General features: G+C 42.3%; 10 protein-coding genes across 12 annotated transcripts; 7 read left to right on the forward strand and 3 right to left on the reverse strand.

Annotated features, from left to right (window-relative positions):
- Positions 1-872: 872 nt before the first annotated feature.
- On the forward strand, positions 873-7,617 carry gpr174 (G protein-coupled receptor 174). Its single transcript, XM_034121157.1, has 4 exons — positions 873-1,109; positions 1,345-1,505; positions 4,742-5,169; positions 5,932-7,617. The coding sequence occupies exons 3-4, from the start codon at positions 4,966-4,968 to the stop codon at positions 6,736-6,738; spliced, it is 1,011 nt and encodes a 336-aa protein (XP_033977048.1). The 5' UTR covers positions 873-1,109; positions 1,345-1,505; positions 4,742-4,965; the 3' UTR covers positions 6,739-7,617.
- A 209-nt stretch (positions 7,618-7,826) lies between these two features.
- Positions 7,827-16,062, reverse strand: LOC117475071 (integral membrane protein 2A-like). Its single transcript, XM_034121158.1, has 6 exons — positions 15,798-16,062; positions 15,265-15,402; positions 12,082-12,261; positions 11,096-11,206; positions 9,828-9,972; positions 7,827-9,202 (listed from the first exon to the last, which is right to left on the reverse strand). Exons 1-6 carry the CDS (start codon positions 15,867-15,869, stop codon positions 9,108-9,110), a joined length of 741 nt encoding a protein of 246 aa, XP_033977049.1. The 5' UTR covers positions 15,870-16,062; the 3' UTR covers positions 7,827-9,107.
- Positions 16,063-30,062: 14,000 nt separating this feature from the next.
- tbx22 (T-box transcription factor 22) lies at positions 30,063-37,335 on the forward strand. Its single transcript, XM_034121423.1, has 8 exons — positions 30,063-30,435; positions 30,833-31,091; positions 32,286-32,387; positions 32,458-32,632; positions 34,283-34,447; positions 35,151-35,215; positions 35,438-35,523; positions 36,500-37,335. Exons 1-8 carry the CDS (start codon positions 30,216-30,218, stop codon positions 37,000-37,002), a joined length of 1,575 nt encoding a protein of 524 aa, XP_033977314.1. The 5' UTR covers positions 30,063-30,215; the 3' UTR covers positions 37,003-37,335.
- A 9,016-nt stretch (positions 37,336-46,351) lies between these two features.
- On the reverse strand, positions 46,352-52,523 carry LOC117475012 (charged multivesicular body protein 1b-like). The gene is made up of 8 exons (XM_034121059.1): positions 52,290-52,523; positions 51,868-51,965; positions 51,623-51,769; positions 49,903-49,971; positions 49,717-49,824; positions 49,229-49,272; positions 48,538-48,610; positions 46,352-47,163 (listed from the first exon to the last, which is right to left on the reverse strand). The coding sequence occupies exons 1-8, from the start codon at positions 52,303-52,305 to the stop codon at positions 47,116-47,118; spliced, it is 603 nt and encodes a 200-aa protein (XP_033976950.1). The 5' UTR covers positions 52,306-52,523; the 3' UTR covers positions 46,352-47,115.
- Positions 52,524-54,001: 1,478 nt separating this feature from the next.
- Positions 54,002-62,223, forward strand: LOC117475016 (mucin-5AC). The gene is made up of 3 exons (XM_034121065.1): positions 54,002-54,233; positions 56,499-56,813; positions 57,146-62,223. Exons 1-3 carry the CDS (start codon positions 54,216-54,218, stop codon positions 60,716-60,718), a joined length of 3,906 nt encoding a protein of 1,301 aa, XP_033976956.1. The 5' UTR covers positions 54,002-54,215; the 3' UTR covers positions 60,719-62,223.
- Positions 62,224-70,985: 8,762 nt separating this feature from the next.
- Positions 70,986-74,307, reverse strand: LOC117475077 (non-histone chromosomal protein HMG-14A-like). Its single transcript, XM_034121170.1, has 6 exons — positions 74,140-74,307; positions 73,151-73,183; positions 72,936-72,965; positions 72,241-72,288; positions 71,997-72,116; positions 70,986-71,901 (listed from the first exon to the last, which is right to left on the reverse strand). The coding sequence occupies exons 1-6, from the start codon at positions 74,152-74,154 to the stop codon at positions 71,854-71,856; spliced, it is 294 nt and encodes a 97-aa protein (XP_033977061.1). The 5' UTR covers positions 74,155-74,307; the 3' UTR covers positions 70,986-71,853.
- An 840-nt stretch (positions 74,308-75,147) lies between these two features.
- On the forward strand, positions 75,148-85,109 carry sh3bgrl (SH3 domain binding glutamate-rich protein like). Its single transcript, XM_034121167.1, has 4 exons — positions 75,148-75,432; positions 82,386-82,571; positions 83,792-83,872; positions 84,259-85,109. The coding sequence occupies exons 1-4, from the start codon at positions 75,388-75,390 to the stop codon at positions 84,292-84,294; spliced, it is 348 nt and encodes a 115-aa protein (XP_033977058.1). The 5' UTR covers positions 75,148-75,387; the 3' UTR covers positions 84,295-85,109.
- Positions 85,110-86,928: 1,819 nt separating this feature from the next.
- Positions 86,929-89,089, forward strand: si:dkey-237j10.2. Its single transcript, XM_034121424.1, has 2 exons — positions 86,929-87,172; positions 87,832-89,089. The coding sequence occupies exons 1-2, from the start codon at positions 87,013-87,015 to the stop codon at positions 88,509-88,511; spliced, it is 840 nt and encodes a 279-aa protein (XP_033977315.1). The 5' UTR covers positions 86,929-87,012; the 3' UTR covers positions 88,512-89,089.
- A 2,326-nt stretch (positions 89,090-91,415) lies between these two features.
- Positions 91,416-101,026, forward strand: LOC117475251 (sodium/hydrogen exchanger 2-like). Of its 3 annotated transcripts, XM_034121427.1 has the most exons (14): positions 91,848-91,874; positions 92,471-92,529; positions 92,636-92,693; positions 93,760-94,000; positions 94,078-94,328; positions 94,937-95,154; positions 95,255-95,451; positions 96,245-96,334; positions 96,939-97,009; positions 97,208-97,345; positions 97,868-97,964; positions 98,065-98,178; positions 98,579-98,642; positions 100,683-101,026. In XM_034121427.1, the coding sequence occupies exons 4-14, from the start codon at positions 93,932-93,934 to the stop codon at positions 100,877-100,879; spliced, it is 1,506 nt and encodes a 501-aa protein (XP_033977318.1). In that variant the 5' UTR covers positions 91,848-91,874; positions 92,471-92,529; positions 92,636-92,693; positions 93,760-93,931; the 3' UTR covers positions 100,880-101,026. The 3 variants fall into 3 exon arrangements, with proteins under 3 accessions (XP_033977316.1, XP_033977317.1, XP_033977318.1); XM_034121425.1 differs by having other exon boundaries at positions 91,416-91,874; positions 92,471-92,693; XM_034121426.1 differs by having other exon boundaries at positions 91,416-91,874; positions 92,471-92,693; positions 98,068-98,178.
- A 494-nt stretch (positions 101,027-101,520) lies between these two features.
- Positions 101,521-106,828, forward strand: LOC117475226 (transmembrane protein 182-like). The gene is made up of 5 exons (XM_034121391.1): positions 101,521-101,699; positions 103,273-103,396; positions 103,660-103,758; positions 104,162-104,299; positions 105,239-106,828. The coding sequence occupies exons 1-5, from the start codon at positions 101,532-101,534 to the stop codon at positions 105,457-105,459; spliced, it is 750 nt and encodes a 249-aa protein (XP_033977282.1). The 5' UTR covers positions 101,521-101,531; the 3' UTR covers positions 105,460-106,828.
- The last annotated feature ends 36,264 nt before the right edge of the window (positions 106,829-143,092 follow it).

Consider the following 143,092-nt stretch of genomic DNA (forward strand, 5'->3'; position numbering starts at 1 on the left):
ACACAAACTGACCAGAAAAGCTTTGACCTCGGTGTGAAGAACCTCCCGGAGGACATGGTTATGAGGACAAACAAACCATGAAGATGAGTGTGCTTCATAATGACCCTTCACACAATATCTGATGAAATAGGATCAACGTTGCCCCAGTGTATATAAGCTACAGCGTGTTGCCTGTCTTCTGTCAAAATGCAATAACTTCAAATAAGCTATTCCCTCAATGTCAAGGCTGTGTGTAAAATGCATATGCTTGTTTTGTAAATAAAAAGCGCCTATCTTTTCTTATCTCATTGTATGGTGTTTCCGTATGGGCTTGCATAACCAGGTGCCAACTCATTTTGCCTGAACTTCCTCTCACGATGCAAAGTGGGTGAAGGCAGTTGCAGCGGTTTCGAAAACGAGTAACTGCCAGGCTCTGAGGTCGGCTTCTAACCTGAAAAGTCACCCCCTCCCCACCCCCGCAGCTCCTATTGCATCTGCTAGACTCTGGCAGATGAATGCAACCCATCTCGAAAGAAATGCCAGTTGTCTGATTCACACGACCAAAATATGTTACGCCAGGAACTGTTTATATTGTATAAAATAATGAAGATAATGTATTGGGATATATCTAAGAGAAAGACACCAAAAACAGCTTAAAAAGGCCCCCTAAAAAAGTCTGTGTCTATTTTAAGTGTGGATACTCAGTCATGGTATATAACAATCTTTTCATCTGTCATTAAAAGGAAATGCATGGCTTGTCAATGTTTCTCACAAAGGGAAAAGTTGCCATAATAGCAGAAGTAATGGTGTCAAAATTCTTGTAAACCACACCCCCGCACTCACAGGAAGCCCTGTGTGTGATGAAACCCCCAATACAGCAGAGACACAGACAGAGAGAGAGGTACAGACAGAACATGAGTACAAAGCAGGAAATAACTTGTGAATACAGAAGAAAAAACTGAGTGGAAATTGGATAGGAGGAGCAGAAAACGTGATTAGCGTGAGAGAAAAGAAAAGGCGGGACAGAAAGAATATAGTGTTAGAAGGGGGGAGGAGGGAGGGGGATGTAACGACTGATGCTTCACCCTCCTGCAGTTTGATGCGACGCAGCCTCGAGCCTGAAGACAGAGGTGAGATATTCATTGTCTATTCCTTTAAAACTAAAAAACAGCGTTTGTGTGAGAGGCTGTAACAGCTGGATGCCTTCAGAGTGGAGTCATGCCTCATGGGGGACCCTCGCATGTTTCCCCAACGTGAGGAATGTGTGTTATGTTGAGGGTGTGAATGTGTGTTTGCAGGCCAGTGTCAGGCAGTGTCAGGCTGTTCCTTTATAGGGATCATGACATGTTTTGTGTGTTGATTCAGCAACACATGGAGGGACCTGGGTGCTGATCAACGAGGCAAGATGTCATATCAGAGCGGAAAAGCTACAAGGCACCAAAAGCCCACAAAGGGGTGAATCACGGAGGATGGGACCATGCCTTTCCATTGGCAAGATCTGATGAATAAAACTTCTGAATCCTAAGGTAGGAGTGCAACTCTTTTACGCAAAACAATAATATAGCTCGACAAGGTCCAGAGATTACCATAACACCATGACAACACCACAATAAGCCCAAAGAAGGAAATAGCCTGATTCATGTTAACACACTACCAATGAGAGAAGCACTTTGTACGTGCAGGGTGAGGGTAATGACAGGGGATTCACACCAAAACAGTCACACATAGGTCAAAGGTCAGTGAGGCTTGAAGGCAAATGGCTTGCCATAACTGAGGGTCCACTGGGACATGTTCCTCAGTGCTGTGAAGTAGTATACAAGCCATCAGGGAGAAGAGGCTAGTTTATATATTTACAAATTCTAAATTCTTCATCTTGGTAACCTCGACCCTGGGAAGTACTTAAGTACAATTATGAGGACATTTCACTTTGCTCAGTTTTTGGAAGTTATTCAACTTTGTATCAGCATATCATGCGATCATTGGCCCCTGTGTACAGACAGGGGCCACCACCTCTCGTTCAAGGGAAGAAAACACAGTCTTTTTGTTGTTATGTGTCTTTTTGTAGTTGTTTTTGTAGTTGGTTGGTGTTTCTGTTTTTTTTGTATCTCTTTGTAGTTTGTTTGGAGTCCTTTTGTAGTTGTTTTGTGTCCTTTTGTAGTTGTTTTGTGTCCTTTTGTAGTTGTTTGTGTCCTTTTTTGAGTGTTTTGTGGTTGATTTGAGTCTATTTTTAATAGTTGTAAGTCTCTTTGTGATTGTTTGTATCTATTTGTAGTCATTTCGAGTCTCTTTGTGATTGTTATATGTCTTTTTGTAGTTTTTCAGTTTCTCTTTGTAGTTGTTTTGTGTCTCTTTAAAGTTGTGTTGTGTTTGAAGGTTGTTTTGTGTGTCTTTGGGATGGTTTTCTGTCTCTGTGGTTGTTTTGTATCTCTTTGTAGTTTGTTTGGAGACCTTTTGTAGTTTCTTTGTGTGTCTTTGTAGTTGTTTTGTGTGTCTTTGTAGTTGGTTTGTGTCCGTAAGTCGTTGTCTTTTTTGATTGTTTTGTGGTTGATTTGTGTCTGTTTTTAATAGTTTTGAGTCTCTTTGTGATTGGCTTGTGTCTTTTAATAGTTTGTTTTGTGTCTCCTTGAGTAACATTTTGTAGGTGAAGAAGACATGGTATAAGCTTATGAAACACAACATTGTTAAAGGTTAAACCCAGTGGTTTGCAAGTTTTTTGGCTTGTGACCTCTTACAACAATGCAAAGTGTTTGGGCTTCAAATGTTATTTTAAAGGTATGAGGCAGATTGTTTTTCCTTCCCTCTCCCATAAATGATACACCCTTAGATCTATCTTGTGACCCTTAAGAGGGGCCTGATCCCTACAATGGGAACCACCTAACTTGACTACGTAACAGAAAAAGGTGACTTCCAAATTGTTGCATCAGTATTAGTTTCTTATTTCTGGTGATCTACTGAATAATGCTACATCAGTCAGCAGAACGACTACTTTCATTTATTTTATTTGTAAAGCAGGCCATTTAATTATTTACATTGATGTAAAGGATCTGAAAACTAAGCTTGTAGTGTGACCTCGGCGGCACACTTTCATTCAAATCTCCCATCAGTAATATCACTCGGTCTGCCTATTTCCATCTACGCAACATCAACCGCCTCCGCCCGTCCCTTAACCCTAAGACCACCGCCATTCTTGTTCACACCCTGGTCACTTCCCGCATCGACTACTGCAACTCCCTTCTCTTTGGTCTCCCTCTCAAATCCATCCACAGACTTCAACTGGTTCAGAACTCTGCCGCCCGCATCATCACCAGAACCCCCTCCATTAACCACATCACTCCTGTTCTTCAGCAACTTCGCTGGCTCCCCGTCAAATCCTGTATCACCTTTAAGGCCATCCATAACCTCACTCCTCTGTACCTCTCCGACCTCCTGCACATCAACACACCCATCCGCACACTCAGGTCTTCTGCTTCCCTCAACCTCACTGCACCCCCCTTCCGTTTAACCACCATGGGGTCTAGAGCCTTCAGCCGCTCTGCACCCCGCCTCTGGAACTCCCTCCCACCTGACATCCGCAACATGACTCTCTCCCCATTTTCAAATCACGCCTCAAAACACATCTCTTCACACTCGCATATCCACCCTGATCATTATCCATCACACATCCTCTGTTTTTATTTATTTGGTTATTTGATTGATTGATTTATATACTGCATTGTCTTGTTTATGTTTCTTATGCTGGTGTTATCTATTGTGTATCTTGTTTTTTATGTATTTGTACGGCGACCTTGAGAGCCTTGAAAGGCGCCTATATAAAATAAATGAATTATTATTATTATTATTACTTCCCTTACAAATACTAAAACAGTAACATACTGACTGTGTATTTGCCGATGTTTAAGTACATCCTCAAAAGTTTAGGGCAGATATTCAAATGCGCGTCATCAGTACCATTTATGTCACATAGTTTCCTTGCTGCTCGACAAGCTTCTCTAAACTCCCTGTGATTAAAAATGCTCTGTAAAAAGCTTTGGAAGTGAAAGACCAGAACAATAAAAACAAAAACATTTATTTCTTATTTTGGAATGACAGTTTTTAAGTTGTGTAGTTTGAACTAAATCAGGTCAGAAATGACTAATGATGAGTCCAAGATTTTTGGGAAAACCCCAGCTGAACCAGTGTAGACCTACTCGTGCTTACAGCAGTGGGTGGATGACACCTACAAAGCTTGTCAAATATTTCCATTTGAGGAAATCAATGTTGCAGGGTGTGAGGCTACCTTCAAATGTATAGCACTTGAATTACCATCATTTAAATGTTCATGTCAAAGAGGATCATGGAGGTGTCACTTATTCAAACTGTGAATGCAACACAAAAAGTGTTGTTTGTGTTGGTGTGACTGCCTAACCACACCAGTTTCACTGACGCCTCCCTCCAGGCGTTTCACACTAGCTCATTGTACTCTGTTGTGCAGGTGTAGATACAGTGAACACTATGTGGGACATTATAGCATCAACTTCTCTGTGGGTTTGCATATTTACTGTAAACGCCACTGCAAAAGTTGCAATCAAACACAAAAGGCTTTTTATGTTGTGCACCGTTTCAACAGGTGACCTGTCGAGCTAAAGCGTGGTTGGGACCCAATGCTGTAAAATGAGAAGTGTTTATGAGAGGCAAAATGTTTTTACATGATGCCTCACGCAATATGTAAAACATGATGCTGGTATAGGATGATTTAGTAACCCTTTATTTTGTTCTCTTTTAGAGTGCCGTGTACCTGGGATCGATTGCAGTTTGAAACATCAAGAGTCTATCAGCGTTGGACCATTAATATATTTCACCCAAGAGCAAACCCCTACGCGCCATAATGGAGAGCATTGGCGATCACCTCCGTTCCCATGCTTTAAGCATCGTTTCTGATTCAAGCATCCTGTGAATGCACCAGGCAGCTTGTCCTTACAGTAAACAGTGAACAGCCCTTGGCTTAAGATGAACTTTGCCAACAACAACAACAACTGTACTGAAGATCTCCAGGCGTACCAGCACCAACTGTATGCGGTGGTGTACAGTGTGATCTTAGCGCCAGGCCTGCTGGGAAATGTGCTGGCACTCTGGGTGTTCAAGGTTTACATCAGAGAAACCAAGAAGGGGGTGGTGTTCATGATTAACCTGGCTGTGGCCGACCTGCTGCAGGTAAAGATTCTATGTTTTTTATTGGATTGTGCCAGTCAGAGTATTTATATATGTATCCGCAATTTGTCTCATCTTTAATCTTATCTGACAAAAATGACTTTTTACCGTTGACATTTCCTGTGTTCTGCAGCTAATGATTATATAACACTGAAGATGTTTTACAACACACTATAATGTAGGTGTAAGCAGATATAAGGGCATGTTTTAGTGTTGAATGTATTCATCAACAATCATAAACATTTTTAGTCAAGGTTTTCTGATTCCCGACTGGTGGAATTTGAGTTAGTTGCAGCCACTAAGTAAAGGTCCATCTATACAGCAAACAAGTTTTAAAACGATTGGGAGTGAGGCATGGCAGGTTGCGCAAGCTAGCTAATTCTTGTCTCGTGAAATCTGATAAGCAGTCACTTCAGCCAAATCAGTAGCCCATATCGTATTTTCAAAGATACTGTAACTGTCATAGGGTCTGTTTGTATTCTGTTTATAAAAAGAAAGGTTAAACTAAATGTAATGGTCTTTAAAAAAGACAAAACATTTATTTTACAAGTTTGCAAAGTTGTGGACAACCTCAAGTTGATGGTTTATTTACCAAATAACTCCAAGGGAAATGTATCTTCCAGGTATAAAGAAATAATTACTAACCTTTGAGAAGCTTTTCAAAAATGCATTCCAAGGTTCAGTGGGAGTCAAATCAAATGTGTCGTCTACATGTTGTTTTAGTTCTTCTTCTGCGACCATCTTGACACCCTCTGCTCTCCTCAGGTGCTCTCGCTGCCTCTGCGGATCTACTACTACCTCACCAACACCTGGCCCTTTGGTCACCCTATCTGCATGATATGCTTCTATCTCAAGTACGTCAACATGTACGCCTCCATCTTCTTCCTGGTGTGTGTCAGCGTGCGTCGCTGTCAGCTCATCATGCGTCCGCTGAGGTTCAACTCGTCCAAGCAAAGAGGAGATTTGGTAATATGTGCCGTTGGCTGGCTGTTAGTCTGCCTGTGCTGCCTGCCCTTTCCTCTCCTGAGGAACCCCAGCAATGAAACAGACGTTAATTCAAGTCTCCACAACTCGGGCTCGGACTTGTGTTTCTCAGAGCTGCCAATGAGGACGGTCAGTGTTCAAGCCGCCTGGGTGCTCCTCATCCTCGCAGAGCTAATGGGCTTCATCGTTCCTCTTATCCTAGTGTTAGGCTGCACCTTTCTGACTGCTGGCAGTCTTCGGGACTCCACGGCGTGGGCAATTCCTGACCGGGGGGAGAAGAGGAGGGCTTTACGGATGGTGCTTAGCTGTGCTCTGGTCTTCCTAGTGTGCTTTGCTCCTTACCATGTCACCATGCCCCTGGACTTCTTGGTTAAAGCTGACGCCCTGAGCAGCTGCGCCTTAAGGGACTTGATTCTGCGATGTCACCCCATCACCCTCTGCCTAGCCAGCCTGAACTGTAGCCTGGACCCACTCATGTACTATTTCACAACTGATGAATTCTGGAGGCGACTGAGCAAGCCGGAGATACCAGAGACTTTAAACAGGCGCCTGTCCTGTATGACTGGGGGAGAGAATACAGAGAACTAGTAACTCTTAGAACTCTCTTATTGATGAAGGACCTGAGATAAATATACACTCCTAAATCTAAGGATAGCTTGTATAGTTAACGTGAAAACTGGTAAGTGCAGGGTCCTACTGCATAACTTGAGACTGGGCCCAGCTCCCTCAACAGACTCTTACGGGGCCCTAGCATAAAGAAGGAAGACATTTATGCAAGAGGACAATTATCAGGTTACGATTGCCTGAGTTAGTTAGTTGGAATTAGCACATGACCTGCGAAAAAAACACAAATAACATAACCTACTATACAACCAACTGTAAGACTAACTGTAAGTTAAGCAGCAAATTATTATGAACTAACCCTATAACTTTGCTAACTTTAGCTAGCCATGTTTATGTTGTTAGCAATGTCAACATTAGCTTAAATGGATACATTAAAGGTTTGGTATATTTTACTGGTGTGCTTTGTTTGCTAACGACATTAACGTAGCTTGCTAACCTTCGCAAACATAAGGTTGGTAGCTTACACGTTATTTGCTGCTTGACAATACATGACCTAACTCTCTTGGTTACAGTTTTAACAGATTGTACATGTTTTCCGTAGTTTTATTGGTGGAGCTTGTTATTAACGTGATGGACTTAAAACTGTAGAACATAATTATGCTCAGCTAGAATCTTTCATTTATTATCGATAAGCGACACAAACACACTCTGCAACATTATATAGTGGCATGTAAATGTTATTTATTCACAAGTGTGTGATTACGTGGATTTGCGTTCCATTTCGAGGTGGGCCCGGGCCAGGAGTTCTGCAGAGGGACGCTATTGAAAAATAAGGGATTCAGTTTCAAAAAGCCAACTATTTTTCTATTTCTATTTTAATAAAAGATGTCTGTTCTTTCAAAATGTGTACCACCTTGGTGAAGACTGAGCCGTTCCTGTTTATGAATGATGAACATGTCATCAGTGCCAACATCTCTAAAAGGCAACAGGAAATACAGAATACAGGCAAACCCTTAAACCAGCTAAATGTTCCAGTTGTTTGTATCGTAGGATAAGCTTACAGCTCGCAGTGGTGGTGCTGGAAATTGAGTAATAAGTGAAGAGACAGAATATTCAGTAGGTAAAGAAATGCAACTTTATTCAGCAACAAAGTTAATTAATTTCAGTAGCTGCACACAACATTATTTTTGTATCTATTTTTCTAGCACTGTTAGACAGAAAACACATTTTTACACACACATTTCCTGTCTGATTGTCTTTCTGTGCAGGCATTGAGTGCGAACAATTGAAAATCTTTTGAAGTAATTTGGCAAAAGGCCATTTTTTTTTTTGAATACCTTCAAGCTTAAGGGCTTTCAAAATCAATGACAATTTTTACAAACATATTGTTCCTGTGACAGTTTTAAACATATGGAGTTTTCCGAAACTTGTAGCAACCTGTAAAGCTACATAGGATTCATAAATAAGAATTTAAAAAACGGACATAAAGAATACTTCTTCAATTTGGTCAAATTTCCATATAGCTCATTCACTTCTTTAGCTCGTCAACAATCCTTCAAGTTTTTTTTTGTCACAAATGAAGTCTCTACACAAACACAAAGTCACTGACTGCCCTGTCAGGTATGAAACCGTTAATTACATAAAATCTTCACACAGCAGGACAGCAGTGGCCCCATGGAGCAGCAGGGCACTCTGGGAAATATCTACAAAGGTGCCTGAGAGCTCGGGGCTCAAGCGTCTCTGGGACCAGACAGACGACCATGTTACATGCGTACTGCAGCTGTACTGTACCTTACATTTCCTGGGTGACTTGTGCTATATCACACTATAACATATAGTAGATCTTGTCTGCTCTAATAACCCCATTAAAAGCGGGAACAGTAGGCTGACACACAGACAGGACTGTTATGAATGACTTCTCAGTATCACGAGGATATTCAGTAGTAAGACTAACAACTCTCATCCGGAGGTGAGTGGATGTTGCAACACATTAACGACGACTAGATAATTAAAAAGGAAGCTACAGCAACAGAAACCAACATAACAAATTAAACTTAGTATATCTTTAAAGAGCAGGGTAACGCTGGTTATTAGTACAAGACCAACTAGTGAGTACTTTAGCAAGAGGGGAAAACAGCAGAGGAGGGGGGTCAGGCTGTATAACGCTGTAAATTAAATTCACTTATCACAAGGGTTAAAGCAAGGGGAGGAAAAACTGAGTATTTTACAAAAGTAACTTTCTGCTGAAAGCTGTTCCCTCCTTCCTCCCACTCTGTCTGTCTGTCTGTCTGTCTCTCTCTCTCTCTCCCTATCTCTCTCCCTATCACACTCTCTCTCTCTCTCTCTCTTTCTTTCTCTATATCTCTTTTGCTCGCCTGCTTCGTGTTTTCCCATCAAGCCTTGCAGATCCTGGTCTCCGTCACAAATTTGTTCTCAAAGTGGTGGATGGTGAAGCATTCGTCTGTGGAACGCTTCTGGATGCCTCCACCTGACAAGACAAAAACATTACGACTAATTATTAAAATGGCAAAACTGACACTAAATAAAATCAATAGCTGAAAATCTTAACACTTATTTACAGCCCTTCTAAAGTGGTCCTCAGTATGGACAGGTACTAAAAATAGTTGAGTTAAATTCAAAATTAGCTTAATGTGGTTTAATGTGGAGGAAACGCTACTTAGCAAAGTGGAAGTGAAAACAAAATGTCTGTTAGCTCAACTTGAATAAGATGAAGTGTGGTTGCGTTATTTGGTTTGATATAGATGTCAGCTATTAAATGCAAGTTGACAACTGCTAAGACAAAAGCCTTCTATGATGTTCAGAGACAAATATGTTTAAAACTGCCTCTAAAATGTCCCTTCTGGGCACAAGCAGCAGTGTCAGAATTGTAGCCCAAACAAAGCAAGTAGAATTCTTATTTCAGCTTAATTTTAACATCATTTTGTTAAATAAAATGTATTTTCCACAATTTCACAAGTATATCAACTAGTTTAGGATGATGTCAACTTAAAGGAAACACCTTATGGTACTTTTAATATTATTGAAGCTTATCAGTTTAAAATAAAAAATAAAAAATTCAAAATATCAGTTTTAGCTGTACAGTCCATCCAGACCTGGCAGGCTGGAGCGGCGCTGCATTCTGTACGTGTCCTTCCCCTCACACAGCCGGCGGATGTAGAAGCCCAGAGGCTTAATGTCATCGATGCGCTCCGTCACCACCAAGTCCTCGTGCACCAAGTAGCTGCGGTAAGAGCCGGACTGGGACAAAAAGAAGGGTTTAGGACACATCTTCAAAAGCACTTTTATTAGTTTTCATCAAAGAAAAGCAGCTCAGTGAACAAGCCAAGTGTGAGGGACAGACTTTGTCTAATTAATGATTCATCACCAAACTTCTGTATTTGTTGAAACACTTCTACATTTGATAATGATATTCGCTGATTGCACCACCACCCACGCTGTACAACATGTCCTGGTGGAGAACTCCGTGACTATGACTTTTTTTGACTAGCTACACTTTTTGTGGCTACATACAGCTCTCAAACCTCTGATATTGCTCAACTCTCGCACAAACTAAAATGCTGTTGCATCAACTGATGATGTTCATGTTCATATATTGTTGAGACTTGTCATATAAAAACTCAGGTCGTTTTATTTTTAATGAAATAATGATACCAAAACCTAACTATCTATAGTCAAAATGTCAACCTCATGGCTCTAGGGATGGCAAGCTTACATCAGGTCCATTGTGTAACTTGCAAAACACTTTGGTTTATGAGTAACATGTTGCAAAATTAGCATTATTCCAATTAGCCTCAGACTTCCTTCCTGTTTAGTGCATAAGTCATATGGTCAAATGTAAGTTTTATCTATCTAGCATTCTAACATTAGCATTTAGTTCAAGTGATCTGTGCCTCAGTAGCCTAACAATCATGGCTGTAGACTGTATAGTCTTGTTACTTTAAAAATTCAGCGACATTTAAAGTGTTCCACTGTAGATTTTAATTTAGTCTTCTACTTGGTCACCTATCACATATTTAAAGAGAGTGAAAGAGTTTCATTATGCAAGTAATACATTCTGATGGAGATTACTCATGCAGTGCTGCTAACACTGAATGTCGGGGGATAGTGGAAGATGATGTAGGCTGGATTTTTTTTACTCAACAAATTACACACATGACAGATTTGCAGAGGATTAAAGCACAGACAATATATGGAATGACTATAAACCCCCTGGATTTCACCAGGTAATATGAAGTGCTTAATATTAGGGCTTATGCCTGAGTGAGAGCGCTGTGCCGGTGTGGTTTCTCCTCCATCATGAAGCTACGCCTCTCTACAGCCGGCTGCATCCTGAGATGGTGCCGTGCTGATCATGACTCACCATCAGCTGGGAGAACAGGTCGATGAGGTCCTGAGGGGGGAGCACCACCGAGGTGTTCAGAGGGATCACAAAGCACGTCCTCAGAGTCAGGTCCAGATATGCCGTCAGCTTCTGCTCACACACACATATGAAGAAATCAGGAAAGAGTTTAAAGTACATTAACAGTATGTACAATACTGTGTGTGTGTGTGTGTAGGCCGGTCACAATTACGACTTTGTTGGACGATATGTGACCCGCTCTAACAAAATCAGTCAGATGTCGCAACGGCTCATTCATGGGTTTATGTTTAAAACTTGTGTCATGGTCGTTTTGGGGTTTTGGTTGATTTTAAACAAACAAAGTCTTGGCTTTTAGAATATAATACTCTTACCACCATATTCAGATGATAATCACATTCTTAAAGCTGATAAAGGCAAGATAACAAGATCACCGATCATTCTTCTCATACAAACTTTAACTTATATTCTTTAGAAAAATTGACTTCAAACTTTGAAGGCCTTTTTTCTCAGAATTGGAAACTTCTATTTCAATGTATGCAGCTCAAATGTGTTTCAGAGACAATGTTTTGATTTTGATGGAGAAAGCCACGTAGATTCTCCCAGAAATAATTGTATTGTCCTTTTAAGACCATCCAATACCACTAATAAAATGTTTGTTTAATGGCATTAAAATTCAATTACGCCCTTTTAAAAAGAGAACTTTTAATTCTTAAGAAGACTATAGGCACTGGAATTGGAATGTATTAAAATACCCTAAATCACTAAATCATAAATAAAGCGTAACCACACAACCAAAACAATAAATAAAATAGTCTCTTGGAGTCTGTTTTTAAAAAATGTGCCATGTCTGAACGATGCCAAATCTTGTAATGGAAAGGAAAACCTTCTGCTATTTTGTTCAGGCATTATATTGGCTATAAACTCCTATGTAAACACAACAGGCAATATTTCGTTCAGCAAAAAAAATGGTGGAGATGTTCAGATACCCTGTTGAAGTCATGAAGGATGTAGGCGGGGTCCCCGGCTCTGAAGCGGGGAGGGGGCACGCTGATGACGGCCATGCTGTCAGAGATCTCCACCTCCTCCTCCACCTGGGGCAGGTAGTAGGGCTGGCTCTCCCCCCCGGAGGACACGTCACTGAACTGCATGGCACCGTGGTACATCCTCTGGAGAACACAAACACACAATATCAGATGACTTCCTTGTTAACACATGTACTGTGATTTTGTGGTGGTCTCAGAATACTTGACATTATCAAGATTGGGTTTTGACAGTTACTCTCCTTGAAAAATTAAATAAAAAAATTAAAGAATAAAAATCTTTATATTAACATAAGAAGTTAAAGCAAGAATGAGCAGTAAAAAGATAAAAATTAAAATGTATAAAGATTTATAAAAACAAGAACTTCAAAAGTTTAAATAAAATGGAATGGAATATAGTATGTGCACATTCATCTACAACATATGACCTTTATATTACAATATATACAAAAGGTGTATTAGTATTAATAATATATTAATGCTGAATTGGCTTAATTTTGTATCTCTGCTTTCTTCAGCTGCATTGCGAGTATTTCAGTGAGGGGTCACGTTCAGAACATTATAAGACATTGTTAAACAGGAACCACAACTCGTGCCACTGAAGTACGCTGTTGTGTTTAACGCATGGTGAGGTGGGTCTCTGCAACCACAACTCGTGCCACTGAAGTACGCTGTTGTGTTTAACGCATGGTGAGGTGGGTCTCTGCAACCACAAGTGCGTCAACTGGTCTAACACTGAAGCAGCCGATATGACCTCACTACCTGTCGGCTCTGCGAACAAACAGCACTAGTCTTAATAAACAAATAACATACTGCAGCAGTATGGTTTGCAGTGGCACCATTTCATTGTTTCTGCATAGAAGCTTCAGGATTTGGTGAAAGGTTCTCACTAAGCTAAAAGCTGCATTAAAAGACCACTAGAGGGCAGCCAGTACTCTCACTTTCAATATTGTACATTTGGAGAAATTGTAACTATCTTTTTTGCAGGTTTTTTTCATGACCAATGTTGCTCAATGTTGTAGACTGATGTTTTATTCTCAGTACAATTTGTAGAATCATACGTGTGATATGTATTCATCACTACAGTATTTATTCTACTGTACAGTATATAATCTTGCATTTTTTTGTATCCAAGTCTATATTCATGCATTTGACTTGCACCATTATATTACTTGCACTATTTTCTTTAATCACAACATTTTACTTCCTTATTTCTTTAATGTCTTAAGTACATTTTATGTTGCACTGTCAGAGAAGCATGAGGCTTATGGTGTTCATTGCCAACAACTACAGTGTAGCTGTTAAGACAGTTTGACAAGCAAATTCATGTACTAATGTGATTAGATACAAACAAATAAAAATAATTAGGGCAAGAATAAGGTTAACTAATTTAATGTATGAGTGGAATAAAGCTCCTAAACAAAGTTGAATTTCATATGAAGTGTTAATGCATTGTATTAATAGTTAAACAAGCCATTTTAGGCTTTGCTTTATTCGCATAAGAAAACCTTAGGGGCACAGATATTGAATGCAAGAACTCGTAACGAACAACGCAGCAAGACTTAAAAAGATTAAGTCTGCACTTTCTCTGAAGACGGAAGCGAGCAACAGTCAGCATTTTAGTTTCCCGCCAAGGCAAGAGTGTTGATCAGCAGTGAAACCGCCTCAATAACTCTTACCCAACTGAAATAAAAGCAAATCAAATACTATTGAGAATGAGGCCAACAATTTCAGTGGAACCAAAGTGCAGTGTTTCAATATAACCTGAGGGACAGAGCAGGTAGAGCTTGCCGATGTGGAAGTGAATCTTTTGGCATCTTGTGATTCTAAGTCTACTCCTGGGTTCATGATTCACTTAAAAAAAGAATACGCAGTTCAAAATTGAATCTGGATTCAGAGCATAAGGTTATTTGAGATCTACTCCAGTCCGCTGTGGGCTAATAGAAGTGGTTTGACAAAAGATGGCATGACGGCAGAATGTAGGGCTGTGCAATTAATCGTATTTTAAATCGCAATTACGATTTTGGCCTGCCACAATTACGAAAACAACATAATCGAAAAAAACGATTATTTTTGCTTTGCTAGGTTGTGACAACATATTTGATCTAATTTATTTGTATTTATCATATGTATATACGTTTAGTAGCTTGTTGAAGTGTGCTCCTAAATATTTGTTGATTGGTATTTATTATTTTGATATTATTTATTTAAATGTAAATATAAATGTATCATTTCTTTTATTTATTGTTTTTTCAGTTGAATTATACGTTCAGGGTAATCAAATTATTATTTGTATTTTTTTTAAAGTTCAATAAATTGATGTTTTCAAAGTCAATGAATAATCGTATTTAATAATCGTGATGTCAATTATTGACCAAAAATAATCGTGATTATGATTTTTGCCATAATCGCACAGCCCTAGCAGAATGTGTATAATATATTTTATTAACATATTTTTTAAAGTTTTATAAACTGATTACAATTGCACAAAGGCAGACCTAAAATACCTTTAATTTAACATGTATTCATGTTAAGTTTTAACATTTAAACAATCTTTTTACTAAAATTGGTCTAGCATTTCTCAATTTGCGATTGAGAAATCTGCGACTTTAATACAAATATTTTACAAAAATAAAATTGCTGCCTGTAACAGGAATAAATGGGTAGGATGAGGATAGCTGCCTTTTAGTTTCTCTTGTCAATTGCAAAAATAAATGTACACAAAATAACTCCCTTGTCTTTGCAATGCCCCCTAATGTGCCCTTCTAACTGACACAGCATGATGAAGTGTGAAATAGGCTGCCCCACATAGTAATAAACTGTTGCCTTCTGGATTTTAATGTAAAAATGTGTACAAACATTGATAGCGAATTGAAATGCAGATTAAACATTTCGACAAATGCTGTAGTGTCAAAGGAGCTCATTTGAACACTGTGTGCGACTTCACATTCTCTGTGTCTCTTACATAAACTGTAATATATGGATCACATGACAGACCCTGTGGCATCTCTAGGCCTACCCATGTCAGGTGGACTGCCCCAGTGTGAGTTTCAGAACAACAATACTTAGAAAACTCCAATACTAACCCTCCTTGGTAATATCAATATGAACAAACACACACATGTTTACCTTTGGGGTGAAATATCGATAGAGACATGCTCCCCCCACGATGAGCCCGCTGAGGATGAAGGCGATGCCCAGCAGGGTGAGCAGGCAGCGACCTGTGGAGCCCTCGATGCCCACCGGAGCAGAGGCCAGCTCAGGATCCTAACACACACACACACACACACGCAATGCCGTCAGCAAATCCACTGTAAACCCATAACATTACATGCATTTAATATCAACATTCAACACATACAGCTTTGAATCAGCCATCTCTAATCCCGTGAATGTTTGGCCTGTGCAGAACAGCTGTGTTGATGTTCAGAAGATGGGCGGTCCCATTTTGTGCTGCTGTATCAGGTGCAGTATAGCACGCCAATCATTAAGCCGAACACACTGCAAACCTTAATATAATGTTAACAAAATGCTACAGAATATGCATTAAAGGCACATAGGAGTCCACGTTTACAGTAGAGTGCCGGCGGTCTGTGCAGGCCTGCTACTACCAGGCTAATGACGGACACCGGGCTGCATCGCTCTGAATCCCGTTAGCTCACCTTCTCAGCGGCGGGTACCTCTTTGCCCAGCGCCTTCTGCGCCAGAGCTGAGTTAAAAGCTATCTTCACCATACTGCTGGTGGAGAGGAACCGTCAGCTCGGGTTTCTTGTATAAATAGGAGAAAGGAGAGTGTCGGTGCGACCAGACAGCAGACAGACTCGTTTACTCTCGGCAGCTCCGCACTGTGACGCACTTTGCAAGCACGGCTTTATTTACAGCTTCCGGTGGCTGGAGGGGATTAGGACATCCAGAGCGGAAGCTAGAAACACTGCATAAAATGTAAGATAAATGACATATATAAACAGCTTGCACCAGAGGTAATTTAGACGACCTTTATTGCTGGTTTGACAGTGACCACTGAAACAATTTATGGCTTCATTTATTGCCTCCAGCATCCTCTCTTGAGAGTTCCTTTGTGTAGCTTTGCCGCCATCTTGTGGCCGCCAATGGAAGCAACCCATATTTTTGTGTCATTCTAATGCTCCCTATCAGGAAAAATCTGTTTCCTATTCAGATTTGACCAAACCTAATACCACAAGACGTGAACTATTTACACTTTTGGTTAAGGCTGTCTCTCTTTACTTTATTATGTACAGCACATGACACAAAAATGACTCAATTCTAATGCACATAATGTAATGAAAATTATATTTTGAGTGTATATAGTAGACCATTCATCTCTGTGAATATTCCACTCTGTAAACTGACTCTGTAAATATATTCCCTCCTACAGGCCGGGCACTACCTGCCAGTGCGATTGCCCACTCAATGACACACAGTACGCCGCCTTCACTGCGCTGTGTGGAAACACAGGCCTGTTCCAAGGCTGTACTGTATGTCTGACACATATCCTCAATCCTCTGGTCTGTGGTGGTCCCCTGCTTCCTCTGCTTACACTCTCCTGACTTGGTTTAAGTTGTATGTACGAGTAAATAAACACTTACTGCTGCACCAGCGCTCTAATTCCACGCAACTCGGTGGCATCTCTCCAGCCCTCTCTGCGCTGCAACTGTACCCCATGCATCTCACAAACACACACATAAGCACACACGCACACTGCGAGGCTATGATATTTCCTCTGTTTAACAGACAGATTGGACCGGTAATCACCACTGAAAGGTACATAAACAGAGCAGCTGATTTCTGTACCTAACTCCCCCTCCGTGCACAGAAACTGACTCTCCCTGAAAACCCTAAGTGGTCCTGAAGGCTTGTTTATGGGCTCATCTTACGCTGTGTTTGATCTGAGAGCTTGCCCACACATGCATGCGTGGACACACACACACACACACACACACACACACACACACACACACACACACACACACACACAGCAAGAGAGAGGGAGAGCCAGCATTAACAGTAATAGCTGAGATGATAAACAAAGGACTTAGATTTAATCCTGAGGGCTTCTCAGCATCACACACAAAAAGAGGAAGAGGATAGAGCCAGGAGGCAACCGCACTTATGATTAGGGGTAAAGCGTGGAGGCAGGTGGGGGGTGTCATGGAGATATTCTGGGGGAAAGTAGAGTGATGACTGGGAAAAGCACAAAGTTACAGGGAGAGGCAGAGCAATCTGCAGTGTCTGATGCTTGAGTGAGTTTTCCGGGGAGCTGATTAACGGCAGATTAAACTAGCTGTCCGTCCAGTTTACGTCTCAAACTCTATAACAGGCCTGCTAGCTAGAATTTCTGTGCCTCTCAGACTGAAAAGAGCAAAACATACACAAATGGACACCCGTCTTTTTGTGCACATGCACACAGAGGCAGCGGGCGTCATAATGCTGGATGGCAGGCGTGCATGATGGAGTTTGAATGTTTCCCTGTGGTCTGCAGAGAACGTCCAAAGAAAGCAATACAAATACACACATGCACATGCAGACGCAAACACACACTCCTTCTTGCCTGCATTGTCAGCAAATTGGGGAAGCCTGCTGGCTTCATGAAGTGTGAGAAAAATAAGTTCTTATGCATGACATCACCCGCACTCAAGCCAACAAATATGAACACACACACAGAGATACACCTCATAGATTTGTCATCAATTTGAAAACCAGACATGTATAGCCGTATAAGTGACAAATGACTCTGTCCCTTTCACTGCTCCCAACTATATGGTACAGGCACACACACACACACACACGCACGCACGCACGCACACACACACACACACACACACACACACACACACACACACACACACACACACACACACACACACACACACACACACACAGAGCTCCAGAAACTGCTATGGTAACAGCTGGCCACAGAGTTGCGTTGAACCAAAAAGTTAGACACTGCTCAGTACTTCATAACGTCACTGACAGGTCTTCATGTGGACCCACCATAATCACCATGTGTCTTGAGTGGGAGAACATTTAGTGGTCAGAGAGGGGAGAGATAGAGAAAGAAAGAGAGAGAGAAATTTGGAGAAAGTGTAGGAGGGAGCCAGAGGAGCACATCTCATGGGTATACTGTACATGTGGCGGAGAGCAGTGATGCTGCTTCAAAGCACCTTTCAGATTCCACCCTCCAAAAAATCAGCGTGCATCACACTCCCATGATCCTTGCCCTGCTACACACACACTTTTGGCAATCACATATGGCTTAGAGACAAGGGTGACAAATGAGTATTTCCTGTGAGTATCAGTTTCTAAAGCTACCTTCGCTCTCCCATAGCACTGAGAGCCTGTCTGCCTGTCTTCATCTCCTCTGCTCGGCTCACCTCAGGGAAATGTAATAATTTCATGCTGAAGGAGCTCTGGTCGGGCAATGTCACAATAAAGATCAGGATTGGGTTGTAATGGCTATTCATGAGTCTGTGTGTAAAGCACTAATGCTGCTTTCTAATGGAGTTGGATACATTCACGAGAACAACCCATATGAGACTTTTCTGGTATTTACAATATCAGAAGTTGACATTTTCTGAAAAGTTTGTTCTCAAAATCTTACCACTCGAGCAACAAGCATATTGCTTTCACAAGTTTACATCTAAATCACAAGCTCACAAGTTCCATTCATAGGCAGTTTCTCCTCACTACTAGCAAGTGTGCATTGCATCACTAACACCAATGAAATGTATTCTTAGCTATACCTAACTTCATTAGGCATTAGTAGGCCAATATAATGATATGCTATGATACATTTGAACTGTCCACAAAAAATGACACTTAAGAAATATATTCAACACCTAAAGAAATTGGTTTATGCTTATTTAGCTAGTGTTATGGGCCTACTGGCAAACTTTAAGCAATTTTGAGTATGTTGTAAAATATTTCCATCTTACGTTATTATTTCACTTAATGGGGCGAAGCCTGCGAGCTAGTTCAGGCAGTCAACTCGAGCACTTACGCTGCATTCATACATAACGCCCCTTGCCACTCTACAACCAACCAAACAGAGTCTCCTTAATATGCCGCTCTATTTAACCTGCCAGATCTCTCCATGCATTGCTTGCTGCTGCTGCTGCTGCGTTCGTGCCCTGCTATTGCGTTCACATTGCTACTGCTGTGTTTCATGCTGCTGCTGCTGCTGCTTGCCTGCCCCACCACCACCCCAGCTTCCATCCCAGCATCCACCTGTAGGCTCGGGGTTAGTTATTTAATCATCACTCATCGTGCTATGTATATCTGTGGAGTGATGATGCCCGAGCCTATAGTCGCCAAACTCAACTATATGCTGCTTCTAATAAACATGTTAAAGAAATACGTGAGTTGTCTGACTGAAATATGATCAAGAGTTGGTTAAGATATATTAACAATATTTAATCTTAGCTTGTCTCTTTTTACTCCTTACTCTATAAGGGTCAATGATCAGCAAGCTAACATTAGCTTTTTCAGTGGGTTACAGTTAGCTGTTACAGTACATACCGCTGTTAATCAGTGCAACCTTTTTTAATATAGAGTTATGTGAATCTCCACTTATACAAAAACTATTGTTATATCGCCAGGATAATTTAGAACTTATTAAAGGCAGGTTAACAACAATATAGCCTACCTAAACTCTATTTCACTTCTTTTTACAAACACAATAGATTTGAACAGTATTTGCTATTGTTGTTGAGCCAGTCATTGATGATGAAAAAATAAATGATCTACATGGAGAGTTATTACGTTTTCTATGACTTTATTCAAGAGGAATGGCTGTTTTTATCCTAACTTGTGACCTAATGTTACCCTGTCTGTCTGTCTGTTTGAAGTTTAAAGAGGGAATGTGAAATGCCAAAAGAAAAATAAGACATTGGTATGAAAGGATTTTTAAAGCATAGGAGTGAAGGAGAGGACAAAAGGTATGACTCAAAGAAAGAAAAATGGTGGGTCACAGATGTATGTAATGAAGGACAAATCAAGGTAAGCAACTGGCACAGGTAGAAAGGGGAAAGTGGAAGAATTGCAAAAGATGAAAAGGGATGAAAGAGAAGAATGGAAGGATGGAAATGGACGCATGTCTGTTATGTTACTGAAGGTTAAACTCTGGGGAAATTACCTCATCATCATGAGACTGCTCCAGAGAGTTACATGTACACTTCGGCCATGTTGACTTTGTGTCGATAGAGAGCACACACACACACTCTCTCTCTCTCACACACACACCCTTTTCTGAATCGTGGCCAATAGCATCATAGACTGGTTGAATCGCTTCCAGATTCAGTCATCTCTGTCAGGTTCACAGGAGGAGCAGAAAACACACACACACACACACACACAGAAGGATGATACACTGATCAGTTTTTTTCCCCACCAATTATGACACAGAGGTCGTTTCAAGGCTTTTTATTCCAGCTTCTTTATTGGGCTCAGCAGGAAACTGTCCTCGGGCACTGAAAACAATCTTAAGGCTAATCTCCATGATGCTGCAGTCCCAGCTGGACTCTAAAATACATTTTCTGTAACCTTGCAGAATTTAAGGAAAAGGTTGACGTACTGTAAGGCTGTTATTTTACATCTCAGGCTGGGACAATACAGGAATTACACGATATAAACACTCCCCTTTACTTCAACTGAGGTGCCATAGACCCATACACTTTCATTACAACGGTTCAAAGCGACCCCAAAACTATGAGTCAACACTCTTTGTATTGTATTAAAAATAAAGATGGAAGACAGTGAATGAACATCAGTTAATGCAAAACACATCTTCTTTCTTCTCACTTTAACTCTATTCTAAATAAAACATTTATTCAATTGGCCAATTACCATTCTTTCTACCTACATTTGACAAGAACTCATCTTGGTTAGTAAGTCATAAATTAAGGCTACACATATTAAAGCCATTGGAAAACAGTTGAGTATTTAAATTACTCTAATAGTTATATATCCTTCACCCGCCAAGGGGAAGTCTTCGCAAACCAAAATGTTATATTTATAATGTATACTTATATATAACCACACATAAAACCACAAAAGCCTTATAAATTATCCACACCATAATCCAGATGATGCAATAAACAAACTTGAGGTGGGTCGAAATAAAAAGTCGTAAGAAAGTAACATGCAACTCCTTTTCATTTATGTTGATGGTTGGATTATTAAATATGATACCTAAAAGCATCATAGTTTGTTCATAAATGCTGAGTGTGTCAGGATGTGTGTGCTGCCTGACGGAGGGGGAGGTTATAGACTAGAGGATATAAGAGTAAGCTGCTAAAATTGATGACATCCCCAACACCACCCCGGTTTCTCGCTATGTCAAAGTTCACCATGCTAGAAAGAAGACAAATGTGAAGTGATATAATGTGGATGAAAGTGATAGCCTGTGTGTGTGTGTGTGTGTGTGTGTGTGTGTGTGTGTGTGTGTGTGTGTGTGTGTGTGTGTGTGTGTGTGTGTGTGTGTGTGTGTGTGTGTGCACGTGCGTGTGTGTGTGTGTGTGTCTGGAAGGACTTTCCTGCGCCTCAGAAGTTTAAGCCCTGCTCAGGATGTAGTTATGGAGCGCTAATTTGAGAGCTGTCTGATTGCGGGCTTTCTGTGGGCCCCTACCAAACACACACACACACATGGACACACACTCTTTATCAGTCATTAATCTATCAGGTGTCATTAACAGGGGAGGATGGGCTGATTGGATCCAGAGGGAGACAGAATGATGTCACACAAACACACTTCACTGCCAGACTGCTCATATGTCTCAACGTCTCCCTTTCATCCTCATCACACACACACACACACACACACACACACACACACACACACACACACACACACACACACACACACACACACACACACACACACACACACAACCAAATGACTGACACATAGACAGATAAAAGTGCAAAAGTAGGCCTACAAGGGAAATACTTATTCATGCTGCTTCTCCAACATCTGAGCCAGCCAATGCGGATTTGATATTGCCAACACCAGCTCCTTTAAAAAAGGATCAGTGGAGAGAGCCTAAAGAGAAGGAACGACTGTAAAAGTACCACAATAATGGGAACGTAAGAAGTGAAGATCAATGTGTATCTGTAATGAATGAGTCTGTGTTAAGACAGATGGATTGTCTTCTGAAGCCTGTCACTATTTTAACCCCCACATCCCACCACATACATGAATACACTTTTACACACTGCTTAATAGGCACGCTACAGGGCTATCTTTGGAGGACGAGCTATTGTTTAGCAGAGACAGTAATCCCTTAAAAAGGTACTGTGTTTCCAGGCTGAGAATGGATCTCTTTATTAACACTGACGGAGGCTCATTATCTATAAATACAGGCGGGAGCCACTAATAAATCATTTCTCATGGCCCTGATAGAGCACTAACCACAAGGCATTAAGGCATCGTGAATGCAAACCACACGTTGGCAGGCGAGTTCTGTGTGTGTGTGTTTGTGTGTGTTTGTGTGTGTGTGAGTTACACCACGCTTTGGCAGGCAGGATGATGGGGCTAGAACGAGGCTTTTGATTGAAATAGCATGTTGTCTTTTGAGTTCCCATTTCGGCAGCGTTTAAATTATAGTGTCGCTACAGGGCTGCAGAAAGTCTCTTGGGGTGGGAATAAAGTCAGAAATGTGAAAAGGCTTTTCTATACATGTGAGGACAATCTGGATATGACTAAAGAGTTGTTGAATGTCTCTGATTTGTCTTGTGAAGATTGACTTCAGCTCTGCAGGAGCAGGATTAATTAGTTTCTACAGATATCAATGTCAAAAGCCCTTTTTGTGGATTTTTATGTGTACAGGTGTTGTGTCACAAAGCATCACTGGTGATGGCTCCAAGAGGAAAGAAAGAGATGTGAGTTCCACCAGCTACATGAGAAACCATGACGTTTATGTTTAAAATCCTTCCTGTTACTAGCTAGTTTCTAATTAGTGACTCAATATATGGACATATATGTTTGTTTATGTCATTGTGAAGTACCTTGGGGCAAAAGCTGTTTATTTTGAATTTGCTAAATAAATGAAACAAACTTGAATTCAATTAAATGTCAAACTTAAACTGTGTTGCACTATTTATACTTAAGGAATATGTTGGCTAAAGACTTGTAATGTGTGAATCTGAAACATCTGTAGCATATCTAATTCATACACAATACAGGGGGCAAACGATGCATCAAACTTAAATGTCAATCATTTGTTAATATCGAGGCATATTGTGTTTTAGGCTTGGCATTGTTCAATCAGTTTAAAATATGTGGAAAATATCTGACGATTATAAGTTAAAAGCCACTACAATTTAATTTTCAGTGAAATGTTATATAAAGTATTCCTAGTTAGGCTACCTATAGTTTTATGAGTTTGTTCAATTATGCTAACATGATCCTAGCAAGAAGTTATTGGCAAGTTTTCGTAATTCTAAATACATGTTGTCTTATTTTTATAAATTAAAAATCCTCCCAGTTTACCTGATGATGAAGCAGTATTTTATCAAGTGAGGGGTCAGATGTATAGACCATATTCCAAACGACCTAACTTATCCCTTTCATCGAACAGGTCACATCATGTAAAAATAAGCTAACATTTTAACAGCAAAGGTGCGTCTTAATGTAAAGAATGGCAAAATTAAGTGTAGTGGGTACCAGGATGGTGCATTCCAAACTTTCAAAAGGTTGAGTGTGGAGCGCTGAACAATTCTCTATCCAGCGATCAGCATTTTGTCAACGTTACGCATCCAGCTGCAATTGCCCCCTGGAACTAAACAAATAAAAGTTAAACATATGTATTTTTTTTTTATTATTTAATAAATGTACCACTATTCTTGTGTCGAAGAGAAGCCATCTGTACATTTTATTTGGTAAATGAAGCGTTCTGTAGCCTACTGACTTGCTACCGCTAAGGAGTGTTGCTAACTAGCTAGCCAGCTAACAACACCGATTGTTAGCCAGCTTCCGGTGGGTACACATCAGCAGTGTGTGATTTCAGACGATGCTACGAGGACGAAATTCACAAACTGAGCAAGTGTTCAAAGTGTACCACATGCAGTGTACTAAGGGAAGTCTTTGTCTTATAACTCTCAGTCCCAGGACAACATTAGGACCAACTTTTCTACAGCTACATTCTCGTCTTTGTGACTGTTGGCTTTAAAACATGGAATTCTTGATAGATTAACAGTATTTCCTCTTTTCTTATTCTTTCCTCAGTCCAGCCTGTCTACCCCAGCTAGAGTCTAGCTCGGGCCAAACTCTGACAGTTTAACCTTCCTCAGAGGTCGCTCCTATTCTTACAGCAGCCAGTCCAGCACAGCCTCCAGCTTCAGCTCAGGCCAGCCCTGTATAACCAATCATACGCGTACACAGGCCCATTCTGCAGAGATGAGGGAATGAAAGGTCCGATTAGGGCCTGCTGGAAGTATTCAGCGCGCAGCCCCCGCCCCACCGGGTCCATCACCCCAGTCAGTGGCCCCTTCTAACCAGCCCCCCTACCCTCGGCCCTGCGCTGCTCTGAGCTGTGATTGACATGTGAATTACAGTGTGTGGTGATGATAATAAGAGTGCTACCCGGGGCCAGGCCTGCTCCTTTCAGCCAGCAGCCAATCCCAGCTGGCACGGCCTGAAAGACGACCGCTGCCACCATCTGAAGAGGCAAATAAAAATGACAAGCTAACTGTTAAAGAACTGCACATTTTTCACATGTTGTTTTAAAAGCTTTTGTGGCTCTGCCAGATTTTTTTTCTCCTACATTTTCTCTCGACCACATCCAGATATATGAAACCCCTCATTTATCAGGGCAATCTAAAAATAATTCCTCTCCTCTGTGGCAAGGCTTTGATAAAAAATATTTGTGTTCAGTATGATTGCACAGTGGGACAAAAACAGATAAAGACGTGTGCGATTGCGGGGTTCCTCACAACCTCAAACTTGATGGTTTCCCCCGATATAATTACTACTTCCTCTCACCATGCATGTTAACAACACCGAAAGAAGACATCAACACATTTGAAACCCTCCTTTAAATCAGCTAACAAGCTGAAGGCATGTTATGCTTGAGTGCTGACAATGTTTTGCATAATTTCATCCAAACAGTCCAAAATAATGTGCTAGTTACACATTATTCTATTAGGAAATTACACTCTAACACCCTGTGGATCAGTTTTCCACCCTTGACATCCTTCTGGGAAGGGTCCTGCTTGGCAGAGCTGCCCGTCTGGCCGTCCGAGAGAAGGAGCTCAACTGAGATCCTCACATGCAGAGTCTGATTCTCATTATCAATTACGGCTGTTTTTGTTTCTTTTTACCACAACCATTAACCACACAGTTACCGGCAGCAAGGGAGAGAGAGAGGGAGCAAAAAAGAAACAGAAAGAGAGAGAAAAGGCAATTTTCATCAAAAAGAATTAGCTATCCAAACAAGTGAGATGAATGTGCCATAGAGCTGGATTCACAGCGGGCCTCATGAAAGTGCTGCGGACAGATGAAGATCTATATGTGTTTAATAGGAAGAGGGTGAGTAGCAAGGGATAACTCAAGGCTTAGGAGGAGAAAGGGAGAAAGAAAAAAAGGAAGGGGGGGGAAGATAATTCACAACACACTTGTGGTGAGAGGAGACTTGGCAGAGATGTTACTCTCCTCTCCTGTTTTCCTCCTGCCCTCCTCCCCCGGTACTCAGCCGGGCCGGGCGGAGGCAGCCGGAGCCAGTGAAGGCTGGATGCCGTGGCACATGAGCCATTAAATCTTCCTACACTGTGGGCAGGCTCCTCAGACACTGCCAGCCCAGGGAGGAGAGGTGATCACAGAGGAAAGGGAGGACAGATTACAAAGTTATACCTCTTTTGCACATGTTACACAACATTTTGGAGGGTCTTAGAGAAGCTAATTATTGATAAGTTTAAAGGACAAGCCTGGCAATATTCAATCTTTTTCTTACAGGATAACACATCCTGTGAATCCCAGCTGGACACATACGTTTCTAAGAAAAGCTGCAAGTTTGATGCTCAAGTATCTACAGTATGGCAGCAGTCAATGTACGGTGCCCATGTAAAGTACGTTACCCATGTCAACAGTGTGAGTTAAGTATGTTTTTTTTACAGTTTTTGGACAATAATGGAGCTTAGATGGTGAAGATGTATCATAAACAGAACATTGTTATCAGTAGGAAGAAATTAATGTTGCTTTGGGTATTTTCCCAGGCACCAAACAGTGTGTTGGGATTGTTTGTCTTGCTTTTCAGTAACGTAAAATCAACCGGCCCTAATAACACAACACTTTTTGAAAGAGTGTAGCATGGGCTACATTTTGCAGCAGATCTGAATTTCACGGACTGGGTACGTGTTTCTTTTACATTAAAAACTGCGAGACATAGCTATGGCATTACTTGTTGACAGCATTCTCCGAGAGCCCTTCTAGTCTTTCTTTACTTTTTAATTGTCTTTAATGATTTAATCTTTGCTTTAAAAATGTTGCATTATCATATTTTAATCGTATCTAGTTTCTGCACATTCATCTTAATTTGTTTACTATTTCAGTCAACTGTGAAACACTTTCAACCACAATGATCTGCATGAATGATGCTATTCAAGTAGTTTCACTGTTTACTTGATAATGAAGGGTGGTGACAAAGCAGACAAGAGGTAAGAAAATGTTCCTCTAACCTGAATGTGTCATTGTGTTTGTTGTGTGGTTCATAAGGTGATATTTCTGTTTGTCTTTAGTCCTCAGCAGCCATAATCTGGATGCTTTTCAACAGCAAATCAAGGGACAAGATGCAACTGTGTGGGCGGACACAGTCGTTGACCTCCCATAGGCGGAGAAGGATGTGATGATCAGTGTTAGAGCTGCTGCAGAAGCCATGAGGAGACTTTTGTTTCTGCACAGCGAGGATCCCTGCGGGGACTTCGACAGTGGGAGAGACCTCAGACAGCTGTACCCCCCGAGAGAGGGACACAAAGGAGGTTATGAGGAGCAGATGTGACACCACACACCATGGAGCTGATGACATGTCAGGGTCGCTGGAATTTGTCACTCTGTAATCACTCATGTTGTAAAAATCATGTTGTTGTCCTTTCTTACAGCTCACAGTGAAAGCAGAAATAAAAGCAGTCAACAGGAGTAAAAACAAAACAGCCAGTAAGCTCAAATCCAAGAGTGCATTTATGTAACCGGTGTTGGAAACAATTAGCACGTCATTCTCCCAGTATGTAAGAGTGTGTTCTCCAGGTGAGCCTCTGTTCATGTCCAATACGGATAACTCACATCCCATTAGTGCCACAACACACTAAGTGTTTACAGCGTTCTGTACTCAAACACTCAAACGTGTCACGGCGGACGGGTGGTGCAAGTTTGACGTTTGGCAGTGCGTGGGCATCCGCTTCTGCAGACCATGCCCAGAATAACTGTTGCACACGCACACACACACACACACACACACACACACACACACACACACACACACACACACACACACACACACACACACACACACACACACACACACACACACACACACACACACACACACACACACACACACAGCTCGGCATCAGGATTCAACTTAAAACAAACCATCAGGGGGCCCCGTCACATCCACTCAGCAACAGACAGACAGGCCTGTTTATACACACACACACACACACACACACACACACACACACACACACACACACACACACTAACTTGTGAGCATGTGCACACATACAGTACAGACAGACGCCTACCATGAATGAGTGTTCGGCTGGACCTGATTATTCTTTGGGAACCAGCCACACACCCTCAAAAGTGTCAGTCATCAAGTCATAAACGAAGAATTTGTATTGAAAATGCGATATACATTTTAGTCGATAAAAGCCATATTTTTAAACAGCAACATTCCCCTTTATCCAACCAAAGTGTTAGGTTCCTTAACGATGAATGTGTTGCACTCTGTGGTTTCACATGAAGGCCCCAACGTTTCATTGCAACCCAATTACCCACAAATGATTAATAATTAGTCCATGGACACGCAAATCAACAGCATGCTAGCGGCCCTGAAGGCGCAAAATGATCGGAAAGGCTAATTGCAGACTGATCATCAAACTTCCGCATTAATGGGAACCTGAGGCTTGTGCTAAATTGGATTTGAATCTCTCGTTTCCGCTTTTGTGCCTAATGAGAGGAAACACGTGTGCCAAACATCCCCGGAACGGGACACTTGCAGATTTGCGCTGGATTAAGCATCATAAAAACAATCCAGCAGCAGTTTCCTGTTGTGTGCAGCAGCGCCAGACGTCACTTGCCTGCACGCCAGCCATCACTGGGCTGACATCCCATAATCCCGTGACGAAGATTTATGAACTGACTGTTGAAGACAACATGGAAAAATAATCTCTCAGATTTGTGGAAACACACGTCACCAGCTATTTCTATCGACGTCTTTTTATTCGGGCCTGTGCGCACGGACAGTTATTTCTGTTGCACTCTTTCCTGTTAGGCCGCGTGTTTAGCAGTTTTTTGTTCCGGTTTTGGGAGAAAAACGACAAGTTAGGAAAATAATAAACATAAATCCAGGCCACAGTTCTGAAACAGGTTATGATGACAGAGAGCATGCGATTCCGGTTGGTCATAGTTCTCCATTTCCCGGCTGTTGTCAGAGATTTCCATCAGCAAGCAAACCAACCGTGTCGTAAACACAGCCCTCATTTGTTTTCTCCTCACAGCAATTATATCATGTGATTAAAAAACATTTTAAATAGAGCCTTCGCTGACTTTTATTTGTGTAAAGCGGATCTATTTCATGTCGAGCAGTAATGTAATAATCCCGAGCTGTCATTACGGCCTAGTTTTCCCCCCAGTGCGCCGAACTCCATCTGATCTCCGCCCTTATGAGAACCAGACCAAACTCTCACCGGGAACCGCAAAAAGAAAAGAAGAAAACACTTTTATACCGGAGGAATGGGAGACAAGAGACCACTTAAAAAAGCCTTCAAATTAATATAAGAAATGTTAGCTTCAACAGAAATGCAGCCAGTGTCAGGGAGATATTTCACCTTCCAGATGGTTTGAATTAAAATAGCCTACTTAAATATTTGTGCCTCGGGTCCGGGTCCCCCTCCGGCACTGCTCAATGCTCAATCTATTTATCCATCGGATGTTTAAGGGAAGCAATATGGACAACACGGAAGTCAATCAGAAAAAAATGAAATTTTGATCACATTGGAAGCTTAGATCCTCTGTTTATGCTGTTTCCTCAATAATATATATGACTATTTTTTCGGCCATCTATTGTCACATTTCAAATTTGGAATCCACTAAATCTGCATTATATTTGGCTACATAATTCAATAAGTCTAAGGAAAAAAGCCCGATTTTTTACCATTCAGCCATAACTGTTTTACCAGTGGCACCGTGCGTAAAGATGCTGCTGCTTGTATTGGAAGCTCAAATGCCACTGACACCAATGAACATTGGAAAAAAAGTCAAGTATTTACTGAGTGTCGTTTTTTTCTTAAACTATAGTGGGGAAATAATAATTGATTGGACAATTTAACTTTAACGTTGCACATTCACTTTATTTGCCACCTGTTGATACTGATAAAGTGATCAACAGGTGTTTCAAGGTAGTGACATTTCCAAAAAGTGATTTATTTTAAGAGGACATTTGTTTATTTTTTCACTTTTTCACTAACATTTAACTCTAATGTTGAGACAACAGTATTATTTTAGGCCGGGATAAGCATTAGGATGTATGTTTTTTGTAGCGCAGGCCCATGAGGAGTGCACGCTGCGCTCTTCCCTCCCTCTCTGTGACGCGCAGAGGGGAACCATGGAACAAGCCCTCTGTGAGGCAGAGAGGAAAGGGGAGACACAGAAACGGATTAAGGGGGGAGAAGGGGAAATATTGTAGTGAGGAGGAGAGGCGTTCCAATAATCAAGGATTTTGGATGAAGGCGCGCGTCTCGGAGAACACATGGTAAGGCACCGGATCAATTACGCAGCGTCACGGAGCCGCCGTGAGAGAAGAGGGGCTCCCTAAGGTGCTGCTGCTGCTGCCTGTTCTACCCCGTCCTGAATGCGCTGGGACTCTGAAACTTGTGCGGAACACAATCACAGATCTGACGGATATACGAGTCGCAGAAAGACGGGATCTTTCGCCAAGATGCAGGGTCTGAGTTCCCGGGCTCACGCGTTCTCTGTGGAGGCGCTGGTCGGGAAACCCTGCAAGAGGATGAAAGTGTCGGATGAGTCAAGTTCAGCTGCAGACACCGGCAGCGAGACGAGCACCTTCACCGGTGAGCCAAGGACTGCCGGATTTTTCGAACACCTTTACGCATTTTACGCACAGCATGGAACAATAACACCGATAATACAATCTTTGTTACTTTGCTTCAGACACATCCGTTGATTACACTTTGACAATTGAACTTTATATATACATGTATTCTTTAATTTTATCAGCTACAAATTCATTGTTTATCGATAGGGGCCATTTTTTGCTAATACTCTTCTTTCTTCTTCTTGTCAAATGAAGCCACGGTCTGTCACTTTAAAGGACTATTAGTTGCAGCTTTTTCTAATAAATAGGAAACTGTTAACATTTAAGTTGACTTCTAAATGATTTTGGAAAACACAGCCTCAATAGGCTTTTTTTCTCTCCTCACTCACCCTAGTCTTTGCCCCTTTTTATAGGCCTGAACGAATATCCTGTCAGTCAGATGAAGAAAGCCGGTTCATCAACTCCGAGGAGGGCAGAGGACACTTCCTGTGACCCGGAGAGACAGCCTGTCAGGTCCGGGGCCGAGGAGGCTGACCCCGGTGTAGAGGAGAGCAAGCCCAAGGAGAGCGACCTCCTCCCGGACAGAGAGGTCCGGGTGGAGCTGCAGGGCTCCGAGCTGTGGAAGAGGTTCTATGAGATCGGAACCGAGATGATCATCACCAAAGCTGGCAGGTACAACATCTGGATGAGAAAGACCACTTTAAAGAGCTCCAGTAGTATGGTGTTTTGCTGTAAACAGTGGCCTTCAGGTGCCTTTATTCTATCCTGCAACACTTTCAAACGTATTTGGCCTATATACCCGGGGTCGTGGGATCAGGCATTTTCTATCTATTTATTTATATTTTTAAATGTAAAAACTTCACAAAAGTAATATATAATTTAATGAGATTTAGTATTGGGTCTTTTACTATTAAAATGTTCGATAGTTTCGTTCAATATGATACGAAAACGAATCCAAATTAACTTTAATAACATACAATAAGATCTGGCTTCCAGGCCCTTACTTTTTAAACGGAGATGACCTTATTTAAATAAAAGTATTTTAATATCAAACGTATTATCTTATTTCATTTTAGTTTCCGTGTTCAAGTCAGTTACATGCAATACAAGCTTGATAGGTCATTATCAGTGATAAGATGCATATTATAACATTTACATGAATTTATCTGCGGTCACAGGTGGAGAACGGCTGTGAACAGCCAATCAGAAGTCAGCATCTTAATAAAAAAAGAAATAAAGGCTTATCACCAGTTCTGGTGTTATAGCTATTTTATCCTGCAACCGTTTTCATTTGTATAAATACAAGCAATTTATAATCTCATGGTCTATAAAAAGCTAATATTTTAGAATTAAAAAAAAAAAAATAGTGCACATTATATACCATGTGAGGTAGATTTATAGTTTTTTTTTAATTATTCAATTGTATTGGATTAAATTAAACGCACATTTCTCGTCGTCATGGACACATTTATTTATTTTTAAATAAGGATCCATAACTATCAATTATATTATGCAACCGTGACAGATGTTGTATATATGTCATGTTTCAGTTTAAAGAAATATATTTGATAGGTTTTTTTTATTTTTTATACCTCTTCCAGGTATGAATTATAGGGACATAACTACCTGCTGAAATCTAAGTTCCGTTTATTCTATTACGGGGAACACGCGCTATAAATCTCCGCAGTGAATGTGCCCTCATGGCCCCTCGAGGACCCTGAGCTCTCCTCTGAACTTGGCCGTGAGGTCCTTTTCCTAAAGTATCTGATCTGTTTGTGTGAGAATGTAAATTACAGGACGGCTAAATATCCTCTTGAGTAGAAAATATTCAATAAATAAAAAAATGATTTCGTCTTCTCGCGTTAGGAGAATGTTCCCCTCTGTGCGCGTCAAAGTGCGCAACCTGGACCCGGGCCAGCAGTACTACATCGCGATGGACGTCATGCCCGTGGATTCCAAACGCTACAGGTGTGTATTTTATTACCTGAACTCCCTCAGTGTCTCTGGTTTACGTACTAACACGCATGTATCCGGGCAGGTATGTGTACCACAGCTCGCAGTGGATGGTGGCGGGGAACACGGACCATTCCTGCATCTCCCCGCGGCTCTACGTGCACCCGGACTCCCCGTGCGCGGGAGAGACGTGGATGCGTCAGGTGATCAGCTTCGACCGGGTCAAACTCACCAACAACGAGATGGACGATAAGGGGCATGTAGGTAACCCATCTGAGCATGCGCAGTATCACCTGATAACAGATATAAATCATGTAGATCAGACCATTTACATTTCTTCTACTCTTTTCTTTCTTTTAATTGCACATTTTTACTTAATATTTGTTTAATTCAATTTTTTATCCTTTATTTATAAATGTATTTTTTCATTCTGTATTGTGGAAACTGTCACAAGACCTAATTTCACCCAGGCTAAATAAAGTATTCTGATTGATAAATGTCCTGGGATCGATATTTCACTTTTTCAAAACCCAGATATAACTTTATATTTCTTCATTAATCTAAGAGAGATCTTGTTATATGTAAATGGGTTTTATTTATTTTAATTTTCTTTGGTTGCTGTCACATATGTAACCATAGTGCCATACTGGCTGGTTCCTCATTGAGAGCCAGTGTGTTTTTAGGGATAAAGGAAGTGGAAATCCTTCTCCGCTGCAGAACTTCCTGTAAAGATTCACTTATGTGCAGATGTGACAGATGTGGTGACTGGAGAGGCTGTAGGTGGATTTTTACTTGATCCCCGTGTTTATAAAACCACGCTGGAATTGGTCTGTTTAGGCGATTCTTTTTTCTGGAGGAGTAGAAAGTGTAGAAACAGCCTCAGAATCTCGTGTGAAGCTGTGGTCAGTTCACCGCACCGCCTCTCTGGAACCATCACTACTTTTAAACACTAATATTGTGTTGATTGTAGTACATATTTAGAGCTGTTTGGCATTACATTTTGAAGTGTACCTGCTTTGTGTATTTTGGAAAAAAATACTTTCTCCCTTGAAACCCTACATTAGTGTTTACATCTCAGGTAAACCCCAGGAAAAACCTTAGATTATTTTACTTACCAACTTAAAAGTGGTCAAACTGTTAATTTATTTATTCAACTTTGGCTGTTTATTATAATAAAACAAATCTAAAATATGCAAAATGAGAATGGTAAATAATTCTAAATTCTAAATATGTAAATCCTGAATGTTGAGAACTTAATCTTACTCTTTTAGAGGAGATTTATTTAAAATCCTTTTACTTCTATGAAAAAGTAATTTGTTAAATATTTGTATAATGCACTAATGTGCACATTATTTTATTTTTGTATTATAAGAAAAGCATATTAAAAAGATTCTCCACTAGTTTTACGAGTGTAACAGCCATCTACTGCTTTTTTGCAAGTTAACATTGTGTGGTTTTAGTTTACATAGCATGTTGTGAAAATAAATTATAATTCTATTGCAATATTAACTTTAAATATAATTTGGATTACTTTTTTATAGAGCTTAATAGTGACATCAAGCCAAAATGCTCTCGGATGCTAGACTCTCAACAATGATTATACGTTTATTTTCTCTGTCTAATGTGTGAAATAAATTGGAAATCTTTTGGACACATTTTTGGACCAAAAGAGCAATTTAATGACATATTATTTTTGCAGTTTTTTTTTTACAATTCTTTGATATATTTCACTATTGTCTGAAACATTTTATAAAAAAAGTTTAATTAGTTAATAAAAAATAATATTGAAATAAATAAGAATGAAGTGAACCTTGCAGCCCTATATATCTATTTTAATGTTGCCTCTCTTAAAGATAGTGATATAATAGAGGTTCATCCTGTATAAAGTGTCATTTTATCTCTCAATCCAGATCATTCTCCAGTCGATGCACAAATACAAGCCACGTGTGCACGTCATCCGGCACGACCCTCGCATGGACCTGTCGCAGATCCAATCGCTGCCTGCTGAGGGAGTGCACAGCTTCTCCTTCCCTGAAACGGAGTTCACCACAGTCACAGCCTACCAGAACCAACAGGTAGCAACCACTGAAACTTATCCTATAGAACAGCCAAACATGTAGCACACACTATGGATTTGAAACGGCAGCTGAAACAGAGAAGAATGGGATATATCGGAAATGTTTGGTTTTAAACAGCAGAATTTGTTTCTGTTTCTGTAGAACCATGCTACAAAATCCCATCCTACACCTTTTACGCGCCAGAAAGCAACACATTTCAATGGCCATGCCAAAAGTGTCTGTAGTGTCCTTCAATGAGCCAAATCTACAGCTCAAAAACACTGTGCTCTCAGCTAAATCTTGAGTTGCAATGTCTTGATTTTCAGTTCCTCGTAGCGGGCGTGTGTTCCCGTGCAGGGGATCTGACCCCACTGTTGGCCGCGGCTCCTCCAGTAACCAAGGCGTCCACGGGGACTGCCAGCTCTTTTCATCAGGGCTCATTTTACGATCAGCGAACGTATTATTACAGAAACTCAATAACAAGCTGTGACCGGGCCCACTGCTGGAGTCCGCAGCCCATTAAAGCACCAAATAAAACCGTACGACCTCCAAGAACCCTGTTTGACATGGCTGATCGCCCTGGGTGCTGCTGGGAGATGCAGTCCCAGAGGGGGGAGCCCTGCCACTCTCCATGCTGTTGTAAAAGCTGAGCTCATTGTTGGCTTAACACGTCAGCGGCTGACACGTCCACTCTAACCCATGTTCTTCTTTCCCGGGCAAGATCACAAAACTGAAGATCGACAGGAACCCGTTCGCCAAGGGCTTCAGAGATCCAGGAAGGAATAGGTACGGTAAAACCTCACCACACATCCACACTTTTTGTTTTAATTCAGAAAGTGGACCCGAGAGGGATTGGAGGTTCAACCGCCGACATTCGAAACCATGTAAAACCTTCCAATGAAGCTGAAATGTGTAGTGCTGAATTTCACACCTCTCAAAAGCAATATTTAAATACCTGGAATAACACGTTGCAGTGCTTTTACAGGACATGTGTGTTTGTGTGTGCAGGGGAGTGTTGGATGGCCTTTTGGAGTCCTATCCCTGGAGAGGCCCTCTCAGCTTGGACTTCAAGCCGTTCACCATACAGCTCCAAGGTACTGTGCTGCAGCTCTTATTACCTTCGCCAGGTGTTATATGGGGGTGGGGGGGGGGCTCATCTGTGTTTGGGTGTATCTAAATGTCTATGTCTACATCCAATCTCCGTACAATTGAACCAGCCTAATATTTAAGTGCTGAATGACCTCTCTTAGGTGCGCTGTTTTGTACAATAATGTACACAATTCTCCTAACTGGACGGTAGTGTAGTACACTGCTTCAGTAGCAAATGTCTAGCCGATTGTCAATTCTGTCAATCGGCTAGGCTAAAAACAAGCCTTACCTAATATGTTCAGGCCACATTTTGGCCTTTGGAGTTACTCAGTAACTGACATCCATAAAAAAGATTTGTCTCATTTTTAATTGGAGTTATGATCCACTGTTAAACACAAAACGAGATAAATAAACCTCTGTTTTTGTGACCTCTGCCGCCTACTTTACTTTAAAAGGGCGTCGAAAGGCATTATACCTTCGGGCATTACATTTTATTTTTTTTGTGAAAAGAAAATCAAATGTATATGAAATACTTCATTGTTGTGAACTACACATTTTGTCTTATTTGTAACCAGAGCATCGTCAGATTGATTTCATTCCCAATAAATTGTGATTTTCTAGTTAGGCACGATACGAGATGAATTAGTCACTTTAACTGATTATTCATTACAAAAAGTCCAATCAACCATAAAGATATGCACTCAGAAAGAAGAAACCTGCAAGTACATTTGCTTCAAATAAGCCAATCCTTTTTAAGTACTTTTTGGGGGATATAGGGTTTAAATGGCCTTGATGCAGTCGAAGCAGGTGGGTTTCAGTCTACGACGGAGGATGTGTAGGATTTCAGCAGTCCTGATATCTAAGGGAAATGCCCATTTATCACAGTCCTATACTCAGTTCACTTTCCCAGTGACACTCTGCTACCGTTTTCCTCTTTGTGATTCAAGTTTCTGACATGTTTTTATTTTTTTATCTCGACAGGGAGTTCGGGGTCGCCGAGCAGCAGTATAAAGACTCTTCTCCCCCTCTCCTCTTCTTCTCCCCTACACCCGTTCTGCGTCTCGGCGCTCTCCTGCCATGATGCCGCTCTCCACACCCTCACTCTGCCTCTCTACGGAAAGACCTCCACGGCCTCTCCGCTGCCCAGTAGGGCCTTCTCCTCCCTGGGAGTAGACAGACTGAGAGGCCTGCCCCCGCTACCAGACCTTCCTTTCCTCTCAGCGCTTCAGCCAAAGAAACCTCTCCAATGTAGGGACCCATGTCCGGGGAGCCTCTTCCCCCTCCACGGCCCCTTCGGTCCTCACGGGCCTTCTCTGTTCCCTCATCTCTCTGACACTGCAGGCCCTTACTGTTTCTACCGCTACAGCTTCCCCCTGAACCCCCAACTCACAGCTCTTTCCCGGCACGCCAAACTAGCCGAAGACACCACAGACTGTCTGCTGCGCCCGTCTCCGTGGCACCCGACCACCAACCACTGCCTCTGACAGCTGGACCGCACTTTCAGGCTCCGGCCCATTGAGTGTTACGAGCCAGAGCTTATTGCAACAACACAGAGAGGCCTTATGCTCCATTCGAGAAGGACTCAGAGGAGCAATAAACTGTTTTGTATGCCGTGTTGGACTTACACAAGAACTGATCCTGAAGCAGATCATGTTGCTTCCTCTCCACTGTTCACACCAGCCAAAAAGCCCAGGAGTGAACACAAATGTAGACAGGATGTAGATTTTTATTCGGGACAGTTTGTTTATACCGCAGGGCAGATCCCTTTTTTTTCCGCCTTAACTAATTCACATGCTGTAACTAAAGGGCGTCAGAAGTAGGACCTGAGGTATGTAATATAAATATGAATGAATGACTATTAAGCTGACCATATGTGCCTATTAAAGTATTTTACATTTTATTTTATTTGTTTTGATCACACACACCAGCCTTTTCAAAAATCTTCTTTTTCCGCACAAACAAAGGGGAAACACTTTTCGATCATTTTTTCCGGTTGTACTCACATGCATATTCAGCGTTTTTCAAAGACAAACAGAAACACATTGCTTTTTTAACAAGAACTTATGCAACATTATTATTGTCCACTGTTCCTGTGCTAGGACATACATTATGAAAACAAGTTGTGTTTTGTGAGCTATAAACTGAATCTCAGTGTCAGGCTTGGCCACCCTTGACTAATAATATGAGCTCATCAGGATCTGTGATTTTTAGGGGGAAGAACAACAGCTGCCAGGTTTCAGGCAGCCAGTTTCCATTCCTGTACTTATTACCAATAACAGGACTAATCAGGGACGCATGGAGGTGAAAGGGTTATTCTATATACTGTAGAGGCCTTTATTAGGCGCAGGCTGGAAGAAGGCTCCTTGCAGCCGTGTCATCATTATTGTAATCATGGTTGTAACATTGTTCCAGGATCAACAGTAAATCGATACTGCTGTGTGAAGACATGTGGAAGGCTTTCAGAGATCCCAGTGAGGAGCAGAGAATGAAAACCTACTGTGGGCCAACATAACGCTGTGTGTTTTTTTATCCATACCAAAGGGGGCACGCCCGTTCAGCCGCTGATGTGATAATTCCTGCCTTCAGCTCAGACTCAAAACCCTGCACCATCCCTCCCTCCCTCCTCTTTACGCAGAGCGAGGAACAGCGGTTTAGGCAAAGCGGGGGGAAATGGCCTGTTTCCCGACAAACGGTCATAACCAAACAGCAATTTACTTGTCATGGCGGAGCATGGCAGTGAGCTAATGCGCGCTGGACATGGAAATAGCAGGAAGGAGTTAATTGAGGAACTCAGGAGGCAGGGGATGGCCCCTTGTTTCAGCAGGCGGTCAGGTGTGCTGCTATCAAACAGCCTGCCCTTTGTCTGCACACACACATAATCTGTGCGGGTTATTTGATACTGTCTGTCATTTCCATGTTCGGCTACATTGGACAATCATTTTAAACTCCTGACTAATTCCTGATATTTCAATTAGACTGTTTGCTTTCATACCAGGAGAGCTGAACTCCGCACCTGCTGCTCTCCATAGAGTAACACAGAAACACACATAACATGGCGTAAAGACCCCAGCACCTGTCATTGGTAGTGTCTGTGTGTAAATACAGCTATGCTATAGGTTGCAGTACAACATAAAGTTTGGAAGATTAGCCTTTGATTAGCACATGCTAACATTTTGTAACAAATGTAGCTCGCTTAACGCAACTTTCAACAGTCTTTTTTAGTAAAAAAAAATTGTTTGACACTTTCTTGCGTAAAGTTAGATAAGAAGAATGATACAACTCTAATATTTGTAGCTAGTCTAAATATGAAGCTACAGCTAGCAGCCCGTTAGCTTAACATAGCATAAAGACTGAAGACGGGGAAACTAGCATGGCTGTGCTAGGTGGTCTGTGACAGATTTAGGCTAGCTCTTTAACCCAGTTTATATCTTTTAGGCTAGGCTAAGCTAACTAGCATCCCGGATATAATCCTCATGATTAACAACCATGAATAAGTATCAATCTTCAAACACAACTCTCGGCAGGAAATTATATTTAACAAACTATTTATTTATTTAATAACTTGTAGGCTATGTTGTCATAAGTTTTAAAATTAAGTTTGTAAATGTTACATTATAAGGTTATTTATATTTCATACTGGCCTTTCTTTTCTTATCACACGTCACATTTGTTTGACTTGTTGAACAGCACTGTTGAGTTAACCTTTTACCAGCCTGTCGATGATTAACCACGCTGTTCATCCCATCACATCATCAATTTGCTTGATAATGTGTCGACATAATCCTCATGAAAGTGGCTGCAGGAATAACATGGAAACTGTGCTGATTCGACTTTTTAAGAATAACACAAGCTGGGACGTTCTGGGCCGTTTGACGATGATTGACAGGCAGTAAAGGGAGAGAAATCTGACCCTGAAGTCATTTGTTTCCAATCATGTGAAATGGCATCCTGAAACAGGAGAGAAGCCCGGCAGAGAGACAGGACGTGTAAATATACTCTGCCTTCATTCGATTAACTTACTAGACGCACACACTTATATACGTCAGTTATCTCCTATTAATAGTTGCCATACACACACACACACACAGATGTTTGCACGTCCAGCATTGTGCCCTCCAGCCTCGCTCGCGTTTGGCTCTGCGAGGGTTTATACTGGACGCTGTTTTCTCAGCAAACTCAATAAAAAGCTGGTTATTTATCAGCTCAGATTATGGGACGTGACTGAGCTCAGCTGTAAAGTTGAAAGTGAAACCAGCTGTGGCTGAAATTGAATTACACAGAGTGAGTAATGTGAAAAGCAAGGGCAGTTTAACAGTGATTAAGCGCTCTTGTAGTACGCTATCAAGCAGGCATATTATGATCCGTCAAACTTTTCTCTTGAACAGTGAAATTCCTCTCGTCCCATCACTGTTTCCCTTTTTTTTTTATAATTCTCCACAATGTTTGGGAATCTACTGCTAGAAACATCAACACGTTTTAAATATGGGCTAATATCCTCTGTTGTGATCTTGCAGGATTAGCTCAAAATGCATTTTTGCAATAAGCATGTGTGTGTGTGTATAGCTTGCAGCATCGCCACGAGTGTCTGCAGGACATGGGGTCACCCGGGTGTTGCATAGGCATGTGCTCCCTGACAGGCCCCTGTCTTCCAGGAGCAGAGGTCAAATGAGTGGAGGACAAACGGCTTTAACATGTGTCCGGGCACCTGGTCTGCTTGTTTTCTGTGTTTGTGTGTGTGTTTTGGGGTTTCCTCTGAGCGCTCCATCTGTGGGCCTCACACTCGTGCAATTCATCAGAGAAAGTGTTAATGACCCAAACAGCTCTCGCACTTCCTTCATGCCTCACCTCTCCATTTACACCTTTCCTCCCTCGTTCAAGTGATTTGAACGCTCAGCAGTGCTGCAAGTTCATTCATTAAGGGCACGTCTCTGATTAGTTTAACAAACAAAGCACTGATGCACTACGGGGTGTAAAGTAATACCTTTACTCAATTGATGTACATAAGAACGGTTTGGAGGTTTTTCAATGCTATGATACTTTCTACTTTGCCACATTACAGAGAAGTAAATATTGTACTTTCACTACCTCTAATTACCCACAAAAGTGACTAGATTTTACGTACGAAAACATATGGTTGGGATATAACATAAAATGCAGTGATTTAAGATTAAACCAACAAAAAGGTCTAAAAACGCATCTTTTTAGAATAGCCTTTAACTAGATTTTTAAAACCCCCACATTATGCCATGCCGGCATAAATGTCACTGCTTTTATTCTGTTGTTTTTATTGTTTTTATTGTTTTTGTTGTTTTGTTTCACCCTTTTTAATTTTGTAGCACTTTTGTAGAGTTTTGTTTGTGCTTATAAATAAAATGTAGAGAGAGAGAAATAGTATGAAGCAGTTAAAGTTGGATCTACTGTACTCGAACTTACTATACTTTTAAAGCATTCTGCTTAATGTGTACTTTCTGTGAACATAAATTAAGATAATCAAATAGTTTATAAGTAGTGTTTCTATTATGTTTTTTATCTTAAGATTAAAATGTTCTAAATCTATTCAATTTCCCTGTAAAAATCCAAAGGTTTTCCACAGAACATTCTAAACCCTCATTTTAAAGGACATGCTTTTCTTCTGACAGCAACATTTTGATCATTTAGATTTGACTTTGAAAAGGAAATGGATATTTTGATACAAATACATAGTGAACATATGAAAACCTGCATAACACTGCGTACAATGTTGAAAATGAACCCCACTTTAACTACAACACTATTTATTGACAACAATGACTCACTCAGTATTTTACATTTACTTGATTAAAGGACCTAATTTCTTATTCCTTTACTCCTATAATAACCTAAGCATTAAGTATATATATTGAATCCACCATGAATTTGTCTTTATAACAGCCACAGTGACACGAATGCTCTTGTCTTTCCACGGCCTCTTGATGTAATTACGTTACTTTAACCTTTTATTTTTAAGCCGATTGTTTTTCATCAATGGATCTGTGTGTTTGAGGGTGGCTGGAAGAGGGCTGTCAGCACTCAGCTTAGGACCAACAAACACAACGCACACTCTGACCCCGGCTGTCCATCACACACGACCTTCCCTCCCCCCTAAAGAGTGTGTAGGTATGCTAATTCACTCCCGTCTAATGGAGCTGAGGGGGATCCTACATGCAGGTGCTTGTGTGTGTAAGTGAGAGAATAAGAAAGCCAAAGAGAGGAATTGGTTTTTATTAAATGTAGACCCATAAATCAACCCTTTTTGGAACAAGAGATGTGAGATATTCTTTTTCTCTTTGCCCCTATCTCTGACAGTGGGATAGATGGTTCTTACCTCTTTTTGCTTCCTGTGTATGACAGGTTATCACTCCTGGGACAGAGTGGAGAATAAGGAGAGTGATGGAGGGAGAATGATGCTCCGTGGCTGATGTATCGGATGGCAGATGAGGGGCTGGGGGGGAGAGAAAAAGAGTGATTTAGCGCCGGCCTGTTCTCCCCTCTCCTCTTATCCCTGGCCCGCTTCTTTCATGTCTCAACCCGAGGGTCGACCCGCCTGCTGCCCCAGATGGTGCTGTCTGTCTGGGCTGCCCTCTACAGGATGTGCCCCCCATCACCCCCACCACTACAGACCTATACTCGCTTAATTGATTTCAGGGGGGAAGGCCCTGTTTCTCTTCTGTTTCACACACACACACACACGACTTGCCAACAGCTAGTGCCCCCATTACACACACACATACACGCGGCTGGTGCTGTGCGCTGTCAACGCTAATTCAATTTGAGACGCGGGAGTGTGACTAACAGCAGACCTGCAGAGTGTTTTACCATATGCACAACACACACACACACACACTCCTAACAGATCACTCCACACACACACATTGCTCTCTCACGTCCACTGGTATAATAATAATGAAGGTCCAGAGGTATAAATACAGTTAATAGATTTCCTCTCTTCCTGTTTCTCTCATTATCATCCTGTCATCAAGTACTGAGTAAAGCTTTATTAATCCCTTCAACTTCAACTGCCTAATCCAGAATGAATTTACAAAACCAGCACAAGTGTGACACACTGTTATGGCATGTTAATGTGAAAAGACTAGGGGAAAGTTTGTAGGTTATAACAAGAGAGTTAATACAACCTCCACTGATTTCACTGTGATCATTTCAATTATGGCCTGTAGGGAGATCGTGCTGTTGGTCGGTGTGTGTTTCCAACCCAGTCTCACGGCATTTCGTGTTATAGTCACGACATTGAATCTATTGATTCGTGTTCACCAACACGATTTTCCCATTTTTTTCGTGTCACACGGAACGATTTTAAAAGCAATGTATTTCTATTGGTAGTAGGTTTCGTGCCTGCACCACGTCTTTTTGTCCGGTCGGGTCTTGGAAGCTGTGTGGTTCATAAAAACATGTTCTTACTCAATATCAAGCCACGATTATTGTTTTTATTTTTAATTGTATAATGTCTGACTTTTTTTGTCGTCCGCGAGGAAAAGAAATGGGGCTCAGAGCCTCAGAATACTGAAATCTGTATTTTTAAAATCTTTTTTTTCTTCTAATTTGTTATTATTTACATTGCTTTTAAAATCGTTCTGTATGTGACACGAAAAAAATGGGGAAATCGTGTTGGTGAACACCTCGTGACTATAACACGAAATGCCGTGAGACTGGGTTGGTGTTTCAGCAATGTCTCCTTATGCTAATGGACCTCAACAAATATATATCATTTACAAGTTTTATACCATCAATGACAGTTTACTTTTTTTTTTAATTGGCTGGTAGGGCTGCAACTGCCTCAACAAATGTAGCAAACGGCCTTTTTGGCACTTTGCTAGGCTAAAAACAAGCATTTGTCGTGGCATGCTAACATTTGCTAATTTGAACCAAACATCAAATACAGCTGAGGTTTATGGGAAGTCAATAATTCTGCAAGTTAACTTTAATAAAGGCACAAGATGGAACATTAAGGAATTACCAACATTGTTACCTGAAATTCATCAAAACAATTTTGATGGACAACTGCTTTAACCGAGCTAGCGATGCAGCTGAAGAGTCCTAGCATAGCAACTTAAGAAAATGCATGTTCTTTAGAGTTTTGAAGCACAGGGGATAAATGATAACTTTAATTTGTTTGATTCAGCCTGAGACAACAGTTGCCTATGTAAGGATATGAATGATAATGTGATAAGGAAGCATGTGTGTGTGTGTGTGTGTTTCCGTGTATGTAGACACAATGACTGGCAGACAGCCTCAATAAAGAGAAATAGACAAGGCTACATGTCCATGTTCACGGCTTGTTTGAATGTAAGAGATATCAGGCTGGGTGAGGCGAGGGTCATGTGGAGGGTTGGCAGGATCAGGTGTGTGTTTGTGTGCGACAGATGTTGTGACGGTGCGAGCAGGACATTGGTTAGATCTTAATGAAGCGTGCTCTGGAGAGCAGGGATGGATAGGGCCAGCTGTGTGGGCGTGTGTGTGTATGTGTGTGCATGAGACAGTAAAACTGATTAAAAGCGGCGTTAACACTGACAGGAAGCAATGGTCAAGAGGTGAGTGGAAACTGGGGAAAGCCTTGGGGTGGAACGATTAGACACACACTCAGCGGCAGCAGATGCAGCCTGAGGAAAGCCCTGGGCAGCAGCGATTGGTCACACATGCCCATCGATATCCGAGTAGAACCAATCAGCTCGGCTTCCTGTGTTTGACCTGACCCTTCAGGCATTGTAATTGAATATTTCTAGTGAGGAGGCGATAGAAGACAAGGAGAGGAAAAGAGCCACTGTGTGAAACCTTTCCATCTCAAAGACTATAAATAGATGATGATTGTTACTGTCTACACTCAACACTGATGATACACTATTCATGTGACCATAACATTATTTTGTTGAAGGATACCGCAAATAAACTGTATATATATTTTTAAATACACATATTCCAGTGAAATCTACTACAGTATTTGATATAGAATTATTCCAAGTTTCTCTTATTTAGAAGACACATCAGTTTAACCTATCAAGAGTTTTGTGATTTTTTATGTTTTATTTAGGAGGTCACTAATCGTTAATTATAAGGAACAGTTTATAGAAACAATTGCTGCTTTAAACACACGTAGTGCTACTACTGATTATTTTCATTATAAATTAATCTGCAGATTAGTCTGTGAACATCACAATGAGATACGGCAGCATAAGAAGTTACACTTTCACATGTTAGGAAACATACAATAAAGGCACATGCGATAGCAGCAATATCCATAATACATTTCACCCGAGTAAAAAAGTCAACAGTTATGTAAAACATAACATTTCAGGGCATTTGGTAAAAAGACCTTTAAAGGTTAATTTGCCACAACATCTTCAGATATCCTAAACTCAGAAGATATTGAGTTTTAAATTACATATTGAAGACAGATAGGCGTTACAAACCTTTTAATGTGAGATGCTGGAAATAATGTTTTTTCTTGGATGCTTAAATTTAGCTTGAACATTTTGTGATGAATTAACTATTGAAACATTCATGACTTTCCTGACTAATTGATTCACACAAGTGATCAGGCAACCTTTGTGAAAAAAATGTGGGAAACTTAATACTGTGTGTTTAATTCTTTGCTAGATAAGACAGAAAGTTCTAAATGTATTTAAAAAAACAAAGGCAAGTGTTTCTGGTGAACAATATCTATATTCACTTTAGTATGACATTACATTATTGTTTCTAGAAAACATCTTGGAAATTGGAAGACAGACCTGTAAAACAGACCCATTTTATTCTCAAGTTGATCATTCTGGGCTTTAGGAACATTCATATTTTCCTGCCGAATCCTGCTGGACATACCGTATCGTTTCCTGTGTGTGATCATGCTTGTTATAATTAGAGCTTCCTCTCCTAGTCAGCGTGTTTGGCTCTTCCCCTCCCCTCCCTCCCCCCCTGTGCAGCAGCAGACAGGTCGGCCGTGGGGACAGGACCACCGGATCCCCTCCTGTCAGCAAGTTCCACTCCTCTAGGAACCCAGACAAGGAGGTGTTGACGGCCCTGGAGGAAAGCCACTTGGTATCAACACCTGACACACACACATACACACATAGCCAAACACAGGCTTCCCTCGCGCAGGGGCCGTCTGCACACACACATCTGGAGGGAAGCATCCCCACACACAGCGCGGAGGAAAAAACAAGCCGCATCAGGATTTAATCATACTTAAAGATTTGGCCACTGAAGGTTAGAAATTGAAAACAAAACTTACCAAATAGATTGCGTGGCTCTGACAGCAGAGGGGACGTGGAATTTAAATTCCAGGTGATCTAACTCCGAGCAGAAATGACTGACAGCTGCTGGATCACTGAGGAAGTATGTGTGTAATAGGCAGAATAGAGACTTGTGTCAGTCTGGGGGGCACTGATGATGATTGTGAATGTAGTTAAGTGCATGCTGATGATGATTAGGAAGGACACAAAAAGGGTCAGAGGTGGCGGAGTGTCACTCTGGAGGACTCCCTTCAGAACGGGGCTGTTCATGTAGAGATGTGTGTGTGTGTGTGTGTGTGTGTGTGTGTGTGTGTGTGTGTGTGTGTGTGTGCGCTCAGACAGCACCTGTAATGGCTCCCAGCTGAGTCCTGCCTCCCCCTGGGATATGCTGAACTGTGTGTGCATGTGTGTGTGTGTGTGTGTGTGTGTGTAATTAGGCAGTGGCATGCGAGCGGCAGAGGGCCGCTTCCTCTACAGGTGACACCTTTGACCTCTCATCTGTTCCCTGTTGGGGAGAGAAAGAGGAGGGGGGGATGGAAAGAGGGGGGACAGGGATGCACAAAACAAGGCTATAAACTGACAGGTAAAACACGTTTTAATGTTTTTAATTGACATTCAATCTTTGCATAAAACCGCACAGTGAGCCTTGAGTGCTACATGCAGACAATCAGCTTCATTGCAGCTTTTTATAAAGCAGGTTCCAGGCAAACATAGACGATGAGCCCTATCATACAATACAACAAAATAAATAATAAATAAATAAATACATTCGTTTTAGTTTTAGCACTACAGCCAAAACAGGATTCGACTCACATCCTCAGTCATGCAGGTAGGACATTACAGTTACAATACAAACATGCTCTCTTAGCAATCAGTCAGTTCATATATAAATAGGTACATAAATAATGTAATCTTGCATTATATATACATGGTGTTCAACCACCTTAGAATGAGGTAATAGCTATTAAGTAGTACACAATTGTTTAATTCTCAAAAATGTGCGCAAAAAATACCATTTACAAATACTTCCAAGGAGTAAAAGATAAAAGCCAGCACAGTCGTGTTATTGCGGAGCTAATAAATAATCACAATACATGTTAAATAGGAGTGTGCAAATGAGCATTATTATAGAAACGCTGCAGGTGATGCAGTAGGTTACAGGACAGCAGAGCTTCCTCCTCTCGCTCCCTCTCTGCTGGTAGTCAGCTCCTTTCATTCTCACAACAGAACAAACCTTTACCACAGAGCTATCAGGCACACGGCACCACTTTCTGTTTGTTCTCCGCTTCTTCACCCCCTGTCTCTTCTCCTTCCTCCCGGTCTTGTGATGTTTGGACATCATTATGACACCTGGTCTCGCAGTCGGGACAGCCTCTGGGACAGCTCGTCCTGATAACAACACAGAACAGGAAAACAGTCAGAAAAAAACATTCGGCAGCTCTATAAAATAATGCTTTACCTCCGTGACTCTCTTCAAATGAGTTGCTCTTAGATTTCTTATTTCTACAACAAAAACTGCCATTTTATTTGTCACTTAAACTGAATACAATCTTTAGTTCTTATTTTCAGAATGTTAATCCTAATATGCCAGTTATTATAAAAAAAACAACATTTCTTTATTATTTTCTGTATACTAAATGGTAAGGGTATTTTTTGGTATATGGTAATTCTTGGCGGGAATATTAACTATTTGGCTCATAGAGCAAACATGAGAAGATGGTTAAATATGGTGGAAACTAGCAAAAACTATACATTTGAAGCCAGATTTCTAGATTAAAAGTCTGATATAATAGAATACAAGATCATATGTTGTAATGAGATGTAGATAAGAGGGGCCTTTATTTATCCCGGTAGGAAAATTCAGGTGTTAAAGCAGCTGTGGAATAAGAGAGTGTGTATACAAATATGTAATGATGGTTTAATATATATACGTTTCTATGTACCGGTACGAGTAGGGATGAGACTCATATGTAGATTGTGCTATGCTTTGTAATGGCCACTGGATTCAATCTGAATGTGTTTCAATGGGGACATATTTGCCATTACGGTCTCTGTTCTGATTTTGTCTATAAAGTTAATTAAATACTTAGACAATTCAATAAAAAAAACACAATGCGATATGCACAGCCAGAGGATCGAAAGAAAATTCTCTAGTGAGGCTCATGGTGAAATCTACAGTTCTTAGAATATCCCGCAACTGCTGTAGGCTTTAAAAGGTGAAGGCGTGACGTGTAGCTGTCCTTCACAAAAAACAGATGTGAACAGACTGAAGTATGTTGGTTACAATGGAGTCCAATTGTGGCTTGTCAAACTGGAAAATGTATCAAAACATCTTAAGGGAGAACTCAAACACTTCCTGCCACATATTCCACTTTGCCGCCTTATGACCACAATGTTCCACACAGTCATTGTTTGGATGAAGAAGGCTGAATAAACACTGCTTCTGTGTCACAGTATCCGTGAAGACCCACAGCTCCACCACAGGCCGTGGGTTATTTTCAGTTCCTTTTTGAAGAAGATGAGCATACACAATGACAGGGAAACGTGTTCTGAACTGCAGGAGTGTGTTAAAGAAGGGTCAGTGTATTCTATTGTCTACGGTCATTGTGACATTTAAAAATAACACCTACTGTACATAATTATAGCTGATTATAGAGACTGTCCTTACAGATAAATGTTAGAGAGACACCTTTCATAGACAATAAAGAAAATGTGTATATAAACACACCAAAAATAGCTACAGCAGAAGAACGGGTGTGTTACCTGCTCTGTAGGCACCACAGATGAAGCCATTGAGGAAGTGTGGCCTGCAGGAAGCTCCAGGTTAAGATCCAACCTAAAAAAAGAAAAAAGAAAAGGGAATATAGACAGGAACACTTTCACCATGAGTTTTGCTTGGCTGCTTAGCTCTTAAAGTCATTTAAATAAAGCTTAGTACAGCTTCTCATTTGTTAAAGGTCCCCTATTATACTCTATTTCAACAATATATTATAGGTCTCAGATATTTACAAAACATGTCTCTGAAGGGTTTTGCTCGAAATACCGAACAGACTGGCCACGCCCCTCTGCGAGATATTTGGTTAATAAAAAACACAATGGTGCTCTAGGAGGAGATTCAGGTGTTCAGGGCGAGTGTTACCTTTGTTGGTTATTGGCTAATTGTTCCACAACCCAAAAAAACATTGTGACAACACAAAGTGGCCAAAATCATTTTTTTTATATAGATGGATCAGGATAAAAAGAGAGATCATATTTTTTCCGAATCTCTTAACATAGAGACACATATTGCTGTCAAACAAAAAATACAAAAGTGGATTTTGCATAATAGTTTTATTAGTCTACTTAAAAAAGTTAGTAAATTATTTTTTAAGTCCCTGCTTTTATGTTTTTCTCCTATCAATGCATTTGTTGTTGCTATCACTGTTAATTGTTTGGCGGTATGGACCATACTCACCCTGCTTCATCAGCCATCTCATGCAGCAGTGTATCCACTTCATTCTACAGACCAACCAAGAAAACACTCATTTAAAAAAAGAAAACATGTTTCGAGGATTTATTGTGGGAATAATGATGGGATTAAAGGTATGTTAGGGTTGTTATCTTATCCATAGTCAGTGTATGGTCGATTTTGATAGTGGGATTCTTTTTTAAGGTGGCTAATTATACATTATACACTAACTATAAAGTACCTCATACAACACTGTCAAGATTGTTTATTTACAAGAGTCACTACCTTAAAATAAGGAGGGTAATAAGTACACAGAGTGTCTGAAGTCATGACCTGTCTAAGTTAAAGCTTTTTTCAGAGGCTTAACATTTGCTAGTTATTCTTCAATAAACAAAAACAGACTTTAATTCTAACCCCACTCCAAATAATGCCAACTATCCCTTTACGTGTGGCTGCAGGAACGAGGTTTCCCTGCGTGTAGGAGGGCTTCTCACCTGAGGAGTTGTCAGAGTGGTGGTGTTTCCCATGGTGTCCTCCATCTGAGCCGTCTGCACGTCCAGAGTTTCAAACTGGTTTTCAAACTTGTCCATTAAAGCAGAGATCTATCGAGAAACATAGATTCTGAACAACAGTCCAAAGTTTGTCATATTTGTTTCCCTTTGTCATGTGAAATGTTTTACCTTCTCCAAGTTCATGCTTTTGAGTGTAGCATCCATACACTTGACCACTCCAGACATGGATTTAGACACCTGGGCAAAAACACATCACATTAAGTATTAAAGCCTCTGTGGTCTTCTTACTTTTTATTGGTCTAATTTGTCTCATTAAAAACAGGACCAGTATTTGAGGTCGCTCAGGGAGAAGGATTTAATGGGGCAAAGCTTGATGTGCTGTTACCCTGTATTTCCACTAGGTGTCACTTTAAGCTCTTTAAACAGATCATTTGTTATGACTAACTCTCATCCTTGATATTTCAAAGATGATGCTGATTAATCTTGTCAAAACCAATTAACCAATAGTTGATGATATTATGGTGGAGGGGTTTTTCATCAGTGCTATTGTGTTCATGTTTTATGAGACGTACATTACAACAACATAAAGAGGTGTTTTTCAGCTATACCATCTCGCAGGCTGCCTCCAATTCTATAGACGCTATTAGGTTCTATTCTGTGAAATGATGCCTGCCCTGTAGTGAACCTGAATGAAAACCATTTAAAGAGGCAGGTCAGTCTCATACGGGCAAAGAAGGTAATAGCCTCAGTCTGCAGCAGAGCTAATGACATTATGTAATTGGTGGCTTTTTGTTTGCATGTCTGCCAGACCCTTTTTCTCCTTCTTCCTCTCCCTGTTTCTTTCGTGTAGAATAATAAAATGAGTAAATGCCTACTTTCTGACTTTTTACCCTGTAATGGTTACATTATGAAGCTCTTAAAGATCTTAATTATGATGTATAATTCAACATATCAACTTTGAAAACGACATATCTTGAAGGTTGAAGAGAGAGACACTTTGGGATTGTTGCCTTTGCAGACCATTTACATGCATAAAAACCTATATGACACTACAGGAAAGGGAAAATCCCCAAAAAGCATAATAGGGCCACTCTAAGTAAAGGTATTCGCATCTAAATATATTTAAAAAGTTAAACTAATCATGTGTAAAATGACATGTTTCACAATCATATAAATGATGTTATTGTATTATAGATAATACTAGCAACATAAAAGGGATAGACAAATCATTGCTTATTTAAAATAAGCAATGATTTGTCTATCCCTTTTATGTTGCAGCTAGTAAAAGTGAAGCTCATTCTAAGAACTTCATTAATCGCTGGGTAGTTTAACCTATAGTAATACAATCACTTTTAATTAATCATATTTTGTATTAATAACCTAAATCTGTCAAAAGTAACTAAAGGTACCAAATAGATCTAGTGCAAGAACAAGTGCAATATTTGCCTGTATATATATAAGTGCTCCAAAACCATAATGCAGCATTAAGTGAAAATACTTACATAAAGTAAAAGTACCTCATTGTGTATGTAAGTACAGTACTTGAGTTAATGCACTTAGTTACTTTTTACCATATGAACAACCATATTTACTAAATCTGTACCAGGTTAGGGGTTACAAATAAGGGTTTAATTCTGGTAGCAAACACCACACAAATAATGATAACAACAATTGAAAACAATGTTAACCAAGCAAGTCATATTGTCAAGTCACATTATGCAATCATTTTCTAAATCAAATTATCTCTGTACAAGAGCTTATCTTTAAAAATGATTACATGACTGCAGTAAATAGGTTGGGCATGTTTTCTTTATGGTTGTCATTGATCTGCTTTACCAAATAGAAATGAAGGCAGATCTTTGACAAAGCATTGACTTGAACTTCTGACCTGGTTCATGGTGACAGCAGTCTGGACCCTGGAAGCCACAGCATCCACACGTGCACTCATCCTCAGGAAGTTAAGAGACTGGTGCTTCTGACGGATGGCGTTCTCTGCATGGATCTTAGCTGCCTCCATGTTACCCTTCTGGATAGCCTGAGAGACAAACAGAAGAGGAGTACATAAACATACATAATACAAAATGTAGCTGCACTGTAGCCAATGGTCTTTCATAAGTACATAGAAATAAGCACCTGCTTCACTTTAGCTTTTTCTGCCTTTTCCTCTTTGTCACATTTCTTGGAGTTGCGTTGTAGCTCCTTTGTGGCAATCTTGAGGTTGAACAGTTGTTCTGCATGGTTAGTCAAGGAATTGTTTATGTAAGTAGGCTAATGGTTATACATTGAATGAGAAATGCATTTTTAGGCTGGCTGAATATAAACTGTAAAAACATTGAGCTAACCCAAATCACTGCAGGCAAGTTACATTGTTTTTCCTATACAAGTGAAAATGTAAGCTACTAGCAAACCCATCACTGTTTTCGTTCGTAGTTGAATGACTGGGCAGAAGTTACTAGCTGTTAGCTAGCAAACCAAGCTTACATTTGGCTAGCTAACACTCTCACTAGGTAACTGTTTCTACCGATATGCATGTCAGACTTCCCAGGAAAGGATACTCTCCATATTCGACATGATGAAGGTCTTTTTCAGTGACAAAAACTCTGGCCTGCTTATGAACAGATACAAAGTAGCATCCAGTCAGTGACTTGTTTCCCAGAGATGTTTGTTTTGGTTTTTTCAAACTGGTGTATCTTCGCCACTTGAGCTGAGAGGATTCCCCTAAACGTACTTCCGCTTTTGCTTAAAAGCACCTAGACAGAGCGGCAGTAACGTTATCGCATTGGTCTTGATGCCAAAGCGAGTGTGTCTTATTTTATAATAAGAACATATTCTTACTTTGGTTGAGCTTTGCCAACATATATAGGTAAGAAACAACGTTGTATACCGCCTCTAAGCTTATGTCACGCATGCGCAACTAAGTGACGACCGACTAGGCGACTACTCAAGGTTTTTCCTTCATATTTGAACTGTTTTGCATTATAATAGCATGTCAGTTACCTTTAAATAAATTACACGAATTCAACACATGTGTACGATGATGTGTGTGCTTAATATAGTCCTTAATGGATAGAATCGCCAGAAATGTGTCTGGATTTAGTCGCTAGACAACGGTATGTGAACCATCTTGATCAAACTTTTATCTTTGAATACAACTCTACCCCTCACCGTCGTCACCATGGATGGTCGTCACACGGTCACGATTTTGCATGGCGTGCCCGCGCCTTCTACGTCACGACCGTTTGAGAGGTGGACGGGCGCGCGTGTCCAAAGCAGACAAGTTCCATCCAAGCTAAAAATAGTTTGTACCCGGTTTGTACCCGGTATCGGTAGGTTGTGGTACACGTCTAGTGACGTCATTTGTTCTTTTTTGTGAGGGAGTAAATTGACCTTTTCTACAGCGCCTTGCTTTTTAATGACGTTTCTTTCACAATGTTTATGATGCGTTTACGAGAATGTGACATCTGTAACCTTGTTTTTTGGGTTGTACATGGAAAAACAATAATTTGGACTGGCCTGATGGAAAAAATGAAAGAGGGCTTTATAGGCTAATTGTTGTTGAAAGAGACAGCAATAAAATGCATCATGCGGAAAATAGGGATCATCGGTTGTCCAGAGAGAAAGGTTCCGGTGTGCCAGTCGAAGGGGACTGGGGGATTAACGGCTGGGCCGGGGGGGGGGGGGGGGGGGGGGGGGGAGCAGCATGGATGACTCATACTGTATGTGCTGATGATAGTCGGACACAGCACTGGATACAATGTGAGCGTTAGGGACAGTGAATGAAAAGTGTTGTAGAAATAAATACAAAAGACATCATTAGAGGTTTCAGTTATCTGCATAATAACATCGAAGTCCTTTATACTGTCCATTTTGACTCCCATTTATACAACAAACAAGGAGCAAGCAAATACAAATAGGCCTAATACTTTTTTGTCTATCCTATAGGCTAGGCCTACTTTAGCTAAAAGTTCCCTATCTCTGTCTTGAATTTAGCCCGCTTTTTCAACTTTTATTTACAATAAGGATACATAAGGGGCTGTTAAAAATGTTTTCGAATTATATTCCTATCTGTTAACGCCCAAAACACACTACACCATCATTGTTGTAGCCTACTTCTGCACACACACACACACACACACACACACGCACACACGCACGCACGCACGCACGCACGCTCCCCAGTCATAACTGAATGACGGCAGGTCGCTATGGAAACTGCGTTACGCTCCGGGCGGCCGGAGGAGAAAACAAGAGCGCGAGGACTCATTTCAGTCTTCACTTCAGCACCAAGCGAGCTCCTGGACAGCGCCCGGATGAACTCGCGCACACATAGTAGTCTCGTATGCCTTATAAGGGACACAGCAGCACCGAGCCTCACCGGAGAGTGTATAGGGACTTGAGAAGAGAAACAAAGCCAGTCACTGTCGGGACCTGAAGCTCGGAGGAGATTCTACTATCAAACCGGGAGACAGTCGCTCCCTCAAATGCCACAGCAACAACAGGTAAGGACATTCAGTTCTGTAAAGTTTGGATATTTTACTTTTTTTGTGTCTGTCTGAAGCTTACATGCTGTGTTTATAATGTGCTTTAAATCCTGGATCTCAGAAGTGTGCCCTTTATTCTGCCAGGCACTTAATTGCGGTTAATTGCCCTCACCTGGTGTCTCAGGAGTGAGTAAATGCGTGATTAGGTGTTTAGAGAGAAGACCAGCGGGGCAGAGTGCATTCAGCAGTGCTCGTTATCACTCCACTAAATTTAAGGCATTAGTGGACTGTGAAGCAGAAGGTACAAAACTAAAGCCTGGTTATTTTATGGGGTAACAACTCTTATTAGGCCTATTTATCTTTTTAGAAGTATTGCCCATGTATAAGTTTAGCAGTAGGCTACTATTTAAAATATTCTAAACTCCAAATATGTAAGACTAAATGTGTGGTGCGCAGGCATTGTAAATGCATTTGGTGGGTGGACACAACAAAGACTGAGTTGTTTCCTTCTTTAACAGCATTACCCCGAGTTCATCATAACTGTTTAAGTAAATGGAAGAGACAAACATATAATATCACTGTATTATATTAATAATAATAAAAAGTCAGGGACACATTGTCATTTTTCTATAGTTTTCTATAAACAGGACATCATTGTTTGTTTCCTGTATTTATTCTGCTGTAAAAAGTGTATACCAGAGACGGCAGCCTGAGTCTACAGAGCGTCTTTGTTTGTGTTGTTAGCCCAGTGAATACGAGACCCTCCGTATGTGCTGGGTTTTCAATGGCCATAGATTATGTGCGAGCTGAGCCGATACGCCTGGATGAGTCACTCAGGCTGCAAGTTTGCAGAAGAGTGCGAAAGGGGAGGGGGAGATACAGGGGCTAGCTTGAAAACAGTCCCGCAGTGCCTCTCTGCCTCTCTGCCTCCTCCAACCATTGTTTAATGACCAGTGTCAACACCTGGGACTATATTTATTGCCTCTGGATGTATGATTACGTTTTTTTTTGCAACTTGAAGTCCACCTTGTTAAAGTGTGGCACAGAGAGGAGAGAGCTTTGTGTTCTCAGACTCAACCTTTCTGTCTTCTGGAAAGCTATTAAGTGGTTTTACAGTGAGTTTGGAGGCTAAATTAAGTGCTGTTTTCCAGCTGAAATGTACGCAACACAGTTTAGAAGATTCATAAACACTTCCTAGTAGATTGTTTGTGGTTATCACAGAGTATCGCTCTCTGATGCCTGACAAACTGTGACCTGAAAGCATCCCATTACTGCCCATTAGTATCCCAATGTTTACCCTGCTGGTATTGACAAATCATAGTAATCAGCAGCATTCAGCCACAGCACTGACTGACATCTATTGATTAAAACAAAAGATCATAATGGGCTGCCATGAACCACAGTTGCACACTCAGACGCAAGCACTCAATACTTTTGCATGTGCCTCTACTGACTGACTTGAAGAATAGATCTAGTTTGTAGAGATTGATAGATGGAGTCTGGATGCAGAGGCTGTGTGCGTAACTGCCAGGAGGAGGATTAGGAAGCCTAACAAACATAATTGGCTGATATTAAATCCCACTTTGTTCCAATTTGTGTTACGATTTACAAAGGTGTTATATAAAACAACCTTGTCTGCACTGCACTCAGAGGAGTGTGCGCAAGAGCCATTGTTTGTTATGTACACAAATAATGTGCTTCACACACGGACACAGAAACAGATGTGTGTCTTTAATTAGTGACGTTGGTGTGATTAATGCAGTCTGCTGGAGATGACTCATTCAGCGTAAGCCTTGCGCCTCTGGTGGAAACAATCAATAAGCAAAGATTTACTCTTCCCTTACATGTCATTTTAATTATATACTTCATACGATCTTATCAAATAATATATTATCTGGTATTTTTTCTTTCTTTAAAATTGAACTGATTCGGGTATTGTATGTGACTGTGATTGGGTAAAAATAAAGGAACTAATTGGTGTGATTCCAGTCAAACTCTTCCTCTTCCTTTGTTGCGATCTGGTTGAGCTGTGGATAAATATTCATGCAAATCACATCTACGTGGATCCCTCCATGTGTCAACATGTCAACACAGCAGTTACATTAGCATTTTTGAAAAGCTGTCAGCCAAGCTGTGACTTGCAGACAGCAGACTGGCAGGGAGTGTGTTTATGCGTATGAGCACTGTGTGTGTGTGTGAGAGACAGAGAGAGTGACAGAGTTAACTCAGAATTGGTTGGTGACTTGTAATCAAATCTTGTCATCCTCCTTCCTCTCCCTTCAGGGCAGCAGCATGTCTGAAACTAAATCCAGTCAGCGGTTCCAATGCCTGAACGCTGAGCAGGTAGAGGTCCTCCATCAGGTTCTGTCAGAGGTGGTTCCAATCCACGGCCGCGGGAACTTCCCCACGTTGGAGCTGCGTCCTCGAGACATCATCATGGCTGTGCGGGCCAGGCTGCAGAAGCAGGGAATCACAGTGAGAGATATTCGTCTGAACGGATCCACGGCTAGCCACGTCCTCGTCCGAGACAACGGAACGAGCTACAAAGACCTGGACGTCATCTTCGGAGTGGAGTTGCCCAGTCAGGAGGAGTTCCAGGTATGATTACTGCTTGTTAGGAAATGAAAGCAGATCAATGGAATATGAGTGGAGCCTTAACCAGCATTCATTTTGCTGAGCTATCCTTGAGCACGTAGTGAATCTCAGGGTATCTCAGGGTGTTGCAATATAGATTTTTTATAGTGCTACATTGATAATGATTTTTCTGTTATCCTTACCTTCATTTAACTGTAGAACATCTTATTTTGTATGGTGAATCAATGGCATTGGCCTTAATATCACATTCTTCAAATGTTAATTTCAATGATACAAGCATCCCCAAATTCTAGTCATAACTTGTTCTGTCATGTTTTGACCTTTTCTTCTCTAAGGTGATCAAAGAGTCAGTACTGAGCTGTTTGCTGGACTGCCTACCTGCTGGGGTCAATCGAGAGCGGATAAGCAGCGCAACAATGAAGGAAGCCTACGTCCAGAAAATGGTCAAGGTCTTCAATGAGCACGACCGCTGGAGCCTCATCTCGCTCTCTAACAACAGCGGCAAAAACCTGGAGCTCAAATTTGTAAGCACGCTGAGGCGACAGTTTGAGTTTAGCGTTGACTCCTTTCAGATCATTCTGGATCGTCTTCTCGAGTCCTACATGCAGCAGGAGTTGCAGCAGAAAATGAAAACTGGTGAACTTAGGGAGCAGCCTGCAGAGAATCAGAAAAAAGACTCTTCGTCTCTGCTCAGAGAACCTACTGCCCCGAAAACAGAAAATGCCTCTGGTAAAGACTTATCCATCAAAGCAGAGGCTCAGATCAGCCAGACACAACAGAGAGATGAGGTAAATGAAAAGCAATCCAAGACTGTACCCAATACACAACAAATTGAACAGTCCAACCAGACGAAAGATTCCGAAGTGGAGAAAGACAACAAAGGCATAAAACCTGTTGAGCTGAAAGAAGCGTCAGAACACAAAGAAACATTCAGCTTTTCTGACCAGACTTTACCAAAACATTTGTCAGAAGAAAAACAAACCTCTGAGAATTCTGACCAGACTTTACCAACACTTTTGTCAGAAGAGAAACAAACCTCTGAGAATTCTGACCAGACTTTACCAACACTTTTGTCAGAAGAAAAACAAACCTCTGAGAATTCTGACCAGACTTTACCAACACTTTTGTCAGAAGAGAAACAAACCTCTGAGAATTCTGACCAGACTTCACCAACACTTTTGTCAGAAGAGAAACAAACCTCTGAGAATTCTGAACCACCAAATCAGATTGAACTCAGACACGAGCCAGAGCTCCCAGACATCACCAAATATCCAACAACGGTAGAAATGTCAGAGCCAACCCAGCCCTGTGATGACCAACAACCAGCACATTCAAATCACCAGGAACTCTCTGTCCAGAAAGAACAATCCAACCACACAAAACCCCCTGATGAAGGAGAGGAACTCACAGAACAGATGGCACACTCCGAGTCGCCAAAAAGCTCAAACAAAACCCAGGCAGAGTCTCTAAACCTGGCAGAAGAATGTCACAGTGCAGACTTCTCCAAGTGTTTCAGTGAGGATCAGAGTAGCGATGAGAAAGATAAAACACAACATTTGACTGCTCCTGACTCCAGCACATCTTCACCTGCACAGATAGAGACACAGGTAGAAGAAGAGAGACAAGAAGAAACAGAGACAGTTGAGCAAGAAGAGAGAAAAATTGAGATGGGAATAAGAGAAATGACAGAAGAGATCATAGCCTCAGAAGCTACAAACATAGACAACACACAGGGTATTGATTGTTCCTGCTCCACCTCTTCTATATCCCTTTCTCTTGACAACACAGAGCCTGCCGGTACACAAGATACAGCAGAGATTCACAGCACACTTGACACAGATAACTCAGATAAAACACCTAACACACTTGAAGCTGAAAGCCCTCCAGATACTCAGGATGGTTTACCTGCACCGCCCAGCCTTGTTTCTGACAAAAAGACCTCCTCTTCTCCCTCATGTAAGGCCTCAGAGAGACTTGCTCACATGGTGGTGCTTAAACACCACTCTCCCATACCCCCTCGGAGGATGTGTAGGAAGGTATCCCCCAATAGTGACCCACATCAAGTCTCTGATAGCGAATCTGTCGTAGATCCAAACCCTTGCCCTAGCCCTGAACCTGAGATAGTATCCGACCCAAAGCCCAGTTCAGACCCTACAACTACCCCAACAACCAGTAACTCTACGAAAACAAACCCTGAGCATGAATCCACCCCTCCCAGTAACCTTACTTGTGACATAGGCCTTACTCCTGATCCAGCCCCTGATATAATCTCCACCTCTGCTGTGGATCCCATTTCTGATTCAGCTCAAGATCCCTCCTCCAGTCAGCTAATCACAGAGAGTCCATGTGAGACAAGTATTCAGAGCATAAAAGAGACCCCATCCACACATTGTGATGAGCAAAGCAACCCTTCAACGAGTGAAACTGTCCCTGCACCCAGACAATCAAAGCCGCTTGGTTCAGTGGACAAATTAGTTTCACTCACCAATACATCCACCTCCAACACCCAGGAACCTGTACATACCTCAGAAGTTGAGCTCAGCGATGAAGATGAAATCAGAGTAGTACAAACCAAAAAGATGGACTTTAGTCAGCTGATTGACAGCCCACAAGACACCACACTTGTCACGCCTCCTGTTCCCTGTCCAACCTCTCCCCTCCTCAGTCTTTCCCCTCCCTGCTTCACACCCTCGCCCCCCAGCCTCAGCCCTCCCCGATGTCTGACCCCTCCCTCTAACTTCCTCTCATCTGCGCTGCTGAACACTGTCAGCCTCGAGACCAGCTTTAGCTCTCCACCCCTGAGTTTCAGCCCTACCTCATCCTGTCTCAGCTCCCCTCCGTACCTCACCCCAACTATGCTTAGCCTCAGCCCTACTCCAGTCTGTCTTAGCCCGCCTTCCCCCTGCCTCAGCCCTCCCATCCTCTGCCTCACTCCACCGGTGGAGTCAGAGGACCTTGTACCTCAGGTATCTTCGCATATGGAGCCTTTGATACTGAAAACCGACAGCGAGGATGAGAATCAAGAGTCCTCCCCTCAGCCTGGAAATCCTATCCTACAGTTGGAGGATAAAAAGGAACACGATTATATCTCATCGTTGCCTGGGGTTTCAGAGCCAGTCTCTTTTCCAATCACAATTCCTAGCACCACCTCACATGTGCTTCCTCACTCTCAGTCTGAAGACCCTGGGGAATTGGCCCCTCCAGAAGCCGATGAGGCATCCAGCCCTGTGCCTGAGAACAAAGAGGCCCCTAAGGTAAATGCAGTCATGCCTGAACAGTGCATCGCTCCTCAGGCAACTGACTCAGTCCCTGCTGTCGAGGTCCTAGCAGAGAGCATGTACGGTGACTTTGAGGCAGCCATGGATCACCTGCGCTACCGCCTAATCGCTACTAGAAACCCTGAGGAGATCCGGGGTGGTGGCTTGCTCAAGTACAGCAACCTGTTGGTCAGGGACTACCGACCGGCCAGCGAGACTGAGATAAAAACACTGGAGCGCTACATGTGCTCACGCTTTTTCATCGATTTTCCTGACGTGCAGGAGCAGCAGAGGAAGATCCTGTCCTACTTGAAGAACCACTTTATCGGGGAGGAGAGGAGCAAGTACCAGTACCTGATGACGCTGCGGCGCGTGGTCGACGACAGCACAGTGTGCCTGATGGGACATGAGAGGCGTCAGACTCTGAACATGATCACAGTGCTGGCGCTGAAGGTTCTGGGAGAGCAGAACATTATCCCCAACACAGACCATGTGACATGCTTCTACCAGCCTGCCCCATACCTTGCTGATCACAATACCCCCTATTTAGCAGAACCCAGCTACTGCAGCTACTACATACCCCAAGCGGGATCAACTCTGCTTTACCAACCCTACCCCTTACACTTGCACGCACAGACTGGACTAGTCTAAAACACACACACACATACAAATTATAATTACACAACTCACACAATCTTGCAAGGAGAAGGTGCTTTTCATGAGGAAAGAGCTGGAGAATGGAAAAATAATCCAGGGATAAACTGTTTGGTCTATAATAGACCTATGTGGGTGGGATTGAGTGGGTTTTTACAGTAAACTCCCTGAGTACTCTGTAAGGTTCTAATATGATTAAATGTAATTATCTGGGCTTTGTGGGAAAATAATAATTCTTCCAATATTGCCGAAATTCCAGAAAATGCTTTATGCACTGCATGAGTCATAGCCCTTTGGTCTCCCCGGGAAACCAACTGTGCTGTTGACATTCAAAAACATTCACGGGCACACACACATGCATACACAAAACTCACACTTCCAGGTTCTTGAATTCTTGTCACTCTTTTCATGTTCTTACTGTGTTGTTCTTAATGGGTTTGTTCAGATTGTGGACCTTTCCTGTGGTTGATATTGTGCATGGATAAATTAGGACTGTTCTCTCACTGCCAAATACTGTGTTACTACTATGCTTCTTAAACAGTTTCATGTAACTTTGTTAATCCTTTACTGAAGGGGTGTACTCTGAAAAAAATACTTAAAGGGACAGGTCTACCAGTGTGTACAGTACTTTAATCAGAACACACAAACATGCATGCACTACACATACACACATATGTGCACACCAACTGGCAGGCTGTTTACTGTATTAACACAGTTAGACGATGCATGAGTAGCTTAATATATACAGTAGAGTAGACCACATCCTGAAGTCAAAGCGAAGGCTTTTAATTTAATAAAAATGTATCTATTTTTGCAAAACTTTCCAAGATAATACTCAGTGGTAAACAGACTGGTTAATTCCTACAGAAAAATGCCAACAACAATGCCTTTGCAATAGACTGTACAGTGTATTGATTACAGTATATCGTGTGCAGATACACTGCATTGTTTTCAGGTAAAATGTGTTAAGATGTAGTGCTTGATTCCTTTGACTTGTGAAGTCCTTTCTGTAATCATGTGAAGTACTGTACCATCTAGTGTTGATTTATTTAATGCTAATGTTTACCCTATGGAGGTGGTCAGGTTATAACCATCTTTAGGTCACCTCTAAACATGGCCAATTGAGATCTGTCTAAACTGAAGGAGTGCATTTTAAACCTCTGTGACTCCTATCAGCATAAATCAGCATCCTCTAATCCACAGTCAGATTCAACATGAAACAAGTTTAAATCCACCTCAAACCTTTTGAATCCAAGTTCAAAGCCAAACAGCAACTATGACCAAAGATGGTTTGGTAGGGAAATTAAGTGCCTAAATGTGAGACATCATTGGCATGTCTTTATCTCACTGCACTGGGGGTGTTAATGGGGTGGGCCTGGGGCTGGGTTGGGTATGTGTTCAGTTGTTGACCCCTGTTATTGCTGCCCATTTTGATGTCTTCTTTAATGTAGTCCTTTGTTGTAATTTCTTCATGTACATTTTGATAAAATAAAGGCGTAACTCAACAAACCTTCGGATATGTAATTATTGCTACAAATTATTTTAAAGGTAACATGTCGAAATGTCATGAAATCCTAATAAATAATAACTGCAGTGGCCACAAGGTTTCGGCAGTCATTACCCTGTTCCTCGCACATGTCTCTACACTCCATATTCCAAGCAGCCTTCCTAGGCATTGGCCAAAGCATGACAACACATTAAAATGTTATATCATTTTCAACATGATGTTACTAATGTTCCTATATTATATTTTGATCATTGGCTTCATGATAAAAAAAAACTAGCTAACCATTTGCCAATTACCTTTCTCAGCTATTGTTTAGAAGCAAACAACATCAGTCTCTAAATAACCAACAGCTAGCTGGCTAATCTTAGCTTGGATTAGGTTATAGTAGCAATCATTATCAAAAGTGATATGCCTACGTCATACATCATAAGCCTAGACCCCTGCTTATCAATTATTGTTAGCTAAAATCCATTCAATGGGCAAAAACACATAAATTGTGACTATTTTGCTAGCGATAACGTTAGCCAGCAACCAAGCTAAGGTTAGCAAACTAGCTCTCACTTAGCTACACTGCATACATCTGGCATTGGTTGTGTCAAAGGTTAAAAAGTAATTTACTCAAGGTAAACGGGCAAATGTACCTGCCAGATTAACCTATAAATGGGAGTGTGGATTAATTAGCGGAAGTTATCCGCTCAAAAGTATTTCGCCACGCTAGCTACTCACTGTGAGTTTAAGAGAGGCAGGGCAGTCAGACGTGTACATAAATGTCACATCCTTTGGAGTCCTGTTTAAGATAATTGAAGTTTATAAACTGCGTTAAAACACACATTGCCAAAACCAAGTAATTGATACACGTACATTTTAACGAAGAGTTCCTCTGAATTGATTGTTTCACATCTTTGTGCTCCGTTCTCATACACCAAGCTACTTTAATTTCCCCCCAAACGACATGTTGTACAGCTGACGTATCCTCCTTATGATTGCGCTCTGCAATGATCCACTTTAGCGTGACCGTCGAATCACAATGGTGCCCAGGAGAGCGACCCAAAGCTGTGAAATTCTGTCTGTAGGAGGCCTCTTATCACAAATCACCTGTCCTTCAGATGCGTTTGGATCGGAATGACGCACGTTCTACGCAACACAGCAGCCTCCACATCATGTATATGTTCGATAAATACGGTCTGTGAGGTGTGAGACTAAAGGGGAAAAGGGGGATGAGAGAGCTAAACGTGTGTGTGTGTGTGTGTGTGTGTGTGTGTGTGTGTGTGTGTGTGTGTGTGTGTGTGTGTGTGTGTGTGTGTGTGTGTGTGTGTGTGTGTGTGTGTGTGTGTGTGTGTGTGTGCTACAGAAGGGAATATGTGCAGAGGCGGCATCAGGTGGTCCCCTTCTCCACTGAGTAATTGAAGAGACCTACAGGATAATGACACAATAGGACTCCCTCCTTACTCCCAAATTGCCTGCTCCCAATTCACAACAATGATAATTCATTGGCACAAGAGAAGATGTGGGTGTCTTTTTTCATCTGGGGGGGGGAGGACTTGTGTGATAGCAGGTAGTGGCCCCGTCATCCTCCATCATCTATTTACACACACTATAGGCTTGCATGCGCCAGGTTGGAAGCATGTGGCTCACTGGGAGAGAAGGAGAGTGTGAACTAATAGGTTCTGTATCAGCGTCTCACAGACCTCAGAGCCACTCTTGTCCACTCGGGGTTTCCATAGAGACAGAGACGGGCAGCACAGTGGGCGCAAAGAGCATGACGGAAGACAGGGAAGACCCACACACCAAATGAGGGGGTGAGAGATGGAAAAACAAACAAAGAAAAAAGAGGTGGGCGAAGTAAAAAGAAAGATGTTGGAGGGAGAGCGATGGATGGATAAGAAAATGTAGAGAGGAGAAGAAAAAGGAGTGAGAGGAGGGCGAGGTTATAGATAAAGCAAGCCGAGAGGGGCAGGGGAGTTTATGGGGAGAGCGTGGGAGGATGTCAGGCCTTCAGTCACAGGGGAGTCACTGTGAGGTGGCTGCAGTGACGCCAGCAGTGATGTTAGAGCAGCAGCACATGCACACATGAGCGTGTGCACATACACACAGCGGCATGCACATCAATTTTCCTAATGGCCTGCCCACCCGTCCACCGTCAACAAACAGTTTTCAGTCTCACTAAGACTAAAAGAGAACATCACCCACACATCTGTCCTTATCTCTTTCTGTCCCTCACATGCTCTGGACAATACATTTAATTCCTCTGAATCATTTTCAAAAGAAGTATTTCTTCAGATTTCCAAATAGATGTATACCTCCTAGTTAAAAAAGGAAAGGTTTGTAGCAGCCTCTGAAGTATAAATGAAAATCATTAGCAGAGGCTTAAGGCATGAAACATGTTGCTCTGTCTAAAGTGTGAATGTAGGTAATTATGGCTGCTGGACAATCTCTATTCATCTTGTTGTCAAAATGAATTCCTCTGTAACTTTCTGTCGATTAGCAGCCCCCTGAAACTCTCACCTGGGAGTAATGTTTATTGAATGCCCAGACACTGATCCTGCTATTATAAAGCACTTAGTAGCACACAAAGAATATAAAGCATAATCATTTGTGAGGGCTTTATGCTTCCTAGCAGACAGCATTTCTCTTGATGTGACTGATGAACACCGGGTAACGAAGTTAATCCATAGTATTCACCATTCATCTTTTCATTTACTACAGCCTCCTCCTCACCATCCTTAACCCGCACCACCCACGCCCTCTACTTTTCTCAACCCCCTGCCCGCTGTGTGCCTCCCACCCATCTTCCCCCTTGACTGCTATGACTCAGTCCTCTTCCAGCAGAGGGTACAACAGGATAAAAACCTTGATGAAAAACAGCCAAGAAAACCACTTAACTTAAAGAACTAGAACAATTGGCAAGGCAAAGTAGCTGCTGCGTCTTTAGTTCCAGTGCCACCCACCACATACACACACACCCTCCATCAGAAATACACACACTGCCTCCACATTGTAATTGATGCACTCTTATTTTATTCGCTAACAGCAAAACTTCGAAGGCAGCGAGGAGTGTTTCAAAAATAGTTTTTCATTTCTCTAGATAGAAGTCTGTGTCGTCATGACTCAGTGACATGGATGGATGGTTTCTTACATGCCGTACATGGAGCCTGATTCAGTAAACCTTGAGGGATTGAACCTGTCGATCAAATCACTCTGTTATTCCACTCAACACATCTGTGCTATTTTCAGACTCAAATTGTACCACCATTACTTTAACTCTTCTTGCATCAAAAGAAATTGTGCAGTGATGCAGATTATAGGGGTAGACGAGTGTGTGCTTCCTGTCTGTCTCTTTGGTATTAAGTCCATTCAAGAACATTTGGGTCACAGAGACCTTACTTTAATAACTATGCAAACTAGATGCAGCGAAATAATGGATCATAATGTGAGCCATGTGACAAAGAGACAAGCTTACATAACAAACGATCAATCAGGCGGACAGGAAGGCACGTTTACAAAAAAGTGAGGGGCACTGTAGATGCTAGTTTAGAAGAATACCAATTGTTTTACCTCACACAGCAGCATAGGCCACTTTCTGCATAGTTAAAACTTAATACGCTCTGAATAAAGTGAAGGTTATTGTTTTATATTGGCATTCCATCTGGTTGGCATAGAAAATGACATTATTTCCCATGAACTATTGAACTATCAAAGTTTTCTTGGCTTGAGACATCACATTTTCTGACATTAAGGCCGCTTTTTAAACTTTAGCTTTCCCATTGCTGGAGACGTTGATGTTTACCATGTATGTTCTAGTAATCAAAGAGGATATTCAGATGCATCATGGTAAACGTAGGATCCAGTGTCACAGTGCCTGACCCATAACTTAAGATCAGCACATCTCTACATCTGTTGCTTTGATTTTGACCATTCATTTTAAAATCTGTTCTTCTCAAGCCCAAACTCATTGTGGAGTTGCTAAAATAAATTGCTGCAAAAAACCAAAAGTGGTTAACAGAAGGAGAAAAGTAGATTTACTTAAGTAGTACTGTACTGAAGTACAACTTTGAGGTACTTTTGTTTAAGTATATGTCATGTGAAATTGTACTGCATTACATTTATCTGATTGTTGGCATAAGTTGCTTTAAAGACAAACAAAAAGAAAAATTGACATGAAAAACCTAGCATAAGCCTGTAAACACAATGATTAGTGAAGATTAAACTAGTAGTTCCAAACCTTTGGGCCTGCAACCTATGCCTCAGTTTAGCTCTCTGTTTAACATATATATGAGTTGTGAGCAGTTCAACCAAAATTCAATATTTCCTCTTTAAACTTCTCGGATTGCCTCTTGGATCCTTAGCCAATGTTTCATAAAAAAGCCAAATACTCAAAATAATTTAATATTTATACACATTTGAGTAGAAGAACTGACTTCTTTTCTACCCTATTCATTATCTCACAACACCCAGAAGTATCTTGTGAGGAACGACTGGATTATAAAGTAGTTGCAATCTCAACTACAATAAAAGTCAATTTTCTTAATCTAATACGATACTGATAATAACCAACACAAATTGGCATACCTCCCTAGCCATATTTGTAGAGTATATTTTGCTTTACTAATGTATGATTTAAATGAAGGACTTTCAAGTGTAGGATTTTGTACTTCTCCTTGTGGCAATTTTACTTGTAGGCTATCTGTAAAGTCAATATTTGAGTACATCTTCCACCTCTGAGGTATACACATGGACAATATTAACACCATTTCCTGTCTAATATGCCTTGAGCCTTAAGAATTATGATGCTACATGTTTACCCCAAAAATAAGCTTCTATTACAATTCTCTAATCACTCATTCTAGCACATATTACATTTGTTCTTATGAATGAAAGAAACTAGAGTCTGACATCATCAGCCAGGTCAGAGTTTGTCTGCGTGACTCTGTATGCCTATGTGTGTGTATGTGGTGGTGGGGGGGGGGGGGGGGGGGGGGGGTTTGTGTGCTGGTGTTTATGTGTGTGATCTGTGTGTGGCACTGCTGCTGTTTGCACTGAAGCATGTATTAGCATGGGACCGGTGGAGGAGGGGAGTGTGTGTGTGTGTGTGTGTGTGTGTGTGTGTGTGTGTGTGTGTGTGTGTGTGTGTGTGTGTGTGTGTGTGTGTGTGTGTGTTTCTATCTACACTGATTGACGTCACAGACGCCCACTCATTTCCATCTTGTATGCGTGTGCTGTAGAGAATAGATCCCCATCTGCATCCAGCTCTTCTCCCCCCCCCCCTCTCTCCTCACCTCCCGGTACTTTCTCTTTTTCTCCTTCTCACCCTGCCTCTTCCCATTCACTCGCTCTTGTACATCCCACCCCCGTAGGGTGCAGCCAGCCTCGCAGATAAACAAGACTGTCGAACAACACAAACAATTTAAGGCAGCCAGACAGCAACATCCTCCCTCAGAGTGCAGAACCTTGCCACGCAACATCTGGTCACTTCAAGCATCACTGAGGATGGGAGGACATTTCACTTAGGCTTTTAATGTGACACACAACAAAGTGTACACTGAAAAAACTGAAACATTGACTTTAATTAAACGTGTTATGTCAACAAATGTCACTTCACTTTATTAGTTTAGTTGAAGCAATAACATTTGGTTGAACCTAATATTTAAACTTAATATAATTGCTTTCAACTAACCTTATACAGTTATGTGCAATCTGTTGACATGATACATTTAATTAAAGTCAACGTTTCAGTGTTTTCAGTGGATCAGTTGGCAACTTGTGTAAGCATGTGCAAAAGTGTGACATCCTTCTTTTTGAAAACAAATGCTCAGTCGCACACTGGTATCCTTGGTGACGACAGGACATCATTTAAATCACTTCCTCGTGAAAGGTCATCTTTTTACGCAGAGAATCCCCCACCACCATCCCTCTCTCCATGCCACACACCACCACCGACACTAACGCACAGCAGCTCACACACCACCGCTGCGTGCCGGAGTAATGTGGACACTGGTTTGGGAATGGATGACTGCGGGGAGGAGACAGGGGGGATGGAAGTGCGTGGGATGACAGAATAGGATATGCACATGTTTAAAAAGAGAAAATGTGCTATTTTAGTCATATATCATGACATAACCCATCTGAGAGTCAGAGAGGACAGAATGAGAGTGCACTCATCCCTTTGTGATTACCAGACAGTGAAAAGTGACTGGCAGATGGTCAGACAGACAGACAGACAAAATATATACTAATATTGAAATAATTAGCTCTATGATGTTCACATAAGACTGGAGGGGATGGGGGGGCTGTGTGTCTGCCTCTCAGTATCAAAGCCGTTAACGAGTCACAGGGCTGATCACAGGAGACAGCATGAATGGTCGGATCAATGAGTAGGAGAGGAGGAATATCAGAGATGAGGGAAGGTGGCGCGGAGAAGAAAGAGTCTTAGATCCAAAAACTATCCCTCTGATCAATAACATATTTCCATTGATCAACAGATAAGGATGCTGAAATCACAGCTTGAGATTTTTCTTTGTAGTTGAATACAGGTAGAATAAACAGATAGTACTGACAGAGGATTAAAGTAGCCTAGGTAAATGTGGATAAAAAAGGATATTGATTTTGTTGTTGTTGAAAGCCTGAAGGTATCATTTTGAAGTTTGTTTTCATAATAAAACCTATGATCTGTCTCCTATCATTTATTGATTCTGAATACACACAGCCTGTTCACTTTGCTGCCCCCTGGCAAAAGAAAAACAGTACGCACTGCTTTTTAGCAAACTTCATTTAAATAGTTTGAAGAATATTACAATACTACATACACAACATAACACATAATACACAAATCAGAAACATAATACATAAATCACATACATAAATACAAAGGAACAGGGCTGTTAAAGTGCAGAGGGCCAAAGTCCAGTATCAATTAAGGTATGAATTAGTCAAATTACAGACTAAGCACGTGCCATGGCAGTGTCTGGTTTTTATCGAGGCTTCTCCTTCTACTGAGGTACACAAGAACATTTCTTATTATCACTGTTTATTATGGTCTTGTTAATGACTTTAGTACATATAATCTTCCCATACCACACAATACAAAGCTGCTTCACCCCCCCAAAAATTGTTTTCTGCCTGTTTATTCGTTTACTTTTTAGCATGACTGTATTTGGTACAGTTATACCGTGCCAAATTACCACTGTATCATTATTAAGCTGTAATATGCTGCGGGAAAAGTAGTAACACTTTTAATTTATCAGTTAATAAAATGTAATCTAATATGCAATAGCTCCTCTGTGTTTAGAGTAGATTGTAAGGCAAGGCTGCCATCTAGCGTCGGGGCGGTGCTATAACGCTCCGCATAAACAACCAAAATATATCGACAAAATGGAGCCCGTCGCTCGGCCATGACAATGCAGGTCAGAAGGGCTGATACTGCTGCACAGATATAGCGGAAGAAAAACAAAATTGCGACATATTCTGTGGAAAATGTCAGCCGTGATTCATAGATAACAGAACACTAACAAGTGCTCGTTTTTAGGCCTGCTCCTTTGGGTTTGATATGCAGCTAAATAGTAATGTGTTACTATCAATATAGAAGGGATTGCAAAAAGTTTGAACCTTAAATTAAAAAAATATGTTCCCTTGCATATTTTAACACAAATTAAATGAATTAGTGGCAAAGAAAACATGCATTAACATCCACATTCAACTGTCAATGCTTGAGGACACAAACAAAGCTTAGAAAAATAAATAAAAAGTAGACCTATTCATCAGACAGACACTTTCTCATGTCTGCTTCTGCCTGCCAGGCTTCTAACACATGCTAATGCTCGCAGCTTTGTGAACTAAATATGGAGCTCTCTTTAAGTGAAGCTGCTGAATAGATTGCTAATATTTTGTGTGAGGTGAATGTGGGTCACGGCAGCACTCATGCTTGAGTTCATGTAGAGTTAAAGGAGAATGTGTAGTGCCTAAAGGGGAATTAAGTGGAAAGATAGTGTCCTTCAGTGGGTGTAGGCCTCTGCACTTCAACTTCCTTTCACATAAAAGGAACAGGCTTGAGTTGAGGCCTTATTACTTGATTTTTTCAATGATTCATTCACTGCAAAGGTGAATTATTCTTTTAGGGTGGAGAAAGGGGAAGCTAAGTGTCCCAGGAGGACGCGTATACTTATTAGAATAGTGTCCCAACCTGACTTTTTCCTGACCTGCCTTCTTCATGGATCTGTAGCAACATATTTGTGGGATAAATCCTGGTTGTTTGAATCCTCAGCTAAACCTACAGCGAGTTTGGAGGATCAACAACTTCCACTGTTAAATTAGACAACGCTAAATGCCACGTTTAAGAATCTGTATCCCGCAGCAGCTGTGTCAAAGCAAGGTGGTCTACAGTTACATTGCAGTACAAGCATGTTTCATTTTGTCAGGTCACAGCTGCCGTCTGAATCCTGTTTTATGTTTTGCATGTATTAAAGTTCTAATTTAAATTTCTGCATGCAGATTAACACCGAAAAGCTCTTACATTTGGTTAATAATGGAGTGCATTAAAATAGAACTAGAAGTGCAGTTTTAAAGCTACAATGTAGCATTACAATTTAATTTTAAGATGATACATTTACTTACAAATCACAGGAGTTTAAATAAGAGCCTGAAGTGGACTTCAAAGGGTTACAAAGAAACCTTTTTTACTTTTTTATGGTCTATATTGTGTTGATTTTGAAACAAACTTCAATCGATTTGAATCTTTTGAAGAAAGAAGCTCAAGACAGATGATATCGAGGAAAATTCCCAGGACTCGTTTTTATTAAGAGAATTTCAGAACATAAGAGAGGGACCAGACACCTGCATTTTGTCAGAGAGGGTTTCCAAATTCGATCGTTTAAAAAAACCAGAGTGTTTTAGAAAAGCTGACATGACAGCGTGGATGGAGCAGGAGCTGTTTCCGCACGCAGGGTCGTCTAGGAGACAGGTCGGAGGCCATCACTGTTCCCGGAATGTTTCACATGTTCGTCTTCCTCTTTCTTATGGACAACACGCTTCAACACGCTTTTTTTTTTTAAAACACAATTTCAATGAAAAAAAAAAAACAACAAAAAAGAAAACAGACAGAAGCAAAAGGGAACTCACTGCACATTAGAGGTCTAAAATAATCACCCACTTTAACATGGCTGAACCGTTAATAAAACATGGATAAAAGGTTGAACTGTAGGGGGAGGAAGGTCTAATCTGTGGCGGGAGAAGAGGGAGGGTGAGGAGAGATCGGGAGAGGGAGGAGAAACACAGGAATACACAACTCACGACATAGCCAATCCGGCAGGGACGCACTTTCTACACCAAACAAGCCTTCAACAATCATGAAATGCCATTTAAAAAAGATTTTAGTGTGTTCATCTTGCTTGCAGACACATGATATGACCACTGCAAATCTGCAAGGCGCTCCATAATCAGCTTTGCTTTTTGTGCTAAAAATCTGTACGGATACTTATAAAATCATTGATAAAAATATTCCTCTGTTAACAATACGCCTTGGAGGGAAACCGTGTGAGAGACTTGGGGGGGGGCTGGCTGGCTGGCTGGGGGGGTTCAGGGGATGGGAGAGGGGGGGGGGGCTTTTAGAGAAGGAGAAGTTTGGGCAGTGGTGCTACTCGGACTTGGCCTCCTCCTTGGCCTCCTCGGGAGCTGCCTCCTCCTGTAAGACAGAACAAGTTTAAAACTTTGAGCCATTTCAAATCGTTACTGTTAGTGTCAGTATAAACTAACGGATGTTTTTCTGAGTACTCGTACCTCGTTGGTCTTGGCGTCTCCGTTCTCAGAGTGGTTTTCCTCGTTTGCCTCGGCCTCTGCGTTCTCCTTCGCCTTCTTGGTCTTCTTGTCCTCCTTCTTATCGTTCACAGCCTTTTCTTTCTGCAGGGGCAACACAAGACACCTGGTTAGCAGGCTGGATATTCACACATATACATTTAAACACCATCCGTGTCTTCTTTTTTTATATACATGTTAATTCCGGATCAAGGCTAGCATCTCTTACCTTTGCTGCCTTCTTAACCTTTGGTTCCACCTTGGGAGCGTTCGGTCTCTGTGATGGAGAAGAAAGGAAAAGGGATCAAGTAATGGCTACACATTCTTTGCAAAAGAATATTTTTTAAGATACTAGAAGACTTAGGCTACCATGACACTTAACTTTTTGGGGGATGAATATGAATATAGGTTTAAAATATTCCCTTTAAATGCAGACACTGTTTTTACATTAATATGACTGATCCTAACTGCGTTCATTAGGGAACTTATGCAATGTCAAGTTCCTAAAAGTAATTAGTCTGAGGATTATACACAATATTGGTGTTTAGTATGTACTCTAACAGCCCTGTAAGTTTTACTACCAAAATAACTTTCTAAATTATGTTTAATTTGAATAATAAAGCATTATTTTAGCTCTAAGGGACTTCTGATCACTTTATTTCTACCTCATTAACGACTTACATACTCATGACTAATTATTTGGCTTAATTATGTAAAAATCGCATATTCTTTTATTTTGGTATCGGTAGGAATCAAAATTGTGCACATTATGAAAAGAAAGCCATTGCTTTAGCTGTTTTTGATTATTTTAGGGCAAAATACAAATGTTTTACTCATTTTGAGCATTTTCCCTGAATACCATGTTTTTTAACTGAATTTGTTCATGTAAATTAGTTAGTTGACTTTGTATGAGTGCCTTCTTACCGCTGATAGCCGAGCTGATCTCCTCTGAGGCTGAAACAGAACAAAGACTGTTATTATGGATCTTTTATTGTGACTTTGACTGTATTCAGGAAACACACATTTAAATGCAATACTAGTGCTTTATTCCTGATAATGCCCCCCCAATTACCAAATAATAATACAAATTCAATTTTAATCACATGTATGAGGTTTTACTTAGGTGCACCCCTTCTTACCTCATCCCTCTCGCCTCCGTCTGTTACTGCTGCCTGAAAAACACAAATACAACAGGTTAAAATCAAATACAAATTAAATAGCATTATTATGGCAACAAATGGTGTTTAAACTAACAAGAAACAGTTGTTAAAGACTTTAGGCACATATTGCCGATAATTACAGAGCTGCCGAAAAAACTTTTTGTTTTCATGCGAAAACAAAATCTTATGTGAAATATAGGTCATTTTAAAGGCTTACAGCCCATAAATGTGGAGGTAATGCATGATTTCAGTATTATGCTATGAGAGCTCAGCCATGTGTGTCTCTTGAGCCATATTTTGAGGGCCCAGGCCCTGTTTCTCCCTCTCTCTCCCCCATCTCTTTCTCTCATTCAATGCATGAAGCTCAGATTTGAAAGCTGGCGCGGGAGTCTTTGAGAAGGGGGAGGGACCTGCTCGCGGCTCACGCGCGCCCCCTCGCGACAGAGCCACGTCATTGCAGCCATTTGGGACCATGAACAAAGAGAGAAAATATACAATTTTATCGAAACGCGACGGCGAGTGTTTGTTTTTGCGGTCAAAATGCAAAGTAAAGGCACTAAAGCATTTTCTGGTGCCACTTTTCGCCGGTTTGGTGGCGAATTGGCGATAAGTGAAGCGTTTGTTCTCGGTAGGTCGGCGACGAAGGTGGACAAGAGCTGCAAAGCATGGCTGCTGCTTGTGCTTTAACTGCATGGAGACCGAAAGAGACTTCTGACTCCCCAAAGGACAGCGGTTCTAACGAGAATACGCGTTTTAAAGGCCGGGTCCGAGCGGGAAAATATTCATTCTAACGCATAAAAAATTGACATTATATCTAGAAAATAGGCAAAAATTACCAGCGAGCAAAAACGGATATACATTACGTTATAATTAAGTAATGTCTCAGAGGGCTGTCTTCATAATCGTTTGCAATGCCTTAAAAGCTGATATGCCCCTCAAACTATTTTTATTATTTTCAGAATACGTACCTTTCTCTTGGGCATGTTGATCTCTTGGAGGTTTTCTTACAAATACAACTAAAAACTGTTTTTCTCAGTGGGTTCAGTGCATGTGAAGACGAGTGTCTCCCTTATGCTCGGCAGTGTAGTAAACACACTGGAAAAGAGAGGCGAGTGGTTGAATGGGGGGAGGGGTGCGGCTAAGGGCATGATTGATAGGCTCTCAGCCAATCAAGTGACGCCATTCGGGGCTGCAGAAGCAGAACACTTGGAATTTTGGAGCCGGCGATGTTCTGAGGTCTGCGCGAATGGCTTCTTGCAGGGAGAGAAGGGAGGAAGCCTGCAAGAATTAAAGGACATATTGCCACCATACGAGTGTGTTCAATTACAGTAAGAAAAGAGGCCTGGCAGAGAACCTGTCCGCCCCGCCATACAGGCCCCCTCGGCAGGCAACATGCCCCAGTGTAAGCCATTCATCCCCGCTGGCTTATCTTAAAACTACCCCTCACATCTGCTGCGGTCAGCGAGGAGAAAATTCACCTCAAATTCACTTGGTGTTTGAGTCCAATATGGCGCCCACTCCTCTTCGACACATTTTTTTTTGTTTGTCAGTCGGCTTTCCTAAATTCGTTTCAGAGAAAAGCCTCGCGACGTCTGCCCGTGACGCCTGCAGGGGGCCCACAAAGCCCGTCTAATGTTATGGCTGCTCGAGAAGGACCTTAAAAAGGCTGTGCTGCTACACTAAAGCACCCAGAAAGTGCTCAAAATCACTGCAGATTTCATGTTGTTATTGACATAACATCCACCTATTAACACGACTTAATAGAACACGTGCAACTGGGCACACGTGCACGGTTAAAAAAAGGGACAATAGCCAATAATGTCCGACTTGCAGACAATGGGGTCGGTGCTGAAATATTCAGACAATATAACCCTGTTGTCTTGCCATAATGATAGGCCCGTTGCCCCCCTGCGTGTGCGTGAACGTGTCTCGGAGTGTGTGTTCTCGCTCCACAGAGAGAGAGAGGGACTAGAAGGGGCGGGGAGGCACAGTAGAGGCGGAGGAGGAATGCGAAGCTCCATCCAGTGCTGAGACCAGGAGCATTTGCGCAGATAGCCTGCGCTGCCTTCATCAGACACACAGCATTTCACACAGGGAAGTTTGTTGTTATTTTTTTGTCCCCGCTGTCGATCAATCCGCCTGCAAAGTTTCTGCGAGGAGCAGGAGCAACCAACCGCTGCTAACCGGACTCGTGTCAGCAGCACCAGGGATTTACCATGGTGATCAAAGTGTACATAGCATCGTCCTCCGGATCCACTTCGGTAAGGGATTATAATACTAGCATTGCTTTTATAAATGTGCTGTTTCAGCTGGATTCACCTGCAGCATCCAGTGCTTGTTAGACAATAGAAAAGGCAGCTAAACTTTTATTGAGCTCAATGGCCATGCAACTGTCATCCTCTCCATCTGGAGTGGTCTGACTCCTCATGCAGCCAAACTTTGGACACAGATGGGCTTTCCACCTCTCTCTATTGTTCCCCCTTTAACTTTGTCACAGAGAAAGAGACAAAGAGGAAGTTTGATGCTGCTAACTGAATAGAGAAAACCTCTCACTGTTTGTCACAGGGTTTACTCAATTCACAGCTCTGGGTTTTTGCAGCTGAAAGCAGGCTGACAAACAGGAATGGCATGCAGTTAAAAATCCATAAATGTACTTAAAAGGTCCTGTCCAGTCCCCTGATACCAGGATAGGCTGGTTCACAGTCTGTGTGTCTGATAGCAGGACACACATACATTATATGTTGCATTCACTGTCCTGCAGCCCCATCAGCTTCAATATTGCATGTTTATTCCAGAGTGGAGAGGAATGAAGGTGATGCAATTCCCCAGGGCCACTTCTTTAAACATGCAGCTGCAGCCCAGGACACTTAAGCTCTATTTAGGACTTGTTGGAGGTCTTGATTTGTAGGAATTTGCTATTTACTACTATAAAAGTGTAGTAAATGGCCCTATCCTACTATAATAGTGCACACATTTAGTCTATTCTTGCATTTTTTTCCCCCACAGCTAACACAACAATTCTTATCTTAATCAGCAATATTACTAGCAGCAGATTAGTGTGTCATAGTGTAAAATAAAAAGTGATGGAAATGTAACAGCCTTTCGATCAAAATCACTTAGTTAAAAGTCTGTGAGGTCACATTCAGGATGATTTACCCTCATTGGGCAGCTTGTCTTTGCAGCTCACATTCAGAGGAAGTAATCAAGCATGAAGCCCGTTTTCAGTTGGACAGCTCTGAGCGACTTTATTGCCCTTACAGTAAATGACATTTGCAAAAGTTCAACAGCAGCAGCAGCCTTACAGGACGGGAGCTTCCTGTAAAGCCAGAGCGGTCTCAGGGACGCATCGCTGTGATGGAGCCTGTCTGGGAAAAAGGCATTACCTCTCATTGATCTGTGTTAAGTAGAGTCTTCTAGAACAACTGGACATATGTATGTCCTTGTAAAAGATGAAGAGAAACACATATACTCATATCTTCCTCTCCAGATCTTCTTTTAGAGTTGGCAAAAAAACAATAGCATTACTGATTAAAGTAAAGTGCCATAAAAAGATCGTTTTTTTCTTGATTTACTTTGCTATGATGACATATTTCGTAGGTCCAACATAGATATAGGATATGCTGTCACTTTGTAGAGTTTATTTTAATTACTCCATGTCTGATTTAAATACATTCTTTATATTATTATCTCTCTCAATGCAATGTCTGATTTTGATGTGGTCCATTAAAAAGAGATATTCAGACTAGTAAAAAAGCAAAACAATGTGATTGCATTCCACTATCTACCAGTGTGCTGATACATGAATCACTCCAATGTAGTTCGGCATGTGAATGGAACAAGGGCCAAAACAGACAGACAAGTAGGAGTATTTCAAAAAGCTACGTTCAAAGTCTTCGCTCCACTGAGGAAATGATTGCAGGTCACAGAGAGACACAGTGTAAAATTAGCCAGAGGGAAGTATCATATTTAGCGCTCGACAAGCTAAAAAAAGTCAGCATTATTCAGGCAGATTTGTATTCTCCGAAGATATAAAGTTCGGTTCAATGTCAGTGTATATTTGTATCCATTGTTGGTATTTATTTTAAGCAGAAAATGATCCATATAACAGCCAAACGTAGTGTTTTAAGGTTTAATTGATTACATTTCTAATATAAGACAACCAAAGCTGATTTGAAGAGGGTGTGTTCTAACGCACAAAGGTTTGATGCACAGAAGTACAGTATGGAAATTACAGACAATAAAGAAGTTAGACGAGTTCTGTCAACATGATTGCACCTCAACATTTCCCCTTTGTATTAATGGTTAATATATCAGGTCAGTCCAATTTTATATTCCTGGAATATATGCTATCTTTGTGAAGCTTTGATGCTGTATTTCTGGAAATAATTATGTAATGAGAAGCAGAACTTTTGAGTCACCAGGAGAAATGGTGTTGTGACTCGCTGTGAATTCTCCAGAGAGACTTCTAGGGTTACCGTCAATGGCTTTGTAAAGATAAGGGCATGCATGGTATCTGCTTCATATGCTGCATTTTAACAGCATGGAACAGTTCGGCTCTGATCAACTCAACTGTCTTTCTTTGGTTTGCCGTTAGCATAAGATGTGGATAAGAACTTAGCCGATACTAGAAGTAAGAGCAAACCACTGATTGGTCAGAAACTCATCACCAAGGCAACACGGGACATCCTGCACAAACCCGCGACTTGTAACTAGCCAAGCTACCATCAATAGCGAATGCAACTTCTATTTTTCACTCGGCCCAATAGAATTTATATAATTTATCTAGTGAAGTGTTCAAAATGATGTCACAGCAGTTTCGAGCGGCATCACTTTAGCAATCAGCTGATCACCCCACCTATACTGAGGGGGTTCTATCTTCAGTGGAAAAGGAAATAAAGAAAAGCACCTGGTACTTTTAGTGAGTCCGAGCACAGGTGTACCACACAGTTCAAACAGGGCATTAGGTTACATTGAGGCCATGTTTGAATAACAAACTAAGATTTTCATTTAAATTCACATATGTAAATACACACGTGTACCAATGCATCTCAACTGTGGAGCACTAATGGAAAAGAGCCAAAAACCTTTGCCAGCACCATATGTACTGCTCCATTTCCCTTTATGTGCCGCAGCAACACAAATGCCACATTGCCACAATAAATGTACTAAGAAACGGTAACAGCTTTTTATGGCTATAAAGCATTGTTTACGCCCAACTCTACTGCGCTCTGATAAAGATTTACTGTTCTTCTTCCACTGTACTTCTGACATCAGGGCCTGTAAGTCAGGCTTTAGTCCGTGAGTCTGTTAGTCTGTATAAAGTGTTATTTTCTGGCCTTTTAGCAGTTAAAGAAAACCCAGCCAAAGCAACAGTGTAATGCTCTTTTGTAATAATGTTGTAATGCTGCCTGTGCTCTAGATTGGGTGGAGGCTACTGTTGCTGCTTAAATTCCACTGAGCGTTGATCTTGATATAATCAAGACAAAACCTTTATCCCTACCAAACAGACTTGCCTGGAGTTGAATCGTGTTTCCTGAAACAAGAAAGTAGATGTTCCTACATTAAAACATTGGACACTCATGCCAATGCCATTAGAAAAGTCATTTTGTCTGCAAAGAATGCTTGACAAATTAAGTTTAAGTGTCTTTTCCTTTATGTGTGACTGATTTGCACATGGATTGACCCCATTCCATGGTCGACAAGGCTGATTGAATCAGTCTCCACTGTATTGATCCAAGCCTGTGCTGTACATACAGTGCATCCAATCAATGCCTGCCATTGTCTGGCAGCTGTTAAAGCCAGAGTTATACTATTTATACAGGGATTGATCAACTCTGGACCTGATCTCATGGCCCTGCCACAGCTCACATGGTCATGAGGATGATGATGACAATGTGGAATTTAAACCAAAGAGCGTGTGTTGCAGATTTCCTCTTCAGATCTGTGTTCTTTGTTCGTTTGCCTTCTAGGATAAGGATCCATGCAACAATATCTATTACTTTTTTCTTACTGATGTTTAATTACTCATTTTGAATAGTAACTGTATTGGAAACTAGAAGGGCACTAGTAGAGCGCAGACCTCAGCCAACTGAAAAATGTTTGGGTATTTAGTTCGAGCCCGTGATTTGGATACGCTCCAAAATGTAATGAGTTCTTCTCTGGCCCTTACTACAACCTTCCATAAGGGTTTATGAAAATCGGGCCATTTGTTTTTCCGTAATCCAACAAATCAACAACTCAAACCGAAAACATAACCCCCTTGGGGTTGGTAATGAATTAAGCAAACATTTGAATGTAAAAATAAAAGATCTTGAATAATTTAGAACCCTTTTAGTGTGCTAATGACCATTCATATTGTCAGATGTATATATCCAAAGGCAGTCATCTCTTTTCAGACTTTATACACATTCAATCATCTAATGATTGCTTCTCTAGTTCTTCCCCCGGTGTGTACGTGGACGTTCTTTGGAATGTGATAACACACCAGTAAAGTGCCAGGTCAGTGCTGATAGAATTAATATCAACAAGAATTGAAACAAGCATTTGTTTCATGCAGTTTCTGTGTCTATGTATGGAAAGAAGATTTGAAAACTAAAGTAAACTTTAGTGGAAATTACCATGGTAACACCTTAATGTTCAGAATGCTAGCATTGTCATTTTTCAACATGTTAGCATGCTAATATTAGCATTTAGCTTAAAGCACCCTGCACAGCCCTCAAAAAGCTGCTATGCTCTATACAAGAGTCTACTACATGGTAGTTCTTGAGGAATTGTTGATTTATTTATTATCAAATGTAATGGCAATCTACGGTTGTTAAGCATTCTGGATCGAAGTAGCCTACTGACCAACCATTGCCATCCACAGAGCCTGGCTAGCATGGCAAACACAGAAGGGTTTCTGATGGTTCCATGCCAAACAAAACCTACACCACAGAGACACAGTGTACTCAATATCAGTATATATTTGCATACCAGGGCAAGCCATTTAGATATTGTGAGCATGGATTCAGTAAATAGTAACCTGAGGCCTACAGGCTCTGCCTTTGGAAATGGAAACATTCAAAATACTTCCTCAAAGGGCTTTTTAAGCTCACCTCAGTTTTTTTTCTGTCACTTTTTAAAGATGTGTTCATTTGCTTAACCATGTTTTGAAACACCTTTTCCAAATAAGTTCTGATGGAGCGACATTGACCTGACATGATTGATCAGTGGTTTCAATCAATTTGTGGTTTCAATCAATTTGTCTTTGCCCTGGAGATCATCAAACATGGCCAATATTACATCTCCAAGGTGCCTTGCATAGCCAAGGTTATTTGCTCCAAAACTGTTTTGTAAACATGCTGAATTTGCATTTCTTGCAAAGTCCACCTGAAATTAGCTGGACAAGTAAATGGAAACACCAACCTGGCTCATCTCCCTCACTCTCTTTTTTTTCCTTCTAGCATTCCAGAAAGAGAGATAAGGAGTGACTAATACAGGGCAACAGGAGAAGATTAGTTGTTTATTGACACACCCAAAGACAGTGGAAGCCTTAAGTCTTCTTCCATATTCAAAATCACCAAGAGCTTAACCTAAGACACCAGAGAGCCATTCACAAGGGAGTAGGGGGCAAAGCTGGGAACTCTCACTGTGCAATTACAGTTAGGGGCCAGCTCGCCCTACAAATTAATTTTACTTGGCAACAATCCAGGCTTTCAGGGCAATGGCCAGAGTGCACACAAAGAAAGGAAAAGGGAAAAAGTTTTGCTTGTCTTTTGAGGATAGAGTCAGTTTGTTGTTGTTTTGGGTACCAACGTCATGTGTACAAAATGGAAAAAGAGATGATTGTCTGTGTTCAGAGAAAGCCAGTGAAAGTGATTCTGAACTCTTGACGTCCTACTCCGTTGCTCCGCCCCGCGATGGTTTCCAGAGCAGGTGGGCAAAGAGCTTGTTTTAGGACTTTGGCCAAGGGAGTGCAACTAAATGATTCAAACTGCACCACGGCTAATCTGCCAGCAACGTCAGCTCCCTCATTTCCATGCGTTAGTGTTGTTTCAGCTGAATATGAACTCATCCACCTGTCTCTTCTGCAACATAGAGTGGGAGGAGCCATGACGTGGAGGTGTCTGGACTGACAGGAAGACAATACATTGATTATAAACCAGAGAACCTTGTTGTGCTTTTACCATGAGGTTTTAGGTGTGTGATCTTGTGTGTGTGCAGCTGAGGCTGGTGGTTGTGTGTCTCCGTGCAGCAGGCCTTATTTGGCTCGTGTTTGACCAGTTACCTCCTCTCAAGTCCCGGAGGAGCTCTTGCTTCCGTGTGGCCTTGTAGGGCCATCCTCCCTCTTACACACACCCACTGAGATCTCAGTGGACTGCTGTTTCATACACTTAATAACACACACACATCCATAAAGATAGAGGCAGAAGCAGGAAGAACACATCCAGACAAGCACGCATTTCTATCCAGTCTGTGGCTTTTTTTAATTGCCTTACTGTTTTTACTGTCTGTATTTGGGTTACTCTGGGACACACCTAGAAATAAGGGAGAACCATATCGTGTCATTCTTGATGCCTTTTTACTTCCTGTTCAGTTATACAGTTAGTGTTTTGCATCCTCTTACATGACGTGTGGTTTTGCATCACGCAGATTAGACTACTTTTCAAAGTGTCACAAATAGGTGTTAGATAAAGTGTTAAACAAAGTGCTTTGCCAATGCAACAGAACTGCCTTTGTAAGAATGGGGAGCCTTCAAAATTAATCACATGAAATCCTTGATAGTAAGAAAGAACTTAACTCTGAAGTGTGGACTGCCAACAGAGTTTCTTTGTGGGAAATAAGCTCACTGTAAGTGCGGCAAGTTACAAACGCTTTTGATATGGTTGTATTTGTTACTATAAAGTGAGGAGGATGAAGGCAGTCTAATCTTAGGAGTTGCCATCTTCCTCACTATCTGACATTTTTCATGCAGATAAAAGACTAAGCATCTCGGCTTAGCCTTGCCCGAGTTCACCTTTGTCAATGATCTGGTTGTATCACTTCATGCACTTCTCAGTAAACGGGTGGTAACTTAGTAACAGAGCGGCAAGCAACCATTTCTCACTTTTTTGCAGCAGACCGATGACAGTATGGTGAGCAGAGGGCCTTATGTTTCCTCATAAGTCTGAAAGTAAACACTTGTCTAACTGACAACTTCCCCCATGTCACCCTCTCTCGTCTCCCCCGCACGCAGATAAAAAAGCAGCAGCAGGATGTGAAGGGCTTCCTGGCGGCGAATAAGATCGAATTCGAGGAGTGTGACATCGCGGCGCACGAGGGCAACAGGAAGTGGATGAGAGAGAATGTTCCGGAGGAGTCTAGGCCGGCCACGGGGAACCCTCTCCCCCCACAGATATTTAACGAGAGCAAATATTGCGGGGTGAGGCACACATGCATGTGGATTATGAATTACAGAACTAATTTAATATGTCACACACAGAACTGTAGTTCATGTTCTCAGTACACACAAATCCTGCATGATGGGTTTTGAATGCTTATTCTGAGGTTTAAATATGTTTAAAGCTGCACTAATCAGCAAATTCATATAAACAATAGATTCAATTACTAGAATTGTCACGCAGATATATTTTTTTTATGGCCTACAACCTCACTGTTGTCAATTTTAGCAAAAAATAAGTCGGATAAACTCATTTGGATGTATCAAAAATTCAAATGTTTCGCTTTTTTATGATTTTAAGAGCATATTCTCGGCTTGTATGAAGGTTATTGGGAATATGTGTTTATGATACTTTTGCCACAGTCTGCAACCTTTTGAGCACCTAAAAATATCACGATCAGTTGTATTTTGCTCCACCCTCTCATGTCACTTCTGGGTGCAAAAAACAAGATTGGGATATCCCAAAAACACAATATGCCACTGACCAAAACGCCATCTGCGAAGCTTCGAAGTGGTAGTCTATAAACCTACCTTTATACATCTTTTTGATATACAGTCTATTGTTTGGACAGAGGCAGTTGACACATATCCACCTGCTTCCAGTCTTGGAAATAAAATGAGCGTATTTATCAAAATGTCAAAGTATTTTTGTTAACAAAACTTGAGAAAGGCAATTACACAGCCTTCTCTCTGTGTTGGCAGGTGGTATTTTGTTCCCATTAAAATGACAGAAGTATAAGTGGGATGACTGTAAGTGAAGTTGCAGAATGGGCTTTATAAAATGTCACTGACAAAGAAAACAGCCCCTTTTATCAAGATCTGTTTGTGTGTGTGTACCGGTATGTGTGTGTGTGGGAGCCAAAGGAGTGAAAACAAAGGAATGAGACGGAGTGAGGGATCAGGAATGAAAGAGACAGCAGGCAATTAAACAGTAAACTGGTGAATGTGTTTGCTTGTTTACCGTGGGTAACATTCTCAAAGACAATACCCTCCTATCAGAATCAATACAGAGGCCTTTCCTTGGACAAATACCACAACCCCGACTGATTCTCACAAAGAGTTCTTCATGCATTGCCGCCCAGATTGTCACCCTGAGGCACTGATCCCAGGCCTGCTTCACATTATCATTCCCCAGGTTGGACTTCATCCACTCATCGATGTTCATTTTTGAAAACTTCTCTCCGTGTCTTCCTCTGTCTCAGAACTACGAGGCCTTCTTCGATGCCAGAGAGGATAACGCCGTGTATGCGTTTCTGGGTCTGACCGCTCCCCCGGGCTCCAAGGTGAGCTTATGAAGAAAAAAAAAACACACACACTGATATCTGTCCGTTATTTGAACCGCATTCCTAGAGCCATGTTTCCTGTAACACCGGCTTACTGGCCTAAATATATATTTATCCAACCCAGTGTAATGTCCTTACAGAAACACACATATTACATAATACATCTGTTCCTCATATCCCTACACCCAGACAGGCGTCCTCACTCCTTCACGCTGGCGCCTCCTATGTGCCGCAACAGGAACTGCAGGGAGGTGTGCCAGTTACCATAGAAACAGAGGGGGTTTTCCTCTGTGCCGTGGCAGGGGATGTATAAACCAATATCCTCCATTTTAATATAACCCGCTCTCCTTTCTCCCCCTCTGTCTCTGCCTCTGTTTTCTCTGCAGGAGGCCGAGGCTCTAGCGAAGAAAGCCCAGCAGTAGCAGCTTTGCGTGGTTTCTACCTGAGACCTGAACCCAGACCTGGAACTGACCCAGGACAAAAAAGAAGAAGCAACATTTAAATCGGCATATAAAAATGTGGACTGTTTTGATCTATTTCACTGTTTTTTTCTATTAATCTGTGTTCAGCTGTGCCTTATCAGTTGTAGTGAGAGGAGGTACTAAAGCAGAGCATTGTGGGTATCTACAAACCACTCTGCTTCCTACAGTTTAACTCAGCCTGTTAAGCCTATTGGCCTAATGACATGTCAATCAACCATAAGCTTGAAGATGTAGCTTAATTTTTTAAGAACACATCATTAGACACAACAAAATGTACACACTTTCAAAATTGTAACACAGATTCATAATTTGGACAACAAATAAATCACCCATAAAACATTTCCTAACTTATTTCACCCAACTAGTTAGAATAATTAGAATAAATTGTATCTGTTGACATTGAGTGAGATGCTCCTGCCAATCACATCATCGCCAAACCTGCAGCACCTTCTGTAAAAGTGATCCTATACAATCCTAATCTCTCTTTTTTATTTACATTATAATGTCTTAATGCTGTTTTAAAAGCAGACTTTTTTCTACAAGATGATGTTTGTTTGCAAATTATGCCAAAATTACAAGTCTGCATAAACAGAAGGATGTGAAGCTGAGTTATTTTGTTTAATTTGTTGTAACGGTTTTTAGGGGAGTTGGATAGCTTTTGTTATGCTATAAGCATCCTGTGTTACCTTGTGTTGGTAGTCCCTGTTTTTCATTATGTTCTCTAAAATAAAATAAAATAAGACTTCAAATGAAAAGCCTGACTTTTGGTACTCTGTAGTGGTTGTGATGAAATTAGTTTTAAGCCTTTGTGTAACACACTGATTTTATGTAGGAACATATTTTGACTTAAATTTGGGTTGACTTTGTGTGCTGGCATTCAAGTATTTGCTATGCCAGATTGTATTGTTTTAGAAGGAAAAACACTGTAAGAGAAAGCAGGATTAGTTTTGAAGAAGTCATCGCTCATTGAGTTCATTCTATGTTTGTTTAGTTGCAACACTTTACAGATATTCCCCGGAATGTCTTCTCACTGCTTCTCAGCAGTTTTTATATCTGTGTATTTTTTTTTAATAACTTCCCCATTTGAATATGTTTTATTATTACTCAATCACATTATAGGTCAAATGTTGTGGTTTAACTACAGTACATTTTTGTGATTTCATACTTAACATGAGCTAATTAAATATTCAAGAATACGATTGCATTACAACGCGTACCTTCAAACTGATATCAGATCATCTGCATGTATGTTGACCTTTCTTTGGTTATCCATTTGCAAAATAATGGTTTTAAACATCAGAGCCTGGATTCCAGTGTTGTGGTACAACTTGTATTGCATTTATTGATGTTTTTAAATCCAGGTTTTGTAGATGCAAATATGCCTACGCTTACCGTAACCAGCACCAGCAACGGAAAAAGGGTCCAATGAGACTTTTTTCACCCCCAATTTGAGGTCTTATGGGTATTTAAGTCAGGTATTATGGTCACAATCAACTATTAAGATCACTTTCTCTGGTGTTATTTACAATTGCACACGGTCCCGAAATACACCCATGCTCAAACAGGACTATAGACATGCACTAACGGAGAATGGCAAAGCGAAAAGGCTGCCAGTGTACCGCCGCTTGGGAGCAGTTGGGGGTTGATGCCTTGCTCAAGGGCAGTGGCCAGAAACAATCTGGCGCCTCTCCATCTACCAGCTACCACACTCTGTATTTTGATCCAAACTGGACTCGAACCGGCGACCCTTTAGTTACCAAGCATAGTCCCTGCAGCCCCTTTTTCTTCATCTGTAATTCATATGAAATTAAAGTACTCCGACATCCACATTCATTTTATTATGAATTGTGTGTAAAGTTTGAATGTGCCATTCATTTAAATTCTTTGTCTAACCCTACTAAAATACACATTTTTCTGAGTGAAAATCACAACAGTCTGTATCAACAGGAGTCATGATGCTTCGTTGGCAGCCCTTTGTCCTTAATGCTTAATGCAGAAGAGTCTGTTTGAGGCCAAAGAGGGATTTGCTTTCCAAACTTCTCAGCTGGTTTAATTTAAACAGTCCAATATCTGTCAAAAAAGTTGTATTGTTGTGTGTAGCAGAACATTTATTTTTCTATCCCTACTATTTGAATGCTATCACGACCCCACAGATGTACTCTTCAAAGGGTTCCAACCCCAATGTTGGAAAAGCCATTTTAGTTTACATAAAGTAACTCCAACTTGACAATTCTCCCACTGTAACATGCTACATTAACACCAGTATAAACAATGCATTAATGTAATACATTATAATATATAAGTCACTAGTTAGAATACTTTAAATGCCTTCAGAAATACGTCCTCACATTCACTGGGACGGTTTTCTCATAATGGAGTATTTGTAGATGTTGTGTTGTTTCTTCGACTTCTGCCCGTTTGTTCACAATATAAGTTCTCTCAGAGAGTCCATAGTATGCTGTTCTCCTTTCTTCAACCTGTGATTTTCAGTTACAGATTAATAAAGGAAGTATGTGGGTGGAGGCACCAGTTCTCAGTTGCAGAAGTGAAACAAGCTAGTAGAACATTACATTTGCCATTTGTACTTAAGACTGACAACCATAAGGAGCAACGGCGGGTAGAAAGAGACAGAAAATAAGAGGACAGTCGCTCTGTGTCATGTTGGCAGAAGGTTTTCTCAGAGTGCTGCATTACAAGGAGGAGAAAAAGTCTGCCTCCAAGAAACAGAGATCACAGACTCCCTGTACGGATTCCTTCAGAAGCTGTATTCTCTCTGAGTCAATCTCCACAGACCTACAGGCAGAGTCAGCAGAAACAGGTAAACAGCCTCATTACAAACATACAAACTGTCTAATGTAGTGTTACGTGTAACTGTTTATAATGTGAGTGGTGTACTGGTGTTAACTTCACACAATCTACTTTACTTGCTTCCCTTTTACAAAAAGGCCCTTCATTTGTCAGATATATTCTTGCTAATGCTTTCATGCTAAATAGCAAATAAGTCACACTAAACCATGAAATTAAATTGTATGGAAGCCATAAACGGACATTTAATTCTTTTCACATCTTATATTTTTTTATTTCTAAGTAATGTGTTATTTCCCTGATTCAGGATCATTTTCTTAAAATAATTTCCAGCCATGATAAAAAATGTTTCACAGATTCATTGTGAGCCCAAGGCGTATATCTTACATTTTATATTTCGAGATAATAAAGAAAATAACTAGTGTTCTAGAGAAAACCAATAAAACTTGTTGTCACAGGAAATTGAGGAAATAAAATATTTGAACTTTTACCGTTACCTGTCATTTTGGGAAACAAAATGTACAGATGCAAACATGTATAACTTGTGAGCTAGAAAAAAACGAATAAAAGGAACTTGCTATAACAGGTAATCGGATGTCGTAAAGATTTGAAACATGGCCGCTTTTGGCTTCCATAGCATACCCAAATAACCATTTGACTTCCTTTGGTCAGCTCTAAACCAGGATGAACTAGATCCCAACCAATTCCAGGGCCTGAAAGTGTTGCCTCAAGGACCTGCAGGCCTATCAATCCCTGGGTGTCCCCCTGTCCTCTATCTGGGCCATGACCTCACATTGGGCTTACAGGACTGTAGCCTCCTGGAGCAGTACCCAGACTTGCAGGTGGCCGACAGCGGTCGCATCTCCTACATGACGGGCACTATCCCCCAGCACAAGGAAGACTCCTGGCAATACCAAAGATGCGCAGCCCAACAGGGGCCACAAGGCAACCACCATGCCTCCATACCAGACCAGGGGTATCTGGTCATGGGGGCCAACAGTGTGAACATCAGCATGGATCTGCCCGGGTCAGGGTTGGAGCCGATGTCTAACTCGCTGCTGAACGGGCTTCTGGAGAAACAGCTGGAGGAGGTGTACATGCAGCATCTGACTGACAACTTGGCTCGATGTCACTCCCACCTGGGGAACAGCCTCCTGCACGGCCTGGTTCCTCTGCCTGGGACCCAGCCTCAGGGCCCGGATTCACTGGAGGCCAGTCTGGAGCAGGGGTCAGGAGGGGACGGCGGCAAGAAGATTAGTTATCTGAACACTCAGAACTTAAATCCCTGCTCGTCCAACTTCAGCTCCCCGGTGCTGAGGATTTCAGAAGCTGACAGTACTTATCTGCAATGAATCACTCCTGCAAAAGAATGAAATGTGACGCTCCACTGGGCTTTTTTGCTTGTCTTACCTCCAAGTTTACATATACCCAAATGCAACTAAAACATGACAAACAAGTGCAGTTCAGTTAATCAATGCATGCTTTTATTTTGGTTTACCTTTGTTTACTTGCTTGATCAAATATGCCTCAAATGTACCTGCTCTCATGTGCCATCTGCTGTCAGCTTTGAAGAACTGCAGCATCCTACTTTTCCATGATACACATTGGAATGTATTGACATATAAGAGGGCGTGTGCATTTCGTTTTTTAAGGCAAAGTCTAATCCAGTGATATATTTAGATTTACAACGCACATTGAATTTGCCTTGTAAATATTGATCTAGAGAAATAAAACTAGTTACCAGTTTGCAAATAATAAATTGTGTCTAATTCTGCTGTTTTTATTAGCTGGTATAAATGTGGTCTTTTATTCTGAGTGAATAACATTTTCAAATTCAATATTGTGCCGCCATGTCTCACTTTTGTAAGTGATGTGCGTCTCAATAATATTTCGAAACAAATGACATGTATTAAATGCTGAAGTAAAATGGGTTGACTGTCTAATTTGTACGATTACTTAATCATACAAAAAAACAGATGTCCACATAAGGATTTTGTTAAAAAAAAAGTCAGTGTAATTTACATTTTTATTTAGCTTCTAGTTTGTGTTATTGTTGTCTAATAATGTTATATCAGGTGTATGAAGAATGAAAACAATATTATAACTTTTTGTCAGATTTTCCAAATAACACATGATCTGCAACATTATGCTGTGAAGAAATCAAAGGCAATAATACTTTATAACTCGGTATTATGTACGTTTTTTTGACATAAGCCCTTCCTGCAACCCATTATAGATAAACCTGGAGGTAAACTAGCATATTCAGGCTGTGAAATGAATTCTAAAGATTAAAGGGTGGTTTTTAAGGACAAATGGCCATTTCAGGTACAGCTGAAATAAATTATGAAACTTTGGCTAAAGCACAATTTAAATTATATTTAAAGTGTCTTCACGCCTTCAGAATATCTCAATGTAAGCAGATATTACTTGAAAAACAAACTTTCATGACTTTAAAAACACTGAATAACAATGCTGTTGAAGGTTTAAATAACCAAATAAAGGTTACTAAGCTATTTCAGTCAGACAACTCACGTGTTCTTAATATGTTTATTATTGCAGCATATAGTTTGAGTTTGGCGTCTAGGCTCGGGCCTCATCACTCCACAGATTTACAAAGAACATTGAGTGATGATTAGATAACTATCCCCCGAGCCTACAGGTGGAAGCTGGGGGGAAGCTGGGGTGGAGCTGGGGTGGTGGTGGGGGCAGGCAAGCAGCAGCAACATGAAACACAGCAGCAGGAACATGAATGCAGCAATAGCACGTGAACACAGCCGTGGCAGCAGCAGCATAGCGAGGCAGAGGCAGGAAGACCTGGCAGCTTAAATAGAGCGGCATGTTTAGGAGAATGTGTTTGGTTGGTTGTAAGAGGGACGAGGTGCGTCACGTGTTAATGTATCATTGGTGCTCGAGTTGACTGCCTGAACTAGCTCGCAGGCTTCGCCCCATTTATAACCTACAAATACTGTAAATGGAAGTGATTTAGCCAATTCAATCCTGCAATCCTTTAGCGAGGACCCATGCATCACAATTTGGCAGGCTCTACATTTCCACCATGCTGATTATTTGGCTGAGTGTTGAGTCTTCAGTTGTCCTGCAGGCACCTCAAAGTGAGGTCCAGCATAAACTGACAAAGCAACAACCCAATGATTTATGGTGTGTTTGCCTGCTTAAGCTTGATTTGTAACCTGTTAAGCACACATCCTCGCCGCTGGACATCCTCTGTACCCACAGAGAAGGAGATGGTGATCCATCAGGATGCACTAATTCACTAATCTCTGCAAAAAGATATAAAATAGAGAGGGTTTTTATGTAAGTATCAGATTGGGGCCGACAGTCTAACAATCAGACTTTGTTACATATCGCCTATCTACTGATTTGGGAATCTATCTTTTAATTTTCAGATGTGCAACTGCAAATCGAAAAGTTACATTTAATCAAAAAATATGTTATCCCTGGGAGATTTGAAACTCATATAGGTGCTACATGAAAACTACAATCCTGTACTTTTCAAGCTGGACATAAAACACCCAAATGCAGTTGTCAATAATAGTTGTTATTATCCTTATCTGGCCCTCTTTGAAAAAAGTTTGGACACCCCTGGTCTACGCTATCAATTCTAGAGGCTGCTCAGCTTCAAACTCAAATGTTTAGAAGTCTGGTGTAGACCTTTTATCAACACATGTTATAAGATATTACAGTCTATACTTGAGTTGTAACTTTACAATGTTCAGTCTCACAGTGAGCTTATGAAGTCATAATATAGAACCATAACCTTGTCATAATATGCATAAGATTGACTCAGGTTGAAGGCCTTTACGGCAACAGGCCAATTTCACAGCAGACAGAGCAGAAACCTTCTTCAGAGTCATTATTCATGTTATTAATTACTACCCGGCTATGTCAAATTCTCAAAGTATCTAAAAGCAAAGTGAGGATTCCACTTTTTAATGGGCTCCCTTAAGGTCAATGAATTAGGTTCCTTAGGCCTAAGTGTAAGTTTGTAACCTTGTACCCAAACTGGAACTATAAAGAAGATGGTTTTACCTAAAATAACTGAAAAATACAAAATGGGTGACGTTTGTAATGTAGTGGTAGTGTCCTTCTAAACCACAAAAAAAGTTGTGTCCCAACATAGTCAAGTACGTGGGTTTCTGTGTGTGTGTGTGTGTGTGTGTGTGTGTGTGTGTGTGTGTGTGTGTGTGTGTGTGTGTGTGTGTGTGTGTGTGTGTGTGTTTCTGTGTGTGTTTCTGTGTGTGTGTTTAGCTCTGTGCTGATGGTTGGCTATCATTGCTAGCTCAGGGATTCCTGTGCACATTAGTGACTGCATGAGTTGGGTTTAGGTTGTTTTGTGTGTGGGTGTACATGTGAGTGTGTGTTGTGCTTGCCCTCCCTTTATCTCCATAACCCCTGCCTATTCTCTCCCGGTCTCTCTCTCCTGTTGTCCCAGCATGGCTGCAGGATGGCTGCCCTGTGGACTCTCTCTCCTCTGCTCTCTGCCTGTCTGTTTTGGCCCGCATGTTTGGCCCTGACTCCCGGAGCCGAGCCTCTGCAGCCCCAAAACCTGCCCTCCTCGCTGGGCTTAAACAGCAGCGATGGCAGCCCGTCTGTGGATCTTCCCATGGCTCTAAGGGTTTTCAGCGTAGACTATCACCATGTGCAGGCTCCCTTTGAGATCGTGCTGTGGATCATGCTGGCCTCGCTGGCCAAGCTGGGTAAGCTTCAATTGCTCTTCTGCTAATACAGTCTGTGAAAAGCCAAGAGAAGCTTTAAGGGTGGTGGGATGAAGTTAAACGAGGCAGTGCAAATATCACAACAACATTCACTACTTATGAGTATCAAACTTTTAAAAAGTAAATAAATAAATAATGGAATGCAGCAACAGTATTATATCTACATATAAATTTCCATCAACTACCTTTTGAGTAATCCGAGTGGTTGGCCAATATCATAATCATTGTTTAAATGTCTTATTTTTACAATATAAAGGTACAAAGGAAATACTCATACTGTCATGTGTTTTTTTAATTGAAATTAATGATTTTCTGACAATAACTCTGAAAAGTATCCCTATTCAAAAATGTCTTTCTACAATTAAATGTATTGTTTTCATATTTAGGAGATACTAGCATCCCATTATTATCTTGCTGTGTGCGCTAATTATATGATGTTTATTAGTTCTTGGTGTAGCTGGACTTTTGTGCTTTCAGTCAGAGTAATGAAAGAACAATTATTGCAGCTCCAAAATTCACAACATGGTTGAAACCAACTAGCATGACATCCTTTTACCTTCTCGGTCTCTAACCTCCAGGTTTCCACTGGTCAGGTCGGGTCCCAGCAGTGGTCCCAGAGAGCTGTCTCCTCATCATGGTGGGCCTTCTGGTTGGAGGAGTGATCTATGGCGTTCGCCACTCTGCCCCCCCAACCCTCAGCGCTGATGCTTTCTTCCTCTTTCTGCTCCCGCCAATTGTGTTAGACGCAGGATACTTCCTGCCAGGGAGGCTGTTCTTTGAGAATCTTGGCACCATCCTCTGGTTGGTACACGGTCAATGTTTTCAATTTGTTTATGTTTGTGAGTATGCTTGTTGGTCTTTGTTTAAAAGATGTAAAACACTTGTTAACATATTATGGATGACAGTTTTTGGACAGTCCAATGCTTTCTTTTAGAGAAATTTGAGGATTTTCAAAAATAATTGGGTAAATTGCCCCAAAATGTGTGTAGACGTTCAAATAACCCACTGGATTGTGCACTTCAGAAGAAGAAAGTTGAAGCTAGGGCCTACCTCACAACCAAGTTGAACGCATTCCAGTGCAAATGAGAAAAGTTTGTGACTCAAGTTCTAGCCAAGTTAGCTACTGTTAGCTGTTGTTAGCAATACTTCTTGATAACAAGGCATTACGCAGTATTTTGCACCTATAAATACCATAGCAACATGTCCAATGATGGAAGTCGAGTAGAGAAGAGGAGAGCAGAGTGTGTATGACACATTTTACTTACATTGACATTTTGCTGGATTTGACTTTTACAAAATTGTGGTCGCTATTGACATTAGCTTGTCAAAAGATCTGTGGGTTTGAGCAGGTAGTCTTCACGCTACTGATGATTCTCTCTGACCATTCAGTGGTCTGCAGTGTTTCAACACCAACCTTAAGTATTGCCTAAACTCTCTGGGAACCTCGAAAGAGGTGGTAGGCTACTATTGCTTTTGGGGCTGCTATTGCTAATAGAAAACCAAAGTTCAGTTCAGTTCAGTTCAGTTCAGTTCAGTTGAGTCGTGCCATACCATTCAATGGAAATGTAGTAATAGTGAGAATAGGAAATGGAAGAATGGAATGAATTACTCTTTAATTATCAAACAAATGTACAGTGCCCAGGAGCAAAACTGGCACACCTCAAAGTACCATTCCACACCCGGTACTTGTTCGCATTTCTGGGACTTGAACCAACAACCCTCCAGTTCTCAAGACCAGTCCCTACAAACTGAGCTACTTTAACCCAGAAGTTTCAGCTCAGGAGTGTTTTTGTTTGTCTCATCATTGTTTTGAGTTTGCCAAGCAGTATCGTTCCTGTTTCCTGTAAAGCTGCTGATGTGTCTCCAGGTATGCGGTTCTGGGAACCCTCTGGAACGTGTTGGGCATCGGCCTGTCTCTGTACGGTGTGTGTCTGCTGGCCCAGAGCTCTCTGGGCGACGTGTCTCTGCTCCACTGTCTGCTGTTCGGCTCTCTGATCGCTGCCGTCGACCCCGTGGCCGTGCTCTCTGTCTTCCACGAGATGCATGTTAACGAACAGCTTCACATCTTGGTGTTCGGAGAGTCGCTGCTCAACGACGCTGTTACTGTGGTGAGGGCAGGAGTGGTCACCAGGTGGTCTCAAAACATATCTTATTCTGTGCAGTGATTCATGTCTCTTCCTACCAGGTGCTCTACAAGCTGTTTGAATCCTTCCTACGTCTGCCGGCAGTGTCTGGGGTGGATGTGTTTCTGGGGGGGTGCAGGGTTATAGTGGTGGGCCTGGGTGGACTGTTCGTAGGCCTCTTCTTCGGCCTGCTGGCAGCCCTCACCTCACGGTTCACCTCCAGAGCCCAGGTCATCGCCCCGCTCTTTGTTTTCCTCTACTCATATTTGTCCTACCTGACCTCGGAGATGCTTCACCTCTCTGGAATCATGGCGTGAGTGCTGCCAAGTATTAACCTAAACTCAAAGACCTCCTTTTGTCACCAGTTAACATGTTATCAGCAACTAAAATGGCAAACTTCATCTTCCTGCAACTTGTGAAAGGGTTGCACTTTTAAACAGTTGGCTAACAATGTGAATTGAAACAAAACTACTGGGTAAGGTTTAAAAAAGATCATGTTTTGGTTATAAGGGTTAGGTTGAGGGTTAAGGTTCTATTTGTTACGTTACCTAAATAAAATACGTAAGTAAAGTGATCCACATTGGCTGAGTTAAGTACTTATGAAACATTAGTTTGCTTACCTACTTAAGATATGTTTTCATGTTGACTTTTGGTTATTCTACGCTGCGGGATACAAACATCGATATTCTGGGTGAAAGACCAAAGTAATTTTGACCCATTCGCCTAACAATTTTCATCCTTCCACAGCTTACCAGTGTATATAAACAACCCACTGAGCCAATTGGGAGGGTAGAGCAGGACCATACCCCCTAAAATCTATGCCCCCAATAACGACTGATAATGGCCATGTAATGAGATGATAACAATCAAAGTGGTTGCTTGGTAATTCTGATTGTTTTACATTGTTTTCCCCTTCTGCAGCATTGTGACCTGCGCTGTGACCATGAAGCAGTATGTGGAGGCTAATGTGTCCGAGCGCAGCAACACCAGCATCCAGTACTTCCTGAAGATGTGGAGCAGTGTGAGTGAAACCCTCATTTTCATCTTCCTCGGCGTGTCCACAATACAGGATGTCCACATGTGGAGCTGGCCCTTCGTCTGCTCCACGCTGCTGCTCTGCCTCGTCTGGAGGGCCTCAGGTAGCTTTACAAATCTTTGACTTTGTACGTGCTGTTTCTCGCCAAAGCTTGATAAACAGTTGTCCATATAAAGTACTGACACATTTCGCTTCCTCTGAAGGTGTTCTTCTGCTGACCGCTGTGGTGAACAAGCTCCGGAGGAACACTGTGACATTTAGAGATCAGTTCATCATTGCTTATGGAGGCATGAGAGGGGCGATCTGCTTCTCCCTCGTCTTCCTGATCGATGACTTCCCAAAGAAGAGACTCTTCATCACAACTACCATCGTAGTCATCCTCTTCACTGTCTTTGTACAGGTGTGAGAACTATGTCACTTCAGACATGATTATTTTTTTCGTTTTCTTTTCTTTTTGGTTACAATAGGCGCGTTCACACCAAGTACTTTGCCGTATTTAGTGCCGGCACTCAGTGCCCCGGCACTTATTACCCCAGGGCATTTAGTACAGATCGCGTTCACACCGGAGTACTTTTCCCTGAGGGAAGATTACGCAAATGAGCCGCTGACGTCACTTCGTCTTCTTCTGCTTTGGGTTTACTGGCAGGCCGCAAACAACTCCATGGCGTATACTGCCACCCGGAGTCCCCGGCCGGAGGTCCCCGGAGTTGGGGACTGGCTTCAGTAGAAGCTGCTGGGACTCCCAGCAGCTTCTACTGAAGCCTTCCGAGTAAATCGCCAGAACGCCGACACCTCCTCATCTCCACCGCTCCCATGTTTTATTTTGTGTTGCCATAAGTTAGTCTCTCTGCGTTTGTGCACTGGTCGAATGCTAATGCTAATAATACTAATGCCAGCATAATAAAATGGTGGCTCTACAAAACATTTCAGAGTTGTACGGGGCGTGGTTTGCAATTCGCCCAGCCAATCAGAACTGGGGCACTTTTTTCCCCCAGGAAAGTACCACCTCTCAGCAGGCACTAAAAATGGGGGTAAAAGTTCCCGACATTAAGTGCTCTTTTTGGTGTGAACGCGACATAAGGGGTACTAACGGAACTAAACGCGAAAAGTACGGTGAAAAGTACTCCGGTGTGAACACGGCTATTAAGTACCTTTTTGTTTATTTGTTGAGTTTGGTTTTGTCTGCTTTACAGGGGATGACTATTAAACCTCTAGTGGAGTTGCTGGATGTGAAGAGGAAGAAGAGAGGTCTAAATACAGTCAGTGAGGAGATCCACAGCAGGGTGAGGAATTACATCACGTATGGCAATATGGTGGGCCTTCAGCATTGTCTGCAAGGTAGACAGTATAAACTTTTAAAGGTTGCATCAAAATAATGATTTGGTATTTTTTCCTTCGCACGCAAATAAGTCTGCATAAAATCCAGATAATTACAAAATCCAGTGTAGGTAATTGTAACAATTAGTTATAATTACATTTAAAAGTGTGCACCAATTAGCTTCAGGCCTTCACTGTAATACTTTTTCTTGCTTTGGGAATCATGCTGTCAGACAATGTTGATATCAAAGCATATTAACTACCTAATTAAATAAAGGATGATTGTTTAGTGTCATCGTATAGTGAACATTTATCCATCTTGTAAGTAAAGGTGCAACAACAATGAACTACAGTTGATTCATATTTTTTGTAAAAACTAATGCGCCCCTTTATCTGTGAACACCAAAAATAATGATAGATACGCAGATAGTTATCTTTCAGAACCTTTGACAATACTTTCTTAATAGATATGCAGCATGCATCAATGAAAACCAACTTTAAAATAATCAATGATTTTACATAATAGGCAAAATGTAAATGAATGAACTTTAAATGATTGTGTCCTTTCAGCTCATTGACCACCTTCTGGCAGGAATAGAGGATGTGGTTGGTTACTGGGGGCAGCACTACTGGAAAGACAAGTTAGTTTTTCTTGTTTTACATTGACTTTACAGTTTATGTGCGGCAGGTGTTTCTCCTAAAGTTATATTATGTAAGACCTGGTATGGTCAATAGGTGGCAGCAAATACCTTATGCAAAAGTTCCTGACCATTTCTTACTGAAAGGACTACTAATAATGTCAAATGACGACTGACATGTACTTTATGTGTGTTTGTTAGGTTTGAGCAGTTCAATAAGAAGTACCTTTGTCGTTTCCTGATCCGTGACGATCACCAGGCCCGCTCCAGCATCCTCAGAGTTTACCAGGAGCTGGAGAGAAGGGAGCAGAGGGGAGACGAGGAGGCCCCCCCGCCAGTGTGAGACAACATGTTTTTACTTTATGTCAGAGTCTCTTGTATAAGGCTTAGGGATCCCTTAATCTTAAGGATTTCCTTAAAGAGTGGGGGCATACAAACTGAGAAGAGTGAAGACCATGATTGGAATCTGTGTTTGTTCATATCTTTAAAAAAGTTTCAACAATTGCTTATTCCTTACAACATTATGTTAATGTATTTCTTTATTATTATTTTGTATGTATTTAACCTTTATTTAACCAGATAAAAAGCATTGAGATAGAATCTCATTTACAATGCTGACCTGGCCAAGAAGGCAGTAACATTACACATTATTACACATAACACAGACATATAAAATACAGAGAACACAACTAAGTAAACAAAAACACGAAAAGCAGTTTGAAAGTGAACGTTAACATAATCTCCACCATAGCTTTTTTCTTACTTAAACCCCCATTCATGGCACTGAACATTGATGAAATATCGGTTTTCTCAACACAGTTTTTGGCTAAATGGATCTTAATAATCACTGCTCACTTTTAGAGTGGACCCCCGCTCCCACAGCCGCCCCCTCTTGCCCGAGGAGATGGAGAGCATCCGGCGTATTCTCTCAAGAAACCTTCAACACTTCAATAACATGGTAAATTCACAGCTTTGGTTCGATGAAGAATTAACTGAACATGCACTATAGGTATGTGCTATTCATCTGCTGTTGGTGTGTGCTTGTGTGGTCCCTCCAGCAGAGACCGGCCTACAGCAGACACACTTTGCACCAGGACGCCACCATGGGCCGAGCGAGGAAGCCTCTCCACAGACACCAGAGTCTGGGAGAAAGATGCACGTATAACACTCAGGTACTGTATCCATGAAAACACAAATTGAATTTTTCTTAAAGCAAGTGAACATTTCAGCAAATTGAGTTACTGTCACCATTCAAAAGTCACGTAAGATTTAGTCAATTGAAAAACATAAATGATTGAATCCTTACTAATGTCCCAGAATAGTTTACAGAGATCCTTTAAAAGCAACTACATATTGTTTGCTAATGTATTTCTTTATGAATCACTTGAGAAAGAAAGATTAAAGAAAGACAGTGACATGTATCCATTATTCCTGTTAAGAAAACCATTTCACTCGAGGAAAATTATCAATACGCTCCATTAAGGCCCATTTATTTCAACAGACAGATTGAGTTAAAACCTCCAGGGTTTTTTATGGTGTACTTTCATTGCCTGTTTTGCTCTGTTGTGACAGGGGGAGGATGGAGAGTTTAACGGCTCACGCAGAGGGAGAGCAGGACTCAGCAGGTCCCACACAGGTACAGTTCGTTACATCTAAATCTACAAAAACAAATATCAGACAAAAATATGCAGTTTTCCCTTCAGGTTTCAGTACTCTGTTCCAGACTGAGGTCCCAAGGATATGGATGTTTTTATGTTTCACATGTGTGTGTGTGTGTGTGTGTGTGTGTGTGTGTGTGTGTGTGTGTGTGTGTGTGTGTGTGTGTGTGTGTGTGTGTGTGTGTGTGTGTGTGTGTGTGTGTGTGTGTGTGTGTGTGTGTGTGTGTGTGTGTGTGTGTGTGTGTGTGTGTGTGTGTGTGTGTGTGTGTGTGTGTGTGTGTGTGAATCTAAGTTACCGCTGTGGGAACTATAAATGGGAAAACAAGTAAATGACAGAACGTTTTTTTTAATAAAGTGATGTATTTTTAACAAAGTGATGTATTATAACATATTAACATATTAGCGCTGCATAATATATTGTTTTTTGAAATCATAATTGCATTATTAATATAAGCAAGAAAAACATTAAAGACGACAATCATTTATTTTGTTTGTCCATATCAGTGGTTCTCAAACTTTTTCTGTCAGGCCCCCCCTTTGGAGAAAAAAAAGAGTCGGGCCCCCCCAACACAAATAGTCAAGTAATGGGCCAAGTTAACATTTATTAAAATACATCAATATGAATGTGAGCATTCCTTTCAAAAAAATAAAAGATAACTTTTTCTACTGCAACGATCCCCACGCAAATACACAGTGTACCTGTGACTGTTACAATGAAGGCTCGATAATCAGCTCAGGGCATATAGATGTAAGCAGGGGTAGAGTGCTATTTTTATAAGTGGGGAGTGGACCTAACATAGGAGGGTCCGGGGGCATGCTCCCCCGGGAAGATTTGTTTTTTAAATATTGAAGTTAAAAGCATCAATCTGGTGCACTTTGAGAGCAAAATGAAGAGATCTATGGATACCTCTCTCAACACCAATTTGAAACAGAACTGTAAACAGATTTACTTTTTCTTTATGGATATTTTACAAATCACTCCCCTTTTAAACTTTATTCTTTTTTTACTGTCATATAGTATTTCAAACCTGTTTTTCATTTATTCTCTTATTTTTTTATAACTATAATGATCATATAAACGTGTGCCTCGGAAATAATTGTTTACATTAATGGTGACCAAAACGTTTGAGACCCACTGAGATAACTTAGACTAAAGTTAACTATCTAAACACTGAGAGAGTCCTTTAGTTCACTGAGCCTCTCACTCTGACAGGAGAGGACTCTCTTTCACCTTGTTGTTGAAAAAAGCTCCTTATATCCGTTAGCGTAGCTCGCTAGCACCAGAAGCTAACAACAACGATCTCCGGTACCGGTGCGCTCTCTCTCTCTCTCGCTCGCGCACACACACAAAATGGCTCGTTCCACACACACACAGAGCCAAGCTTGAATGAAACACAGAGACCCAGATGTACTTGTACTGTACTGTACTGTAGCATATTATTTTCGAATCAATAATCTTTCAAATTATGATTTATTATTTTTTTTTTTAAAACATTTTTTCTCCTGGTCTCTCGCGCCCCCCCTGTCATGCCTCTGCGCCCCCCACTTTGAGAAACACTGGTCTAAAGAGAGGAGTACAATCAGCAATTTTAAATAAGCCATCCCTTATTTTGATTTCACTTCAATTTCTTCCAAAAATATTTTGTACAAATAATCTCCTTAAATATTTGTTTTAATTCAACAAACAAGTTGTTGTTTTGGCAGTATTGTCAAGCAGCAGAAAAATAGAACTGATTTAATTTGTGTTTCTTTATCCAAAGTAAAATCGCTATCGTTATATTTATAACTTTATACATTATATTAATATATTCATAGCCTATTTTCCCAATATGTTTAAGCCCTAATCAATAAACAGTTGTGCTGACCCAGGCCTTTGTCTTCTCTAATGCTGTCAGTATTCATTCACGAAACACAGGCTTAAAATATATGAGATTGTCGCTTGTCTCACTCCACCTCCTGACCTTTGACCTTGACATTTATAGCATTCTGACTTACACTGCAGCTCTCCTCTCTTGCAGTGTGCTCCATGAGCCCGAGGCCTGTCCTGCAGGACGCATCAGTCCCAGCAGCTTCAGCTCAGACCAGAGGACGAGTGGATCCGGACTCTGAAGCTTTCAGAGAGGAGCACATCTCTCCAGAACAACATGAAGCACCTGCGGAGAGAGCCGCGAGGAAACAACTCAGCTTTGTTTTGGAGAGCGAGAAGCAGCCATGAAGGCAGAATGTGACAAAGAAGACATTTAAAATGGATCAAAATGGCTCCATAAAGTGATAATGACCTCATATGTATTTATCCATAGAGTTGTGGGATTTAAAGGTTGATAAAAGGTTTAGCATTTTCATGGATACCTTCACATTAAAACTTTTAAAATGCAGCGAATAATTATTGGTTTTATCATTTTAAGCTCAAACAAATCCTTCTAAGCTCTCACCTCATGAACACCTTTGCCAGAGGTTTGTGGGTCATTTGCATCTGTAGTCTAATTCGTTTTCAAAGTTACGCTTACAGGTTAACAACTACCTTAGAAATACGTTGGCTCATACTGGCTGTCTACATTATAAGCACATGCACAAACCAATCCTGCCTCTTCTTGTTTCCTTCATAAATGCGAAGCACACCCACTGGTAATTTGACGAGGACAGGCTTACTGCTTCCTAAAATAACTCCTGTCCCCCTGTCTGACCTCCTCAGTTACTGGTGCTGCTTTCCCCCACAGCTCCCAGTATGCCAGGGAGTGGCAGACTGTTTGTGTTTGAGATTTAAGGGTCTGGGCAGAGGGCTGCAGAGTGGACACCAGAGAGGAGCTGAGGAGAATCAGACTGAAAGCTGGGGTTAAAGAGCAGTGAAGGACTTTTATACTGGAGTTATGAGGGTGGGACCTGCAACCTTGGCTGGGGGGATATTTGGGGTAGTGGGGACATTGTGTTTCTTCATTGCCTTCACTACGGACTACTGGCTGGTGGCCAGTGACAACTGTGGACCGTATACATGGCCGACACAAACAAGACTGACAACAGATGCCAATGGGACTGAGGTAGGACGGAAACATGTGTGCACATATTGGATATTCACTAACTCAATTAGATATTCATGAATGGAAACCTCACTGCTCGCTGTCAGAATTAGTCAGTGAGCTCCAACTGAACAAATGCACATAATAATAGTCACAACATCACATGCAAGAACCACAAAAAGACCAATGTGGAATCTGATTTGACCGTGGTGTGCACGCTATATCACAAAGGGATATTTAAAGAGGTACCAAAATAATTTGGAAATGCCCTTTTGTAAAGTTAGAGGACTTAAAGGCACAGGGAATGGATTTCCCTATCAACAAATATGTAGAAACTCATAGATGGATAGGTTTATACTTTATTCATCCCAAGCTGGAGAATTGTTCAAGGATTCTGCCTTCAACCCATCCTTGTATTAGCAGCAGTGGGCAGCTACTGTATTATGTACAGCGCCCGGGAGGCAGTGTAGGGGCGGTGCCTTGCTCATTGGCACCACGGCAGGACTTGGTCGTTCCAGAACTTGACCCGGCAACCTTCTGACTTCAATGCCAAAACCTAATTAAAAGATTAAGCATCTCTTATGAGCCCTTACAAGTTAGTGGTGATGTCTGTATGCGCAGCTCTTTACCTAGATTTTCAATATGTTTTCCTTTTGTTGTGTTTCTGGTGTCAACCGCTACAAAAATGCAGCCACCAGGCGTCACATGGTAGAAGAAAGTTACAAAAAAGGCAGAAAAAAGGTTGCAAGAACGGAATTATAGGCAAAATGCCAAGCGAACATACTGTAGCTCATCATGGCTTTTATCCGTTGGCGAGCATAGTTACTTTTGGTTTGGCAAGTGTAGGGCAGTGTCTTCGGAGCTTGTCAATGTCTCTATAAAATCCCGTTGTTTTCAAGGCTTTTAAAATATGGCTTTATAGGACACACTTCGATCATAATGATACAAGATTTTATTTTCACAGCAGTCTTACGAAGTTGTACATTAGATGAATTTAGCATGTTAGCATTCTAGCATTTGCTAATTAGCATTAAACAGAAGGTGCAGCTAAGAAATTATGAGATTGTAATTCGTTTGATGACTTCATCTGAGTTATTTTCTCCAACAATCACACAGCTGTTTTCACATGCAGTGTAGTACTGAAAGACCTACATGTGTAAACTCAGCAGAGAGCCCCTGTAATTTCCCAGTCTGTTCAGCCATGCAACATTCTGAGAAAGTTCACAAAATGCAAAGTAAGAGATATTTATAAAAAGCTAATCCCTTGTTGAACTCCTCCCTAACTCTGCAGCACAACTAAGTCTTTCATTTTAAATAAAAGAGGATGATTTAAGTTGCTGTGCGTTATTCAGCACCATCAATCATTCTTTTGACAAGCAAATGGAGAGTATCACTCATGCGTGTTTCATGAGTTCCCCTCAAAAACCTCACAGACGACGGCAGGCCATAATCAGAACCACGTTTGATGCCGTGCCCCTGCTGAAGTGCTGAGTCACTAACAGAGAAGTGTTGACAAATCTGACACACATTACGTTTTCAGACATTTCAGTAACCATCTCTGTGTTTGTGTGCTGATGTCTCTTCTTTCTTTTAGATCGAGATAGTGGAGGCAGTCACTGTTTCTCCTCCACCTCTCACTCTGCACCACGAGGGCTTCTTCTGGCGGTGTGTGTTTCAGGTGGAGCCCTTGGCGAGCGCACACCTGGCCATTCTCTTCAGTATGTATGCCTTCTAACAAGGCGACAAACATTTTTGGTTAGGGCTCGTTCAATGTGTTTGCACTGTGCTAAGCAGTGTGGTCTGCTTGACATGCAACAAGTGCAGGAAAGAAAAATGTGTATAATTTTGATATTGGACAGAAAATATACAGGAGAACTAGAAGAATGTGTTGGCATCTATTTAAGTGTGTGGACTATTTTAGCTCTTGTGTGTTTAAACACTCTATAGTGGTTCTTCAAGAGTTTTCTTTTTACTTTTTCAGCCAACCAGCCAGAATCCAAGGTGTGTATCCATGGTTACCTCTTTCCCCTGCCTGTTGCAGTTGGACAGGTGCCTCATCCAAGTTATGATGCGACAGCAGGTAACACACTCACACATACATATGCTTTCAACATAAATTGAAGGTGGGAATGTTTCCAGTTTAAATGTCTTACTTCGGACCTCAAAGTGTTTCAAGTGCGTGGCACCAAACATAAACAGAAAACCTGGCTAATGTTTTGTTTGCAACACAACTCATCTGAACTATCAGCAGTATGTCCTCTACATTTAATTTGGATACTGTAATGCAGGGAAGCTATGGATATGTCTAAGGCATTTATTGTGTAAGGGAGATTGCGACCCGGAAGCTGACAAATATAGAACTATACCAGCTCAAGTCTTTATGCTATGCTAGCCCATCTCCTGAATGCAAAGAATCAATAACTATGCCATATAGATAGATACATTACTTATTTTTGATGGTGACCTGGTTTTATTTCTTGCAGTGTTTCGGGGTTTCTGGACCTTGCTGATAATCTTTGGCCTGGTCGCTGCTCTAACTGGAGGCTTCCTGTTGGTCTGCGGCGTCCCCTTCTTCAGCCACAAACTCTACAAAGTGGGCGGTGCCTTCCTCATCGCTGCTGGTAAAACATTGTCTTTGTACATCAATCAATCAATCACAACACTTTATTAATCCCAGAGGGAAATTAGGTTTTGTGACTGTTGCATTTTAATCTTTAAAATATAATAAATAAACATTGTTGATGGAAACGTTGTTTATGTAAACATAGCACGAGCAGTCCAGAATCCATTGATGGAAATGTTGTCCTCTGATACATGTTTTCATAAAACACAGTTCAGATATTCTCCTGCTAGCTAATGCAGTTAGCTCGTCCATTCCATTAGCCAGTGATCTTTGACGTGGCCCATGATGAAAGGCGGGAAACAACTTATATCTCCTTATGTCCATAAATCTGGACCCAGCTCTCCTCCTTCTTTGCCTGAATCTGAATCCTTCAGATTTCAGTGGGGGTAGCCGTTGTATCGACTGCTATGCTAGCCCTATGCTATCAGCTGTCCCTGGTGTAAACAAGGCGTTTATGGAAAAAAAGACCTTCTCTACAAGAAAGTTTAAAGATGGCACAGCTTAATAAGTTACTATGGAAGTTAATAATAGAAAAATTACAATTTAGATCAAATAATACAACTAAACGTTTAAAGTAGTACAAACCTCCAACAACCTCACAGGAGCAACTGCAACAGGCTGCTTTCACATTTGGCAGATGCACCCTGGAGTACATGTGGGGAGATATAACCATGGTATCTATCTGCAGTGTGAAATATGCTGCTAGGGGAATAGGTGAATGCACAGACACTTACACATGTCTCAGTCATCCTGCTGTCAGCTGTTGATTTCGTTCACATGACAAACACCAACACACAGAGCAGCAGATGTCTACTGTCGCTATAACAACAGCGGGTTTATACACTGCTACCGTGGTAACATTAGAGATGAGTAGGAGCTGCATTCCTCTGGTGTTACTCACAAGAGTGATATCTGTGTTTCTCTAAAACTTCTCCAGCCCTCTTGTTCCTGCTCCTGCTGCTGCTCTACGTGCTGTGGATGGAGGTGATGGACGTGAAGCGCTACGTCCTGCAGGAGAGGGGGGAGACGTGTCCCGATGCTCAGGTGTCTGTGCTCTACGGCCTGTCGTTCATGGTGGCTGCCGCCGGCGTTCCTCTGGTGCTCGTCTCTGGGATGGTCTTCATGCTGGTGGGCCGTGCGCTGAGAGGCAGCAAGTGAGCCTGCCATCTGGCCTGCAGCGGAAGAAAGGACTGACCTTTTTATCTGGTGCACTGGGACACAGCAGCACTGTCATGGGATGTTAAACTGGCTGGAAACACGTGATCAATATTGCAGTACAGTAGCACCCTTTGGATGTCAAAACAGTCAGAGACACGACTTTTCTGTTTTCTATAACTTACTTTGCTTTATTTATATGAGAAAAATATTAATTTCTAAGAACATTAATTTCACAACAAGTCAGTGTTAGAGGGTTATTCAGATTAGCTGAAAAATGTAAAGCAACTGTTCTCAACTTTAAATCTTGCCTCATCCTATAACAGTAATGCAAAGTTGTTACAATATGATTAACCAATCGTCAACTGGGTCCACAGTCTAAACTAAGAAAAGTCAGCTACCTACTTACTAACAGCAGGGCAGGAATACCACAAACTCAACCAAACTGCTATCAGGGTTAGGGTTAAGCTGCATTCACTTGATAAGCTGTAAAACGGCTCTGCGCTGATGCTGCTGTTGTGTTTTTATGGTGCTCTGACCCCATTTACCACTGACCTTTCGCCACGCAGCCAAACAGATGACAGCTGAATAAAGCGACACAAGCGAGCAGGGTTAGTAACCGTAGAAACAAAAGTTAACCAGCTGTCATCAACCCCAACCTCGCGGTGAGCAAAAAACAAATCGCGTTTCACGTGACTGCAGCTTTAGGGTTAGCCTGCCACATAGAAAAACATGTATTAGTGCCATTTGGAATGTTTTTAGCATGGTTTGTTCGTTAAAAAACTGTTAGATGTCACTTGATAGTTCGAGGTTTCACTTGTTTAATGCTTTTCAACTCACTTTCTTTGCCGCCAAACATTTTAGCTTGAATGGGTGCTTTGGGTGGTGATAAAGGTCGCTCACCAAGAGTTTTAGCTATTTTTGTATTTTTGTTTCACTGATAAGCCCTCTGGCAACTCAACTTGTTTTTTCTCTAATATTGAACTCAGTGAAGACTACACTCTTCTGTAACTCACTATTATTTCTCATGGAACAAGTGTTATAACAAGACAGGACGGACCATTGGTAGTCAGTTAGCAGTAGATATCTCTTCAACACAATACATTGACTTATTGGACATAACGTCAAAACTGTTACTTCTTCACATTCTGTTTTCTTTTTCACTGTTTTTAAGTGAAATTCTGGACATTTCTTGGACATTGTACCTTTAAGGAGCAATATAATAATGTAACAACATTGTGTTGTATACATATATTCCTTCCACCGCTGTCATTGTACAGATGGATGTTTTTTTCATTATTGCTGCAAATGTCCAAACAGCTGAAGGTGAGAAATGTATGGCTGAACCAGCTGTGTCTCCTGTCCTGATTTTGGAACATGATCAAAGTAGGCTAGCTGGAGCGGGGTGAGGTGGGAGGGAGGGATGGCTGGATGGACTGGGGACAGAAATGGTGGCTTTAGAGGGTGGGGGTGGGGGTATTGCAGGAGAGGGATGTATATGGGGGGATAGAGAGAGAATTGATGCTTGTAGGGGGACACAAGGGGGCTTTTGAGAAATGAACAGCTGTTTGTGGGTTTGGTCGGTGTACAGCAGGCCGGCCACCTGCCTCCTTCACACCAGTCACATTTCACTCCCCCATCGAAATCCTCTTGCATTCTCTTGTCTGTCTCGTTCTGTTTCATTTATCTGTCTCAACCTACACTAACTTTTCATTCAGAATTTAAGAAACCCATTTATTGACACACATCGATTGCAAACAGAGACAGAATGACCCACACCCTTAAATGGTAAGTGCAGACTTGTGATTGTATCAGCAATATTAGATGATGCTTCCTTTTCATTGGTCTGAATTGGCAGAAGTAGGCGGATGGACTCTATCTATCACACATATCAGCTTTCATCCGCGCTACTGGGAGCAAGAGTGGCCAAGAGAGAGGGGGCATGTTTGCTTCAAAGACCTCGCTGATCAAACACATAAACACACACACACACACACACACACACACACACACACGCTGTGATCAAACTGTCCACAACACCAAGTTTAATTATGAATATATAGCCTACTGCTGACACTAGATCTGACTTGTAAGACATTGTACATCCGAGTGTAATTCTGTAATATAGCCACCAAATGCTAAAGGTCAACTGGGTCTTCTGTGTCACCTGTGATGTCAGCGTGTTCATTTTGGTACATTGTGGTTCTAGACATTTTTGTTATCTGTGTTTAACATGTGTTTTTACATCTGTTATGATCATTTCCGCACAATACATGTTAACCTTTTCACGACACTTGTCTAAATCTGAATTTTTGCTGCCTTGCCAGCCATAGAGACTTTGGAAGAATAGTTTTAAAATCGAAAATGCTTTCATGATTAAGTATGGTCATACATAAAATCTGACTAACTAAACAAATATACAATAAAGGTTTATAAACCTCTGAAACAGAACATTTTCAGCTCCTCTGTTGTTTTACTAGTGGTAATTCTCATTTCTGAGTTCAGTTGAATCTGATGACAACTTTAACCACAAGAAATATATTTCCTACTGTGATATGGAAGCATAATGACAGTAAAATAGATTAAAAAGGAAAGATACCAGAAAAAGACAATCTTTCTAAAACGGAGGCAAGCAATTTGAAATAGTAGCAGAGCTCATGGAGGAGTCGGACAAATCTGCACAATTTAAAGAGAACGTAAGGGGAAACCAATAAGCATTATACCAAGGACTGTAATCACTTTCTCTATATGTCCAGCACTTATGTCAGTATCCTGAAACAATGGAGTTACATACAAATATGTAAAATGTTAGTGACATGTGGTTTTAGGTTCATTTAAATTGCATGTAAACACTCAACATGTCTTCTTTGTTGTGTGTCCCAGTTACCGATCCACTGTGAAAGGTTTTCATTAAAACACTATTTACAGAAGGACTTGTTCTTATTTGTTGACAGCAATATTTGGATTATTAAACCAAAGGATTTGATATGGAAGATAAAATCACTGTTTTTCATATTGTACAATGTTTTGAACAGAAAAAACACAATTGATTGCATATCTGTTGTTTTGGGGTGGCAGCAGAGACAAGTATCTCAAAATCTTAAAGATGACACTGTATCAATGGCTAGATAATATTGAGTTCTATTTCGTCCCTACTGACCGCCAGAGGCGGTGCTTTAACACTGGATATGTCCATCACGCGCATGCGCAGCTCGAGTACCAATAACAACAAAGTCACCTGTGACCCACGTGACACCGGCTATACCGGCCGGTGTCGTCAGAGGATCTGTTCCCTTTTCGTCTTCTCGCTGCGCGAGAGTACCGTGGCTACATTTTTGTAGCATACAGCGTTCGTTCAGTTGGAACATTTGTTCAAGGATTCTCTGCAAACAGCTGGCTGCGTGCAGCTTCGCGACTCATCCAGTCGGAGCCGCGGGCTTACCCGTCCTCCAGGAGCTGTGGCTGGCTGCGCAGAGACTTCGTTCGGACAGGTTGGTGTCGGCTTGGTTGGTGATAGCAGTGTTTCCGCTCCCTCTCCCAGCCAAGTTGTCCTGATTACTGTCTGTTTGCTTTTTGGGCTTGAATTTCTTTGGTGACGGTGGCGTTCCGCTCCCTCTCCCAGGGGTTGCCCTTGCTGTGCTTTTGCACTTGTTCTGACCGCGGCGTTGTGCCAAGCAATATTAGCATTTTGAGTTTCCAGCTTTAGCTGTGTTTCTTGTTTGACTAGTTAGCAGTAGCGGCTGCAGCCACTCGGCTGACGCTGGGATAAGCACCGGAGTTTCCCGTGCTGTTTTTTCTTTAGAAGCCAGTTTCTGGTCTTAGCTTTGTGTTAAAGCTTCTTTATTTTACCCAGCTAGGTGAAGGCAGTGTTCTCGCTCCCGCTCCCTCTGCCGGTAACGTGGGTGTAGCTACATCCCTTTTTCTGTTCGGCGAGTAGCAGCACCGCTCTACTCTTTCCGTTAAGCAGGTAGCTGGTGAAGGCTGTGTTCCGCACCCGCTCCCGACTACGCTGCATCTGGCTACCTACAGAATGGCTCATTGATGTAGCGCCTGTATGGCTTCTCTTGAGCCCAAGGACGGCCATGACCGCTGCCCCTCTTGCCTCGGCCTCGAGCATCTAAGGGAGGCTCTCACGGTAAGCGCCTGCATGAACTGTAGCTGCATGCCTCGGGCGCTCAGAGTGGCTAGAATCACTGAGGTGGAACGTCTGGCAGCAGCCAACGGACACCTCTCCTTGTCACATCCTCCTCCAGATCAGTTCGGCCGTTCCCGGCGACTTGAGGGAGCGATGGCTATGGGTGCACCCCCCAATAGGAGGACTAGAAACAGGCTGTCCTCTAAAGTGGATCAGCTAACAGCCGACATGGACATGATGAAGTCGCTCCTCTTGGCCCTTCAGCCAGGGCCCGGTATAGGGGCTGCTAGCGTGCCGCCTGCCCCTCCTTCGGTTGCCGCCCCTCCTTTGGTTGCCGCCCCTCCTTCGGTTGCCACACCTCTGTATGAGGATGCCTTGTCGCTAGCGGCTTCGGCTAACCTCTTCAATGAAGAGACGGAGGACGAGGTCCCGCTCGAGGAGGCTTCCCTCTCCTCTGCTCAGGGTTCTCTGCAGGGCGTGGAGGACGGCTCCATGGCGGCCATTATTCGTACAGCTCTGGCGCACTTGCAGATTCCGGTTCCGCAGGCCGACTTGGCTCAGGCTAGCGCCTTCTTCAGGCGTAGCCCTGCCCCTGTCCCCCTCACCGTTCCTCCTTCAGAGGAGTACCTGAGGGAGCTCCATGCATGCTGGAGGGACACCAGGGCCCTCTGCCACGCTGGCTCTGATGCCCGGACCTTGGCTGCCATGCAGGATCCGGCGAGGGTGGGGCTGGGTGGCATGCCACCCATTGAGCCTGCCACCGCCTCCCTGATTCTGGCTCCTGACGAGGCTCTAAGGCCTGAGGTCAGGTGCCCTCGGCCTCAGTGCAGGGTCACAGACGGGCTGCTCTGTAGGGCCTACGACGCAGCGGCACGCATGGGTCGTATCGGGAACTCCCTCTCCCATCTAATGCTGGCTGTCTCCACCTCTCTGCAGCAGGCTCCGGCCGAGCCTTCTTTGCTGGGCCTCAGGCCTTTGCCCTAATGGCTAGGGAATTGGGACGAGTTATGTCCTTTCTGGTACAGACTCGTCGCCAGGTTTGGCTGGCCCAGTCACCACTAACGGAGACATGAAGGAGAGTCCTCCGTAGCGTGCCAGTCGAGCCAGGGGAGCTGTTTGGGACAGCTGCCCTGGAGGCACTGGAGCGTGCTGCCCAAGCTAGGCAGACCAGGCAGCAGCTCTCGGGTCTTCGCAGACCTGTGCCCGCTCCCAGCGGGTCCCAGGTCGCCTGCCTTCCAGGCGGCCTCGTGCCTCAGAGCCTTACCGGCGCCCCCCAAGGGACTCCAGGGGCCGGGGGGCTAGGCACTGAAGTCCCGGGGCCGGTCGTCGGCTGCTTTTCCCAGCAGCAGCTCAGCTACTGGGCTGCCTGTACTTCCGACCCTTGGGTGGTTTCCACCCTAACCCAGGGATACAAATTGCAGTTCCGACGCCGGCCCCTAGCCTTCGGCCGGGTCAGAATGACAGTTGTCAGCGATCCGGCGAAGGCCTTAGCTCTGGCCCAAGAGTTGTCCGTCCTCTTGGCCAAGGGCGCAATCGAGCCAGTGGACCCTCTGCTTCAGTCCGGGGGGTTTTACTCTGCGTTCTTTCTTGTGAGCAAGAAAGTCGGCGGATTCCGTCCAGTTCTGGACCTCAGAGGAATCAACAGATTCCTGAAGGTACTGCCCTTCCATATGCTAACCACAGCAGACACCCTTCGTGTTGTCGCACAGGGGGAGTGGTTCGCAACCGTGGACTTGAGGGACGCCTACTTCCACGTGCCAATTGCATCCCATCACCGGAAGTTCTTGAGGTTCGCCTTTCAGGGCCGACATTATCAGTTCCGGGTGCTTCCCTTTGGTCTCTCCCTCTCTCCAAGGGTGTTCACCAGGGTCGTTGCGGCAGAGCTCGCTCCCCTGCAGGCACAGGGCGTGAAGGTCCTGCCGTATCTAGACGACTGGCTGGTTTGTGCGCCGTCCCGGCCCCAAGTGGCCCAGGATACGGCACGCCTCTTATCCCACGTAGCCCGGTTGGGCCTAACAGTAAACACCGGGAAGAGTTGCCTGGACCCTTCCCAACAGGTCACTTACCTGGGGATAGTCCTAGATTCGGTCGCCATGAGGGCCTACCTGACACCTCGTCGTGTGGACAACATTTCCCACCATCTTCCCATCTTCAGACTGGGCAAGAGGGTGCCTTACATCCAGTTCCTCCGGCTCTTAGGCAGACTGATGGCTGCCTCAGCCGTTGTGCCCTTAGGCCTGCTGTCACTGCGCCCCATGCAGATGTGGCTGAACAGCCTTCACTTGGACGCATAGTGGCACAGGCACAAGAGAGTCAGGGTGTCTCAGCGGTGCCTCCACTCTCTGTCCCGCTGGAGGGACAGGGCCTATCTTCTGATGGGTGTGCCCATGGGCGCCATCCCATCCCGCCGGGAGACTGTCACTGTGGATGCGTGTCTCTTGGGGTGGGGTGCGGCGTGGCTGGGCAGGGCAGGACTGTTCAGGGTCAGTGGTCTGCCCATGAAGGTGCACGCCATATCAATGTGCTGGAGCTTCGGGCTGTGTTGCTCACACTCATGCACTTGTTACCCCAACTGGTGGGCAGGCATGTGCTCGTTCGTTCGGACAACATGTCCGCCGTTGCCCAAATCAACCACCAGGGGGGCACCAGGTCCGCACAGCTGCTCCGGGTTTCACAGAGCCTCTTGCCTTGGGCGCTCCCCCGCCTCGCCAGTCTGCGGGCAGTCTTTCTGCCAGGAGACCTGAATCAGGTCGCAGATTTCCTCTCACAGCACAAACCTCCACCGGGGGAGTGGAGGCTTCACCCAGAGGTGGTGGAGACAATTTGGAGCCTTTTCGGCAGGGCCGAGGTGGACCTCTTTGCCTCGGAAGAGTCGAGGCACTGCCCCCTCTGGTTCTCCTGGACAGAGGTGACCAGCCCGATGGGTCAGGACGCTCTGGCGCACGACTGGCCGGACATTCTCCTGTATACCTTCCCGCCACTGGGCAACACCCGAGCCATCGGAGTTGCCCAGTGGCCGAAGGTGGCGTTCCTGTCCAAGGTGCTTCCACTAGCCCACTCCAATCGGCCTATCCAGCTGGCACGCATTAACATTCCACAGGAGAGCGGCACGCCTGAGTTGCTGTGCCCTGTGCGTGCCCTAAGGGCGTATATTGATGCTACGGCCTGTATACGGCAGTCAGAGCAGCTCTTCGTTTGCCATGGCGGCACTAGGAAGGGTTGTGCTCTCTCTAAGCAGCGGCTGTCCCACTGGGTGGTTGATAACATCACACATGCCTATGGGGCCAGTGGCCGCCCCCCACCATCAGGGGTGAGATGCCACTCTACAAGAAGCATCTCAGCATCGTGGGCTGCCCTAAGAGGGGTGCCCCTGGAGACCATCTGCGCCGCGGCGTCGTGGGCGTCTTCTGGCACATTCTTCAGGTTCTACCGGGTCAATGTCGCCACTCCTCACCCTCTGGGTGTGGTCCTGTTTTCAAGCTCCGCTGCTTCCAGCTAGGTGAGTAAGTGCTTGGATTCTTCATGAAATGGTTGGTATAAGTCATCCAGTGCTAAAGCACCGCCTCTGGCGGTCAGTAGGGACGAAATAGAACGATAGTTACGGCTGTAACTACGGTTCTATGAGTCCCGGATAACCACCAGAGTATCCTGTCACTCAGAATTCTTGTGTGCTCGCGAGAAGATTCTGCGAACAGATCCTCTGACGACACCTGATATATAGCTGGTGTCACGTGGGTCACAGGTGACTTTGTTGTTATTGGTACTCGAGCTGCGCATGCGCGCGATGGACATATCCAGTGCTAAAGCACCGCCTCTGGCGGTCATCCGGGACTCATTGAACCATAGTTACAGCCGTAACTATCGTTTGTTGTTGTTGTTATCAGCATCTTCTGGCTAAAAAGTAGAACATGTTATCTGCAGGAAAATAAAAACAAAACAAAAAAAATAGGAAAAGCTACATTTCCTGATTGAAGATTATGTAAACTCACTTCGGTTGAAACCTTAATTGTTCATTGGTACAGGGATAACAAGGAGTTATTTTCTAGTGATGAAAATGTCTCATTTAATACCAAAGGTTCAAACAAGGCTATCAGCGATAAGATTGACTATTCTTATATATAATATTTTATGCTGTTCACATATACTGTATATGGGCTGGTCACCAGGTCCAATTTCCCATGAAATACTACAAAATTATTAATAGCACGCAGACTAGAAGAGCCAAGGTTTACATTTTTATAGACAAAGTTTTAAAGGCAGTATGTTAGAACCGAAAAGCTTAAAGGGCATAACACGAGTGCTACAGTGATTCAACATAGGCTGTTTGTCGCTACAGATGGAAAGAATTGCAAGATTTAAAAGGTTTCAAAACCTGATCCCCAATTATCCATTAATTCTGTAATAATATCTATTTTATTTATGAAATACATTGCGAGACATAGTTTTACATTGCTATATAAATGAATATTGGCAGCTAAAATTAAGTTTATTTTGTTTTACCATAATTTTATTACAGCTATAGTAGATAACTTAATTGCTATGCATCCAGCAACCAACTGTTGCACCTTGTATAAGTCTATTATAAGAAGAAGTTGCATCTTTATTTCACTTGCTTCAAATAAAATGGACACTCTAGCCATTTGAAGATCTTTACGACCACAGGAGGAGGTGATCATGGAAACACAGCCGCTATTGTGAGCATTGAACTGCAGGTGGTATTATTTTGTGCTTTTTCTCTTTTTACTACTGCCAAAATAAGACTGCTGACAGCGGCTGGCAGCAGCTTAGTCAAAACCTATGACGTTTGGTCACTGATAGGCCAGCAGTGGTAAATGAGATGCCAGTGGTGTGCTTGTCACTGACGTTCCTAGTAACTCACAAGCCCAGTTTGGAACCATCTTATCCACTGCATGGCACACATTCCTGAATGCTTATGATTGCAAAGTTAAGGAGGCCCCTGTGCATTGCTCTTTAATGCAGATGGAAAATGTATTGGTGGCCAAAGCAATGCTGGCTATTGGAATTGCTGAGAAATGCAGTTACAGTAGTGTAACTGGAGCCTTAAAAGTAATAATGTACCAGTTTGTACTTAGGATGGTACTGGATGAAAAGTTGTCATTCAAGTCTGAAGGGTTAATCCTCAGAGGAGCATGAACATGCTTAACAAGTGTCATGAATATCTGTTCTGTTTTTTTTTTTCAGAGTGGAAATATTGGCTGGTGTGAAAAGGTCAGAGGTTACCTTCATCCTTAAAGTATTATTTATGTCCACCTAAGTGTGAGACAAAGAAATACAATTTAGAAAATTAAAGCACGTAAACATGTCACAGTAGAGTAGCAAAATACAATTTATTTAATACGAACCGGAAAACAAGGATATTAGGGCCCCTTTAAAATAAATCAAGCAGTTGTCATAATCTTGCTTTGGGGAAAAGACATTGCCATACTAGAGCCATAACTCTTATGTGGTGACAGTCAACAATTATGTTAGAAGAAGAATGAACAACTTAACTAAATTGTCAGGATGTTTGCTGTAGATGGTGACTACAATTTCTTTTTTTTAAATAAATGTCTTAAAATGTTACTTCTGTTTTGCTTCAAAGATATTATGAACTTTTCTGTTTCTGATTGTCTTGAATGTTGAGGTACCAACAACCCCCCAACATCTGGAAGACAAATTGATATTGCAGTTTGTTAAACCTCTTAATAACTTCTAATTGTACTTTTTCTGATGGTAACTGGCTCACTTCACTTAATTCATGGCTGTGGCCGAATTACCCAAACCAGCCAGCAGAGGGCTCTCCAGCTCTCTCCTTCAAAAGAAACATCTCCCATGCATGGATGGTCAGAAAGGAGAAACCATATGAGGGAGCAGCGAGTGGAAAGGAAAGGAAAGTGAAGGAAAGGAAAGGAAGCAATTACTGAGCAGAGTACTGAGCTATAGAACCCAGCTGGTTCAGTGATTGTAGCTCTTCCTAATCATACTTAATTAACTCTTATGTCTCCTCCCCTGTCATCCACAACAATGGAAACACACTATCACTTCATTTAAGGAAGAAATAATCTTGCACTTGAAGTGTCAGCAATTATGGCATTATAATATTATGCATACGGCCTAGTGAGCGTCGTGTGAATAAAGACATGACATGATAATAAAGTAATAAATGGTTTGCAAATTAACCCCAACAGACCCAAGAAACCCAAAGAGCATACACCTTGTTGATTAGTGGTAATGAGTGTGTGTTGTATGCATGTGTGTCTAATGCATACATCTGTATTTCCAGACATGGCACTGTTATTCGCTGCTAATTTTCAGTATTTGCTGAAGGTCCCATGTATGTGATGTGTCAGACAGCAAACAGCAGGATGTGGTCTCACACTAGGTAGGGAAATTAACCCTTCGTGGACCCCTCACCCCTCTGTCCTTTGGAGCACCTGGTCTGAATACTGGTGGGCTCTAATCCAGTCAAAGAGGGGGATACACTTGCTGAGAGCTCTTTCCTTCTTTTCTCCATGCCGCTAACTCTAATAGTGAGCCGATTACCTGCTCTGTGTGTGTAAGCCCCCGTCTGCATGATGTGTGTGTATGTGTGTGTGTGCTCGTGAGAGGGCCAGACGGACACAGTTCCTCCCTGATAAAGGTTTTTCCCCTGTCAAAAAAATGACTGATAATAAGAGCTGATATGAGAGAATAGCAAGCCTTATGGCATCACTCGTGCTTTTTTTGTTTCTTTTGTACACCCCAAATCCCAAGAAACAGCCCCACAACCCCCCTAAAACACACACACACACTCTGTTAATCTCTATTGGGGAGGAATTGAGGTAGAGAGGGAGCAGGTGGAGGGATAAAGACGAGTTTCTGTGTGTTCTGTATTTCTATTATTGAATAAATAACTGTGTGGTCTTATTATAGACATTGCTCCCCTCAAACACCCACCACACACACACACACACACACACACACACACACATTTCATGAAGACAGATTATGTCTCAGACAGTCAGAGCTCCTGCCTTCAATTAACCTCACAAAGACAGGATCACTTACACACGTGATGATAGCGAGTAAAGAGGTGTGTGTCGTCTGTGTGTCTTAATTGCTGCTATGTGTACAACAGACAAGCTCTAGCAGCATTATACAACAGTCCATTTATTAATGAAGGACATTAATGTAATTAGTCTTCTCAGAGAAGTTGCAAACATTACTGTGCCCACCGTGTTTAACTTCTGGCTATTAGTACATTCAGATGTTGTTTCTGCTGCTAAAAAACATTACAGGTAGAGTGTGTTCCCATGTAAAGTCTTGGTAACATTCATTTTGGAGGTGAAGTCAATGAAGGCTGGTAATCCGAGGTTCGGATAGCAGCAATGCTAAAGAAGAGCGCTAAAGCACTAGCAAGTAGCTGCTCTGTATTTTTGATTGATTGGAACGGTCCACACTGAGAGGAAGTGCGGCTATTTGAATAATTGTCTAGACTCAGACTAATCGAACAAACAAGGGACCTCCACACAGGAGACAGGTGTGTGTGTCCCTTGTGGAACCAAACCCAGTTTGGAGTTATCATAAGTTAGCCTACATAACAAATATAATGATTGTACTCAAATCGAAAAGTTTTGTTAAACCCAAGAGGCTAAATGTAATCCCTTAACATAACCAAGATTTTTGTTTTGAATCCTGTTGATTGTAGTTGCATATTATCCCTGATATGTCCCTTGTTTTTGATGCAAGTGCAATTCTTTAACTCTAGTATTTATAAATATGTATCCTTCCAGTGCTATCTTTACACCAACTACCATGCAAAAGATTGCAGTTTAGGACCACATTTTGGAGATGTATTGTCTGTGTGTTTGTGTGTGCGTATTGCATATGTTGTGGGGAACCTAATCTGTTCACACATTCACATTATGGGGACTCTCCTTTCTATTTGGGAAAAAAATGGAAATCCCCATAATATAAATCATACATTGTGGCTGAAGTCTTGGCAAGGTTAAGGTTAGTTTAAGGCTCCAGGAAATAAATGTGTCAACACATGTCCTCAATAGCGATAGAAACAGGACTGTGTGTGTGTCTTGTTTGTGTTCAGGTCAGCTGCCGTGACAGAGCTGTCTCCAGTAAATTCAGTAGTGAGACTGACAATAATCGTTTTTTTCATTTACCAACTGCTGATCTGTAGGGGGATGTAAAGATGGTTTTGCCCAGTCCATGAGTTTTGGCCCTGACACACACACACACACACACACACACACACACACACACACACACACACACACACACACAAAGTGACTGTTTACACACAGTGTTCACTCTTGGAGCTGTCTGACAAACAAACCAAATCCAGTGCAGATACTGTAAAATCCATTCAAAAAAAAAGAAGCTTAGCAAAGGAAGAGCTTTGTGAGGATAGAATAGAGAGGAGACACTGCTTTGGGGTTTGTGACTCATCCATCCTGTTTCTTCATCTCTACTGTATGTCTTTATTTTCCTTTAACATCTCCCTACACATACACCCACCCACCCCCCATCTTCTTTCATTTCTGCTGAAGGAGAGGAAGAGGAGGGAGGAGGGGGTTGCGATTAGTTTCAGGGTTCCAGCCCACTTGATTGGCAGCTGGCAGCATATGGAGCTGTGAGGAAGGTTTGCCCACGCTCACTTCTGAGGAAACAAATATTTGCCTGAAGGGGAGAGAGAAAGAGAGAGGGAAAAAAAATATTAATTAGTTTGCAGACGCAACGCGAGATAAAAGTCGGCAAGACGTATCCATCAAAAGGCTGCAGAGTTAGCTGCAAAATGGAAATTTTCCCCAAGTTGACAGATCCACTGGGCTGCCGGCAGAGCTGAGGGGAAGAACACATGCGCACTGGGAAAGCACTGAGGTGCACAACACAAGAGCCCAATGTGGAGTCTACATTAACATCTGTGCATACGTTAACATATTCTGAGTGGAATTAGCATTTGGGCATGCATCTTCCACGCTTGAGAAACATTACTCTAGCCCCTTCAATTATTTCTTAATTATCGCCTCCAAATCCAAACAGTTGTGTAAAGATGAAATTGACACGTATGCAACAGATCAGATGTAAACATACGGATGCCAGTCAAGATGAGTTTGCACTCACCACATGATTCCAAACGAAGGTAAAGGATTATGATTTTATGAGGGCACATCATTTATTTATATTGGCTTGGAGGTTATTCTCTTACATCCGTGGGCTACTCTGCTAATGCCAACCACTAAAGAAGGGTTAGTGGTTGGCATTTTACAAGCGGTAGAGATATTTACAATATCAAGTAAAAACAGCTATACAGCTAAGTTATTTGCATTTGTGTTTCTAGCAAGACACTACTGGCAAATAGATTGTGTTTTCATGCACTGGTCAATTTTGGGCTATTCTGCTTTCATAACATGTCTTTCTCTATTGGAATGGAAATATCCAAAGTACATACTTTTTATATCTCTGTCAATAGATTACAAAACAAATTCACAAAAAGTAAAGATTAGATCATTCCTGTTTTGGGTAACTTTATTGTTGCATAATGTGGTTAAATGTGGTTCTCACAAAACAATACTTTTTTTATTCATATTCTGTTCTCTAATCTCCACTTCACTGGCACTTACATACACCACCCTCTCTATAGTTTTAATTATATCTGTATATTCTGAAGGTTGCTATTGAGGGGTTTGTTCATATATCAATAATAACATGATTTATATCAAATATATCTTTTGTCAAAATATGGCAGAAATACACATTTTGAATGGCTGGTAACAGTATTTTCAGGTTTTATGGAATGATTCAAAGATATGTCCAAAACACAATAAAACATGTTTTTGAACTTGGCTTTATCCAATTTTCTGGATATGTATGCAAATGAGGATTTCTTAAAAAAGATAATGCCTGACATCAGAAACATAACGGAAAAAAACATTTTTATTTTACGAAATAATTTCTTAATGTTAGTTATCAGCTGTATAATTTCAAAGTACTATCTATTAGTTAAAATCTGAAAACTTTTCACCTGTCCACCATGAAAATGTAAAAACAATATTTTGTTTTCATGGTAATTGAAGTGCTGTCAATATTTTGGCATGCAGCTATGTCTTGCCCCTGTGAGGATGCCAGGTTTCGTACAGTTGTGCCTGTGAAGAGACCAATGGCAGACTGTACTGAGCAACCATAAAGTATCTGGAAACCTGTTTGTTGCACTGAAGTACACAGTGACAAACCATTATTCATCAAGAAACAGAATGAAACCCTGCTTAAACTAACGCAACTTGTCATTCTTTATACTTCAGTTCAGCTCTGCTGAAATCACTAATCAGCACCGAAAAAACAGATGAAAGAGACTCGCTCTGCTTTGATGGCGTTCAGACACTGACCATGGGATTATGCGGAACTGATAAGGTAATTAACAGACTATGATAGTGTAATTAAGCAACATCTGAGAAGAAAGGCTGTTGGAGTGGTGTGTTGGTGTGGGCGCACATCAAAGCCCGTGGCACCGCTTTAAACGCAGACTGGCTGTGCAGAACATACGCTTTAGCACCAGTCCTCCGCCAAGGTATGGACAAGGAAAGAAAGAAAGCGTGTTACACCATTGAGAATTAGCTGACAGCACTGTATAACATCATTGTGATGGAAATCAAATGCTTTATTTTGCAGCAATTCAGTTGTGTAAAATGGACGGAGATCATATCGAAGAAACTCAGAGGCAGTAACTGATAGCTCCATTGTTAGAGAGCCAAATGGTGTTTCTCTCTATCAGTGCAAAGTCTCAACAGATTTCTCTGCATAAATGGAAGTTGCATGAATTCACTTAGGTATTTACCTTGCTTTGCTTTATTGAGAAAGCATCTTTGTGGGGTTCGTCGTTGGGGCCTTGCAGAGCGCACTCCCTCCATCCCCCTCTCCCTATGTGTGCACTGAACCAGCACAAATTCGGTTTTATTGTATTTGTTTGTTTATTTACTCTTATCTCTTTTCCATTTCAGAGGCTTCCTATCAGAGACCTGCAAACCTCAGAAGCCGAGTGGCAGGGGAGCCGCGGGTTTACATTTGTGTGTGTACGTGTGTGTGTGTAAGTGCACCAGTGTTTGTGTGTGTGTGTTTCAGGGGATTGGTATAGAATTAAAATACAAATAGAAAGGAAACATTGGAATCATCACTTTTGTTATCGCCAGCTATACGGTTTATGGCTCCCACAGTTAACAAACTCCTCCAGGGTGATGAAACAGAAAGCGCTGAAATGTACTCACTTCATGACTCAGAGAATATGTTTTTAGGTAATATTATAAACACTTGGCACTGCAATGGGCGTGAAAATAATTGTAGGTATTAGATGAGGAAATATATTATAGCAGCCAACAATAAAGTGCTCCGCCTCTGATGAATACATTCAAAGAGTAGTTTAACATGTTTAGTTCTAAGCCAAGAACATAGGATTTGCAAAGAATAACACCAGATATTTTAGACCAATTGCTATGCTTCTAGGATCAAACTGATGGGCTTTGAAAAATCCAATCCGAAATGGATGGTAGGATCTAGGGTTCTACCAAATTCTATTAACTGAGGACAATAAAGGCAATGGGAATTTTACTCAAAATCACCAATCACTAACAAAGTCATTAGGCTTTATTTCCTGGGTACCATGAATATCTGTAGAAAATTGCATCGCAGTCTATCCATTGGTTAGATATTTAAGTGGAGACCAAATTGGTGGACATGTACTGGTGCTTTGTCCCATGCGCAGAATCCGGGTTTCAATCCGGCCTGACACCATTTGCCCTGTGTCATACCCTTTTTCTCCATTTGTCAACACTGTCACTTTAATAAAGCTACTGGTTGCCCAAATACACTTTTTTTAAAGTTCTCCTCATGCTTAAATTAACTTAAGGTTCAGGATTTACACTATAATAACAAACAATGGAAAAATACTAACAATCGTCCAATCAGGCCTGTGGTCCAGCAGCTTTATTTCCATTTGTGGGGTGTAATGTGTTTTTATTAAACAAAACATACTAGCAAGAAGCTTTGTGAAAACTGATAGGATGAGGTAATGCTGTGATTACATGTAACACATTTTAGACCAATGAACCATCCCAATTTTCACAGCATTTTTTTCTAAGAATAAAGGGCACCAAAATGTCAGGTTTCTCAAAAGTGGCCAAAGAGACGTCTAAAACCATATGACAGTCACACATTGGTGTTCAAAAACACACATCTTTTCCCTTCGACATCACAGTCTGAGACCAGAATGTTTTAATGTTTATATTTTGGAGAGCACTTTCCAAACTATCTGTTTCTGCTGGATGAATTATGAACATTGTGTAGGTGGAGGGCTTAAACAGGAAAAACTGATTCTATTGTTAATGACCCGAAGCCAACAGTAGCAACAAATTGCATTTGATGTGTTGTTAGACTGCAAATGAATGCAAATACCACTGAAATTATACTATATACACTATACTAATGCCCCAGATATTTGTGTGAATGTGTGTCCATGCCCAAAGAAGAAGCTTGCGGTTCACTGTATGAGTACGCTAGAGTTCAAAGTTAACTTTTAAACTAGTCAAACTTTATGGAGATGAGGCTGAAATTCAACCCGAAAGGATATATAATATTGTTGATAGCCAAATGTGGTTCTTCTTCTCTGTCTCCACCAGCCATTTTTCTTCTGCACACAGATTTGAGTTTACGTGGAGTGGGCTCTCATACTGGTGGTTTAAAACAGTGCAGTAAAGAAGCATGAAGTCCCATCAATCATTGCCTCATTACCACCACTACCGACGTCCTCGCCAGTCACCCCAAGTACTTAAGCATGTGTGTGTGTGAGTGTGTGTGTGTTTGCGAGAGTCTTTGGTCCACTCAGGAGGAGAGAGCGAGTGATCTCGCCAGGATCTGAACTGCCTCTTTGATCTCCCAAAGCCAAACAGAGGGAGAGAGACGCTCGCCCCTCACAGAGAGGATTAAATATCCCTGAGTCGGGACATCACAACTCCCTCTCACCGCCGCCAACCCCCCTCCCTCCATCCCTCTTTCCTCCGCTCCCTTCCTCCTCCCGTCTACCCTGGTTATCACTGAGTCTCCAGAGGGGCTGCAGGGAAAGGAGAGCAAGCGAGGAAGAGAAGGGGAGTAAAGAAAGTAAAGGAGAGACTGTGCGGTTTCAAAAGTCAAGAGGACATCTGGGTCCACGAGGACTTTGACTGTTTCACCCACACAGGGTCAAAGTCTGGATAGGTCACAGATCTGCCCCGAGGCGCTGTGTTTGTGTCTAAAAGAAGAGGATTTGTTTAAGAAAGAAGGGTTGAAAGAAAGGAGGGATGTTGAAATAGGCACATGAAAGAGTGCACAAGGTCCGAGCTGTTGTGCTAACCCCCGTACACTGGGAGGTGCTCCCTTCCGCCCCACAAATATCACTGAAAAACGATTATATTAAAGTCTTTCCTTTAAGAAGGGTTGTCCCAGACCAGTGTTTACACAAGTGATGTACAAGATATGTCTCCTATATGTATTGTACATTTCTTAGCAAGACCGCCTTCATTCTTAATGTTTTTTGTTGCCCTTCTGGGTGATGTCGGTGATATTTTGTCAGGATATAACATGGACAGGGGGTCACAGGTGATAGATACACAAATCTTTTTTAAACATGGAAGTGAAAAATGAAAGGGTCAGTCGTAATAACTCTGACACTACAGTCAGAGAACTCTCTTGAGCGGTTGGCGTGGGAACATGAGGAGGAAGCCAGTCCTCTAAGAAAATAAGGCATGAAGTGAGGTATGTTGGTGTTTTTTAAAATGACACTACTGGAGATTTAGGAAGCTAATGTTACATGTTTCAGATTAGAGGGAGAAATGACAGATTACTGCTGGTCAACAACTGATTTTGCAGTTCAAAGGCTCTTATGTAGTTAGTTTGCTCTAAACTAAGTGTTCACATCACTGCTCACCAGCCAACAGAGTTATCATGTAACAATTGTGTCAGTGCCTTTTTTCTGTACAATCATAAGCTTTTATCAGAGTGGGGTTTATCTGCATAGCTCCAGCCTCATGCCCATCATCTCAGTCTGCCCCTTTCACTTCTCGAGTTTCGTACAAGATTTAACATTGAAAACTGTTTTTCACCAGTGAATTGTTAGCACTAGTTAGCTAGCTATAGTATGTTTGTATTGTTAGCAAACTAGTTAACAGTTTTCGTTAGCACATCAAATAGTACATTACTGTAAGCATTTTACCTAACTTCATTATTTGCAATTACATTACATTTTATGGTTGTATTGTTTACCTTGCTGTTACTGGTGAAGGCTGTGTGGCTCCTGATGATCATCAGGAGCTGTTAACTAGTTACTGTTAACTAGTTTGCTAACAATACAAACATACTATAGCTAGCTAACTAGTGCTCAAGGGTTTTCTAAAGCTAACGTACAAGTTGGAACAAGTCATTTGATGAGAAATGTTATGTTAGCTAATTTAATAAGCTTCAGTTATATCAATACATTCCTTGTTGGAGGTCATGTGGCATGGACATGATGCATTATATTAAATATAAGTTCAGTAGGTATTTATTAACAATATGGATGCACAATTCACTGGTGAAAAACAGTGGCATGTAAACCTTTATTGACAAGAAAGCCGATAAACCTACATGTTCTATCTCACACAGGCTCCGCCCTCTACTGGACTCTATGGGTACTACTCTCATCAATGATACGCGAGCGTTCACACACTGAAGTTGTATGTAGCCGACCGATCAGGGCGAGCCTACCTGAATGCGCGCGCACGCTCACAGTATATAAGGCAGCTACGCCTCCTGACTGTCATCCTTTTCTCTTCAGCGAGCGAGACAACACCTGACAGAGAAAAATACACATTTTCGGAAAGAAAGAGCAAGTAAAGAAGAAGCATCTCACCTCCATGGAGTCGCCACTTCAAGAGACCCGTGCCTGTCCTTCGTGCCCTGGCTTGATAGCGGGCGCCAATCCTCACCACCTCTGCTTGGAATGTGGGCGGCGTGGAGCCTTCACCGCCCTGCACTGCCTGCCGGGCGCTCCCACGGCTCAGACGCCAGCACCGGTGGGACCATTTCAGAACCCACTACGTCTCACCGCGTGGCGATGACACCGAGGCTGAGCTCGAAGTGGTGGAGATGGGGGACCAGGATGCCGAGGCTATGACTTTTACGTTCGCCATTTCAGCGGTGCGGAGGGCTCTGTTTGCCGGGGGGGAAGATGACGAGGACTTCTCGTTATCGGGCACTTCCGGGTCCGGGGTCCATGGAAGTCCACCGCCCAGGTCTGTCCGCCAGGACTTCTCCCTGGTGATGAGCATGGCGGCGGAGCGTGTAGGGCTACCGCTCCCCCCACCACTGCCGCCGAAGCCGGTGAGCCGCCTCCGCCAGGGGTTCTACGGCCCGGTCCGCCCGGCGCAGCCAGCCTTCGTTCCGCCCCCATTGCCAGATATCTGGCCGTGTGTGGAGGCGTCGTGGCGACAGCCACTGAGGACGAAGGCTCTGGTGGCTGGTATGGTGGGTATCCTCAGGGTGCAGGGCCGCACGGACACAGCATGTCCCGGCGTGCCCCCCCTTAATGAGAGCCTGGCAGCCCATCTGCTCCCACAGGCAGCAGGATGGGCGGAGGGTAAAAAGCCTCTGCCCCCGCTGCCTCGTGACCGAGAGACGCTGGAATACGAGCCACGTCTGGCTGGGACTCACGGCTCTCTCCAGGAAGGACCGTGATGATCTCCTAGGGGCCCCCGTATCCACGGAAGGGCTCTTTGGATCGATCTCATCGGTCACACAGCGTTTCAGACACTTCAAGGAAGAAAAGTCGCAGCTCAGCTGTATGCTGCCTCTGGCTCTTCCTCAAAGGGGAGAGCGAGGCACCACAGTGAGAAGGAGGGAAAGGCGCCGGTTTAGAGCACCCATGGCTCCCGCTGCTCCTTCTACCCCCTCGGCTGGTCCCGCAGAACCCGCTCAATTCCGGCACCCGCGGGGACAGGCTGCATGACCCCGACAGGCCTCCGCTCTGGCTCCGCGTCGACAGAGCTTCGGGGTGGGGTGGGCCGTCCTACCGGAAGTGACGGGCTGTGGGAGGAAGCCTCCCGGCGGCAAGAGCTGTGTGCCTCACCACCCACCGGGACGCGAGAGTGAGTTCTTCCGCCCCCTCCCACTGTCATGTCATAAAAAGTGATGTGTGTGTGACAAATGCGTTTAATAAAAACAATTGCATTTATCCCAGAGCAAGAGTCATTTCTCTACACAATCCCACATTTCCCCATAATGTCTCGTTGAATTCGGCAAGATCCGTTTCATACGATATTAACTGGGCACCCATTGTGAGACACGGTTCCGCACTCGCCGCCCCCGTTGTAACGCAGCCTACACACGGCGGCGTGCGTTGCCGCTTGGCGGTGGGCGTGTCTTGAGCTTGGGGAGTTTACGCGAGCAACGCGACCAACGCGACCAACAACCAATCACATGAATCTCCCGTGTCTCTCCCCAAGGGCTGGAAAATTGAAGAAGTGACCAGAAAGTCGGGTTTGTCAGCTGGAAAAAGCGATGTCTATTATTTTAGGTACTAAACGAACAGGGGCTTGCAAAACTTTTAGCTGCTGCAGGAAACAAGACAGGAGTTGATAATTGGAAGGGGGGATCTGTGTAAAGTTTGTGATGGGAAGGGGGGGGGGGGGGGGGGTTCTGTTTGCAGCGGGGTAAAAAGGCTTTAAAAAGGCTCCCGTGTATGAATCTCACCATAGACATTAATGTCTAAAAAGCGATTTTTAATTAATGTCTATGGTGCTATTTTATGCAACATTGCATGGTGGCTAAATATACTGTCTATGCCTGCTGTCCATTCAAACGAAGTACACTGGATATAAACTCCCCAAACAGGCGAAAACCTACCAGTTTCACCCACTGTCTCTGCCACCTCCCTCCATGCCTGGCTCCTCCGGTTTGTATCCCGGTAGGTGAACAGTGACTGAAAGCACCGGGTGATTCCCTCCCGCTACGATTATTTTCTCCTCAATTTTTTGGCATATGAGGAAATGAACTGCGGTCTGGCTCTCCCAGCATACACGCGGTTTGATTGGCTAGCGCTTGTACTGGCAGATTTGCATACGCGGGATTTGATTGGCTGACGCCTCCGCCTCAGCTTCAAAAGTAGAACATTGCTCTACTTTTGCAGCGAGCACCGCGAGAAAAGCTACGCTTTGCTCCCAGAATGCAGTTCGGCGAATCGTGACGTCACCCCATTCAAAGTGAATGGGCAGAAGCGTTGAAGCGTCAACGCACGCCGCCGTGTGTAGGGGCCGTAACTCCAGTAAAGGAGGCAGCCGGTGGGCGCGTGCATGTGAGTGTGATAAACCGTAGGAAGTGCTGTCAAAGCACTGTGCGGGTGCAGGGACATTATGGCAGGGGTGTTGTTGTCAGAAAACACACCTCGCCTAGTGTGATAGCTCCGATTAATGCATTTCACCGTCAGTGTGGTCACGGCATTATTACTGAGCGCGCGCGCCCCCACGAGAGCTGGCCGCGGTGCGTTCAAGGACCTCAGCAGAGGCTCGGCCCTTTCTATGGGCCAAACTTCCTTTTATGGAAGGTTTGGCGGCGGAGTGGGCCACCAGAGAGTACCACAGCTTCTTAGCTGCGGCTCCACAGCTGCTTGCATGTCCCCTAACACAGTTTTACGGGGAATGGAAGCTCAGCTGTGTACTGACAGAGTTGATGGACAGGACACTGAGACTGGGTTACTCACTCCAGTTCTGCAGTGTACCTCCTCCATTCAGGGGTATAAGATAGGCAAATCTATCATCCCAGGAGGAGATAGGTTTCCTTTCAACAGAGATTCAGGCCCTGTTACAAAAACAGGCTGTGTCTCTCAGGACAGAGAAAAGGGCCTTTACTCCATGTACTTCCTGGTTTCCAAGAAGACAGGAGAATTCAGACCCATTCTGGATCTTCACATCCTGAATCAGCACATTGCCTGCCAAAAGTTCCATATGTTAACCATAAAACAATTACTGGAACTGGTGCAGCCGGGCGATTGGTTCACAACCATCGACCTGAAGGACGCTTACTTTCATGTCAGAATTGCTCCACAGCACAGAAAGTATTTTCGTTTTGCCTTCCAGGGGATAGCCTACGAGTACAACAGACTATCATTCGGCAACTCCCTGTCCCCACGCACGTTCAGCAAATGTGTGGCCACAGCGCTTCAGCCGCTTCGCGACCATGGCATGAGGGTTTTGTTTTATCTGGACGACCTCATAGTCATGGCCAGGTCCAGGGAATGGGCAATGTTCCACACAGCCCAATTGATCCTACACCTAACCAAGTTGGGATTTGCGGTCAATTGAAAGAAGAGCAGTCCCATACCACACCAGCAGGTGGAGTGTGACGAAGGTAACTTCGTCACTGTGGACTGACGGCTTCGGGCCTTGTAATATTGCACATGTGGGTTTGCACTTTATGAAACAACTTCCCTTTGCAGAGATAAAGTCACTCAGCACTTTAGTGAACAGTTTGCACTTTATTAGCGTGATTGCACAGTACAGTTTGGCATTGCATATTTGCACATTTTACATAATTTATACTAATTATTGAGGTAGTATTTATTAACTGATTAAACCGTATTAATTGGAATGTCGTCTGGCAGGTGCTGGTCGGGCCGCTCAATTGTCAGCTTCACATGGAGTATCTGGGGATTTTGCTCGATGCAGGCAGACTACGTGCCACCCTGTCAGAGAGCAGACAAGCATCCCTGCTTCAGGCAGTTTGCAGACTGCGACGGGGGGCAACGGTGACAGCTCTGACCATCATGCAGACTCTGGGTCTCATGGCGGCTGCTCACCTCCTGGTACCGCTGGGGTTACTGCACATGCGTCGCCTGCAGAGGTGGTTTGCCGGCCTTTGTTTAGATCCCAAGAGGCACAAACGACGTCTGGTGACCATCCCCCCCTCAGTGGAGGGCAACATACTGGGGGTCAGAGCATCTGCTGAGGGGGAACTCCACTGGGGGCGGGTGACCTCCTACGTCACGGTATTCACAGATGCATCTGTGACAGGATGGGGGGGACCTGCCTAGAGAGAGCTATAGGTGGTGGCTGGCCTCTGACAGAAACTCGGCACATCAACCTTCTAGAGCTACGGGCAGTAGTACTGGTCCTACAGCACTTCAAACCCTTACTACAGGGCAGACATGTGCTGGTGAGGAGCGACAACCGCACTTACATGGCTTACATCAACAGGCAGGGCGGAGTCCGCTCCGCCGTCTTGTTGAGCACAGCGGAGAACCTGTGGTTGTGGGCCTCAGAGAATGTGTTATCTCTGAAAGCCCTCCACATCTCGGGGCTGGAGAACAGGGGGGCCAACCTCATGTCAAGAGGCGGGCCCCTGCCAGATGAATGGATGCTTCACCCGGAGGTGGTGAAGCAGATCTGGGCCCAGTTTGGGAAAGCGGAGGTGGACCTGTTCGCCAACCGGCGCAGCAACCACTGTACCCTATGGTTTTCCCTGGCTCGGCAGGACAATCCACCCTTGGGGGTGGATGCGTTTGCACACGAGCCATGGCCAAGAAAGCTGCTCTACGCCTTTCCACCGCTGCGTCTCATTCTCCCCCTCCTGGAGAGGGTGAGACGAGAACGGTTGTCAGTCATCCTGGTAGCCCCAGGTTGCCGCTCGGCGCCGTGGTACGCGGAAATGACACAGATGATGGTGGGCCAGCCCTGGACGGTTCCTCAGTTCTGGGGGGCGTTGTCTCAGGAAGCAGTAGGGGCGTTACCAACTCTGGGCCAACCTCTCCAGGCTTTGCTCCTGAGAGGGACAGGCTGAGACGGGGTGGACTGTCTGACAAAGTTATACAGACTATCCAGGCAGCAAGAGCAGGATCCACCACAGCCTGTTACAGGACGAAGTGGTTGGGATTCCAGCGGTGGTGTGAAAAAAGGAGTCTAGAGCCTCTATCCTGTACATTGGGCTCTATTCTGTCCTATTTACAGATACTGGTGGACAGGGAGCTTGCTCATTCCACAGTTAAGGTATATGCAGAAGCCATCTCGTCCTGCCATGAGGGATTTGGCGGCAGGTCAGCCTTTAGTCAACCGCTTATGACGCGTTTTTTGCAGGGGGTCAGGAGACAGCGCCCAGTGGTGCACGTCTCCACCCCGCAATGGGATCTGCCGTTGGTGCTCGAGCCTTTGGTTACAGAACCATTTGAGCCTCTGGAGCTCTCCTCCCTGAAGGCGCTATCATTGAAAACAGCTTTGCTGCTGGCCTTGACTTCGGCCAAGAGAGTATGCGAGCTGACTGCTTTGTCGGTGCACCCGAGTTGCCTTTTGATTCGTGGTGACCGTAGCGGGGCGACACTCAGACCGAACCCCTCCTTTATTCCCAAGAACCTAAGGAGTTCGTTCAGGCCGAGGGCTATACAGTTAGACGGCTTTAGTCTTCCACCCCATACTGGGGACAGGGAGGCAAAATTGCACCTCCTCTGCCCAGTTCGTGGGCTGGCATGTTATGTAGGGCGCACGGCTTCTATTTGGCGCACTGAACAGCTGTTTGTGTGCTTTGGGGATGGTGTGGCCGGTAAAGCTCTGTCCAAGAAACGCCTGACAGGATGGCTCTGCGAGTGCATTTCACATGCCTATGGGCAGGCGGGGAGAGCCTTTCCCACCGGGGTCCGTGCACACTCTACACGTGGTATGGCTGTGTCGACAGCCTTGTTCAACGGCGTGAGTGTGGAGGACATATGCACGGCAGCGTCTTGGTCTACGCCAGGCCCGTTCATAAGGTTTTATCTCTTGGACATGTCGGGCTCCTTTTCATCGTCTGTGCTTGCTGGGGCAACACAGGACTGGTGAAAGGAGGGGGGCTGTGGGTCAGTAAGCTGTATCTGACCCCCTTGGACATAATGCACTTACGTCTTCCCATGCTCCTTAGGGACCTGGGAAACGTGGTGCGCAGCAAGCCACATACAGGGCTGGAGAGCCTTCCCCACTAAGGTCCGTGCACACTCTACACAAGGTAAGCGTGTGAGTGTGGGGGACATAGTACACTTACGTTTTTCCCATGCTCCTTAGGGACCTGGGAAACGTGGTGCGCAGTGTGTAGTCACTTGCGCTGGCACCTGCAGGGTGGAGCTATGGGCTTACTCAGACCAATTAGGCTCTACCCAGCCAAGTAAGCTGCGGACCCGACTTCTCCACAGTCACAACCGGGCAATAGGAAGTTGGGGTGCGATGGCTGTTAACCAAAGGCCGGTCAGGGGCAGTGTGGTGGGTCGATGTTGTGGGACGACAGGGCGTTTATCCATCGGGGCTCCACCCACTGTACCCATAGAGTCCAGTAGAGGGCGGAGCCTGTGTGAGATAGAACGGTGGGTTACGTATTGTAACCCTAGTTCTATAAGCACAGGCGGAGCCCTCTACCTAGGGGCCCTGTCTTTCCTATGCCGCTCGCTGAAGAGGGTGTAGGATGACAGTCAGGAGGCGTAGCTGCCTTATATACTGTGAGCCTGCGCGCACATTCAGGTAGGCTCGCCCTGATTGGCCGGCTACGTTTATACAACTTCAGTGTGTGAACGCTTGCGTATCATTGATGAGAGTAGTACCCATAGAGTCCAGTAGAGGGCTCTGCCTGTGCTTATAGAACTAGGGTTACAATACGTAACCCACCGATTTTCCACCACGGGTGCTGGCGATTGATACAGTAGTAAAGCAGCTCTACTGGTAAAAGGTACAGATCAGATTTGGTCGTGACAATATGATTTATTATTGTCAGCCTATTCTGAAGATTGTGTGTTAATGATTGGTGTATGCATGTAGTATATATAAACTGTACTGCAGAGCATATACTAAGATCAGATCACAGATCAGTAGTGGAATGAACTAACCACTCAATATTCACTCACACATAATTAAATGTTGAGTTCAGTATCAACCATGTATCACTCCATGACTTACACACCACTCTTATCTGTGTCATGAAAACAGCCTACATAAGCTCACAGTTTTCCTTATCTAGCTAATTATTAAAGCCAATTACTTATTATACAGAGCAGCTTAAGCGCAACACAGATGAAAAAACTGCAACGAGAAGATCCTCTGCATGAGCTTCTATTACGAACAACAAAAGGCCGAATAGGTTATTTGATCATAATATGCAGAATTGGGGAAAAGTCTAAGTTGCCCATGGCATGAAGCCTGTGGTGTGTACAGCATACAGTATCTGTAAGAATACTCCCGTATATATATCAGGATATTGAATGTGTTTGAAATTATATCAGCCAATGAAATGGCCATCATCGGTTATTTTTGGCACCATTATAATGCTTTAGATGGGGCAAACTACACCTCCCTGCACATTGGGAAAAGGTTTCAGCTTTAAACATGTGGTTTATAGAGAGGTTTTAGCATTCACTTAAGCCATTAGAGCAAAGAGTTAAGATAATTTCTACTCTGAGAAATACATAAAGCATTTATCATGAAGGAGAATTGCCAACATTCATGTCATTTCCTTTCCCACTACACCTTCTGCCATGGTAATGTTGTAAATTATGATAAAGCTTACAATTAAAACTAAATAGTCAGTTATATCGGTCAATGCACATTTCTTGATGTTCAAGTGGCGTTTGATGTTATTATAAATTGACTGAGTCAACAAAATACCGGACTTCAACACAGGAAGTTGCTGTTCCTTTACCGTCTACATTGTACGTTTATTTTAATAATGACTATGCTTGTTACCTTACCTGTTAGGTTTGTTAGGTCCCTAAACAAATTAGTACTTTGAAACCAAAGCATGATCTTTTAACCTTTACCAAGTTGTTTTTCTGACTTGACCTAACCAATCTTGGCTTTGGCGGTATAAGATCATAAAACGGTTTAACTTTTAAATCAATGATTTGTAACAATTTAAGAAGGCACTGACCAATGATGTCCTTTCAAATTCAAAGATCAGAAAATCAAATACTTTGTCATTCAATTAGGAGGACTTAAAAAAATACTTTTATAGTGGTCTTGAAAAAGCACTTAAACAGGACATTTGTTAACTTACCTTGCTGTTTTATCTGAATTATGGTGCTAATGTCCTAAAATGTTATCATTGGCAAGCCAATTACCTTCACTTTTTGGATGTTGAACAGATACAAACAGGTGCAGTAGTGAGTAATTGTAAGTCATTTTAATTTGAAAGTTAGTAATTTAGTTAGCTTGATTCTCTTGGCGCCAGGTAGAAAACCACCTTACGAAATACACTTTCATCTTTTAAATTTAAAATCCCGCACTTTCGTCCAAAATGTTCAATTTAGCCTGAATCCTTAAGTGTGAGTGTGTACGTATTCAAACACAACTCTCTGTGTGTGTGTTCCTGGACGATTACCTCCAGCTGAACAGAAGTGAAGGTCAGCGCTCTCTACGAGGGGTTAATACAATCACCATTACTGCTTCCTGCTGCTGTGCCGGGGCAGAGGTAGTCTGGGTATTGAGGGGGTGGGAAGAGAGAGCCAGCAAGGGCAGACAGAGAAAGGGGCAACTTTGACATGACAGTGACAAATTGCCTTGTATTTATTCAAATAGTGTAATGTGATCTTCCGGCTGTGTTGTAATGTGTGTTTTTAGTGGTTGACCCTGCTGATGAGTCAACGCTAACGAACTTCTGAAGCTTGTTAGCTAAAGAGGAAAACGCAAGGTGAGACATAAACAAAGAGGTGAGTGGAAGCACGACTGACAATAACACTATTCAAAGGGACTCACATATACATGCAGATTTAAAAAACAGATGTCTATCAAGTCAGTTTATGTCAAGGTCAGTATTGATTCTTAAAAATGATCTTCAAATATTTATGCTTACTGATTAAGTTACCGAGACTTGAGATAACTTATAATACCTTTTAACAAAGTAAAAACGAATTCAAAGTGAGGGATAATGAACAGTGAGTTGGTAATTATTGCGAAATGAACACTAACATGAATGGTGAACACGTCTTGAATCCTAATTACACGGCTACTAAATAAAAAGAATCAGTAATTTGACATGTATGAATATAAAGGTCAAAGTCTGCATCATTTGTCTTACTTCAATCCCTTGAATAAGATAACTAAAACATGCAGAGAACATACAGTAGGCTATAGTCAATGATTTTTCTATGACTGATCAGAAAGTGTCTTTATATAAAAAGAGTTAGAGAAAGAGAACTTATTGACATAACATTCAGACAGACTAAACAGCCAAACCTGAAAACAGCGGACGTGGCCTCCGCTGCTTCTCTTCACTCTGTCTTCTGGATTATTGCTACAGACACACGCAGGGATCCGGGAAGTCGACACACACGGATGAACAAAGCCAACACACATACTGACACACGGAGCCAGCACGCTGCGGGATGAGTCATGGATAGCTGAGGTCAGTGCAGAGATCTGGAAACATTAGTCAGGAAAGAAGGGAAGCACCTGCTCCGACAGGCCTGAGGGAAGAGAGGCAGATAAAGTAATGGAGACCAAAAGAAGATTGATGTAGAGAAGGGGGAATATGGATGTAAGACACTCACTTCCCCAGTGAAAATAAAAGTGTGTTAAAGAAAATAGTAACCTGTGACAATAATGCTCACAATCTCACAAACGACTTATCAAGGATAAGGAACTTAGTGGAACTAAGTAGATCTTTCTGTAGATTGCAGCATTGACAGTTACAATGAAATCAATGAAATCAAAGAACCAAGGTCACTGAAAAGCATGTCAAGCTGTTTTAAACAATCAATCAAAATACTTTATAAATCCCAGAGGGATATTAGGTTTGTGGCAGGATCATTTTTGTAATTGCAGTAATATACGCAATAAAAGTCCTTGTAATAATAATAATACGTTTATTTATTATAGCACCTTTCACAGAAATAGAATCCACAAAGTGCTTCACAAGTAAGAACAAAAGTAAAAATGAAGACCACAGAAACATGAATACAATAACCACATGAGGCAGACATTTTTAAGGTCAACATGAAAACAAAACACAGACCACGTGGAGTCCTGAAAGGAACGAACATAATAACAGAACACATCACACACATTTCAAATAGAAATAAAAGCCAATGTAAAAAGATAGGTCTTCAGTAGTTTTTTAAAAGCTTCTACAGAGACTGCAGAGCAAATGACTATTGGGAGAGAGTTCCACAGTGTTGGAGCCACCACCTGAAAGGCACGGTCACCTTTCGTTTTTAAACGAGACCGTGGGACAGCCAGTAGGCCCTGGTCTGAAGACCTAAATGACCTACTGGCAATGTAAGGATGGAGAAGGTCACGTGTATTTCCACGCAGGGCTCTATATGTAATAACCAGAACCTTATAATCAATTCTGAAATGAGTGGGGAGCCAATGTAATGATTTTAAAATTGGTGTCAGTGTTTCCCACAGATCTGAAATATACTTGTGGTGGTAGCCGAGAATGGGACGTGCTAGTGGAGCACGCTCATGAACTGTTCGCCGGAGCCTCGCAGCGGAGTTACTGCGGAGCGCATTAAGCAGATCCTTCACGCGATAGTGGAGGGGACAGGTACAGGAGGGGTAGTTAGTCGATCGCAGATGGCGTCGTGCACGCAGACGGATAAAAAAAGATTAAACCTAAATGGGTTGCGTAATATACTTTGGCGGACGTTAATATACCTGGGTGGCCCGCCCAAGTAAAGTCTATGTGTGGGAAACCCTGGGTGTAATGCAGGGGTGTCAAACTCAAATACACAGTGGGCCAAAATAAAAAAATGGGTACTAGTCGAGGGCCGGACTGGTTCAATGTTTATTGCAGAACTTATTGAAATGAACCTATTGCACATATTAAACCTGGAACTAACAAAGCTTAAATGATTGCCTATAAAAACAACATTAAACATTAAATAATCAGTTGCATTAATTTCTTATGGCTCTATCTGCAGCTTTTCCGGAGTCATTTCTTATGATTACATTTTTCCACAGGCCAACAACAGCTTCAAAAAAACTATTTCCCTCAAAGAAAAATAAACATGCCCTGTTGACGTGAGAGAAAAAGTGCAGAAGGAAACATCCATCTAAACTCAGTGTGTGCTGCTCTGTGATGCTAGTTCAAGCCAGATACTTGGCATCTCATCTTGGGTGCAAGTTCATCAATGTTTGGGGTCAGGCTCTGAGCTGAGGAGATCCTCAGGATGGAGTGAAGGTGTGCGTGCAATATACCAGTGGGCCAGATCTAATAGTAATTATAAATTATCCTGCGGCCCGAAATTAAATCCACCAAGGGCCTGATTTGGCCCCCGGGCCTTGAGTTTGACACATGTGGTGTAATGTGTGTCATCCTGCTTGACCTGGTTAACAGTCTTGTAGCCACTGAGACTCTCTGAACTAACAGTCATAAGCCATCAATGGAATGTTGAAAACGTTGTTGATGAAAATGTTGTGGATGGACTCCTTGCTAGAACAGTCTGGCAGCTGTCGATGGAAACGTTGTTGTCAGATATATCGATGTGCAGCCATGTTTTCAAAAAAATATTAAACTACACTGCAGGTATCCTGTCAGACTCATTACATTACATGTTACTTGTTTTTATCCAAAGCAACTTACATACTCAATACTGTGGGCAATCCCCACAGGAGCAATTTGGGGTGAAGTATCTTGCCCAGGGACACAACAACATGCTGACTGCAGTGGGGTTTGAACCTGTGACCATCTGATCCCCATACCAAGGCTCTATCCACTGCACCACATGCCTCCAGTCTCCTGTCTAATGCCGTTAGCTTGTCCTTCTGACTACTAGCTAACGTTGTTAGCATGTCCATTTCGTTAGCCGGTGATGTTACACTGACATTGAGACACGGCTTATACCTTATATCTTGACCCAGCACTCCTAATTCATATACTATAATCCACTTTACTTGAGATGAGACAAAAATAACATTATTAAGACTCACAGATATTCACAGATACATTGAACTGTGTTTCTTTGAACTTATAACTACACACTGGATCATTAACATAGTGTATACGCGCTGTTCTCTTGTACTGTTATACAAATTCCTTTATTTTAAGTTAAGGCACCATAATGCTTCAATGTCCTTCTAAACTTCAGCCAACCCCCAGCATTTTTCATAAAAAATGTATAACACTCATGTGTAGAACGGAATGAATGAATGCCTCGAGAAGAGATAGTCCAAAAGTGCTGTTATTTTCCATTCCTATCATCACTATGAAGCTAAACTTCTCAGCGTTCAACAGGCTAACGTGCTAACAAGTTGTATAACAAACACTTAGTTTCGTACTTATTCCCCAGTAACTACTGACTGTTTTGTCACTCTCAGTGTATCAAAATGTTTCGTTCTTTTTCCTGAATGTCCTCTTCCTCTCTTTTTCTCTATCCCCTCTCTTCGTGGTGGAGCCTTATCAGTGCTCCGGGGACTATCTGACATTCACACAGACGCTAATGACACCACAGGATTCGTGGTGCTTCGCTCTCCCCTCTCGCCTATCTCCCTCTATCTGTTTCTCCCTTACTCATTCTCGCTACTTTTCCGTCTTGTTCTCTCTTCCTGGGCAATTAGACAGAGGGAGAAGTCCCAGTTGGCCCGCGGTGGTAATCAAACATCTTTTTCTTGTCCATTTAACACTGGGATTAATTTCCTACAAGGTTAATTAAAGAGGCCCATCAGACAGAACTGATCATTGCAAAGGTTACTGTAGCACTGCTGCTAACTGTTTCCCTGCGAGTGTCTGTATACACACAAGCAATGTGCGTACACACACACACACACACACACACACACACACACACACACACACACACACACACACACACACACACACACAGACTGTGAAATTATGGTTTTGGTTAAGCAACACAAACAACAGGACAAAGAAGTCACTGCAGCGTTTCTCCAACTCGACAAAAATATAGAGAAAATGTTGACCATTAACCCCTTTGTCACACTGCAAGTCAAAAGAAAAGCTATTCTTCTTACCTCCCTAATTCTGCATTTGTTGAAAGTAGAAATATATTAAAAACTCAGACTGAGCCGCCAAACTTTCTTTTTCTTTAAATCTATTGAACATTATTAGCTTTGTTTACTAAATAGGTCAATAGCGAATGCAATGGATCCAAATGATGGTGGAGTGCACTCTTCTGACCCAAAAGGTGTTTTTTTTATTTTAAATTTGTGTGAATGTTGATTTTCTTTTAACTATTTTGACAGAAATTAATTTAAGAGACAGACCCATGATTTAAAAAGGGTATAACTTAAAAGAAGAGATAATAAAAGATTGATATCATTCTCATGTATGTTTGAGCAGTGATGATTTCTTTTTGTAGGGCGACCCGGAAGTAAGACGTTATAATGGCACCCTCGACAAAATCCAACGGGATTTCCTGATTGGATTTTGTTACATTGCAGGACTTAAACCTTGTGGCTAACATTGTTTAAGATACTAACCATGCTTTGATCAGCAGGATCATCTCCATATATTAACACCACTATGTGACCTTCGAAGAGTAAAGTCCAGTAGGCAGAAATACAAATGTAATGTACGCTATGAAGCACCTATATTACTGTTGCATGGCAGCACATCACTACCGCTAACACCGTTAGCAACCATTGTTTATAATGACACAGAAGCTTCGGACATTCACAAGTGGGTTGTTTGCTGACATGTTTTATGTAAATATGAACAAAACGTAAAAATCACTTAAGCTTGTCTTAACTACAGGTCTTATTTCAGGCTTCTGATCACGATCACATTAACAAAAAACATCATTTGCAGTGTTAATTTTGGCAGCTATTTTTGATTTAGTCTTAGTCTTTAGACTAAAATGGTTATTAGTTTTAGTCACATTTTAGTCATTTTATCCGTCATAGTTAGTCTAGTTTTAGTCAAAATGTTTTCTCTCTTTAAAGGTCCCATGTCATGGCCATTTCCACTGATCATAATTCCATTGTTGAGGTATACTAAAATAGATTTATACTGTGCATTTTTCCAAACTCACATTGGTTTCGCATACAGCATCTCTGTAAAGTATGTGTATTCAGCAGTATTCACTCTCTCCACTAAACGGCTCGTTGCAGCTCTTGCCCCCCCCCTCCCTGTGAACCCAGTGTGCTCCGATTGGTCAACTCGGCCACTCTGTTCTGATTAGTCAACCACCAGAAGCATCCGCCCATGTCTAACAGTGCTTTTTTCGGCTCGGCTTTTTAGGACGAGGCATCAGAGTGGTCATCCCGTGTGTGTGTTGTCCGCCAGATACGCCAGGAGTTTCCTGATCTGGCTGGACAAAATCAAATGCAAATCACAAAATATTAGAGAAACGTAGTTGTTTTAGATTCGTTAGTAGTAGTTGTGGTAGGAGTGTGTATCTATCTAATCTATCTATCTAATCAACACAGTTAGCTTGCCAGCTAATATGCTAACCTACGTTTGCTAGTTGTTCAGTGTAATATGCCAATCTACTATGAACAACAGCTAGTCTAGGCTAGCAAGAACATGTTTACAATTGCAATCTTATACGGGTAGTCTGCTACGTTCGGTCATTCATTGTAGCTGGCATGAAAACAATGTTTTCCCTAGCATGTCTAGCTCTAGGTAGCCTTGTTGTTTAGCTATGTAGCATACACGCTATGAACAGTAGCTCGGTAGCATACACGCCAGGAACGCCAACTATAATGTACTGACCGTACGGTAAATCACCCGGAGTATACCAACACAGTCTCACGGCATTTCGTGTTATAGTCACGAAATTAATCTATTGATTCGTGTTCACCAACACGATTTCGCCATTTTTTTCGTGTCACACAGAACGATTTTAAAAGCAATGTAAATAATAACAAATTAGAAGGAAAAAGACATTTAAAAAAATACAGATTTAAGTATTCTGACACAGAACGATTTTAGAAGCAATGTATTTATATTGGTAGTATGTTTCGTGCCTGCACCAAATAATAACAAATTAGAAGGAAAAAAAGATGACATAAAATACAGATTTCAGTATTCTGAGGCTCTGAGCCCCATTTCTTTTCCTCACTGACGGCAAAAAAACTCAGACATTATACAATTTAAAATAAAAGGGATAGGGTTAGGCTTAGGGTAAGATATTGAGTAAGAACATGTTTTTATGAACCACACAGCTTCTGGTCTTCCAAGACCCGACCGGACAAAAAGACGTGTTGCAGGCACGAAACATACTACCAATAGAAATACATTGCATTAAAATCGTTCTGTGTGACACGAAAAAAAGGTGAAAATCGTGTTGGTGAACACGAATCAATAGATTAAATTAATTTCGTGACTAATAACACGAAATGCCGTGAGACTGAGTATACTGTCTATGAGTATTTTGTGTGTGATTGCAGACATTCTCCAGCTATGAGATACATGTAAGGCCATCTGCTAACATTGGAGTTGATATATGGAAACGCTAGCAACTCAGTTAGCCCAGTTAGCATTGCTCGCACACACACAGACACACACACTGCTGGAGGAGCAGACAGGCTTGGCGATAAAGCTAGAACAAGCGAAACTCATCCTGAGCACACACAAACACTCACAGCCGAAGTAAAAACAATAAGTGTGGCTTGATATTGAGTAAGAAAATAATAATATCACTCAGTATAACAGGCCTACATTACTCTCTTTATTTGTATGCTTTAGTTTAGTAGATATCTACAAACAAAGAGTCGATATTTTTCTAAGACCATTTAGTGCTTCACATAATAAAATACACAACAGCTGTAGCCTGATATATATTATATGCTTTAGGAGCTGTAGGTGTGTGTTGTACAGTGTGTAGGTGCGTGTTGTACAGTGCGTAGATGCGGCGGACAGACAGGTCTCAGTTGGTTTGGTGTCCTATGCTTACTTAATTGTAAATAAAACTTTTGGCCCGTAATTTCAATTCCCCATTTCAGCGACCAGAGAGAGCGGGATATATCCAGTCTCTGATTGTATTACGTTATTATGAGAGTGCTCTCATATTTGTTTGATTCTGAAATTATATATATTTATATAAATATCTGTGTGTGTATGTCCGCATCTGTAGCCTGTTATTGTCTCATTATACCGCACTGTGAATGAATTAAAAGTAAATATATAAGTCGTCATGAACACATCTGTCCATCAGACAGAGTGCTGCTGCCTCCTGTCATCATTAATGGACGTCTCAGAGGAGAGGATTTCTCATTTCTCTAACCGCCTGCTGCTTCCCCTCCTCTCTCCTTGGTTCCCCTCCTCGACTCCTCCGCTCGCATCTCCTGTGGGCGGGACTAAGACACGAGGATAGTAGTCGAGGAGGGGAAATTAGAGAATTGAGAAGCCTTCAGGGAGATCGCTCTTCTGGAGTGAAGAGAGCATGATATTGCAAGTTAAAAACGTAAGATGCATTTTGACAGACAAGACGGACACTTGGGGGAAAATATACTGCATTTTGAATGTCCGATAGTCCACCATTAACACCTTAGTCCCGTCTCGTCTCGTCAACGAAAACTAAATACACATTTCGTCATAGTTTTCGTTATCAAGAATCTATTTTTAGCTCGTCGTCGTCTCGTCTTCTAGGGCTTTTGGCGCGTTGCCACTACAGCGCGGTTTAAGCGTGCCGTGCCGTGCCCGGCCCGTTTTTGGTTGCGTGTCCACTAGGCGTAGTTCCGGCTAGCGGTACCTTTTCACAGTTTTTCTGGCTCTCCAAAATCGAGGTTCTTTCTGGGCCAACAACCGGGCTGAGTATGCTAAACTAGAGAGAGAATCGCTGGCAAGGGGGCTACAACTACAACAAAATGAACATATTTGACCGTGATTTAATTGTAATACACGTTTCAAAATGATTAGTAAAAACCATGAATTAATGCTTTGACAAGTCTGCAGACAGACGGCAGGCGAAAAACCTTTTAAAATGCGTGTTTTCTGAATGGAGATCGGCTAAGCTAACGCAGTATATGCTCCGACCGTCCACACTCACAACAACGGCCTACAGACATAAATAAACCAGCGACTGTATTCACCATGACACAGACAGTCTGTGGTTTGTACTTGTTCAACTTTTGTCTAGTTTCTGAACAGATATGAGGAGCTGTGAGCTCTGAGTGCTAACAGCTAACGGCTGATGTTGTTTTTGTGTTTCGCATTGAAGATACACTCCAACGCGATTCCCGTTCTAGCTCCGTGCTAGAGCTTTTCTGGTTCGGAACCGGTTTTTCTTTTCAGCCCCCATTTTGTTCACACCGCCCAGAGCCCGACTGGTGCTGCCGCTGCTACGTCATGACGTCACCGTTTACGTCGCTGATTTTCTCCCCAACGGCGTTACGGCGCTCACTACAACAACAACATTGGGGGACTGCGTCGATTCGATGATCGTGTTGCTTTTAATCATATGAAGCCAGATTAAATTAAATAGCGACTTCTCCAACCTTATACTTTTCTCCAGAGTGCCTTGGTTCATTGTTTATTAATGTGTTTCAGCGGCATTTACCGATCGCTGCAGTGCTGGCTGCTCTTCCACGGGAGTTTATTCTCCCGTTAGCTCCGGGTTAGCTCACACGGCAGCGGCCGCTCTAAAGTATTCACTGTCTGACTGTCACACAAGCAGCTGATACATATCCCCAATTCCCCATAAGTGAATGTGTGTCAGTCTGAATTGACGCTGTTTGGCATCACAACGCTGTTATTAAAGTTTCTCTGGTATAAAATGGGTTATGTTAGCATAGCAACGGAAGCTAAACTGACTATCTTGACTACTTGTTGTTGCTATCCTATTGTGGCATAAGCCGTTTTCTACAGGCACATTTTACCGGCGTACTTTTCATTATGATTCTACTTGTGATAGTCGGACATGCAACCCAGTCTCACGGCATTTCGTGTTATAGTCACGAAATTAATTTAATCTATTGATTCGTGTTCACCAACACGATTTTTGCATTGTATTTCTATTGGTAGTATGTTTCGCGCCTGCACCACGTCTTTTTGTCCGTTCGGGTCTTGGAAGACCAGAAGCTGTGTGGTTCATAAACACATTTTCTTACTCAATATCTTACCCTAAGCCTAACCCTTTTATTTTTTAATGTCGGAGTTTTTTTGCCGTCCGTGAGGAAAATAAATGGGGCTCAGAGCCTCAGAATACTGAAATCTGTATTTATTTTCTTTTTTTCCCTTCTAATTTGTTATTATTTACATTGCTTATATAATCGTTCTGTGTGACACGAAAAAAATGCGAAAATCGTGTTGGTGAACATGAATCAATAGTTTAATTTCGTGACTATAACACGAAATGCCGTGAGACTGTGTTGGGACATGACAACCTGTGCAGCCCATGTATTGATTCCATCTGATAGCTGCTATAATACAAAGCAAAACGTCTGCCTGCTCTCCACAATGATCAATAACAGCGAACGGATGGTCAAAGTAAGGTACAAATAAACAGAATCACACGAAGCCTGGTTAGTGTTGCCTGACTTTATAAAGTGTTTTTTTTTTTACAAGTGTGTGGTTGCATTCTAGTCACTTTGGTCAGCACTACTG

The sequence above is a fragment of the Trematomus bernacchii genome, unplaced genomic scaffold (genome assembly GCF_902827165.1).
Source record: "Trematomus bernacchii unplaced genomic scaffold, fTreBer1.1, whole genome shotgun sequence".
In the NCBI taxonomy this organism is placed as follows: domain Eukaryota; kingdom Metazoa; phylum Chordata; class Actinopteri; order Perciformes; family Nototheniidae; genus Trematomus; species Trematomus bernacchii.

Excerpts from the sequence above, each read along its gene's own strand:
- LOC117475016 (XM_034121065.1), top strand. Across the intron at positions 56,814-57,145 it reads CCAGTCAGGAGGAGTTCCAG|GTGATCAAAGAGTCAGTACT; the intron begins GTATGATTACTG and ends TTCTTCTCTAAG.
- LOC117475077 (XM_034121170.1), bottom strand. Across the intron at positions 72,117-72,240 it reads AGGTTAAGAAGGCAGCAAAG|AAAGAAAAGGCTGTGAACGA; the intron begins GTAAGAGATGCT and ends TTGCCCCTGCAG. Across the intron at positions 71,902-71,996 it reads GAGACGCCAAGACCAACGAG|GAGGAGGCAGCTCCCGAGGA; the intron begins GTACGAGTACTC and ends TCTGTCTTACAG.
- LOC117475226 (XM_034121391.1), top strand. The coding sequence starts at position 101,532 with ATGAGGGTGGGACCTGCAACCTTGGCTGGGGGGATATTTGGGGTAGTG. Across the intron at positions 103,397-103,659 it reads ACACCTGGCCATTCTCTTCA|CCAACCAGCCAGAATCCAAG; the intron begins GTATGTATGCCT and ends TTACTTTTTCAG. Across the intron at positions 103,759-104,161 it reads AAGTTATGATGCGACAGCAG|TGTTTCGGGGTTTCTGGACC; the intron begins GTAACACACTCA and ends TATTTCTTGCAG.
- tbx22 (XM_034121423.1), top strand. The coding sequence starts at position 30,216 with ATGCGCTGGGACTCTGAAACTTGTGCGGAACACAATCACAGATCTGAC. Across the intron at positions 34,448-35,150 it reads CAGCCTACCAGAACCAACAG|ATCACAAAACTGAAGATCGA; the intron begins GTAGCAACCACT and ends TTCCCGGGCAAG. Across the intron at positions 35,216-35,437 it reads AGAGATCCAGGAAGGAATAG|GGGAGTGTTGGATGGCCTTT; the intron begins GTACGGTAAAAC and ends TTGTGTGTGCAG.
- LOC117475071 (XM_034121158.1), bottom strand. The coding sequence starts at position 15,869 with ATGGTGAAGATAGCTTTTAACTCAGCTCTGGCGCAGAAGGCGCTGGGC. Across the intron at positions 12,262-15,264 it reads ATCGATATTTCACCCCAAAG|AGGATGTACCACGGTGCCAT; the intron begins GTAAACATGTGT and ends TGTGTTCTCCAG. Across the intron at positions 9,973-11,095 it reads ACCTGTTCTCCCAGCTGATG|TCCGGCTCTTACCGCAGCTA; the intron begins GTGAGTCATGAT and ends TTTTTGTCCCAG.
- LOC117475012 (XM_034121059.1), bottom strand. Across the intron at positions 49,825-49,902 it reads AAAGCATGAACTTGGAGAAG|ATCTCTGCTTTAATGGACAA; the intron begins GTAAAACATTTC and ends GTTTCTCGATAG. Across the intron at positions 47,164-48,537 it reads CTGTGGTGCCTACAGAGCAG|GACGAGCTGTCCCAGAGGCT; the intron begins GTAACACACCCG and ends TGTTGTTATCAG.
- si:dkey-237j10.2 (XM_034121424.1), top strand. The coding sequence starts at position 87,013 with ATGTTGGCAGAAGGTTTTCTCAGAGTGCTGCATTACAAGGAGGAGAAA. Across the intron at positions 87,173-87,831 it reads GGCAGAGTCAGCAGAAACAG|CTCTAAACCAGGATGAACTA; the intron begins GTAAACAGCCTC and ends TCCTTTGGTCAG.
- sh3bgrl (XM_034121167.1), top strand. The coding sequence starts at position 75,388 with ATGGTGATCAAAGTGTACATAGCATCGTCCTCCGGATCCACTTCG. Across the intron at positions 82,572-83,791 it reads ACGAGAGCAAATATTGCGGG|AACTACGAGGCCTTCTTCGA; the intron begins GTGAGGCACACA and ends CCTCTGTCTCAG. Across the intron at positions 83,873-84,258 it reads CCGCTCCCCCGGGCTCCAAG|GAGGCCGAGGCTCTAGCGAA; the intron begins GTGAGCTTATGA and ends TTTTCTCTGCAG.
- LOC117475251 (XM_034121425.1), top strand. The coding sequence starts at position 91,622 with ATGGCTGCCCTGTGGACTCTCTCTCCTCTGCTCTCTGCCTGTCTGTTT. Across the intron at positions 95,155-95,254 it reads CCTCGTCTGGAGGGCCTCAG|GTGTTCTTCTGCTGACCGCT; the intron begins GTAGCTTTACAA and ends CTTCCTCTGAAG. Across the intron at positions 97,010-97,207 it reads CAGCACTACTGGAAAGACAA|GTTTGAGCAGTTCAATAAGA; the intron begins GTTAGTTTTTCT and ends TGTGTTTGTTAG.
- gpr174 (XM_034121157.1), top strand. The coding sequence starts at position 4,966 with ATGAACTTTGCCAACAACAACAACAACTGTACTGAAGATCTCCAGGCG. Across the intron at positions 5,170-5,931 it reads CTGTGGCCGACCTGCTGCAG|GTGCTCTCGCTGCCTCTGCG; the intron begins GTAAAGATTCTA and ends TGCTCTCCTCAG.